At 43.3% G+C, this 144,179-nt stretch overlaps 3 protein-coding genes and 1 pseudogene across 7 annotated transcripts; 1 reads left to right on the top strand and 3 right to left on the bottom strand.

Moving 5' to 3' along the window:
• Nucleotides 1-9,121: 9,121 nt before the first annotated feature.
• On the top strand, nucleotides 9,122-11,835 carry NKX2-5 (NK2 homeobox 5; the record flags this gene model as incomplete). The annotated part of the gene is made up of 2 exons (XM_079915361.1): nucleotides 9,122-9,616; nucleotides 11,195-11,835. The coding sequence occupies exons 1-2, from the start codon at nucleotides 9,286-9,288 to the stop codon at nucleotides 11,833-11,835; spliced, it is 972 nt and encodes a 323-aa protein (XP_079771487.1). The 5' UTR covers nucleotides 9,122-9,285.
• A 26,552-nt stretch (nucleotides 11,836-38,387) lies between these two features.
• LOC307184829 (small ribosomal subunit protein eS27-like) lies at nucleotides 38,388-38,773 on the bottom strand (annotated as a pseudogene). Its single transcript has one exon. The product of its transcript is annotated as a small ribosomal subunit protein eS27-like (transcript).
• A 20,275-nt stretch (nucleotides 38,774-59,048) lies between these two features.
• Nucleotides 59,049-78,148, bottom strand: BNIP1 (BCL2 interacting protein 1). The gene is made up of 6 exons (XM_079918920.1): nucleotides 78,063-78,148; nucleotides 75,238-75,330; nucleotides 70,953-71,044; nucleotides 67,672-67,773; nucleotides 66,748-66,866; nucleotides 59,049-59,804 (listed from the first exon to the last, which is right to left on the bottom strand). The coding sequence occupies exons 1-6, from the start codon at nucleotides 78,144-78,146 to the stop codon at nucleotides 59,608-59,610; spliced, it is 687 nt and encodes a 228-aa protein (XP_079775046.1). The 5' UTR covers nucleotides 78,147-78,148; the 3' UTR covers nucleotides 59,049-59,607.
• Nucleotides 78,149-82,284: 4,136 nt separating this feature from the next.
• CREBRF (CREB3 regulatory factor) lies at nucleotides 82,285-141,996 on the bottom strand. Of its 4 annotated transcripts, none has more exons than XM_079915736.1 (9): nucleotides 141,708-141,996; nucleotides 118,165-118,372; nucleotides 115,765-115,890; nucleotides 113,224-114,310; nucleotides 105,996-106,190; nucleotides 104,151-104,340; nucleotides 102,862-102,935; nucleotides 94,700-94,822; nucleotides 82,285-87,937 (listed from the first exon to the last, which is right to left on the bottom strand). In XM_079915736.1, the coding sequence occupies exons 3-9, from the start codon at nucleotides 115,873-115,875 to the stop codon at nucleotides 87,822-87,824; spliced, it is 1,896 nt and encodes a 631-aa protein (XP_079771862.1). In that variant the 5' UTR covers nucleotides 115,876-115,890; nucleotides 118,165-118,372; nucleotides 141,708-141,996; the 3' UTR covers nucleotides 82,285-87,821. The 4 variants fall into 4 exon arrangements, with proteins under 4 accessions (XP_079771862.1, XP_079771859.1, XP_079771860.1 ...); XM_079915733.1 differs by having other exon boundaries at nucleotides 118,179-118,372; XM_079915734.1 differs by lacking the exon at nucleotides 141,708-141,996 and adding an exon at nucleotides 140,186-140,810 and having other exon boundaries at nucleotides 118,179-118,372.
• Between the last annotated feature and the right edge of the window lie 2,183 nt (nucleotides 141,997-144,179).

Raw genomic sequence — 144,179 nt, 5'->3', positions numbered from 1 at the left:
TTGTCTATCCGACTCGAATGTCACCTGACTTTTCCAGCTGTGACCTTCAGCGACGGGATCCTGAGGGACAAGTGGCAGCGTCTTGGTTCTCTCCGCCTCTCCTCGCTGTTTTCGCTGGAGCAGTTTGCAGCCGGGGGCGGACTGCGGTCCAGAGGAGAAAGCACGAAATTAACACCAAACGACAACGGAAGTTTAAAAGCGATCTGGCAAACCTTAACACGTGTTTTAAAGCGTGTGACATCTAGGCACCCAGGATAAATTCGGTTACAGAAACATACCCCACAAAGCATGAGAAAGTGGCTTACACAAAGATACTATGAACAAAAACTGTCAAGTCAAAAGTGCAAAGGAGGGGACGGGAAAAAATGCAAAGGAGTCAGCGGAAGGTAGTTCCTCTCAGAAAAACAAAAACAAATGTATAATAAATAAGACTTAAATTTGTAGAAAATGTCCCCAGAAGGATATATATTTTTTTAAAGCTGGATGGTGGTGGGAATTAACTGAGAAGGGGCAGAAGGAAACCTTTTAAGGTTATGCAAATATTTTTGTATTTTTTTAAATGTTTTTGTAGCTTGATTGTGGTGGTCCTTGCACGGGTTTATTCATGTGTCACGATTCATCGAACTGTACACTTAGACTGTGTTCATTTTGTTCTAGGTACATTATGCCTCAATAAAGTTGATTTTAAAAATAAATAAACCTGGAAACAACTTTGTCTTTAGGGAAGGGAACTGGGTGGCTGGGGAGAGGCCTGGAATACTTTACATTGTATTTCCCTCTTTACGTGTTTATTTTGGGTTTTCATTGTTGTTTTGTTTTTACGGTGTATTACTTATTCAAAATGTATAATTAGGATATTCAGTGCTGTGAATATAAAACAATTGTTAAGGAAACCAACAAAAACAAGAACAGAAGATGCTCAAACACCCCCCTGTAGGGACAAGAAAAATTGTGCACTGTCCAAGCACAGAAAATATTTGGGAAGGGGAAATATCTTTAATGTTCAGATTTGTTTCATTTGTTCTTTTGCTCCTATGTTTCAGACACCAACGAAAAATGAGGACCTAAAACTTTTCTGGTGTTTACATGGGTGTGGGTGGCTGTCATCTCCTTGAAGACTGAAGGACTCCCAGGGCAGGCCAGCCACCGGAGAATTCCATGCAAGGCCACAGGAGCCTTTCCTGGCCGTCACGTCCCAGCTCCCATGAGAGCTATCCCGCTTGGAGCAAAGATGCGGTGGCTCCTTGGGCCTCCTGGAGAAGGCCAGAACTTGGAGTGCACGACACCCCGAGATCCCTCCCAGAGGTGGAAGCAGGGCCTCCCAGAGGCTAAGCAAGCCAACAGGGTCCCTGGAGCCCAGAGAGGCCCCAGAGCCCAGCCCACCTCCCTATGGAGACCAGTGACTACAAGGGTCCCACCTCTGTCTGGGGGAACCAGATGTGACATACCTCCATGTATCACGCTGCAATACAGGGAAGAGTCACTTTGGCCTTGTTAAGACAGATTCCAGATCTAGTTCCGACTCAGCGCTATTTCAGAGAGAGTTTTGGAGGCTGACCCTCAAGAGACAGAGGGACAGTGGGTCCAAGGCCAGGGGCCAGGAAAACTAGGACATGCCAGACTTCTCTGCTGGCCTGAGGACAGGACCTGGGTGGGGTTACCAGGCCTTCCCACCAGCCTCATCTACTGCCCCACTCACAGCCACCAGACCCACAGCATCTTCAAGCAGCAAGCCAAGGCATTGATTAATGGAGGGAGCTGCATTCCCAGTGACCCCAAAACTGGGCTCTGGCCCTGGACCAAAGCACAGGTCAGGGGGAAATCATGAGGGTGAATTTGCTGAGTGGTAATCGGGACCGTTGAGGTCCTGTCCCTGGATAGTGCTGGACGAGTGCTGGCCACCCCACTCCCCTCTCTCTGAAGCTCCCCTGACCACCCTCCTCAGTCTTCCTACCACTGATGGCTTAACTCCAGTTCCCTCTCGGAGACTGGAGATTTCATTGAAGTTTCAAGCCGTACACACCATTGATTTGTAAATTCCAAGATGAGGGGTGAGGCCCATAACTGTGCATTTTTAACACGTACTCCAGGGAATTCTGGCCTAGATGCTTCCACAGCCCAGGATTCCCTTCCCCTCCTTTAAAGGCATAACTTGATTCACTCTATTTGGAGTTTATCTTGATTGTGCTTTTTTAAAAATCTCTTTAAGGCAATATACATGCATATGGTAAGAACAACAACAAAAAGGAGGAAATTGTCCTAAAAAATGTACTAAAATGTCATGTTTTAGTCCTGATCTTCCCTCCCCCAGTACTCTTCCCCAGAAGTTTTCGTTAGTTACCTTTTGTTTACCCTTCAAAAAATTTTCGTAAACCTACATATATGTACATATGCCCATATTTAAAACACAAACACTGCATCTTGATTTGATATTTAATGTGTCTCACAAAGTATCCCTAAGAATACATAACAAATGTAACTAATTCTTTCTCAAGTCTGCTAGTATTCTGTTCCATGGGCTATATAATTTTTTTAACCAGTCCTATAAGATAGATATATTGGGTTTGTTTTGATTCTTTAAAAATATTTAAAACTGCAATGAAAATACTTTACTAAACATACATGTGTGTGTAGAACCATCCTAGAAGTGGAAATACTTGTACAAAGGGCTTATGCATTTTTAATTGCAACAGTACTAAATTGCTGAAGAGGTTTCCCAGTTTACACTTCCAGTCAACAGCGTGAAAGAGTGACTAGGCAGAGTAATTATCAAAGTTTGTGATCTTTGTCAATCTGATGAGTGAAAACCTTTGCCTCGTGGTTTTTAATTTTTTTTCTTCCTTTCTTTCTTCCTTCTCTTTCTTTCTTCTGTTTTTCCTTCCTCCCTTCCTTCTTTCCTTCCTTCCTTCTTTCCTTCCTTCCTTCCTTCCTACCAGCAAAGTTCTGCGAGTCTTGGTCAATTTGTCGATTGCTTTGTTGAGTCATTTTCTTATTGATTCATGGAAGCTCTTTCCATATTGTGGAAATTAGACGGTTTTTTGGTCATTATTTCTAGCACTTAAACTGTGTGCCATTTTCTCTTTGACTCTATTCTGGTTTTGTTTTGCTGTACACAAATTACTTTTATGCCGTCAGGTAATACAATTCATCTTTTATGGTTTCTAGGTCTGTAGTTCTCCTTATCCACCCTTCCAAATATATTAACACTCTAAAATTATTGTTTTAGTCATCTATAGTACTGTTCTGTTTCATTTCTTAAGTTTAACTTTTTAAGCTATCTGGAATTAAATGTATGTGGTGTAACACATATTCACTTTATTTGGAATATGTGTTGTTGTACGGACCGCATTCCCCAAAAGAACATAATATCACAATTGGTAGGGACCTTATTTCCCATCTTATCCAGTTTCATTTTGTAGGTTAGACAACCACCAACATGACTCTCCACCCTTCCCCACTGCCCAGGTGAGTCCAGGTAACAACATGGGACGTTTCCCAGAATGGCACAGCTGGGAAGAGACCTTAGGTACGCCTAAAACCACCTGGGAGACAAACGTGAAACCAGCGACCAGAAAGGAAAAAGGATGTGCTGGAGATCAGCCAATCAGTGGGAAGCAAGACAAGAACCCAGTACTAGTACTGGCTCACAGTCTAGTACTCATTCTGGTACAGCTCTGCCTCCTTCAGGGTCTGTGTGTCTTGGGCTGTGAAACACCAGCACCTGATGCAAGGTGGGCACCCAGTCACTGTGGGTAAACAGATGCAGAAATCAGGCCAAGTATCCAGTAGTGACTAGGCGATGAGTCACCTGGAGGCTGGGGGCAAGTTCTGGCCCACTCTTCTAAGCCTTTCCCCTCACTCCCTACCCCCTCACACACACGCACACTCATACAGATATACACACAAATCCACCAGCCAGGTGGATCTGCCCACTGTTTTCCACTTATGTGGGCTCCAGGCCCTTCTTATGGCTGAGCAACTTTGGACAGACAGCCTTTAAAGCAGCTCAGGGGACTTCCTGCCTGTCCCACTGGCTAGAGGAGGCTAGACCCTGGGGCAAAGGAAGCCACAAGCCTGGCAGATTACAGGAGCCTTGAGGACATGAAGATAGTATTTCCAGGGCTCTGCTCAAAGTGCCCAGAAAGTAGGACCAGCTTTATAATTTGTGGAGCCCAGTGCAAAATGAATGAAATGTGGAGCTTCTTGTTCAAAACTTATGAAGAATTTCCAGACAGCAACAACAGAACACAGGGCCCTTCTAAGCTCAGGCCCCGTGAAGCTACACAGTTGGCATACCCATGAAGCCAGCCTTCAGGGAAGGATAGGGTTAATTATAGCGGGAGGCGGGAGGAGCATCCTCCCCAGACCTCTAAAGGCTCAGCTTTTAGGGTAGAAGTGGACTGGGGGGTTATTCACAACAGCCAAAAGGTGGAAACAACCCAAATGTCCATCGACTGTTGAATGTAGAAACAAAATATGGTATACCCATACAATAGGGTATCATTCTGCCATAAAAAGGAACAAAGTACTGATACTTGCTACAACATGGATGAAACTTGAAAATATTATGCTACGTGAAAAAAAGCCAGTTACAAAAGGCCACATATTATATGATTCCATTTGTATGAAATGTCCAAAATAGGTAAATCTACAGAGACAGAAAGTAGATTAATTAGTGGTTACCTCGAGCTGCGGAGGTGGGAGATGGGGGAGGGTGTGGGGTTGATGGCTGAAGCCTACAGGTTTCCTTTGGAGCTGATGAAAATGTCCTAGAATTAATCTTGTCATGATTGCGACTCTGTGAATATACTAAAAGTCATGGAATTGTATACTTTAAATGGATGAATAATAAAGTTGTTACCAAAGAAGAAGGGGGGGGGCCGGTAGGAGGAGATGAAGGAGGGGGCGGAGGAGGAAGAGGACGGAATGGAAGAGATTCTGGAGGAGGTGGAGGAAGAGGGGGAGGTGGAATCTTACATTTCTCCCTCTCTTTCTCTCTCTCACTCAGACGAACTATATGCCAGAAGCCCCCGTGTCGTTGAAGGTTTTGGTGAACCCAGCATCCCCAGTCCAACAACCTGGTCCTCTTCTCTAGCTGCGTGGAGTGTGTGTTGGGGGAAGGGGTAGCGTCTTGTTTCCTCACCAGCTGGTATGACTCTAGGAGTCAGCGACATGCAAGAAAAGAAAACATTCACAGCTCTGCAGTCAGTCCTGTGTTCGAATCCTGAAACTGTCACTTTCCGTCTGTGTGACCTTGAGCAAGTCACTTCACCTTCCTGAGCCTCTTTCTCTTCTGTGGAGCCATCGAGATAAGCGGGTGCGCGAAGACGTTCGAGGGCGTGTGACTCATGCCGTGGGAGAGCAAGAAATTGGTACCTGCTGAGCCAACCCGAATAAGGCGAGTCCCGGGCAGGAAAAATCCGGTGCCCCGGACGCCGCCCGGGCTCTTCCGGAGCCCAGGGCGAGGGCGGCAGCCCCCAGAGTCGCCCCCCACTCTCAAGCCCCGGCCCTGAAGCAAGGCAGGACGCCTGAGGGGCCCCGCGGCCGGGCCGGGGAGCCGGAGCGAGGGCCGGGAGCCGGGCCGCAGCCGCCGCTGCTCATCCATCAGCCGGACGAAGAGCAGAGGCGCGCTCTCGGCCCTCTGTTTGCTTTCTCGCCAATTATTGCCGCGCCGTAGCCCCTTTGTTGATACAGTAGTCCGAAAAAGTGCTAATGTTCATTTATCAGGGGGCCTGCCGGGGACTCCCACGAGTTGCGATTCTTCCCAAAATATAAACACGGGGCGAGCGTCCCAGACAGAAACCCCCATCTGTTTCCCCGGCGCGGGCCGAGAGCGAGGCGTTGTTGAAGATAAAGCCGAGGATAACGCCGCCTGTCTCCAATGGACGTCTCCCCGGCGCATTAATGACATTCCCGGTGATAGTTCCAGCTTATCTTTCAATTAATCATATATACCTTTTGCGGCCGACCCTGCTGATTGCAGGAAAGTGGGGGCCGGCTCGGGCCGCTCCGATCGCTTTCAATTAATAATATTTTATGTGCGTAGAATGCTCTCAAGTCATCCTGGAATCTGGCCCATCTTAAAGCACCGACTCTTTAAAAGGCAAGGAAATAGATTTTCGATCTCTCCTCTCTGCTCCTTTTGTCTTTCTCCCTCTCTCTGCCTTTCTCTGGACTGAAGGTTGTTTGTTTGTCCTGCTAGTTTGGCCAAAGTGCGGCTTAGAGAGGCGGCCAGGTTAGGTCAGTCGCCCTTGGGAAGGAAGATGCATCCCTGGTGGGGCTGGAGAATCAAGTTTCCTCCCACCCTCCCCCCAACCATGGCAACTTCACTTAAAGAAAACAAAAATGTTTTTACTGACTCAGAAATTGTGAGGACTTCAAAGAAAATTAGAAATTGCTCTTGGACATTTCTCTGCAGAGACCAGCGTGGGTCACCCCAATTTTGATTTTACTCGTATTTATCCGGTTTTGCCCCGTTTTCCTCTTTTTGGCAACGCTAAGGCCTGTTTTAGATCCAAGAGAAATTATTACCGGATTCACAGAGGGTGTGGGCGGTTGAAAACGTATTGATTTTGTCCAAATATGGAGGGTTTTCTTTCCTCCCCTTTTCATGACACCTGACCCACAAATCTGTCAGCCCTAGGAACCCCCATACCCAAAAATAAGTGATAAATCTTCACCGCCTTGATTTGTAGAGGAAATGCTGAATTTTTCTCTTCCTCCAGAACTCCCTTACAACACTCACACACAGACACACACACACACACACACACACACACACTAGAAACAGAGATCCCGGATGCAGCCTCAATGTCCCCCATTAAACGGTAATATTTCAGGCGTCGGCTCACACTAATCTTTCAAACTGTCATCGCGAGCCGCCCGGCCAGCCCATTCACTTAACAGCGCTCCCAGGACCCTCGCTCCGAGCTCTTTTCAGCGAGACGTTTAATTGAATCGGATGTGGCTCGTTTGCCAGACGTCACCGCCTCGGCGATAGGCATCCTCTCCCATTCCCCAAAAACATTCTTGAAAGGCGAGGCGGGCCCCCAAGCTAGGTTAGTTGAAGGCAATTACTGTAACATTGGCCAAAAGCCGTGGCGAGGTAGAGCCGAAGAGAGGCCACTGATCTGCAGATCCGTCGAGGGAGAACTCGGGTTGGGAGGTTGGGAAGTGGGCGGGTGCGGAGGGTTCCTGGGGCTTGCGAACTCCCCACATTTGAAAAAAGGAATCTCTACGCAGACCAAGCTAACAGTCCCAGAACCGGCCGTGATCCCCGGCTCGAAGACTTAAAGCGAGATTCCACCGCGGTGGTGGGGGCCTGGTAGCGACGGCTGGCGCCTGGAAGCCGGGTCGGAGTGCTCCGAGCCTCCGCGACCGCCGCGCGGGGCTCCGCTCTCCTTCGCCCTAGCCCGGAGGCCACAGGTCCCGGGAGTGTGGATTTGATGAGGCGTTGGCAAAGTTCCAACATTAGGCCTACGCTTGACTTCACTGGCGCCCTTCCCGGTGGCCCTAACCGACGGTTCACCGTCAGGCTTGAGCACCCTAAGATTCACGTTCTGGACCTGCTTCATGCATTTCCTGGGCGCCTTGAGGGCGCATTCTGGAATCTAAGGCCCTGAGCCCTGTCCTTAGGTTGCCTTTGGCCCTGTGTGCCTTTCTTCTGGTTCAAACGCTTCTTCCCTGGTCCCCAACTCGCCCTCCGCAAGGAGCCGAGCCCTACAGGTCTCCATTCTCAGAAAGTCGGCGCGCTCCACCCGGACTTCCCCGCAGAAGCTAGGGCGGTGGGAAGTCGACGTTTTTCCCCTGACAAGCCTCGCCATCGCTAGAGATAGGATAAGGCGGAGACCATAACCTGGGGCCATTCTGTCTGCCCAAATCCTCCCTGAAATTGTACACAAAATAGAGCGCCTCTCTGCAGTTTTCTGGGGGTGAGGGGAAGGCCCCCCAAGCTTTCATCAGATCTCCCAAGGGACCCAGAAGGATGAGGTGGGCTAGCGCAGGATCTGACCGGGTAGCTTGCTCCCGGGAAACACTTACTTGTTTCTCTGACAGAAGATCCCTACTTTACTGACCCTGGGCTAAAAATTAACACCCCGGCCCCCACCCCCCATGCGCCTGGCCCGGCCGCCGCCGCGGCGCCCCACTCGGAGCCGGCCCAGAGAAATCTTGGCCACGTTGAGTTCAGAGGAGCCCCACCTGCCTGAGAACTAAACCTGAGCTGGGACCTGAGTCCCTTGTGCTGACAAAGGCCTAGGGGACTCGCTGCTAGGCAGGGAGGGCAGGGGAAAGAGGGAGGTCGGAATGACGGGCCCTCAAGAATAGGAGAAAAGGCCACTGGGATCTAGGATGCCCTAGAAGACAGCTCTCTTCTGGGAAGCTGAGTTTCTCTGCCGGGATTCTGGATTTGTTTCATTATTAAGGGGAGGGTCATCTCTCAGGGAAGAGACTGGCAGTGACTGGTGCCCCCTGGAGTTGTGTTTGTACACTTACACTACTGTAGGCGGGGCCCCTCCGTCCTACAACCACCCACCTTGCTTTTCAGCTTGACTCACACAGGACCCCCCAGAGCCTGGCCTCCTGGCAAAGGGAGTACTACACAGAATCCCCAAATTGTCCAGAATGGCCCCCTCCTGCCATCGCCCCAGAGCAAACCCTTTCCCCAATGCTTCTCTTCTTATTCAGATCCTTCCAAGTCGGACACACCATACCGTTAGTAATAAAGAAAGCCTTTCCAACTCCTGGAAGTAACTCAGTCCCCCCAGCCCTCACCCAATCCTTCACTTCCCTATTCTGTTTCAGGTGCTGAGGAACATTTCTTCAAATCCCAGATCCACCCAACCCGGCCTAAAGGGCGGATTCGGAGAATAATCGGGTCCTTTCCTGTGCATCCATCCTGGTAGGATTTTCAGGCTAATGTTTTGGACAAATCTCAGGCTGCAGGAGCGAAAGGAGTCTTCCGAACGCGTTGCGGGCCCTTTAAAAAGCAGAGCGGGATTTTTTTTTTTTTTTTTTGAGCCGTATGACTATATTAGGTGACCCGAAAGTGCTCATCGCTCCTGTCAACGAGGCCCCCGGCCCAATGGCAGGCTGAGCCCCCCTCCTCCGGCCTGGTCCCGCCTCTCCTGCCCCTTGCGCCCCGCACTACCTGCCGCCCGGCCACATCCCGAGCTGGAAGGCGGATGCGCGGGCGCGCGGCGGGCACCATGCAGGGAGGCTGCCGGGGGCCGTGGGCAGCGCTGCTCTCTGCCGCCCACCTGGCGCTGTGAGACGCGCGCTGCCACCATGTTCCCCAGCCCCGCGCTCACGCCCACGCCGTTCTCGGTCAAAGACATCCTGAATCTGGAGCAGCAGCAGCGCAGCCTGGCCGCCGGGGAGCTCTCCGCGCGCCTGGAGGCCACCCTGGCGCCCGCCTCCTGCATGCTGGCCGCCTTCAAGCCCGAGGCCTACGCGGGGCCGGAGGCCGCAGCGCCCGGCCTCCCCGAGCTGCGCGCAGAGCTGGGCCCCGCGCCGTCGCCCGCCAAGTGCTTGCCTGCCTTCTCAGCCGCCCCCGCCTTCTATCCGCGTGCCTATGGCGACCCCGACCCTGCCAAGGACCCTCGAGCCGATAAGAAAGGTGAGGAAGAAACACAGGCTCCTTCTCCCCTCTGGGGTTGCTTTCGTCCCCAAACCTCGCGGCCAAGAAACTCTGGCTTGGGTAGAGGAGAGGCGAGTGCCTGGGCGGATGGTCGAGCAAAGGGGGCTCCGAATGTGAGAAGCGAGGTTGTCGCCAGGGTCTCCCCCCACCCCCGCCCCACGCTTCCAGTCGGAGGTTTAGAGGAAATGCTGGATCGTGACGATCAGAAACAAGAGACCGGAGAGAAATATATATATACTTTCTTGCGGCCTAACAAAGCCCCAGGCGGCGGCAGCCCCGCTCCTGGATTTGTTATGAAGTTGAAGTTGAGCGATCCGTTTGTGGTAGACAGAACAGAGGGAGAGAGAGGGAGTCTGTATATCGGTTTTTTTTTTTTAATCTCTTGAGGGTCTTTTTGAGGATCTGACGAAAACCGCTAAACAGAAATCAAAATGCTGCACGCCAGACATACTTTTGCGCACAATTGGAGCAGGTCCAGGACCTTCTATAGCCCACCCGTTACCCGGGGTGGCTGGGGCCTTTCCTCCTTTGTGCCCTGAGAGTGGAATGTTTGAGAACAAGGATCTTGAATTTAAAATGGGATACTCCGGACTCTCAAGAATCTGACTTAGCAGCTTTATTTTTCCATAACAATTTTCCCACGCGGCCAGGGCCGAGAGGTTCTCTCCTGGAAAAAGTTAGAAAATGCCGCGCGACGAAAGGCGTGGGGCAATGGAGGAGACGACTGGGGAAGTCGGCCGGATCGCCGCGCGCATCCCGAGGTCCAGGGGGAGGCTTGCCCGCCGGTGGAAAGGGCGCGTCGGGGAGACGGTGGCCCAACGCGGGGTCCGCAAGAACCTGGGGAGGCCGGGGGCACTGGCTGAAGGGCCGCCGAGAGCCCAGAGGGGCTTTCTGTGATCCTACAAAAGTTTGTCTAGTTGTAGAGGGGAGGCCTCAGGAACAGCTGCCGGAGGGCACGGCAGCTTGAATTGGTCACTACCGATTCAAATTCAATTGGAATCCAGGGCCGCCTGCCCACCCGCTGCTTTTTGGGCGCTGCAAAGTCTCCGCAGCAGTTGCACGGGAGCCTTTGATAGATCACCAAACCAACACCTCTTGGCCTTCTGTTTCTTTGGTTCCCGTAATTTTGAGATAGTGCGACCGACCCTGGTGTGAGGCCTAGGTCTCCTTCATTTAACCTCTCAAACCAAAGTAGTCCTAATCTAATTCACCCCAGCGCATCACTTGGCTTTATTTTCTTTGCAACCTGAAGTCGTTAAGTCACTGTCCATCTCTTTCACCAGAATGTGAACCAACCCGAGGGCAGGGACCTGTCTTGTTTTGTCCTCCTGTGCCTAGAGCCGTGCCCGGCACATAGTAGGCAGTCAACAAATGTTGGCTGTCGAGCGGAAACCGAGCAGTCGCAGCGCCCAGTGCAGCCGGCAGAGTGACCCGTAGTCAAGCTGGGGGCTCCAGGCAGGACGGGGTGGCACCCACTGGGGCTCATCACCCGGCGGGAGCTCGGGGGGGTCGGGTCGCTGTGACCCAGCGTCTCTCTGCCACTCTGTCCCCCCTCAGAGCTGTGCGCGCTGCAGAAGGCGGTGGAGCTGGAGAAGCCTGAGGCGGACAGCGCCGAGCGACCCCGGGCGCGACGGCGGAGGAAGCCGCGCGTGCTCTTCTCGCAGGCGCAGGTCTACGAGCTGGAGCGGCGCTTCAAGCAGCAGAGGTACCTGTCGGCTCCGGAGCGCGACCAGCTGGCCAGCGTGCTGAAGCTGACGTCTACGCAGGTCAAGATCTGGTTCCAGAACCGGCGCTACAAGTGCAAGCGGCAACGGCAGGACCAGACTCTGGAGCTGGTGGGGCTGCCCCCGCCACCGCCGCCGCCAGCGCGCAGGATCGCGGTGCCAGTGTTGGTGCGCGATGGCAAGCCTTGCCTCGGGGACTCGGCGCCCTACGCGCCAGCCTATGGCGTGGGCCTCAACGCCTACGGCTATAACGCCTACCCCGCCTACCCGGGTTACGGTGGCGCGGCCTGCAGCCCTGGCTACAGCTGCACCGCTGCTTACCCCGCCGGGCCGCCACCGGCGCAGTCGGCTACGGCGGCCGCCAACAACAACTTCGTGAACTTCGGCGTCGGGGACTTGAACGCCGTGCAGAGCCCCGGGATTCCGCAGGGCAACTCAGGAGTGTCCACGCTGCACGGTATCCGAGCCTGGTAGGAAAGGGACCGGTGTGGGACGTCCCCGACCGGTCCCACCTCTAAAGAAGGGCACTGACTCTCGAGGAGAGGGAGGGCTCCCGACACGATCCTGCGTCCCTCGGATGTCACATTCACTCCCACGGAGGCCTCGGAGCTTTACCTGCCCCGTGCGCCTTTGTCCCCACGCGAGGGAGAGTTTGTGGTCGGGTTTACGGAGCTTGCGGTGAGTGATCCCGCAGCCTGGTGCCTTAGCCGTCGCCCCGGGAGTGCCCTCCGAGAGCCCACGGGCATCCCCAGTCTGCCGAACACCGGCCAGTTGGGACTGGGAGCCCGGGCGCGGCAGGCCTAGCATCCGGCCGCCTTTCCTCGAACCTGGGCCGGGCGCCCGGGCCCTTGCTGCCTTGCCGCTGCCCCCACCCCCGGTATTTATGTTTTTACCTGTTTCTGTAAGAAATGAGAATCTCCTTCCCATTAAAGAGAGTGCGCTGATCCTCCCGTGTGTTTCATTCAGCTTCGGCGCTTCAGAAACTGAATTTGGGAGGGCAGAGGCAGCCGGCCTTGACTTGTAGGGATGGGTATTTACTGAGCAAATTGATAATAATGATAAATAAAGACTCACCTGTGCTGGGTCCCATGTTAGGTGCTTTCTGGGATTGCTCACGTAACCTTCAATAATCCGACAAAGGGAGGTCCTATTTTAAAGTTTAGCAGACTGAGGCCTGGAGAGGTTTAATGACTTACCTGTGAGCAAACAGCCAGTACTGGTAGAAATGAGGTTTGCTTCTGGGTCTCACTTCAGAGACTGAGGACACTGGCCCAGAGGTCTCAACCTCACCTCCTTAACCCTACTATGCACCAGGCACTGTTCCAGGTACTGGGCATTAAATGGAGGGCAAAGGCACCTAGGCCCTATGCGATCGGAAGGCACCAGAACTCATCTTGCTTAGAAGAATGCTGCAGCCCATTTTATAGATGGAAAAGCCCAGAACCAAAACCTTTGTCCAGCTCCTCAGAACTCCCCAGCCCAACGCCGTGGCCCGGCCTCACCGGTTTCTTGGCTGGGCAGAGGGCAGAGCCTGGACCACACAGAGGCGTCTGGCGGACCGTGCTCACCTCCTGCTGTGGCTAGGCCCCCATGAATTCACGTAGTCAGGGAACCCTTCTCCCCCATTTGGCCGCCTCTCGGCATTTAACGAATTTTGCACTAGTCCTCACCAACGAAGGCTGTTGTATAGATTTTACAGATGAGAAAACTGAGGCTCAGGGAAATCCAGCTAAAAACCTGCTCACTGTGGGAGTTTCTTGCTGCCTTCCCCTGTTTTTTCATCAGTAAAATAAAAATAACAAAAATACTCAGGTCCCGCCAGTCCTCAGGGGCTCGGACCTGACTTCCAAGCTCCTCTACCTCCGGCTCATCTACCGCCAGCCTCCAAAGTCAAGAGGAGCTAATTCAATTCTTTAAAAGGGAGGAAAAAAGGAGGGAGTCAGGGACTTTGTGTTCCTGTGGAATGTGGGTTTTTCTGAATTTTGCCTGGAAAGTACAGGCCTGGCTGCCTGGTCCCAGAGCTCTTGGTGGAAGACAAAACATTGCTCCCGGCATATCCTAATTCAGTGCGCCTCTTAGGCTGGGGAAGAGTCCTCAAGCCGGGCCTGGGGCCATCCTTCTGTCGAAGGGAGGGACCGAGCCAGGGACCAGGCAGCTCTGCCAGTGCCTGTACCGTCCTCTATTCCTCAGGCTCACCCCACTGCCTTTGGGGATAGGGGAAGATGCCAGGAGATTCTAAGCGCTAAGAGCTGAGCTGGACGCAGCTTGCGATTCAGGGATGCCGGGGTGTATGCAATCGACCATTGCAGGGTTATGGGCTGTACTCTGTAGGGAAGTGGGAAAGGCTGCCTCAGAGCTTGGCTCGGGGCCCTCGGACTTGAATGTCTCTGCTGTAAAGTCCAAGCCGAGGACTGCGGGGCGGGGAAGCGTTCAGCTCAGCACTGGCACACCGCCTCCTGAGCCCACGACCCTACTCCGAGATGCACACCGCGGTCCCATCTCATGGAAGGGCACCCGGAGGCTGTGTCAGACCACCAGACCAGCTCTTGATTCAGACAGCCCCTTCCTACCAGGCAGTCCCAGCAGGCGGCCTAACTCACACAACCAGGGAATCCTTCGACCTGGAGCTCGTCCACATTCTCACCCTTAATTAGTGTCCAGCCGCCCCCCACCCCGGGGTCCTGCATGTCCGTGGGCCTTTCTCATCTTACACTCGTCTACGGTAACATTAGAGAGAAAAAAATTTTTTTTTCACAACGTTATACTGCTACGGTTTTTCTATGATGCCTCTGTCTCCCTCTTTATCATCCTTCAGGGACCAGCTGAGTGACCCCAAGGTCTCTCACAAACGGATAACAATGGCTGGCTGGCTTTGGGCTCACTGAAAGCCAGGACTCCGGGCTAAATGCTTACCGGGGTTCTCTAATCTAATCCATCTTAATTTGCAAGCCAGGAAGCTGAGGACCAAAGGTTAAGGTAATGGTCAAGGTCATACATTCCCTAAGCACGGAACTGGGAAACCCACCGGGCAGATACTGAAGGGCGGGGGTGGGCGTGGGCGTGTTTAAGAACCGAGAGCCCGTTCACGTCGCTCTTCAAGATGCAGCGGGACGCTGCTCCCTGCCCCGAGCGAGCCTACGTTCTCACCAGTGGGGTGAGGATCTCAGGCTCGTTATCCAGGCTCATTATGGAGTAAACTGTAGTGCGCAGAGCCCTGGGAAGCGGCACACGGCTCTCGCCAGCCGAGGGTGTTGGGTCCGGGAGCCAGGGGGATGAGGGTCTAAGGGTCATTACTATCTTAAACTAATGACGCCCGCCTTCGCATAGCGACCCCTTCGCAAATCAAATCGGCAGTATTTGTTTTGTTTTCCAAGTATACTATAAACGAAGCGTGCAGAGTGAGAATATTCAACCAGGACAGAAAAGTGAGAAATGCTGGGGACCTCCGAGGTCGCAAAGCCCGCGGAGATTAGCGCGGTGCAGGCGGACTCTGCATGCCCGGAGTGCCAGGGGCGCACCTAGGGAAATAGTTATACTTAATAATTTTTTTAAAAAAATCAGCCACCCGCCGCGGTTAAAAATTAATGAGATGATAAACCGTGACATTAAAAAGAAAGAAGCTGGCTCCGCAGGCTGAGGTGGAGTGGTTCCCTCAAGCCCAGCGCCGCCCGGCACCAGCCGGCGGGCGAGAGCCCAGGCTGAGGGTGCCCAGCACAGAGGCTGGGCCACCACGCCTCTCCCCTTTCCGCCGAGCTCTTGCCCAGAAGTCCTCTCGCTTCCTAGCGTTATTCCCAGCGAACAGACACAGGTTTGGCCAAATCAGAATAGCTCCCGTTTTATTTCGTATAGATTCCCCATTAAATCGATGTCATGTGGCGTATTTCAATACCTGTATTTAAACGAACGCTCAGAGCACGCAGGGTTCCCTGGAACTTTACGACTTGACAGCGGCCGGGAATCCTGGCCGCTCCTTGGCAGGCACGCCCTACGTGTGCCTGCCCCTCGCTTCCTCTGGGAGGTATTCCCGGCTCAGGCCGCGGGCGCTCCACTGCGGGAGCCAACAGCCCGGCAGCTCCGGGTCTTGCTGACCTCCCTGCTAGACTGGGCTCCTGGAAAAAGGGGCCAGTGGCTTAGATTTCATTTATAACTCATGGAGCTTCCTGCGGTACGAGCACTGTCCTAGCTCTTTACAATAAACCCGGGACTTCCCTGGTGGCCCAGTGGTTAAGAATCTGCCTGTCAATGCAGGGGACACGGGTTGGATCCCTGGTCCAGGAAGATCCCACACGCCGCAGAGCAAGTAAGCCTCTGGGCCACAACTACGGAAGTCCACGCGCCTACAGCCCCTGCTCTGCAACAAGAAAAGCCACCGTAATGAGAGCGCACCGCAACAAAGGGTAGCCCCGGCTCGTCGCAACTAGAGCAAGCCCACGGGCAGCAACGAAGACCCCAGAATACAATAAACCCATCTAATCCTATTTTACACCTCTGAGTTCTGCTGAGGAAATAGATGAAGAATGAATCTTAGGCCCAAAGAGGAGGAGTAGCTTGCCCAAGGTCACACAGCTCATTAATGCCAGAGCTTGGTTTCAAACCCAGGCAGTCTGATTCCGGAGCCCAAGAGCAAGGTAACATCTCATGCCCAGTTCAAAGAGGAGGCACAGAAATGTCTGTCAGCAATCCCACTACTGGGCATATACCCTGAGAAAACCATAATTCAAAAAGAGTCATGTACCAAAATGTTCATTGCAGCTCTATTTACAATAGCCAAGACAGGGAAGCTACAGATGTCCATCAACAGATGAATGGATAAAGAAGATGTGGCACATATATACAACGGAATATTACTCAGCCATAAAAGGAAATGAAATTGAGTTATTTGTAGTGAGGTGGATGGACCTGGAGTCTGTCATACAGAGTGAAGTAAGTCAGAAAGAGAAAAACAAATACTGTATGCTAACACATATATATGGAATCTATAAATAAATAAATAGAAAATGGTTTTGATGAACTTAGGGGCAGGACAGCAACAAAGATGCAGAAGTAGAAAATGGACTTGAGGACACGGGGAGGAGGAAGGGTAAGCTGGGACGAAGTGAGAGAGAGGCATGGACATATATACACTACCAAACGTAAAATAGATAGCTAGTGGGAAGCAGGCGCATAGCACAGGGAGGTCAGCTCTGTGCTTTGTGACCACCTAGAGGGGTGGGATAGGGAGGGTGGGAGGGAGGGAGACGCAGGAGGGAGGAGATATGGGGATGTATATATACGTATAGCTGATTCACTTTGTTATAAAGCAGAAACTAACACACCACTGTAAAGCAATTATACTCCAATAAAGATGTTAAAAAAATGTCTGTCAATTGATTAAAGGGTACAGAAATAATATTAGCTAACAATTCTTCAAAGATTTCTAGGTGCTAGGCATATCAAGAATATGAGGTAAGCACGACTATTTCTCACTGAGGGCAGAAGAGGAGACTGAGGCACGTAGAAGTGGCCCACCCCAGATCAGGGCAGCTGGGATTCCAGGGCGCCCATCTGTCCCCCTTGCACCACTCTGCTGCTTCTCAGGAGAGCTTACTGCAGAGGCAGGTAGGAAGTGAGCAGGCCTGGTAGGCCAGTCACCCAGAGCCACCACCCACCCTGCCCCAACCCACAGCTGCCGAAGATAACAGTGGCGACGATTGCCTAATATCTGTTCTTGCTTCCTCTGTGCCAGGCACAAGGCTAAGTGCTGAACCTGCAAAGCTCATTCTGTCACTTCCCAAGGAGGAAACTGAAACCCAAAGGAGTTAAGGACATTGACTACCAAAGGTCACTCTGGTAGTGTGGCCCGGGGAATCCTAGATGGGAATCTAAATGGCTCCGCTAGAAGCCCTGGCTCCTTTTTTTAAAAAAATATTTATTTATTTATTATTTATTTTTGGCTGCATTGGGTCTTGTGCTGAGCGCGGGCTTTCTCTAGTTGTGGCCAGCGGGGGCTACTCTTCGTTGCGGTGCGTGGGCTTCTCATTGCGGTGGCTTCTCTTGCTGTGGAGCACGGGCTCTAGGAGCATGGGTTTCAGTTGTTGTGGCACATGGACTCAGTAGTTGTGGCTCGCGGGCTCTAGAGCGCAGGCTCAGAAGTTGTGGCACACGGGCTTAGTTGCTCCGCGGCATGTGGGATCTTCCCAGACCAGGGCTCGAACCTGTGTCCCCTGCATTGGCAGGTGGGTTCTTAACCACTGCGCCACCAGGGAAGCCCGAGCCCTGGCTCTTTGAACCACTCTCAGCAGTTCCCAGACTTGCCTGAAGACATAAACTGCTGGAGGCTGGGACAAACCCAACCCCCTGGCTGCCCCAGCTCCCTTGAATTGGCCTCCCTGGGGACATCACCTAAAAAACCGCATTTGCAAACAGGTGATCTTCATCATGTGGCAAGTTGGAGAACTGCATCTTTCCCAGAGGCCCCAGTTCCTTCAGGCTCCTCTCCTGATGGCCTGGGAGAAACTGGAGTCAGATTTCCCCTCTCCAGGCCCTGCTTGTCCATCTCAGCGTCTCTGTGTGTTTGCTGGGATCCAGTGGCTACAGCACAAACCCAGCAGCCTGGGGACCCTGGGAGGGCAGAGGGGGGCAGAGGGAGGGAAAGAGGAGGCGGGGGAGGTTAGGAGAGGTACTCTGGGACACACTTGTCTTGGCCCAGACCACAAAACCACCCGTGTGGCTTATGCAGCCCAGTACCTGCCAGCACTGCATAGGAGAGAAGATGAATTTGGGGGGACTCTTCAGAGACAGTCTATCTGTTCTTCCCAGATCCTAAGCTCCCCCGTGGAGCCCCACAGGAAGGTGAGTAGGGGCGAACCAACCTCCACAGGGGTTTACAGGGCGCCAAGCTTTCCATCTGGCCCTCTGTCCACAGGAGGCTTAAAAGGTTTTTGTTATTTACCCTGTTCCACACTTAAGAAGCAGCCAAGCTGAATTCTAAAACCAAACCCTCTTCTTTCCAGCACACCCCAACTAACCCTACCCCACCCAAACTCCAGCCTACAGAAATCTCACTTGCTGCTCTGTCTCACATTAACTCTGCCACTCACCCCAAAGAAGTTTCCTTTGTCCTCAGCTTCTTAGGGGAGGTTTGTCACACAATCCTGGCACATTCCTGCCTCAGGGCCTTTGCACTGGCTGTTCCCTTTTCTTGCAATGACCTCCCCCAGATATCTGCCTGGCGGATGCTTCATCTGTTTCAAGTCTTTACTCAAATGTCACCTTATCATGAGGCTCCTATTTAAAATTGCACCCCCTGTGGAGAAAAGGGAACCCTCCTACACCGTTGGTGGGAATGGAAATTGGTGCAGCCACTATGGAGAACAGTATACAGGTTCCTCAGAAAACTAAAAATAAAGTTGCCATGTGATCCTACAATCCCACTCCTGGGCATATATCCAGAAAAGACAAAAACTCTTAGTCGAAAAGATACATGCACCCCAATGTTTGTAGCAGCACTATTTACAATAGCCAAGACTTGGAAGCAACCTAAATATATATATATATATATATATATATATATATATATATATATATATATATAATGGAATATTATTCAGCCATAAAAAAAGAATGAAATAATGCCATCTGCAACAACATGGATGGGTCTAGAGATTATCATACGAAGTGAGGTAAGTCAGACAGAGAAAGACAAATACCATATGATATCACTTATATGTGGAATCTAAAAGAATGATACAAATAAACTTATTTACAAAACAGAAATAGACTCACAGACACAGAAAACAAACTTATGGTCACCAAAAGGGATAGCTGGGGGGCAGGAAGGAAGAAATAAATTAGGCATTTGAGATTAATATATACACACTACTATACATAAAATAGATAAACAACAAGGACCTACTGTATAGCACAGGGAACTATATTCAAGACCTTGTAATAAACTATAGTGGAAATGAATCTGAAAAAGAATGGATATATGTATATGTATAACAATCGCTTTGCTGTACGCCTGAAACTAACACAACATTGTAAATCAAATATATTTCAATTAAAAAAAGAATTAAAACAACTGTAGATACAACTATATTTATTGACTATAAGATGAATTTATTTTCCTAATTTTTCATTTCATTTTCTTCAAGACAAAGTCCCAAACTAATTTTTCCTTTTTTTTTCCTATATTTTGTTTTCACATTTTGTACTCTATTTTAAATAGCCTTTTTTTCTGGCATGAGTTTTCTTTAGAAAATGATCATCCCCTGTTTTGTCTTAGGACAGAACTTTCTCTTATAGTCTTGTATTTGAAGTTCCTCCTTTCTATCTGGTGAACTCCTACTCATCCATCAAGGTCCATGTCATATGGCCCCCCCCTTTCTGAGAGCATCCCCCACTGTTAGAGAATTAACTTTATAACTTGGTAATCACTGTTGTATCTGGTTCATCTCTATGCCCACAGTGCTTAACAAAGAACATGCTACGTAGTAGGTGCTCTCATCTGACAAATGAATGATTGAATAAATGAATGCATAAAGCCTGCCGTTGGGAAGCAGTACACCCCACAGATGCATCATCTCCTGTACTTCTTTTCTGTAACAGTCATGGCATTTGTAAGTCCTGTTGTAATTCTCTCTCCACTGGTAAACTGTGGGCTCCATGTGGGAAAGACAGCGTTTGTGTGCTCACCCTGCACAGAGGCTGATCATAGCAGGCAGGTAATCAATGTGCACTGCCTGAATGAACAGATTTATTTATTTTGATTTTCAAGATAAAGAAATGCACTTCTGGAAACAGAATCTTAAAATGTGCCTGTTTGCAATTACTCACCGCCTTCTCAAACCCCGCTCCTCCCTGGCAGCCGTGAAATTCATTCAATACATACTTATTAAATAATGTGCAAGGCACTGGTGAACCCACCGGAGAGTAAGATCCCTGCCATCATGAGTTTCAGTTCTGGTGGGGGACAGACAATAAACAGATAAATACATATATAAGACCATTTGAGATTTTTATCAGTACTGAGAAAAAGATCCAGCTGGGTGATATGACAGAGGGGGCTGGGGGGGTAGCTGAGGGGGAGGGGGAAGAGGTATTTTAGACTTTGTGGTCTGGCAAAGCCACACACTGAAGGCAATGTTTAAGTTTTGAATGCTTAGAGGCAGCCGCCATGGGAAGATCTGATGAAGAGAGTTCAAGGCAGAGGGAGCAGCTTGTGCAAAGGCCCTGAGGTAGGAATGACCTTGGCATGTTCAAGAAACAACAAGTGTGGTCAGAGCTTAGTGAGCACTTGGGTGGTTAAGTGGGTGGGTGGAGGAATATGATGTGGGGTCGGAGAGGTCAGCTTCATAGGCATGGGACAGATTGATTTATTGGTTATAAGTCTCCACTCCCCTGTATAGTATTTCCACCCATACCCAAACTTCTCTGATGCTTGACTTTGGACTTGCCCATGGGAGTTGCTTTGATGAATAGATGTTAGCAGATATGACGCAGGCAGAGGCTTGACATATGCTTTGCTCTCTTGTGTTTCTGCCATCGCCATGGGAAGAAACTGCTCTGCCAGCCCACTGGTCCAAGGAGGAAGAGAGACACCTGGACGTGACCTATGGGCCAAGCCCCCAACCTCTGCCAAACTCCAGCCAACCCAAAGATGCGTGAACAAGAAAAGCTGATGTTTTCAAGCTACTGCATTGGTGGGCAGGGTTGTTTCACAGCATTAGTGTGGATGCAGTTAACTAATAGAAGGCCATTGCAGGAGGTGGGAGCGTAGTTCAAGGGTAATGAGAAGCCAGCCGGGGATGCTTCCTTCCACGGCCCGTAGATGGCGGCAGGTGGGCAGCCACGAGGGCAGTTCACTCACTCTATTTGTCCTCCTGTGGGACACAGAACGTGACTGCATTTCCCCACTACCTTAAAGTTAGCATGGCCATGTGACTTGTGAGCAGAAGCAATATTAACGTGTCACTTCCAGATGAAAAGCTTTAGGAGCCAGAATATTGTTCCGTCTGTCATTCTTCCTCTGTCAGGGCAACCAGTAAATCTTGTCTAATTCCCCAGACTTCGCTACACTTCCACTGCTCCCAGCTTGGTCCAGGCTACCATATGTCTCACCTGGGTGACCACAGTGGCCTCCAGCTGGCCTCCTCCTTTTCATTCTTGTTCCCTGTGTTAAACAGAATAAAGGCCCCCAACAATGCCCGCGTCCTAATCCCCAGAACCTGTGAATGTGCAAAAACAAAAACAACAAAACAACGACAACAAAAAGCAAAAACCCTTGCAGATGTGATTAAGTTAAAGGTCTTCAGATGGGGAGGGTATCCTGGATTCTCTGGGTGGGCCCCATGTAATCACGAGGGTCCTTATAAGAGGCCAGACAGCGAGAGTCGGAGGAGATGTGATGATAGTAGCAGAGGTTGCAGCGATGCAGCCAGGAGCCAACGAATGCAGGCAACCTCTAGAAACTAGAAAAAGTAAGGAACAGATTCTCCCTGGAGTTCCCAGAAGGAATGCAGCTCTGCCGACACCTCGATTTTAGGACATCCGACTCCGTTACTGTGGGATAATAAAAGTGTACTGTTTTAAGCCCCTAAGTTTATGGTAATAGAAAACAAATGTACTTCCCTACAGTCTGTTCTCCACTCGGCAGCCAGAGTGATCTATCAAAGACCAGAAATCGGGTGCTGTCACTTCCTGCACAAGGCCCTCGAGGGGTCCGTCCCCCTTGTTTGTAGGGGACTCTGAACTCCTTGCCTGGGCAGCTGGCCTTGCCCACCGCTCCAGTCCTGTCACTCACTCCTGGTCACCGGCTCCTGCCACGTTGGCTTTTCCTCACCTCCTTCCTACAGATCTCTTCCTTCCGCCCATGATATTCCTCACTTCACTTATAGCCTGTATCTCCTCCTCTTCCCACGGGACTCGGCCTGAATGCAGCTTTCCCAGAGAAGGACTTTCTGAGTCCCAGTCTAAACCGGGTGGTCCCGTGTCCTCTATTTCAGCAGCCTTATTACAGTCTGTTGTTACACGTTTGCAGGTACACTGTGTACTGCCTTCCCTTCTAGACTGTAAACACCACGAGGGCAGGGACTTTGCAATCACAGCCAGTACTTACTGAGCAATTACAAAGTGTCAGGATGCACTTGCAACATCATATTGAATCCTTACAATAATTCTGTAGCTGGACACCGTCCTTATCTTTGTTTCACAGATAAGGCCCAGAGTCTTAGTGCACAGGCCACCAGGAGCAAGGGGCAGAGCCAGGACTGAACTCAGCACCCGGACAGGCTGGTCCACAGCCCATTCTTTAATTCACTAGACTCTCCTACTTCTGTCTGATTTCAAACCTGACAGCGTTTTCCCTCAAGGAAATGCACTGTTTGGTCCTGCAGGAATCATATTCAAAGCCAGAGAACCTGGTTTAAGCACTGCCTTTCGAAGAAGCTAATCGTGCCCCTGACTCCCGCCAACCACATGGCTGGGCCATCTTCCCCTGGTGGAATAAGGGGCCTGCCCCTCACAGCTGTCCAAGCTGGGGGCTGACATGAAGATGCCGGAATTCATCCTCTCTGCTCTTTCATCCGCAGCCTCTGGGGCCTGTGGTCCGGAGTCAAGTGTGGGGTGGGCGGCAGAGGCTGCAGCAGGTGAGGCCTCGCCAGCAATTAGCTCCCATGCCCAGACACTTACTCCTTTTTATGTTCCTAATCTTTTTACTGGAAACACTCTGGATTTTGTTCTGAGCTGTTCTGGGAGCATCACCTTCTTCAGAGGGCACTGGGAAGTCAGGTGTTTTCAACACCAAGATCCCCTTGGAGAATGGCCCCCCACTCTGAATGAATAAGTTCCAGAAACACCACCACTAGAGAGAATGGGTGGCGTTAACAGAGGACGCCTAAACAACAGGTTAAGAGAGAACTGTTGCAACAAGAGAAAAAAATAGGTAAATTGGACTTCCTCCAAATTAAAAACATTTGTGCATCAAAGGGCACCATCAAGGACTTCCCTGGTGGCACAGTGGTTAAGAATCCGCCTGACAATAGCAGGGGACATGGGTTCAAGCCCTGGTCCGGGAAGATCCCACATGCCACGGAGCAGCAAAGCCCCTGCGCCACAACTACTGAAGCCCGTGCACCTAGAGCCCGTACTCCGCAACAAGAGAAGCCACTGCAATGGAAAGGCTGAACACCACAACGAAACCTCCGCTCGCCGCAACTAGAGAAAGCCAGTGCACAGCAACGAAGACCCAAAGCAACCAAAAATAAAAGAATAAATTAATTAATTTTTTTAAAAAGGCACCATCAACAGTGTAAAAAGGCAGCCCACAGGACGGGAGAATATATTTGCAAATCATATGTTTAATAAGGAATCGATGCGCAGAATATAAAAAGAACTCCTACAACTCAACAACAAAAAACAAACAACTGGATTTTTAAATGAGCAAAGGACTTGAATAGACGTTTCTCCAAAGAAGATATACAAGTAAGCCAATAAGTACATGAAAAGATGCTCAATATCATTAATCATTAGCAAGATGCAAATCAAAACCACACACACATTAGGATGCCTACCATCTAAAAAAAAAAACAAACAGAAAATAAGGGCTGATGAGGATGCAGAGAAACTGGAACACTTGTACGCTGCTGGTGGGGATGTAAAATGATGCAGCCTTTGTGGAAAACAGTATGGCAATCCCTCAAAAAAAGGAATCATAGAGTAACCATATGATCAGCAATTCCACATCTGGATACACATCCAAAAGAAGAGAAAGTGGGAACTCAAATAGATATCTGTGCAATGTTCATAGCAGTGTTATTCACATTAGCCAAAAGGTAGCAACAACCCAAATGTCCATTGATAGATGGATGAATAAATGAAATGTGGAATATACACACAATGAAATATTATTCAGCCTTAAAAAGGAAGGAAATTCTGACATATACTAGAACATGAATGAACTTTGAAGACTTCATGCTAAGTCAAATAAGCCAATCACAAAAGGACAAATATTGTCTGATTCCACTCATATGAGGCACCCTAGAGCAGTCAAATTCATGGAGACAGTAAATAGAATGATGGTTTCCAGCAACTGGGGGTAGTAGTCATTGGGGAGTTGGTATTTGATGGATACAGAGTTTTAGTTGGAGAAGATGAAAAAGTTCTGGAGAAAGATGGTGTTGATGGCAGCATAACAATATGGATGTACTTAATGCCTCTGAACCGTCCACTTTAAAAATGGTTAAAATGGTAAAGTTTATGTTATGTATATCTTACCACAATAAAACAAAAAGAAAGAATTATCCTCCCAACAAATGAACTACAGGATCACCCTTGACATTGTCCTCCTCCTCAGCCCCAGCTGTGAACACATTAAGGGTTACAAAGTTCTGTGTTTATATCCTTGATGTCTGTAGTAGAGTGATTGTAAAATAGCCCCAATTATCCACCTCTCCCCACATCCATGTCCCTGACAATGTGACTTTGCTGCTCCTCCCATCAAGCAGTAGAGTCTATTTCTTTATCCCTAGAATCTGGGCTGGCTTTGCGGCTTGTTTAGAATCTCGTGGAAGTGGCAGTATGCCAGTTTTGACCTTGTCCTCAGGAGATCTGCTTGCCCTGTCGGAATCCTGTCACTGTCATTAGAGAGAGCCAGAGGTAGCCAGCTGGAGGATGAGAGACTCTGTGAAGAGAGCCCATTTATCCAGCTGAGGCCATCCCAAACCATCCCACAGCCAGCGGGGCCCCAAACACGTGAGCGAGGCTAGCCGAGATTGGCAGAGCTCGTCTAGATGACATGTAGCTGGCTGCATATGCCTGAGTAGGCCCTACCCAGACCAGAAAAACTGCCCAGTTGACCAGTAAACTCAAGAGCATAATACATGTTTATTGTTCGCAGCCATTCTTGGGGTTGGGGAGGGATAGCTGTTATGCAGCAACAGCTAACTGATACATACAGTACAGAGACCTCAGAGATATTGTGAGTTTAGTTCTAGACTATTGCAATGAAATGAATATGGCAATGAAGTGAGTCATTGGAGTGTTTTGGTTTCCCCATGCATTAAAAAAAAAAAAAAGAAAAGAAAAAAGGTTCTGAAGCACCTAGGAGCAGGAGAGGAATAAAGATGCAGACATAGAGAATGGACTTGAGGACACGGGGAGGGGGAAGGGTAAGCTGGGGCAAAGTGAGAGAGTGGCATGAACATATATACACTACCAAAGGTAAAATAGATAGCTAGTGGGAAGCAGCTGCGTAACACAGGGAGGTCAGCTCAGTGCTTTGTGACCACTTAGAGGGGTGGGATAGGGAGGGTGGGAGGGAGGGAGACGCAAGAGGGAGGAGATATGGGGATATATGTATATGTATAGCTGATTCACTTTGTTATAAAGCAGAAACTAACACAACATCGTAAAGCAATTATACTCCAATAAAGATGTTAAAAAAGTTATATTTACTCTATACTGTAGTCTATTAAGTGTGCAATAGCATTATGTCTAAAAAAACCTACATACCTTAATTCAAAAATACTTTATTGCTAGAAAATGCTAACCATCCTCTGACAATGCAGGGCTGCCACAAATGTTCAATTTGCGAAAAAACACAATACCTGCAAAGCACAATAAAGCACATGCAAGAGAAAAAGGAGTGCCTGTACATTTTTCATCCATTCCCTCTGTCTTTTTTGCTGCCAATAACCTCCTTTGGACTTTGATTAACTTATATATTTTTTGTTATTAATTTCTGCTTCTTACGTGCTTTAAGTTTTTTTTTTCTTCTCCTTGAATTGGAAGTATGTAATATTAATTTTAGCATGTTAACTGTATGACTCAAATCCTCTATATTTTTTGTCTACTTTGTTAGACAACCCCCAAGAAAGTTTTGTTAAAGTCTTTCACGAAAATTGTGATTTTTGCCAAATTCTTGTATTTTTGAGAGTTCTTGTGTTGTATATTTAATGGCTTGTTCTTCGGCATACAAAGATTCATAAATGTTACATACTCATATATCTTCGCTTCCTATGCGCCACACAATATTCTAATATATTGTTTAATTAATGTCCTAATTTACAAATGAAGGTGCACAGAGAGGTTAAGTAACTGACCATGGTCACACAGGAGAGAAGTAGCAAAGCTGGAATTTGAACCCAAGCAGTTCTGGCTCCAGAGCCTACCACTTAACAACTACACTCTACTGCTCCTCATTGTGATGGGTAGAATTTTTCAACATGAATAAATTTGTACCATTTACTCCTCATTGCCTGAATCTACTTTGTCTGATATTGATGTTGTTTTTCCTTGCATTTCCCTCAGGTTTTAGCCTCGTTCCTCAGAAAGCAGAGCTGAGGTCAAAGCTTACTACTTTGCAATGCAATAGGAGACCAGCTGGAGTGGGGCAAAGGAGGTGAGGTCAGGAAGGAGGGTGAGGTCATGGGAAGGTGGTTTCCAAGCTGGTCACCATCTGGTAACCAGCACAGTTGATCAATGGACCTCGTGGGATTGTCTTCCAGAGGTTGTAAGCACAACTGCATCTCCGGACACCACATGGAGAAGAAGGGAAGAGAATGATTTGCCAGCTCTGGTCTCTCATTGGTGGAGGGTTTGCTCCATAGAGTATCAGCTCCCTGCTTTTCCAGCTTTGCCTGCATGGGGACCAAGTGGTCCTCGAGCATCTCACACCTCAGCAGCAACAGGGAAATCCCAGGACCCGAGGTGAGAGGCACACGGCGTGGGCATGAGGCTGCTCTGTCGGGTTGTGCCCACAGGAATTTGGGTGGAGCTCACAGAGGTGTGACTGGGGTGACCTGAAGACAGGTGAGGCGTATGAGAAGTCTGATACACCTTGTCAGCCATCTCTATTTTCAACTTTCCACGTCATTTGATTTTAGGTCTGTCATACTGTTTATTATTTATAAGGGGCTGATCTAAAATAAACAGAATGACCCAAATGTTTTTTAACCTAATCTGAATCTCTGTTTTTCTTTAGGGAATCTAACTTATTTAAATTGTTTTCCTGTCTTTTAATATTCTGATCAGTCTCGCCGGTGATCTGGAAGTTACACATTATATCCACACTTTGCTAAGTAGGTACATTATATCAAATTCACACACATGACACACGAACTTATTTTTCTCTATTAATGCCCAGAATGAAACAGATTTATTGATTCTAATCTGTGGAGGGTAAGAAATTGAGTGTACTCTTATTTAGTCCTTTCTTCTCGTTATTCAAGAATTACATTTGACATTTGCACTTAACACCAAGATTACATTATCAACAAGTATTTAGACTTAATTTCAATTTTACTGCTGACTGCCATTTGCTTTACACCATATTTTCCTAGTTTTTGTGTCCTCTATTTTATATACTCATTAAATGACAGAATTAAAAATGGAATATCTCGTGTAATGTTGTTTCAGGAAGAGTATGTAGATGGTATACTTAAATTGGTTTTTAATTATAAAAGCTCTGCAGCTTGTGAAACGTCAAACAGAACATCAATATACAACTCAGACAGAGAGGATGCTTTCTGAGTTCCTGCATGTCTGAAAGCGACTTTATGTTGCCCTTGAATTTGAAAAATTGCTTGACTGAATATGGGATTCTTGGGCTATAATATTTTCCTTTCAGTGTTCTGTAAACATTGCTCACTATTTTCTAAGGAAGCAGTCTGACACCGACCCTAGCTTTCCCTCCTTTCTGAGAACCAAATTTTTTCAATGGCTAATGGGCAGGATCCTTTAAATTTAAAAACTTCACCAGGGTATATTCAGACACTGATTGATTTGCCCTAATTTTTTTTTTCACAGTTTTTGACCTTTGACAATGAAGTATTTTTCAGGTGAGAATTAGCATTCTGTTATCTCATTGATTCCTGCTTCTGTTCCAACATTTCTTCTATGCTTGCTTCTCCTTCCAGTGCACATAAACTGGTGGATGATGGGTCTCTGGGGGTCTTCACCATGTTTCCTGTGCTCTCTCCCGTCCATGTCCTTCCTTCAATCTTTTTCTCTGTGTTTTGGGAGCACTTCTTTTTAATTCCTCAATTCGATATTTTGTAGGATCCAAATTCCTGTCACTTCCTCCATGACATTTTAAATTTCTGATCATCATAATTTTCACCCCCAGGAATATTTTCCTGATTCTCAGATTCCTTTTCATGACTGCTTAGCTTTGTTTTCCAGAGGCTGTATCCTCTCAAATCTTACTAAGAAGATAAATGAGAGTTTGCTTCCCCTGCTCCCCACACCCATTTCTTTCTTTCTAGTAATTATGTTTGAAGGGAGATAGTTGTTTTAATTTATTAATTTTTTCTTTTTGGTCATGTTGCACGTCTTGCAGGATCTTAGTTCCCCAACCAGGGATTGAACCAGGCCACGGCAGTGAAAGTGCTGAAGTGCTGAGTCCTAACAACTGGACTGCCAGCCCAGGAGATATTTGTTTTAATTCCTCCAGGTAGGCCCTTTCTTTTGATCTATTCACTTCTTTCCATATCCAGGTAATTTTGCTGTTTGCTCATTCCTGTAGGAATGGTGGTTTTGATAACTGCAGTGGAGTGGTGATGGTGCTAGTGATGATGAGGATGGTGGTGGTGGTAGTGGTGGTGATGGTGGTAACGGTGGTGGTGGTGATGGTGGTAGTGGTGGTGGTGGTCGTGGTGATGGTGGTAATGGTGGTGGTAGCGATGGTGGTTGTGGTGATGGTGGTGGTGGTGATGGTGGTGGTGGTGGTGGTGATGGTGGTGGTGATGGTTGTGATGGTTGTGGTGATGGTAGTGATGGTGGTGGTGGTGATGGTGTTGGTGGTGGTGATGGTGATGGTGGTGGTGATGGTGATGGTGGTGGTGATGGTGGTGGTGGTGATGGTGGTGGTGGTGATTGTGGTGTGGTGGTGGTGATGGTAATGATGGTGGTGATGGTCATGGTGATGGTGGTGATGGTCGTGGTGATGGTGGTGATGGTCATGGTGATGGTCGTGATGGTGGTGGTGATTGTGGTGGTGGTGGTGGTGGTGATGGTCGTGATGGTGGTGGTGATTGTGGTGGTGGTGGTGGTGGTGATGGTCGTGATGGTGGTGGTGGTGATTGTGGTGGTGGTGGTGGTAATGGTCATGGTGATGGTTGTGATGGTGGTGGTGGTGATTGTGGTGGTGGTGATGGTAATGATGGTGGTGATGGTCATGGTGATGGTGGTGATGGTTGTGGTGATGGTGGTGGTGGTGATTGTGGTGGTGATGGTGGTGGTGGTGATCGCGATGGTGATGTTGGCGGTGGTGGTGGTGGTGATGGTGGTGGTGATGGTGGTGGTGTTGGTGATTTTGGTGGTGGTGGTCTCACCCCAGGGTGTTGTCAGTCTTTATTGGTTATCCGCAGAGCAGCCTTACCTTGAGCCTATAGGAAATGTTCCTGAGGACTGTGGTCACCTGGTCTCTCTCCAGCTGGGCTTGGTCAGCATGGGGGTTATTCCCATCCCTAAAAGCTGTGCAGCCAGCCCAGCCCAGCGGTGCCCATCCTCTTATCGTCTCAGAGCCCAACCCTGGGTGGGAGGACCAGCCAAATCCTATGGCCACAGGCAAGCAGAGCATGTAACTGACCAGTCCTGAAACAAGAAGTCCTATGGGACATACAAGGATTTGTCTGGGGAAGCACGGGGGGTGGGGGAAGGGCAGGGAGGTCTGTTTCTGGAAGGGGCCATGGGATGATAGAAAAAGCACTGGTTTCAACACCCACTGACCTATGTTATTATCCCAGTTTTGCCATCATGAAACCTTGGGCAGATTGCTCCACCTTGCTGAGCCTTGATTCTCTTGACTGTAATATGGGACTAATAATGCAGGTTCTCAAAAAATGTTACTTTCCTTCCCCACTGCCCATGAGTCTCTGTCTCAAGCAGGAAGCTGGGCCTAAGGCAGTTTCAGTCTGAGATTCTAAAGCTGAGATTCCCCACAGACAATCCCAGGCCAGTAGAATTGGAGGTGAGGTATAGTGTGGTTAGAACACAGGCTTTAGCCACAGACAGCCCTGAGCACTGCTTACCAGATGCATGACCTTGGCCAAGACACTTCACCCCTGCTGCACCTTGGGTTCTTATGCGTCATCGGGATAATGCTGTCCTACCTCATGGAGTTGCTCTGAGTGGACACTGGGACACGGAAGCACTCACTGAATGGTGGTTGTTAAAGGATTTGGGAATCCTTGAAGTGGATTTTTATAATGTGGTTTGAACAGAAAGACACAGTGTTTGCTGTGTCTGCTCACTGGCCAGGAACCAGCTGGTCTGACTGTTTCTTGCAAGAGGGATTGCCAAGGACACACATCCACTCTGCTGTCACACTGTCCCTGGTCACCTTGGCCCCATTCAGAGTAGGCACGATAGACCTGGAAAGGGGCGAGTTAACAACCCTCGCTTGGTCATATCTGACCATCACACAGTTAGAAAGGAAGGGGCTGGGGGCACTGCTTTCGTGTTGTTCTATATTTACCCCCCATTGGCCTGTCTGTGGGACCGGGTGTGTGCTAATCCCTGCCCAGCGCCTCCCTGGCTCCCAGGGGCACTGTTATCATTGGACACAGACACCTTATCTCCTGGAAGGCTCAGGCGGCAATTTGCTTTCAGGTTGAAACCTCCTCAAATCAATATTGATGCTTTCTATGTGACAGCCTGTGGCTGCGGTCACCTCCCTGGTCCCCTCTACTTTGGTCTCTGCCCCTCCAGAGTGGTTCAAAGGAGCTTTTGGAAACCTTTAACCCCTCCAACAAGTCATCGTTCATTCATTCATTCATTCATTCATTCATCCAGGTACTCAATCAATGTTTCCTGAGACATTGTGTTGGGGGCTGGGGATATAAGGGCTAATAAGAGGTATAGAAGGACGCTGCCCCTCCTGGAGCTTACAGTGAATAAAATAATGACAGGGTAGTGAGCGCTCCTCTAGGAAGAGACAGCAGAAAAATATTAAAAGGGGGATCGCCTTTGGATGGAGTGGTAAGCTCACAATGTAGCTGATGCATTGGGGTCCCCCAGAGGCCCCTCTGGGGGAGTAGTGTGGGTGCTCCACTAGTAACTTGGTGAATCCCCCCAGTCTTGGTTCTCCACCGCCCTTCCTGCTGGCTCAGAAGTTCTTTTTTAAATTTGTTCTTTATTGAAATACAGTTGATTTACAATGTTGTGTTAATTTCTGCTGTACAGCAGAGTGACTCGTCAACACATACACACATTCTTTTTTATATTCTTTTCCATTATGGCTTATCACAGGATATTGAATACAGCTCCCTGTGCTCTACAGTAGGACCTTGTTGTTTATCCATTCTACATATAATAGTTTGCATCTGCCAACCCCAAACTCCCAATCCTTCCTCCCCTACCCGCCTCCTCTTTGGCAACCACAAGTCTGATCTCCATGTCTGTGAGTCTGTTTCTGTTTTGTAGATAGGTTTGTTTGTGCCATATTTTAGATTCCACATGTAAGTGATATCATATGGTATTTGTCCTTCTCTTTCTAACTTACTTCACTTACTATGATCATGTCTAGTTGCATCCATGTTGCTGCAAATGGCATTATTTCGTTCTTCTTTATGGCTGAGTAGTATTCCATTGTATATATGTACCACATCTTTATCCGTTCATCTGCTGATGGACATTTATGTTGTTTCCATAACTTGGCTATTGTGAATAGTGATGCTATGAACATAGGGGTGCGTGTATCTTTTTGAATTAGAGTTTTGTCCGGATATAAGCCCAGGAGTGGGATTGTTGGGTCATACGGTAACCCTATTTTTAGTTTTCTGAGGAACCTGTATACTGTCTTCCATAGTGGCTGCACCAACTTACATTCCCACCAACAACGTAGGAGTGTTCTCTTTTCTCCACACCTTCTCTAGCATTTGTTATTTGTAGAGATTTTTTGTTATTTATTTATTTTTGGCTACGTTGGGTCTTCATTGCTGTGCATGGGCTTTCTCCAGTTGTGGCGAGCAGGGGCTACTCTTCATTGCAGTGCGCGGGCTTCTCACTGCGGTGTCTTTTTTTTTTTTTTTTTATTGCGGAGCACGGGCTCTAGGCGCACGGGCTTCAGTAGTTGTGGCTCACGGGCTTAGTTGCTCCACAGCATGTGGGAGTCTCCTGGACCAGGGCTCAAACCCGTGTCCCCTGCATCGGCAGGCGGATTCTTAACCACTTCGCCACCAGGGAACTCCATTTGTAGAGTTTTTAATGACGGTCATTCTGGTTTATCAGCATCCCAGGAGCAGATCTTATTTTCAGAGGTTGCCTAATCTGTTATGGGTTGAATTGTGTCCCCATAAAGATATGTCAAAGTCTTAACCCCCAGTACCTCGGAATTTGACCTTGTTTGAAAATAGGGTCATTCCTGATGTATTTAGTTAAGATGGGGTCATTAGGGTGGGCTCCAGTCCAATATGACTGGTGTCCTTATCATCTTCCCCTTATGAGAAGGGGAAATTGGACACAGAGACGGGCGTACACAAGGGAAAATGATGTGAAAACACAGAGGGAGAGGACGGCCATGTAGCAATGTAGGCAAGACTTGAGTGATGCATCTTCCAGCCAAGGAGTGTCAAAGATGGCCGGTAGGGCTTCCCTGGTGGCGCAGTGGTTGAGAGTCCGCCTGCCGATGCAGGGGACGCGGGTTCGTGCCCCGGTCCGGGAAGGTCCCACATGCCGCAGAGCGGCTAGGCCCGTGAGCCATGGCCGCTGAGCCTGCGCGTCCGGAGCCTGTGCTCCGCAACGGGAGAGGCCACAACAGGAGAGGCCCGCGTACCAAAGAAAAAAAAAAAAGATGACCGGTAACTACCAGAGGCCAGAAGAGGCAAGGAAGGATTCTCCCGTAGAGCCGTTAGAGGGAGATGGTCCTGCCGACACCTTGATTTCAGACTTCCAGCCTCCAGAACTTCAAGACAAGAATTCTCTGTTGTTTTAAGCACCAAGTCGTTATTGAGCAATTATTATGTGCAGACACTGTGCTAGATACTAGGGACACATCAGGAGGCTTGGAGCCCGAGGTGGGAGGTAAGCTGGTGAAGGACCTGGGGCAGAGGTGGCAGGACCAGGGCACCGTCATGGAAAGGTGTTTGTGGGTGAGACTGGAGCCAGAGGCAGGGGAGGTGAGGACCCATTCTCCCTGATGGGCACAGCTGGGGGGACTGTGGGATGACTTCTGGGGCAGCCCTTTCCTATCCTCTGGGCTGTGGTGATCACCAGGTTATTTCTCTCGATGGACACAACACAGTAGATGAGGCTTCTGCTTCAAGAACTACAGTCCCCTCCAATAGTTAGGCCTCCCTGAGGCCTCCCTGCCTCCAGATGGCACTGGTTGGAGTTTGGGGCATTCCCAAAACTCTCCATTCACATTTACGAAGATGTCACTAGTTTAACCCAGATGTCACACAGGGCTCACCCAAGGCCATCACGTTGGCGTCCTGTTTGCAAGACACAGTGTGTTTGCCTCAGTCCCATTGCTAGGCCCTATTCTCACGTTTTAACTGCATGCCTTGCCCTAGTAAAAGCATCTGAGGTTAAGATCTCTGGCTTCCTCAGATTATCAATAACGTTCCAGTTATCTATTGCTGTGGAACAAACGATCCCACGCTCAGTGGTATCAAACAGCCACCATTTAACTCTTCTGTGGGTCAAGAATTCAGACAAGGCGCAGTGTGGGTGATTTGTCTCTGCTCCATGATGTCTGGAGGCCCAGCTGCGGGACTGGAATGGCTGGGCTGGAATCATCTGGTGCCTGGGCTGGGATGACTCAAAGGCTGGGGTCAGCTGGAACTGACAACCCAAAGCATCTACACTAGTTTCTCCATGTGGATTGGGCTTCCTCACAGCATGGTGGCCTCAGGGTAGTTGAACTTTTTACATGGCCGCTCACTCTTTCTCTTTTATCACCTGACCTCAGAAGTCATACAGAATCACCTCTGCTGTACTCCATCGGTCAAAGCAGTCCCAAGCCCTCAGAGATTCAAGAGGAAGGACATGGAGGCTGTGGACATAGACACAGACCCCTCCTGCAGAGGACAAGTGTCAGACAATCTGCCGCCATGTTTCAAAACCACCAGTCAATGACATCCACTAGATAGGAAGCCAGACTTCCCTCAGATCAAGGGACACCTCACTTGACTGACAGCTCCTGGCCCTCCCCTCAAGCACAGGATGAGGTCCAAGCCCCTTGGCATGAAAAGCAAGGTCCTTCATAGCCTGTCCCAGCCTGCATTCTAGCATCCTCCCCTGGCCCTCTGAGCTCTCCCTGAACTGGCCAAATGCTCTCACACAAGGGCACCACAGGCCAGCATGGGCCTGTGGATCCGTGACCCTCAGAGGTGCCGTCGAGGCCACGGCTCCTGGGATTCTTCTTCCAGAGGCTCCGAGCTCCCCAAGGGGACACAGAAACCCACCTGAGCTCTGGATCCCCAGCCTGAGGGTGACGCCCCTCACCCTCCACTAACGACTCAGCCATCTGTCTTCCTTCCCTGAACTCTGCCCCGCTGGAAGCGGCCCAGATCCCCAGCTGGGGCTTCAAAGCCGGGGGGGATTGAGTGGCCCTAAGCACGGGAATCGGAGCTGCTTGCGATTCTCTAGAGTTCCCGCCCAAATACATAACTACTCACGGGACAACTGAGCCCTGTCTGTGCCCTTGAAAGGGCCGCCTTTGAAGCCGGCAGTGGAGAGCTGAATGGCCCCCCGAGTGGCCACCACACCCAGAGAGGGGGAGAGAGGCCACCGGGGCCACACCTGGAAGGGCCACTCTGTTAGAAGCACCCATGGCCACTGGCGGGAGGCGAGAAGAGAGACAGGAAGAATGTACTTCCGCTCCCAGTGACCTCTGGTCCCCAACAAAATGATGACTGTGGGATCAAAGGGGACTGAGAGTCTAGGGATGAAGACACTTCTCATTTCAGTTGACAAGCTGCAGCCTGACCTTTTCCTGGTGGACAGTGATACTAGAAGGAAAAGGACCCTCGCTCTTTGTTTTTTGTTTTTCTGCGGTACGCGGGCCTCTCACTGTTGTGGCCTCTCCCGTTGCGGAGCACAGGCTCCGGACGTGCAGGCTCAGCGGCCATGGCTCACGGGCCCAGCCGCTCCGCAGCATGTGGGATCTTCCCGGACCGAGGCACGAACCCGTGTCCCCTGCATCGGCAGGCAGACTCTCAACCACTGCGCCACCAGAAAAGCCCAACCCTCGCTCTTTGGAAGCGGGAGTTCTTCCCTTCCTCCCCCCTTCATTCATTCACTCATTCATTTGTTCTTTCCATCATTGAACACATAGTCACTGAGAGCTCACCGTGGACGTGGCCCTGCTGGGCTCAGCACCAGGTGGCCAGGACACCCCGCCCGCCCCAGCGTCCAGATCATCAGACCAGCCTAAGTTCATGTCCCAGCCCTGCCACTTGCTAGACGAGTCTCCCTGGGTGTGGTGGGCTGAACAGTGGTCCCTCAAGAATAAGTCCACATCAAATCCCTAGAACCTGTGAATGTAACCTTATTTGGGAAAAGGGCACATGGCAGGAGCTCAGGAAATGTTGGCTGGTTCTTAATTGTTCTGTGCCCCCCACTCCCCTGCCCGGCTATGAAAGTATTTTTGGTCTCCAGTGAATTTCTTAGTGGGACTCTGAAAAACAAAGATGCAAGACTGGATTCTGATACCATTTAGACGTTTTAAGAGGGGCTGTTCAGGCTACCCGCTACCCTGAACTGCCTGCATTCCGTGGTGTGTTGTTTGAAGGTCCTTGGTGTCCTAGACAAGAATGAATTCTACGGGATCAGACGCGTCAAATTCATAAGTATATAAACTAAGTGACATTCTGCACTTGGACTCCTGCCTCTGAACAGCACTTAGAGAGTCAGGAGTGAGTAAAATGAACACCAGCAATCAGTGTGAAGTCTTCTTTCTTGATTTATATTCGTCTGCAGTAACTCCTAATATTTAGACGTTTTTAAAACTTTTTATTTCGAAATCATTATAGACTCACAGGAAGTCGCAAGAATAGTACAGAGGATTCGTGGACCCTTCACCCAGCGTCCCCCAGTGGTGACATCTTATAGAGCAGTAGTCCAACATCTAAAGGAGACCAACCTGGGTATACTACTGTGAACTAGACCACCCACATTATTCCATTCTCGCCAGTTTTTTACATGTGTTCATTTTTGTGGGTGTTTCTATGTAATTTTATCCCAGGGACAGATTGGTGTCACCACCATCGAAATCAAGGCACAGACCAGATCCATCCCCACATACGGACTTCCTCATGGACTCCCGGGTTCCCTTCATAATCACAGGTCCCCACACCCCTGTCCCCTGACAACCTCTAATCTGTTCTCCATCTCACTAATTTCATCATTCTGAGAACATTATATAAGTGGACTGACAGAGCATGCAACCTTTTGAGACTGGCTTTCTCCACTATGCAGCGCTCTCTGAGATCCATGCAGGCGGTTGCATGTATCAATAGCTTGATCTCTTGTGTTGCTGAGTAGTAGTCTATTGTAAGGATGTCCTAGATTTTGTTTAGCCCATTGAAGGACATTTGAGCTGTTTCCAGTTTGGGGCTATTAAAACTGCTTTGAACATTCGCCTACAGGTTTCTTTGTGGACGTAAGTTTTCATTTCTCTGATATAAACAGGCAAGCGAATGTTTAGTTTTAAGCTCCTCTATTATCTAACACACGTCTGCTAAGGCGTTACGATCTGCAAAGACTTTAGATTTTGTGTTTTAAAGGACCGGGCAGTTAGTCATTTTTCTAAAGGGAAATCATCTTGTTCTCACACGGGTTTTGTAAATGGGGCTTCTTCTATATAGAATTTGAGTGTGAAAGAATATTAATGTGTTCTTTTTATCCAAGAGGTAATCATCTATTCTCATAACCAATTTGAAAAGTAGAGAAGAGACAGGCATTGTACTGCCATTCCACTCATGATGACATTGAAACCAGTGGTTGATGTGGTTTTGTTTTTCATTCTGCCAGCCCTGAACTGTCCTAATGGACCACCCATGGGTTTAATGGCACAGTTGCCCCTAAAGGGGACACGTCAGCCACACTGGCAGAAGAGTCTGTGTAAAGACACGGCCTCAAGCCAGCAGCCTGGGCTGAGCCTGCCCAGGCACCTGCCTCCCTCCTTCCCTCCCAAGCCTGGGGGCCCCACTGTGGCTGTACCCGCTGCTTCTGTGCACTCAGAACATAAGCCCCTCCAGCCCCGTGGCCCTTTCCCATCTGATGCAGTGGGCACTCTGCGGCTGGCTATGGTCTGGCGTCCAGGTGGCCAGCATCCAGCCCAGACCAGCATCTAGCTCATCTATGCCACTGAGGCTCACGGTGGCCTCTGGGGCACCACAGGGCCACCGTCAGGGCTGCGCACACATCTTGGCTCCCTAAAGTTGACTCACAGACCAGGGGCTCCTGTGGCCCAGGAAGAGTGAAAGCCAGAGAAAAAGAATTAGCAAGACGGAAGCCATGATCTTTTGTAACCCGTCCCTTTGGCCATATTCCATCCGTATTCGCAGAAGCTGCCTGCCCCAGAGCAGAATGTATAGGAGGACCTTGTTTCGTTTAAAATAGAAAACAACTCACCATATCTCATCAAATCTAAGATGCCCTAGATTGTAAGACCACGACTGTTTTAGGTACCACGAAGAAAGAAAATGTGCTGTCATTTAAACTACAACACGTGGTTGACTGTAAGACATCCTGAGTTCAGAGATGCTCACAGTAAAACCATGTGCAGCTTGGAACTGGTGGAATTCAGGATACAAAAATTAAGAAGCACTTCCTGGAATGTTAACAGCTCATCCCTCTACATGGAGCACCCCATGCTCACCTGGGTGACTTCTATCTACTCTCAGAGCTCAGCTCAGGTGTCTCCTCCCCAGGGAAGCTGCGCCAGGACATTTTGGACTCTATTCTGGGAGCACAGAAGTCGCAAAATGATGGACTGCGTGTCAGTCTGGTGCAGAGATGTGTTCTGTTTGGCCCATCCAGGGGTTTTTGTTTTTGTTTTTGTTTTTGCCCATAATCAAAACTTTTTTGAAAAACTGACACCAAAATGGGACAGTGTTGTTGTGTATACCTTAAAAATTAAATGTAATTATATTATCTTGGTAGATTAACTAGAATGATTGAACTGACAAGGCTTTCTGTGACAGAACACAAATCCAGGCCGTTGTGTGGATCATTGGTGGTGTTTTCTTCTACGCGAACACCCTACTGTGAGTCTGGCCTTTCCTCCTGTCGGCCGGCACAACACTGTTGAACAACCTACACAAAGCACCACCGTCCGAGCATGGCTGAAAACCGTGGTAACCTTGAGCAACCTGGACGTTTTTCATCCGTAAGGTAAGAACTTGGACTTTGAACCAGCCGCTTCATTTTGCTTTTTCTTCTCCTCTTCCAAGGTCGGATGTAGTAAATCTCTAGCCAAAGGCATGTTGATCCTTTCTCAAGCCCAGCCCGTCCAGATCTTTAAGGCGATGCCCCTAGCCAGCAGCATGCAACCCAGAGCGCAGCATCAACTTCCGGGATCCCTGCAGGGTGCTTTTGTTTGTCTGTCTTTTGGGTTTTGGCTTGCTTGTTTGTTTTTTCTTAATTGGCAGCTAACATCTATAAATCAAGAGACTTACAAAAAATTCAAGTATCTGGCTTTTCTAGGAAAACCTAAAAATGTGACATCACTGGGCCCAGGTCCCTTGGGCCTGAAGATGTTTGTGTTATGACCCCTGCCATGGGCTTTGAGGGTTTTGAGAAAAGCACGGCATGAGCTTCTGAAAGAGAGGGGCTGATGTGTGGCACTGATTTAATGAGGAGGCCTGAGCCAGGCAGAGGCTGAATGTAGAAGTGGAGGTCTTGGTGTCTGACCAGGGAGAAGAGATGAAGACGAAAGAGACAGGAAACAGGTTGAATTTCTGACCCAGGCACTGGGGGCCAGGGAGGATGGGGGAAGCTTCCAGGTGGGGATTAAGTTGCAACCAAAGTGGGCAACAATGGGGTTGGTAAAGGTTTTGACACCCAGCTTTTTTATCCTCGGTTACTGGTCCCATTTAAGCAGGCATCCCTCACCCACCTTCTGTGGTCAGGTGGGGTCCAGTGATGAGGCCGAGGGTCAGGCTTAATGTCAAGAAGAGACAAATCCCAGGCTTTTTGGGCAATCTTAATCCCAGCTCTGGGTAAGACCAGTTCACAGTCAACTGAACAAGTGGTGGTAAGAGGAAAAGTAAGCTGCAAGGGCCAACAGGCTGCGCTGGGGCCTGGGGTCTTTGCAGGGGGAGGTTTTTTGCTTTGGGGCCACACTGATGCAGAGGGCTCTTCTCTGAAAGCCTTGCTGGGGAGAGGGTTGGCCTGCCAGTCTCACCCTCTTAACCTCAGCCACCTCCAATACTCAGGGGCTGTACCATTAAGGACACTCGGACTTGCAAGCGACAGAAACCCAGAGTAGAAGTTAATTTTTGGCTGACCTAAATAGGAAGACCAGAGAAACATCTGGTTTCAGGACTGGTTGGATCCAGGGGCTTAAATGATATCAATAGAATGCTGTCCCTCTGTCTTTCAGCTCTCCTCTTGAACAGGCTCCCCGCAAAGATGGTCACCCTATAGTTTCAGGATCCCTTCCTACAAGCTGATTGATCCCAGATGAAGAGAATGCTTCTATCTGGAGAATTCCAGCAAACATCCCAGGACTGATGCTCAGTGGCCTGGCTTTGGTTATGTGAACCAATCACTCTGACACTAATTGTCCAGGTCACATCTCCAACCCTGGCATCGGGGGTTGGGTGAGCTCCACCCTGACCAGGTAGACAGAGTGGGCAAGAGTGTTTCCACAAAGGAAAATCCCCAGATGAAGGCAGACACAGCAGATGCTACCACAGCGCATTTGCCTCTCAACCCTGAGGCCAGAGGAAGGGGGATCTCCATTCCCTGCCCAAGGGAAAGGAGTGTGGGAATTTCTCCCAGACCATCTCCTACCACAACCAAATAACCTCCTCTGTGCTCTGTGCTCTGTGCATTGCCTTATGAGATAGCCTCCGATGTCACACAGTGACACTTCCACTGCAGTCTTATTAGAAGCAAAAGTCATGAAAGTTAGCCCATGTTCAAGGGGAGAGGACTCAGACTCCACCTTATGATGGGAGGAATGTCAAGAAATGTGCAAACATTTTTAAAAGGGATTGCACAGTGTTTTCCTGAACCACAGTTCCCAAGAACCTCTGCAGTCCTCCAACCCTAGCAGCCATCCTACCCACGACCCCATGAGTCCCTGTCTTACCTGTCTTCTCAGCATCCCTAAACCCCACCTTGGACCCTCTGTTCTCAGCAGAAGACCTGGTCCCCTTATGAAAGGGAAACCAGAGACAGCAGATGTCCCCACACATACCTATTCTTAGGGCTGAATCTGAACCCCCTTCCCAAGGTGACCCCTCTCCCCTCACCTCCTCCATGACCTCATCCAGCCTATTGGTCCATCCTTTCTCTCTTTTTTCCTTCACATTCTTGGAATGTGCTCAGTTTCTTCACCTTAAATAAGCCAGTCCCTCGGAGCCTGGGGGAGGGAACCATACAGAAAGTTATTGCAATCAGCCAGCCCAGGTCAGATCAGGGCAGTGGGCAAAGGCAGGAAAGGGTCAGCCAAAGGAAAGTCTCCTTTGGAAACAGAATGGCCATCCCCTCAGAGGTGATGGTACCGGGATTGTTTTGAACGTGACTTTGAAGTTTCCAGCTTTGGTGTCCCATGTATCCTGGTACCTTTCCTACTAAATATGTAAGACAGAGCTCCCTCTGTCCTCTTAAATCCCCGAGCAGCAAGTGGGCCTGTATCCTGCCGTGAGGAAGCTGAAAGACTAAGCCTTTCTAGAGAAGCGCAGAGAAGGGAAGCGGCAGGAGCAGGGTCCTGGGGCAGAGAGTGCCCTTCTCAGAGGCTGTGTCAGCTTAGCCTCGCCTAGAGGAGGAGGATGACAGCTGTCACTCACTGAAGATCTGCTGTGGTGGCATGTAAAAATGTATACCCCAAGCTCACTAGCTGAGTCAAAACTGATGAACCTGCATACAGTACCAGCAACGACATCCAAGCTCTGCAGGGTCCCAGGAAGAGAATGGAGAGCCTGGAAGTCGCCTTAATGCTTCAGGGTCACAGTTCACGCTCGTTAGCCTATCCAACACCCTGTCCAACTGAGTGGAAACGACTTCTTAAAAAGCAGAATAGTTTCTGAAGAAACTGTATGCCCAAGAAACCTAGGAGAGAAGTTGTGACAAAGAGTCATAAACGAATACCAAAACAAATCAGGAAGGGTCATGTGTACTGGCTATTGTACGGCATTATTTTGTGTTGAACACAAACATACTCACTTTATGTGTGAAACAGTTGTTTAAATGCCAGCTATTATGCCGAAATGTCTGATGATCCCAAAATGCCTGATGAGTTGTGAGGATGGGTGCCTGAGAGTGTATAGGTGCAATGATGTTTGGGGAAATCGGTCGGCATTTCTGGATGGACTGGAGGTGCAGGACGGTCTTTCCCATTCAGATCAAGGGTGGCACAGCCCGTTGCTCTCTGCAGTCCACGACTCAGGATCCAGATTTCAGGATTGGGGTAACGAGCAGTGCTTGTTCCCACTTACCCACGCCCTCGTCAGCACCCAGTAATCACGGGTCTTCTTCGCTGTTGCCACTCTGGTGGGCGAGACATCGTATGTATCTCATCTCAGTTTCGGATCGTGGATTTCCAGTTGAGGCAGAGCATCTTTTCACCCTTTATTGGCCATTTGTATCTCCTGACTCCCATCAACTGCCCGGGCGCCTTTGGGGCTTTTCAGTCCCCAGACCATCCTGCCTTGTACAGAGAGAGATCCATCTCCTGCCTGAGGCCCGCACTCCCAGCCACACCCTGCCCACCAGGCTAACCTTCAGGGATTCCCAGGGACCCCAACAGGCTCTCCCACAAGCAGCTTCCAGAACGGAGCAGACAACCACATTCTAAGAAGCAGGGCTGTCTCAGCTCCCCGGGAAGAAGTCTGACCCAGGCACCAGGCCGTTTCTGGGCTCCACTGCCTCCCCCAGCAGCCAAGCTTGGGGTCCTTCTGGGCATGCTCGGGAAAGTGCCCAGTTAAACGCCAGCTGGCATGGCCACGCCGAGTGGACACCATGTGAGGCATGTGACCGAGGGTGCACGCCACTCACTGGGCCTTCGAGAGAGTGTTCCACCCTACAGTGCCACTTGTTATTTGGAAATGCCGAAAGGAGCCGAGAGGCACATTCAGCCAGATGGTTCGACTCTCCTCGATGTGCCCTAAGACCACGTGGCTGCACGCAGCCACAGGTTCCCCGACCTTTAGCGTCACCTTCATCACTGAAGAGCGGTAACCACCGGCATCTGTAAACTCAGGGCCCCTGTGAGTTGGCTCTGAGCAGAAGGCTGGGAGTAGGGGCCTCGAGCTCCAGACAGTTCTGGCCTTCTGTCTTGATCAGGAACAGGTCAGAGAAGATAATGACACCTCAGTGTCTCTTACTCCTTAACTGTTTTGGCATGAGAGCAAGTCCCCAAAACCACAGAACCAATCACACACACACACAGACACTTTAACGACAGAGCCAACATTTTAAAAAAGCAAAAACAACTTTCCCCTAGACTTACTAAAACACTTCTAATTGGCAAAGTGCTCTCATTTCCATTTTTGTCATTTATCCGCCCCCAAACCCTGAGTTTTTAGTTTCTTTTTATGGCTGAAAGAGGTGGAGCCTCAGAGAAGTCTAGGAACTTGCTCAGCATCAGAAATGTCAGAGCTGGGGAATGTGAAAACAGTCTTTGGAAAACAGTCTGGCAGTCCTTCAAAGAGTTAAATCTAGAGTTACCCCATGATCCAGCAATTCCACTTCTAGGTATATACCCAAGAAAAATGAAAGCATGTGTCCGCACAAAAACTGTTACATACACAAAAAAATTTTTAATCTCAAGATATATTAAAAAAATTTTTTTTAAGTATGAACCGGGGCTTTCCTGGTGGCGCAGTAGTTAAGAATCCACCTGCCAATGCAGGGCACACGGGTTCGAGCCCTGGTCCGGGAAGATCCCACATGCCGCGGAGCAACCAAGCCCGTGCACCACAACTACTGAGCCTGCGCTCTAAGCCCGCGAGCCACAACTACTGAAGCCTGCATGCCTAGAGCCCGTGCTCTGCCACAAGAGAAGCCACCGCAGTGAGAAGCCTGCGTACCGCAACGAAGAGCAGCCCCTGCTGCTCTAGAGAAAGCCCGCACACAGCAACGAAGACCCAACTCAACCAAAAATAAATAAAATAAAACATTTTTTTAAAAAGTATGAACCATGATAATCAATGTTCAATAAATCTTAAAAATGAGAAGAGAAAAACCTGTTACACGAATGTTCATAACATATTCATAACAGCCAAGGAGTGGAAACAACCCAAATGTCCATCAACAGACAAAGAGATAAACAAAACGTGGTCGATCTATACACTAGAAAATTATTCAGCCATGAAAGGCATGAAGTTCTGATAATACATGCTACAACAACATGGATGAACTTTGAAAATATTACGCTAAGTAAAAGAAGCCAGTTCTAAAAGACCACATTTTATATGATTCCAGTCAAATGAAAGTCTAGAATAGGGAGATCTATAGAGACAGAAACAGATCAGGGGGTGTTTAGGGCTGGGGGTGGGATGGGGGGATGGAGGAGTGATTGCCAACGGGTACTGAGCTTCTTGCTGGGGTGATGAAATGCTCTAAAACTGACTGTGGCGATGGTTGCACATATCTGTGAATATACTAAAAACCACTGGATTGTACACGTTAAAAGATGAGTTGTGCAGTATGTGAATTATATCTAAACAAAGCAGTTCTAAACCAGTCACAGCCAAGACTTACCACATGAGCTTCCAATTATAACTTCATCTCCTCCTTCTACATGCTGCACCTCCCAAGTATTAGCACAGCCGATAGGGTGCCTGACCGTGAGCCCCAGAGGTATGTGACTGGATGGCAAATGTTAGCAAGCACCAATGTTAGGCTGATTAAGGGAGGCTGGGAGGAAAGATATAGGCACAAAGATATTAACCAAGCATTACTCAAATAGCGGGGGGAAGTTAATAAGTGATATGCTCTTTGAACTATGGGATTGGTTAAAAGTATCATGGAGTACGATGCAATCATGAAAAAAAGGATGTACTAGATATAATCTCAAAGTCCATCAACAGAGAAAATCATTTACAGCATGTTCCCACAGTGGACTACACAGAACCATTTGAAAGAATGTGGCAGCTCTGTGAAAAATGAAATGGGAAGATTCCAAGATGTACTGATATAGGTGCAAAAGTGTGTGTGCAGGATTCTTCCACTTGTACAAGTTATATATACACACATCTGCACATATATTATATACATGTGTACGTAAACACACACACATATACTTGAATACAGGGGCAATATTCCAAATATTTAGCAATTGGTAGAGCAGGTCACCACCCAGTTAACATGGATGCTGGCAGATATGCCCTGTTGCTGCATCCCGGCTGAATGCTAAGCCCGATTTTGTGAACGGATACATTAGAACATTTTTGGAAAGAGATGTAAGAAGCTGATGGCAGTGGTTGTGTATTAACTAGGGAGCTTTTGACTGAAAATAAGATCATACCCAGGGGTGCCTTCAAGATGGCAGAGAAGTAAGACATGGAGATCACCTTCCTCCCTACAAATACATCAAAACTACATCTACATATGGAACAACTCCTACACAACACTACTGAACGCTGGCAGAAGACCTCAGACTTCTCAAAAGACACCCTCAGGCGACCTACCCGCAGAGGCAGGGCCAAATCCAAAGCTCAACCCCAGGAGCTGTGCAAACAAAGAAGATAAAGGGAAATCTCTCCCAGCAGCCTCAGGAGCAGCAGATTAAATCTCCACAACTAACTTGATGTACCCTGCATCTCTGGAATACGTGAATAGACAACGAATCATCCCAAAATTGAGGAGGTGGACTTTGGGAGCAACTGTAGACTTGGGGTTTGCTTTCTGCATCTAATTTGTTTCTGGCTTTATGTTTATCTTAGTTTAGTATTTAGAGCTTATTATCACTGGTAGATTTGTTTACTGATTTGGTTACTCTCTTCCTTTATATATATATATATATTTTTTTTTTCCCTTTTCTCTTTTTGTGAATATGTATGTGTATGCTTCCTTGTGTGGTTTTGTCTGTATAGCTTTGCTTTTGCCATTTGACTAGGGCTCTGACTGTCCTTTTTTTTGTTTTTGTTTCATATAGTTTTTAGCACTTGATATCATTGATGGATTTGTTTTTTGGTTTGGTTGCTCTCTTCTTTCTCTCTTTCCTTTTTAATTACTTTTTTATTTTTAATAATTTTTTCTATTTTAATAACTTTATTTTATTTTACTCTTTCTTTATTTCCTCCTTTTTCTTCTGAGCCGTGTGGCTGACAGGGCCTTGGTGCTCTGGCCGCGTGTCAGGACTGAGCCTCTGAGGTGGGAGAGCCGAGTTCAGGACATTGGTCCACCAGAGACCTCCTGGCCCCACATAATATCAAATGGCGAAAGCTCTCCCAGAGATCTCCATCTCAACGCTAAGACTCAGCTCCACTCAACGACCAGCAAGCTCCAGTGCTGGACACCCCATGCCAAACAACTAGCAAGACAGGAACACAACCCCACCCATTAGCAGAGAGGCTGCCTAAAATCATAATAAGGTCACAGACACCCCAAAACACACCACTGGAAGTGGTCCTGCCCACCAGAAAGACAAGATCCAGCCTCATCCACCAGAACACAGGTACCAGTCCCCTCCACCAGGAAGCCTACACAACCCACTGAACCAACCTTACCCACTGGAAGCAGATGCCAAAAACAACGGGAACTACGAACCTGCAGCCTGCAAAAAGGAGACCCCAAACACATTAGGTTAAGCAAAATGAGAGGACAGAAAAATACACAGCAGACAAAGGAGCAAAGTAAAAACTCACCAGACCAAACAAATGAAGAGGAAATAGGCAGGCTATCTGAAAAAAAATTCAGAGTAATGATAGTAAAGATGATCCAAAATCTTGGAAATAGAACGGAGAAAATACAAGAAACATTTAACAAGGACCTAGAAGAACAAAACAGGAAACAAATAATGACGAACAACACAAATGAAATTAAAAATTCTCTAGAAGGGATCAATAGCAGAATAACTGAGGCAGAAGGACAGATAATTGACCTGGAAGATAAAATAGTGGAAATAACTACCACAGAGCAAAATAAAGAAAAAAGAATGAAAAGAATTGAGGACAGTCTCAGAGACCTCTGGGACAACGTTAAATGCACCAGCATTTGAATTATAGGAGTCCCAGAAGAAGAAGAGAAAAAAGGAACTGGGAAAATATTTGAAGAGATTATATTTGAAAACTTCCATAATATGGGTAAGGAAACAGTCAATCAAGTCCAGGAAGCACAGAGAGTCCCATACAGGATAAATCCAAGGAGAAACACGCCAAGACACATATTAATCTAACTATCAAAGACTAAATACAAAGAAAAAATATTAAAAGCAGCAAGGGAAAAGCAACAAATAACATACAAGGGAATCCCCATAAGGTTAACAGCTGATGTTTCAGCAGAAACTCTGCAAGGCAGAAGGGAGTGGCAGGACATACTGAAAGTGATGAAAGGGAAAAACCTACAACCAAGATTACTCCACCCAGCGAGGATCTCATTCAGATTCGATGGAGAAATTAAAACCTTTACAGACAAGCAAGAGCTAAGAGAATTCAGAACCACCAAAGCAGCTCTACAACAATTGCTAAAGGAATTTCTCTAGGCAGGAAACACAAGAGAAGGAAAACACTTACAATAACAAACCCCAAATAATTAAGAAATGATAATAGGAACATACATATAGAGAACTACCTTAAATTTAAGTGGATTAAATGCTCCAACCAAAAGACATAGACTGGTTGAATGGATACAAAAACAAGACCCATACATATGCTGTCTACAAGAGACCCACCTGAGACTAGGGACACATACAGACTGAAAGTGAGGGGATGGTAAAAGATATTCCATGCAAATGGAAATCAAAAGAAAGCTGGAGTAGCAATTCTCATATCAGACAAAATAGACTTTAAAATGAAGACTATTACAAGAGAAAAATAAGGACACTACATAATGATCGAGGGATCAATCCAAGAAGAAGATATAACAATTGTAAATATTTATGCACCCAACATAGGAGCACCTCAATACATAAGGCAAATGCTAACAGCCATAAAAGGGGATTCGACAATAACACAATCGTAGTTGGGGACTTTAGCACCCCATCTTCACCAATGGATAGATCATCCAAAATAAAATAAATAAGGAAACACAACCTTTAAATGATACATTAAACAAGATGGACTTAATTGATATTTATAGGACATTCCATCCAAAAACAACAGAATACACTTTCTTCTCAAATGCTCATGGAATATTCTCCAGGATAGGTCACATCTTGGGTCACAAATCAAGCCTTGGTAAATTTAAGAAAATTAACATCATATCAAGTATATTTTCTGACCACAACACTATGAGACTAGATATCAATTACAGGAAAAAATCTGTAAAAAATACAAACACATGGAGGCTAAACAATACACTACTAAATAACCAAGAGATCACTGAAGAAATCAAAGAGGAAATCAAAAAATACCTAGAAACAAATGACAATGAAAACACGATGACCCAAAACCTATGGGATGCAGCAAAAGCAGTTCTAAGGGGGAAGTTTATACCAATACAATCCTACCTCAAGAAACAAGAAACATCTCAAATAAACAACCTAACATCACACCTAAAGCAATTAGAGAAAGAAGAACCAAAAAACCCCCAAATTTAGCAGAAGGAAAGAAATCATAAAGATCAGATCAGAAATAAGTGAAAAAGAAATGAAGGAAATGATAGCAAAGATCAATAAAACTAAAAGCTGGTTCTTTGAGAAGATAAACAAAATAGATAAACCATTAGCCAGACTCATCAAGAAAAAAAGGGAGAAAACTCAAATCAATAGAGTTAGAAATGAAAAAGGAGAAGTAACAAATAACACTACAGAAATCCAAAGGATCATGAGAGATTACTACAAGCAACTATATGCCAATAAAATGGACAACCTGGAAGAAATGGACAAATTCTTAGAAAAGCACAACCTTCCGAGACTAAACCAGGAAGAAACAGAAAATATGAACAGACCAATCACAAGCACTGAAATTGAGATTAAAAATCTTTCAACAAACAAAAGCCCAGGACCAGAGGGCTTCACAGGCAAATTCTATCAAACATTTAGAGAAGAGCTAACACCCATCCTTTTCAAACTCTTCCAAAATATAACAGAGGGAGGAACACTCCCAAACTCATTCTACAAGGCCACCATCACCCTGGTACCAAAACCAGACAAAGATGCCACAAGAAAAGAAAACTACAAGCCAATATCACTGATGAACATAGATGCAAAAATCCTCAACAAAATACTAGCAAACAGAATCCAACAGCACATTAAAAGGATCATACACCATGATCAAGTGGGGTTTATCCCAGGAATGCAAGGATTCTTCAGTATACACCAATCAATCAATGTGATACACCATATTAACAAATTGAAGGAGAAAAAACATATTACCATGCCAATAGATGCAGAAAAAGCTTTTGACAAAATTCAACACCCATTTATGATAAAAACCCTCCAGAGGGCTTCCCTGGTGGCGCACTGGTTAAGAATCTGCCTGCCAATGCAGGAGACATGGGTTCGAGCCCTGGTATGGGAAGATCCCACATGTCACAGAGAAGCTAAGCCTGTGTGCCACAGCTACTGAGCCTGTGCTCTAGAGCCCATGCACCACAACTACTGAAGCCCAGGCACCTACAGCCCAAGCTCTGCAACAAGAGAAGCCACTGCAATGAGAAGCCTGTGCACCACAATGAAGAGTAGACCCCTCTCGCCACAACTAGAGAAAGCCTGTGCACAGCAACAAAGACCCAATGCAGACAAAAATAAATAAATAAGTAAATTTTTTTAAAAACCTCCAGAAAATAGGCATAGAGGGAACTTACCTCAACATAATAAAGGCCATATATGACAAACCCACAGCCAACATCGTTCTCAATGGTGAAAAACTGAAACCATTTTCACTAAGATCAGGAAAAAGACAAGGTTACTCACTCTCACCACTATTATTCAACATAGTTTTGGAAGTTTTAGCCACAGCAATCAGAGAAGAAAAAGAAATAAAAAGAATCCAAATAAGAAAGGAAGAAGTAAAACTGTCACTGTTTGCCGATGACATGATACAATACATAGAGAATCCTAAAGATGCTACCAGAAAACTACTAGAGCTAATCAATGAATGTGGTAAAGTTGCAGGATACAAAATTAATGCACAGAAATCTCCTGCATTCCTATACACTAATGATGAAAAGTCTGAAAGATAAATTAAGGAAACACTCCCATTTACCACTGCAACAAAAAGAATAAAATACCTAGGAATAAACCTACCTAAGGAGACAAAAGACCAGTATGCAGAAAACTATAAGACACTGATGAAAGAAATTAAAGATGATACAAACAGATGGAGAGATATACCATGTTCTTGGATTAGAAGAATCAACATTGTGAAAATGACTATACTACCCAAAGCAATCTATAGATTCAATGCAATCCCTATCAAACTACCAATGTCATTTATCACAGAACTAGAACAAAAAATGTCATAATTTGTATGGAAACACAAAAGACCCTGAATAGCCAAAGCTATCTTGAGAAAGAAAAATGGAGCTGGAGGAATCAGGCTCCCTGACTTCAGACTATACTACAAAGCTACAGTCATCAAGACAGTATGGTACTGGCACAAAAACAGAAATATAGATCAATGGAACAGGATAGAAAGCCCAGAGAGAAACCCACGCACATATGCTCACCTTATCTTTGATAAAGGAGGCAAGAATATACAATGGAGAAAAAGACAGCCCCTTCAATAATTGGTGCTGGGAAAACTGGACAGCTACATGTAAATGAATGAAATTAGAACACTCCCTAACACCATACACAAAAATAAACTCAAAGTGGATTTAAGACCTAAATGTAAGGCCAGACACTATAAAACTCTTAGAGGAAAACACAGGCAGAACACTCCATGACATAAATCACAGCAAGATCTTTTTTGACCCACCTCCTAGAGAAATGGAAATAAAAACAAAAATAAACAAATGGGACCTAATGAAACTTAAAAGATTTTGCATAGTAAAAGAAACCATAAACAAGACGAAAAGACAACCCTCAGAATGGGAGAAAATATTTGCAAATGAAGCAACTGACAAAGGATTAATCTCCAAAATATACAAACAACTCATGCAGCTCAATATCAAAAAACAACCCAATCCAAAAATGGGCAGAAGACCTAAATAGACATTTCTCCAAAGAAGATATACAGATTGCCAACAAACACATGAAAGGATACTCAACATCACTAATCATTAGAGATAGACAAATCAAAACTACATAGGTATCACCTCAGACCAGTCAGAATGGCCATCATCAAAAAATTTACAAACAATAAATGCTGGAGAGGGTGTGGAGAAAAGGGAACCCTCTTGCACTGTTGGTGGGAGTGTAAATTGATACAGCCACTATGGAAGACAGTATGGAGGTTCCTCAAAAAACTAAAAATAGAACTACCATATGACCCAGCAATCCCATTACTGGGCATATACCCTGAGAAAACCATAATTCAAAAAGAGTCATGTACCACAATATTCATTGCAGCTCTATTTACAATAGTCAGGACATGGAAGCAACCTAAGTGTCCATCAACAGATGAATGGATAAAGAAGATGTGGCACATATATACAATGGAATATTACTCAGTCATAAAAAGAAACGAAACTGAGTTATTTGTAGCAAGGTGGATGGACCTAGAGACTGTCATACAGAGTGAAGTAAGTCAGAAAGAGAAAAACAAATACTGTATGCTAACACATATATATGGAATCTAAAAAAAAAAGGTTCTGAAGAACCTAGCGGCAGGACAGGAATAAAGACGCAGACATAGAGAATGGACTTGAGGACACGGGGAGGGGGAAGAGTAAGCTGGGACGAAGTGAGAGAGTGGCATGGACATATATACACTACCAAATGTAAAATAGATAGCTAGTGGGAAGCAGCTGCATAGCATAGGGAGATCAGCTCGGTGCTTTGTGACGACCTAGAGGAGTGAGATAGGGAGGGTGGGAAGGAGACGCAAGAGGGAGGAGATATGGGGATGTAGGTATACATATAGCTGATTCACTTTGTTATAAAGCAGAAACTAACACACCATTGTAAAGCAATTACACTCCAATAAAGATGTTAAAAGAAAAAGATCATACCCATCTCTTACAATTCAACAATAAGAAAACAAACAATCCAATTAAAAATGGGCAAAATAGGGACTTCCCTGGCGTTCCAATGGTTAAGACTCCGCACTCCCACTGCAGGGGGCAAGGGATCAATCCCTGGTCAGGTAACTAAGATTCCACATGCCATGCAGCATGGCCAAAAAAAAGGGGGGGGGGGGTGCAAAATATTTGAATAAACACTTCGCCAAACAAGATATATGGGTGGCATATAAGCACATAACATCATTAGTCATTAGGGAAATACAAATTAAAACCACAATAAATACTGTCATACACTGGCCAGAATGGCTCAAATCTATACGGTTAAAATGTTGACCATACCAAGTGTTGGTGATGACGTAAAATAACTAGAACTCGCTCACACTGCTGGTAGGAATGTAAAATGCGGCAAGCGCTTTGGAAAACAGTTTGGCAATTTCTTAAAAATGTAAACATACACTTGTATGATCCAACCAATACAGTCCTGGGTATTTTACTTAATACAAATGAAAGCATAAGTTCATAGAGACTTCTACACAAATGTTTATATCAACGTTACTTGTTATAGCAAAAACTGGAAATAACTCTAATGACTATTATTCGTTTCTGATAAACAGACTGATATATTCCTATAATGAAATATTACTCAGCAACAAAAAGGAATGGACTCTTGATACATTCAACAACACAAATGAATCTCAAAATAATTATACTGAGTGAAAGAAGCCAATAATTACACTGAGTGAAAGGACCCACACCCCCAAAATTGTATATATTGTATGATCCATTTATATAAAATGATGAAAAATGCAAAATATTCAATAGTGATAGAAAGTAGATCAGTGGTTGCCTGGAGAAATTTCAGGAGCAGTGGAGGAGCAGTGAGGGTAAATAGATCACAAAGGGTCACTTTTGGGGGTAATGGATATGCTTATCATCTTGATTATGGTTGTATACATATGTCAGAACTCATCAAATTGTACAGTTCAATTATGTGCAGTTTGTTATATATCAATTTTATCCCAGTAAAACTATTTTTAAAGTAAAAAAAAAGTTCGTAAAATGTGATCCCGTATTTTTTGAAGAAGATGGAAAAGATAGAAAAACAGATACATAATCCACTCCCAAGTGTTAATGGCAATTCTCTCTAGATGGGATTATGACTTCTTCATATATTTGGGGGGAGAAGTTTGTTCTGATTAAATATATTTACTAGCTGTCCTGCAATTGGCCTATACTGTATTGCTTTCGTAATACGGAAAACCAATCTTGACAAAAGTATGCTCCCTCCTACAAAGGAATCATCCCCCAGCCTTCATAAATTGGGGTGAAACCCCCAAGCTGACGTCTGTGAAGGGCTGACCCTAGGGTGGCTGGAAACTCACATGCACACCATCACTACCCCTGAGGTTTGGGATCCACCCCGCACTGGCTACCCCATCTGATCACAGCACCCTGATTTTTCAGCGGGAACCGCCCCCTCCCACCTTCCACTCTATGGTTGGTGGAAGCAGGGCTGACTCCACCCCCTTGCTGGGCATGTGACCTGGGCCTGACCAATCAGGCCATCCTGCCCCCCTGGCTGCAAGAACTAGTCCAGGCAGGACCACCCAGGGATTTTCAGGAACTCTTAGGGAAAAGGATCTCTCTTCTGGGGTTCCAAGATAAGTGGATGTTAGTCTGAAACTGCCTGTGGGGGAAAGGGGATCCTGCCAAATCCGCCTGAGAATTAAGCCAACATGGAGAGAAACAGGGAGGGGAGATGAAGTGAGACCAGTTCTTAACATCGGTATTAGAGCACCTGGATCCAGCGTGATTAAAGCCACTTTCCGTGTTATATGAGCCAGTGAATTCCCACGTAAGCAAAAGCTTAGGTGACTGCCCCGTTCCTGTACTCCCCTTGCCAACCCCAGGTCAACAGGCATCTTCACACCCCTCAACTCCTCCCTCTCCATCCTCCCCTTTAGATGATTTTGGTTGCTGGGGTGGGGTCTGCATCAAGGGGGAGCAGCTAGTCCCTCTGCCCCTAGAGTTTATTTGGCCCCCCTTATTCCTGCTGTTGAGAGAATTCCAGAGTCTCTGGAGCCCAACTGCCTGATGGGAACCCTAGATCCCCCAGTTCCTAGCTGTGTGACCTGGGGCATCTTTCTGGTCCTTTCTGGGTCTTAATCGCCTCAGCTGCGATAACACTGCCTACCTCAGAGAATTCCTGGATTAAATGAAATAAGTAAGCACTCAGTAAATTTATTAACATCACCATCACCTGCTGAACATAAACATCTCACCAAATATTGCTTTAGGATTTCATTATAATTGCTTACCATTAATTTTATTTAGACTACCATTTGCTTCTTCTAAGTAGTCTAAAGAAGTCACTTCGGGCTCCCAGGGTCTCCGGGGCCCTTTCTAGGACACCTACCACCCTCTAGTCTAACTGTCTGGCTCTGGGTCTGTCTTCCACAGAATGCAGTCTCCACAAGGCAAGTGGAATTTTACCCCTCTGTCCTCGGCGCCCAGCACAGTGTGTAGCCAGTGTTCACACTCAGTAAGATGGATGAGGTCATTCAGGAAGGCAGCCAGGAGCTTGCAGAGTCTAGCAACTCACACCCCCTTCACCCTCTCATCCCCTGATTCACAAACCTGTTCAGGTGGAGGCAGAGAATGCATGGAAGAGCCATCTCGTGCAAACCATGAACACCCTTCAGAGAAACTGTGACATTTCCGTCAGAAGCATGCTTGTCCTTCATACCAGTTAAGCTGTCAGATTAAAACTGATGGGCCATTTCCTCATTCTTCAGCCCATATTCCTTCACTACTTTATGCATTCATTTCATCCAGGAGCACTCTGCCAGCAAACAAAACTGTCAGGGGAGGAGGGGAAGAGCGAAGATGTAAGAATAATAAAAAAGAGAACATTTTACACTGAGCTAATTCTACCCATTGCCTTTTGTTTTTTGGATGGATTGGGAGAGATGACCGATTTGCCCCGGTCTGCTCTGTCCCACTCTCAGACCTTTGCCGTTTGGGAAACTCCACTCCATCCTTAGTCCTGATTCCTTACATCCTTTTCTTGGCCTAAGCACCATTTCCCCCAAAATAAGGTCCCAAAAAGAAAGGGGAATGGATGCAGTGGCCATTGGGGTTATGGTGTGAGCTCTTGGCCTGAGTTTTGTCCTTTAATCCTCCCAGTGTCCCTAAGAGGTCAGTGGTGTTGGCTGTCCCTGTGTTCCAGAGGAGGAAATAAAGAGGGGCGATCCCTGCCCAGGACATAGGGCCAGGGAGAGTGCAATTCACCCAAAGGCCGCAATTTTGACCACCATGCACTATGGCGGGTTGACCAATACCACAGGCCCTGGGGCTTCGCTGTTAGGGACTGAGGAGAGGGGATTGTTAACACCCAACTCCCCTCACCCCAGCCTGCAGCCCTTCATTCCCGACAGCATGGCTGAGACTCCTGCCTGTTATCTCTTAGATTAGCCCCCAGCTATTTTTATTCTGCCCTTGCTTAGGGAAGAAATACAGATTGGGCAAACCCTCAGGCCGGGCCCCAGGGGAGACCGCCATTCACCAAAGAAGAAAACAGAGTTTATTTTACATTTTACTATCTTTTTTTAAAAAATCTTTTTTCCTTAGAAGCATCTTCAAATTGAGTCACCCTGTTAGATCCCCTCCAGCAGGGCCTTTTGGGCCCCTTAAACTCACCCACACAGTGGTGGAGGCAGGACTTGTACCTGTTGAATGAAGTACTATCTCCTGGGCTGGAGGCAAAAGGAGTCAAGGGGAGGAGCTTGGTGGAGGGCAAAGGAACCCAGGAAGGGGAAATGAGAGGATGTCAGGGAACACAGAGAAGCCTGCAGAAGCCCAGGCTGTGTGTGGGAGAGGTCAGGGATGAGCTGAGGTGAAGGGACCTCGGGGACATCTGAATGGAGATAATAGGGGGTGTCCAGAGCTCACCTGAGTGGAGATAAAACTTTGGGTTTTTTTGTTTTCTATTTTTGAATTTTATCTTTTTATTAAAATTTTTTTAAAATTTATTTTATTGAAGTATAGTTGATTTAGGATGTGTTAATTTCTGCTGTTATACATATATATTCTTTTCTATTATGGTTTATTACAGGATATTAAATATAGTTCCTGTGTAATGCTATTTTTTAAATTTTTAAAAATTTATTTTATTGAAGTTGATTTACAGTGTTAATTTCTGCTGTACAAAAGGTAATTCAGTTATACATATATATATTCTTTTTCATGTTCTAACTTTGAAACTCTTGATGATGGTCCTTTAGATGATGGTGACAGCTCTGGGGACACGGATAGATCAGCTTGCCTTTGAGAATATGTAAAGCTGGAGAGGGAAGAAGATCACTGGCCATCGATGATTGAACTCATGATCGATAGACTGAATCTCCATCCCCTTTCCCCTCCCTGGAGGTTGGGAGGTAGGACTGTAAGTTCCAATCCACTAATCATGTGGTTGATTCCCCTGGCAACCAACTCCCATCCTCTGTGCTTTCCAAAATTCTCCTCCTGAACATAACAAAGGACAAATCTATCCCTCCTTTATCGTAGGAAATTCCAATGGTTTTAGGACCTCTGTGCCAGGAACACAACGAAGACCAAATATATATTTCTTATTATGAATCACAATATCACAGATGCTCCCACTGTAGTCCTTTGCTCTAGCTGGTCCCTGTGTGGAACCCTATTCCCTCCGCCGTCCACTCTGCTCAAATCTTGCCTGTCAGTGTGGCCAACTGTGACCTCCCAACTTAACACTGCAAACCTGCCCTCCCCCCATTCCAAATCTTCATTAGCTGGGGCCACATTTCCCAAAACACTTATTTTCTAACATAATGAATGACTTATTTAGTATGTTAATTTTTAAATTGAAGTATATTCAAGTATTATTGATTAATAATAGTAGTTTCATGTATACAGCATAGTGATTCAGTATTTTTGCAGATCATACTCCATTTTAAGTTATTACAAGATAATGGCTATAATTTTCTGTGCTATACAATATATCCTGTTGTTTATCTATTTTACACATAGTAGTCTGTATCTGTTAATCCCATACCCCTAATTTGTCCCTCCTCCCTTCCCACTCCACTTTGGTAACCACAAGTTTGTTTTCTAGGCCATTAATTATCATCTGCCCACCCTCCCCCCACGTACTACAAGTTCCAGGACGGCAGGGAATCTTTGTTTTGTTCACTGAGTATCCTTAACATAGTGCCTGGCACAAAGTAGGTGTTCAGTAAATACTTGAATGAATGAGCCCTTGAAGACTGTTCTAATACTTTTAATTCCTTGACTGTCGGCTAAGCAAAATGGAGAATAGAAGCTTGCCTTACTGCTTAACAGTGAAAATTAAGGTGATTCATGAAATGTCTTCCAAAAACTATACAGGTAAACTTTGTACATTTGCGTGTTTTTAAAATATCTGGTATCTTTTAAAAAAGAAAAAATCCATGAGAGCATTTCATGCGGACGGATGGAAATAGTCTACACATAGCAAGACCACAGAGCAAATGTGAGTACTGCCCCCTCCTGGTTGAACATGGAGGTGTGGCTTTCTGCACCACCAGCCCCACTGGGGACGACTTACGGACCTGGTGGGGTTGCGAGATATGCTATCGATGACATTTCAAAATGGGTCACATTCAACCCTATTTTCAGACGGAGGCAAGGAAAAGAGGAATAAAGTGTCAAAAGGAGAATTTCTAGGGAGTACAGAGCCCACACATTTCCATACTGTGAGGAGGATGTTGACAATTAGTGGAAAGTAGTAAAGAAAAATGTTAAGCAAGAAAATCCTAACATGATCACATCCATCTGCTGCACTTACAGCTGGAATCTGAGTGGGAATTTCCCATCTGTGCTTTAGTCTCAGCTTTAATTTGACTATAAATAAGACACACACATGCACAACTTGCACTGAGTGCCTTTTGGGGCCAGAAGTTGTTTAAGGATGAGATATATATATATATATATATATATATATATATATATATATATATATATATATATATAAACTGTGTATACTTTAACTCAGAACCTACTCATTAAACTAGTCAGTCTGAGGTGTGCAGCCAGTCTCTTCTAACTTGGTCCCAGGACGATGTGACACTTCACAACTGAGGCCTTAACTGTTGACATCCTCTGCTCAAACAGATCTAAACAGAACTTCTGATGCCCAGGCCAGCTTTCCCTGGAGAACCTGGCTGTTTGCTTCAGGAAACCTTGGGGCCCAGAGGCCTGAAGGTGGCTGGATTTGGGAAGCCCATGGCTCAGACAGAAGCTGCACTTGCTACTTTACATTCTTGTGTGATTCTCAAATGGACCCTACAAGCATCTATATGGACTATCACCCCCACTTTACAGGGGGGGAAGTTGAAGCTTAGTGACATAAGGTAACTTGCCCAGGGTCATGTGGTTCCTTAGTGGCAGAGCCAAGACTCAAAACCAAGTCTTTGAAGCAACATTCAAATCCACATGTTCTTTTCACTTTCCCCTCTGCCCCCACATTACCGTCCCAGGGCTTCTGGGGCTATAAATAGTGGGGGAGGCTGGGATTTTGTGTGCGAGGTCAGCCAGGCCTTTAGCACAAGGAGACACTAACATCTCCCAGCCTGGCCTAGCCTGGGCCCTGCTATCCCCCCAGGCCTCAACAGAACTCAGGCCCAGACAGGCCCCAGCTTATCACCAGCTTCACTCTCTTGGTTATATTTAGCTCTGGACCTCAAAGAGAAAGGTGTGGGCCAGCCCCTGAGACAGTGCACACCCCCAGGCCAGGCCAGGCCACTGTGCGTAGAAAGAGGGTGTCTGCCTCATCCTCTTCAGACACTGGTGTGAGCCTCCTCCAGGGGGGGCTGGGTGCACCCTCCTTCCTGAGAGTCTGCGGGATCTTGTTCGTCTTGCTCCTTGAGGGAGGGACCACAGCAGTGTCTGTGACACCCTGCATGTGGCTGTTGATTAATCACTCTTTGGTGAGTGAACAAATCAGTGATCCAAATTCATGTTCTAGAAATCTGGACATCAAGACAGGCACACGAATTCCCAGAGGGATACCTTAGAAAACCGAATGCATTTCATGCTGTTAAATAGTCAACTTGGGACTTCCCTGGTGGTGCAGTGGTTAAGAATCCACCTGCCAATATAGGGGACAGGGGTTCGAGCCCTGGTGCGGGAAGATTCCACATGCCGCGGAGCAACTAAGCCCGCGTGCCACAACTACTGAGCCTGTGCTCTAGAGCCCTAGAGCCACAACTACTGAAGTCACATGCCTAGAGCCCGTGCTCCGCAACAAGAGAAGCCACCGCAATGAAGAGTAGCCCCCGCTTGCCACAACTAGAGAAAGCCCACGTGCAGCAATGAAGACCCAACACAGCCAAAAATAAATAAATACATTTTTTTAAATAAAAAAAAAATTTAGTCAACTTTATTCAAGGAATGGACGTGAGTTTCCATCCTCCTCTTTCTCCCCCTTTTCTCTTCCCTCCTCCAGATCTGGCATTAAGGCTGCAGTGGGGGAGGGGGACCCAAGAGGGGCATCCAATCCTGGAGGCCAGCCCGAGTGCCTCAAGTGGCAGCCACCCACAGTGTGGGACAGCTCTTGGAGTCCCTTTGTCTCTGCAGGTGTCCCGATGACAGGCCTCCCTCCCCTTGCTCTGTTCGCCCCTTACACGCCAGCCACCTGCAGAAGCTCCGGGAGGCGGGGCTGTGTCTCCATCGGACCTGCTGAGCGACTGGAGCAGACTGGGGGGCGTGGATCAGTCTGGTGGCCGGGGCCAGAGCTCAGGAGCGTGGCTGGATCCTGACACTGGAACTCAAAGGGCAAAAGCTGGCAGCTCTCAGATCTTACAAAAACGGAAAGAGCCGCTTTTTCACAATATAGAGAACCGTAGCAAGAAAGAGGGCGAGCGCAAGGAAAATGAGAAGCTTGTCGGTCAGCTCTCGGCGATTATATTTTGTGATGAGCTTCCGTCCCAACTGGATGGTCCCCGACATGGACTTGAATTCTTCATTTGCATCCAGGATAGTCCGTGAAGAATTAACTGAAACAAAAGAGGGAGGGAGCCTGACTAAGAAACTGTACAACACCGAATCCAAAGACTCTGCTCTGCCAGCTGGGTTCCCAGTAATTAACACTGTGCTCGGAAGCAAGTTCTGAGCCAGGGCAAAGGATGTGAACAGACGTGACGCAGAGGAGCACAGAACAAGGACAGGGCAAGGAGAGGCACTTCCCTGGGTCCCATCCAGCTCAGGGAAGGAGGAGGTTTGTTTACATACAGTCACAGGGCCATAACTAGGAGTCCTCCCAACATGGACATAACCAGGGAAAAGGGCAGAGGACGGTTCCTTTCCTCACCACCGATCTCTGCTTTCTGGAGGAGGCAGGCGCTGCTGAGAAGAACCCCCGGCCGCAAAACTAACGCGGGTGCCGTGGACAGGCACTGTGAGGTCTCTGTGGGGGCAGGGCTGGGGGCAGGACTTGCCGCCTGTGAGGTGCACCCGCCAGGACGCCTGGTGGTCAGATCTGCTCTTTGTGGGATCGTGAAGGGGCAGGGATGTCCTGGGTCCTGCCACATGCCCTCACACATGCCTGTCCTGCAGTCCTGGGACACTGGCTGTAGCTTTAAACATGTGACACCTGTGCTCCAGCCCCTGTGTGAAACCTACAAGGAGGCACGTGTCCCTTAAGGCTCATTGTGCCCACATGTCAAACTAACTGGAGTGTGGGTTCCTGGACCTGACACTTGAGGAAGAAGGTTTCCCTGGCAAGATTCCTCTACAGGGCATCACCAGAACAGCCACAGAATGAAACATGTTGTCGGGTGAGAAGGTGAGGCATGAAGGACAACATGTGAAATGTTTCCATTTCTGTAAGAAAGGGATAGGTAACATTTAATTTGCTTGTACTCTGCATGCTGGAGGGTCTCAGAAGGCTATGAAAGAAACTGGTAACAGTGCGCCCCTCTGGCAGCAGACCTGGAAGTCAAGGGCAGGGGGAGGTCAGAAGGGAGAGCCGTCTTTCTGTTTCCCTCCTGTACTGTCCAGGGCTGTGCAGCCCGGAACGACGGCCACTAGACACATGTGACACCTGAGTGTGTAAAATGTGTCCAATCCAAATATCCATGTCTCTGTGGGTAAAATACCTACACGATTTCAGAGCTCTAGTGTGGAAAGAAAAAAAAGGAATGTTAAATATCTCAATAATTTTCACTATGAATTATATATTGAAATGGTTAAATATATGATTACAATTAATTTCATATGTTTGTTTTTACTTTTTTTAATGTGTCTAATGAAAAATTTTAAGTGAATGTATGTGGCTCCCATTATGTTTCCATGGGACAGTGTTGGCCTGGAGGTTTTTTCCTTAACCACGTAATTTATATTACCTTTTCACAAAATTACAAGTTAATTAACAAATAAAAGAAATTACCAGAGGAAACAGAGTAGTGTTTTGAAAAACACAGATTAGAGAAGAGCTAAAACCGATCCTTCTCAAACTCTTCCAAAAATTGCAGAGGGAGAAACACTCCCAAATTCATTCTACGAAGCCACCATCACCCTGATACCAAAACCAGAAAAAGATATCACAAAAAGAGAAAATTATAGACCAATATCACTGTTAAACATAGATACAAAACTCCTGAACAAAATACTAGCAAACAGAATCCAACAGCACATTAAAAGGATCATACACCATGATCAAGTGGGATTTATCCCAGGGATGCAAAGATTCTTCAATATACGCAAATCAATCAATGTGATACACCTCACTAACAAATTAAGGAATAAAAACCATATGATCATCTCAAGAGATGCAGAAAAAGCTTTTGACAAAATTCAACACCCATTTATGATAAAAACTCTCCAGAAAATGGGCACAGAGGGAATCTACCTCAACATAATAAAGGCCATATATGACAAATCCACAGCAAGCATCATACTCAGTGGTGAAAAACTGAAAGCATTTCCTCTAAGATCAGGAAAAAGACAAGGATGTCCACTCTCACCACTCTTATTCAACATAGTTTTGGAAGTCCTAGCCACAGCAATCAGAGAAGAAAAAGAAATAAAAGGAATCCAAATCGGAAAAGGAGGATTTGGATTCCGCTGTTTGAGGATGACATGATACTATACATAGAAAATCCTAAAGATGCCACCAGAAAACTACTAGAACTAATCAATGACTTTGGTAAGGTTGCAGGATACAAAATTAATGCACAGAAATCTCTGGCATTCCTATACACCAACAACGAAAAATCAGAAAGAGAAATTAAGTAAACACTCGCATTTACCACTGCAACAAAAAGAATAGAATACCTAGGAATAAACCTGCCTAAGGAGGTGAAAGACTTGTACTCAGAAAACTATAAAACACTGATGAAAGAAATCAAAGATGACATAAACAGATGGAGAAATATACCATGTCCTTGGATTGGAAGAATCAATATTGTGAAAATGACTATACTGCCCAAAGCAATCTACAGATTCAATGCAATCCCTATCAAACTACCAATGACATTCTTCACAGAATTAGAACAAAAAATTTTACAATTTGTATGGAAACACAAAAGACCCCGAATAGCCAAAGCAACCTTGAGAAAGAAAAATGGAGTTGGAGGAATCAGGCTCCCTGACTTCAAACTATACCACAAAGCTACATTAATCAAGACAGTATGGTACCAGTACAAAAACAGAAATATAGATCAACGGTACAGGATAGAATGACCAGAGGTAAACCCACACACATATGGGCATGTAATTTATGACAAAGGAGGCAAGAACGTACACTGGAGAAAAGACAGCCTCTTCAATTAAGTGGCGCTGGGGAAACTGGACAGCTACATGTAAAAGAATGAAATTAGAACACTACCTAACACCATACACAAAAAAAACTCCAAATGGATTAAAGACTTAAATGTAAGACCAGACATTATAAAGCTCTTAGAGAAAAACACAGGAAAAACACTCTTTGACATAAACCACAGCAAGATCTTTTTTGACGCACCTCTTAGAGTAACGGAAATAAAAACAAAGATAAACAAATGGGACTTAATTAAACTTCAAAGCTTTTGCACAGCAAAGGAGACCATAAACAAGACAAAAAGACAACATTCAGAATGGGAGAAAATATTTGCAAATGAAACAACAAAGGATTTATCGCCAAAATATACAAACAGCTCATGGGGCTCAATATCAAAAAAACAAACAATCCAGTTAAAAAATGGGCGGAAGACCTAAACAGACATTTCACCAAGGAAAACTTACAGATGGCCAAGAGGCACATGAAAAGATGCTCAACATCACTAATTATTAGAGAAATGCAACTCAAAACTACAATGGGGTATCACCTCACGTCGGTCAGAATGGCCATTATCAAAAAATCTAGAAACAATAAATGCTGGAAAGGGGGTTGTGAAAACAGAACCCTCCTGCACTGTTGGTGGGAATGTAAATTGATACAACCACTATGGAGAACAGTATGGAGGTTCCTTAAAAAACTAAAAATAGAACTACCTTATGACCCAGCAATCCCACTACTGGGCATATACCCTGAGAAAACCGTAATTCAAAAGGAGACATGTACCACAATGTTCATTGCAGCTCTATTTACAATAGCCAGGACAGGGAAGCTACAGATGTCCATCAACAGATGAATGGATAAAGAAGATGTGGCACATATATACAATGGAATATTACTCAGCCATAAAAAGAAATGAAATTGAGTTATCTGTAGTGAGGTGGATGGAGCTAGAGTCTGTCATATAGAGTGAAGTCAGAAAGAGAAAAACAAATACCGTATGCTAACGCATATATATGGAATAAAAAAAAAAAACTGGTACTGATGAACCTAGTTGCAGGGCAGGAATAAAGAGGTAAACATAGAGAATGGACTTGAGGACATGGGGTGGGAGGGGGAAGCTGGGGTGAAGTGAGAGTAGCGTCGATATATATACACTACCGAATGTAAAATAGTTGGCTGGTGGGAAGCAGCCGCACAGCACAGGGAGGTCAGCTCAGTGATTTGCGATGACCTGGAGGGGTGGGATAGGGAGGATGGGAGAGAGGCTCAAGAGGGAGGGGATATGGGCACATGTGTATGCATATGGCTGATTTGCTTTGTTGTGCAACAGAAAGTAACACAGTATTGTGAAGCAATTATATTCCAATAAAGATCTATTTAAAAAAAAAAACCACAGAGAAGGGGTAAAAACAAACACTCATGTAACAAAAATCCCTCTCAGCCCTCTTTCTCCATGCCTGCTGCCATTTTGAAAACCTAAGTAAGAACCTGTTAAGTAAAAACCTAATAGGCCTTTCTTTGTTAAACTTTCTTTACAGAGAATTTTAACCATCACAAAAGTAGACAGAATAATATCATGAAGTGCCATGTGTCAGCACCCATACACATGAACCACCAACTCCCTGGCAGTCCTGTCCCCTCACTACTCCCATTCAATTCCCCCCACCTACAATTTTACAGCAAATACCAAAGATCATATCCTTAATGGGCTTTTAAAAAAAAATTGTGGTCCTAAAAGACTTTTTTTTTCTTTAAGAAGATGTTGGGGGTAGGAGTTTATTAATTAATTAATTTATTTTTGCTGTGTTGGGTCTTCGTTTTTGTGTGAGGGCTATCTCTAGTTGTGGCAAGCGGGGGCCACTCTTCATCGCGGTGCGCAGGCCTCTCACTATCGTGGCCTCTCTTGTTGCGTAGCACAGGCTCCAGACGCGCAGGCTCAGTAGTTGTGGCTCACGGGCCTAGTTGCTCTGCAGCATGTGAGATCCTCCCAGACCAGGGCTCGAACCCGTGTCCCCTGCATTAGCAGGCAGATTCCCAACCACTGTGCCACCAGGGAAGCCCCTAAAAGACTTTTGAATTTGTGAGTCATAAAGAAAGGATTAAGAACTGCATTCTTTGACTTCCCTGGTGATGTAGTGGTTAGGAATCCTCCTGCCAATGCAGGGGACACAGGTTCAAGCCCTGATCCAGGAAGATCTCACATGCCCTGCAGCAACTAAGCCCATGCACCACAGCTACTGAGCCTGCGCTCTAGAGCCCGTGGGCCACAACTACTGAGCCCAAGAGCCACAACTACTGAAGCCCGTGCGCCTAGAGCCCATGCTCCACAACAAAGAGAAGCCACCGCGACGAGAAGCCCACACATCGGAACGAAGAGTAGCCCCCGCTCGCCGCAACTAGAGAGAGCCTGGTGCATCAACGAAGACCCAACACAGCCAAAAATAAATAAGTGAAAAAAAAAAAGAACTGCATTCTTCTTTTTTCAATGGCTCTCTCTCCTACAAAATGTACCCCAAGAATGACCCTCAACACCCCAGAAACCATCAGGATCTGTGCAGCCTTCTCACCACTTAAATATATGGTCTGTTTCTGATATACGTGCTGGGTGTGGGTGTCCTGTCGCTCGCACCAGAGGCAGAAAAGTCCTCGATTCCAAGGCTAGGCCGGCTCCTCCCTCTCATGTTCTCCAAGGCCTCTCCCCAGGCTCAGGCCATGACCCCGGTGCACACTCAGAGGAGGTGACCAGCTGGTTCCGAGCCTAAACCCAGAAAATTTTCAAACACAGGGAGTGACCTTGGGGATAAGCTGCTTGCTTTCCTTTTGCTTCTGCCTGTTTTGATAGTACACTGAAAAAAAAAGGAGTGGTTCAAAATTACAGATAGTTTTTAGGGGTGGTAATGGTATTGTGGTTTTGTTTTGTTTGTTTTTTGTTTCGAGAGTCTCTTATCTTTTAGAGAGACATACTGAAATATTTATATGGATGACGTCTGAGATTTGCTTCAAAGTAATCCAGATGGGAGCATAGTGAGGACAGAGTTGAAACAAGACTGACCAGGAGTTGACAACTGCTGGAGCTGGGTGATGGGTTCCTGGGACTCATGTACCAGGCTCTCTACTTTTGTCTCTGTGTAAAATCTTCCAAAAGTCTTTCAAAGAGTAAACTCTCTTCCTGTTTTCCTACACGGAGGATCCTGGGCAGGGCAGATTCTCTTCTGTGTTATAAGGGAGACATCATGGAAAAGCTGTTGGGGAGACCCAGATGGTCTGCGGAAGCTTCTTCTGTGGCCTCTGACTGCATCTTTTTTTTTTTTTTTTAATTTATTTATTTATTTTTGGCTGTGTTGGGTCTTCGTTTCTGTGTGAGGGCTTTCTCTAGTTGAGGCGAGCGGGGGCCACTCTTCATCGCGGTGTGCGGGCCTCTCACTGTCACAGCCTCTCTTGTTGTGGAGCACAGGCTCCAGACGCGCAGGCTCAGTAGTTGTGGCTCACGGGCCTAGTTGCTCCGTGGCACGTGGGATCTTCCCAGACCAGGGCTCGAACCCGTGTCCCCTGCATTGGCAGGCAGATTCTCAACCACTGCGCCACCAGGGAAGCCCTGACTGCATCTTTTAAAAGGAGCTCACAGGACTTCCCTGGCGGTCCAGTGATTAGGACTCCGTGCTTCCACTGCAGGGGGCATGGGTTCGATCCCTGGTCGGGGAATTAGGATCCCGCATGTCGCATGGTGCAGCCCAAAAATAAAGAAATAAAAGAAGCTCACAGTAAAAATAACATTGGGGAGTACAACTGTAAGCTGATGAAATGCTAGCAGACTAGCTGCCAGCCAATAACTGATCATCTCTCTGCCTGGCCAGGGGGGTCCCCAGAGCCCTAGATGAGAAACGGACTCCCAGGCCCCTCCTCCAGCCTTGCTGCACCCACTCTCCAGGAGAGAGCCCCTGGGAGTGCTTCTGCACATTTTGATGGGGTTGCGTGGATCTTGTAGTACAACTATAAAAACCGAAAAGGGAAATGAGAGCGGCGTATCCCACTCTGGGTAAGACCAGGCTGTCAAAGAAGTGAGAAGCCACACAGATCAGTAAGCTTGGGGGCGGACGGGGGCAGAGGTGGAGGAGCCCGGGGGCAAGGGCTCTGGAGCCCGTATCTCTGGGAGCAGCTTCCCACTGCAGGCCCGGCTTTACCCAGCGTCTGCATGGCTTCCTCGCTCTGCTGGACCTGCTGGGACATCATCCTGCTGATCCCCATGAGGCTCTCTGTGATAGCACTGGACGTCTGGGCCAGGCTCTCTTTGGCGGTTTTCCTAGAAGTCCAGAGTGGGAGGAGGAATGTCAACAAAAGCCCGGCTGCAGGAAAGCCCCAGATTCAAATGAGATCCCATTTTTTAATCTATCGAATTAGTACGTATTTTTAAATGATTATAGTCAGTGGTGACAAAGGCGTGCAGAGAGCATGCTCTTGAAGACTGCTGATTAGGAACATAAACGGGTGCTACCTTCTGAAAGCCATCTGGCGATATGTGTTAGGAGCCTTAGAAATGTTCACGCCTTTGAACCAATAATCTCATCTGGGAATCTCTCCAAAGGAAACATCCAGAATGTGGACAAAGCCTTATGTACTGACATGTGCCCTGGTGTGTTATTTATAATACTGACAAACTAGAAATATAAACACACACAAACAGGGGATTAGTTAATATAAGGGAATACTATGTACTATTAACATTTTGTTTAAAGAGCTTTTTAAAAAAAATGTAAGTCTGTGCAACGATACTAAGTGAAGGGGGGTAGGAGACTAAATTTTATGCATGGTATGATATTGACTTTATAAAAAATATGGAAGAAAAAATAATGAGAGGAGGCAATATATCAAAATGTTTGTGAGTAGTACAATTATGACTTACTTTCAGTTTGTTACTCATATTTTTATTTTACTAATTTACTACAAATAAGAATATATTTCTTTCATACTTAAAAAAAATATTACTTATAAAATTAAATACTAATTTTATGCTGAAAACAAGAAGGGGTTCCCCACAGTGGGTTTTGCACCTTGCCGACTGCTCTTTATTCTGTCACCAGAACCCAGAAAGACAAAAAGACAGGTACCTTTGCCTGAAGAGGTCTCCTCCCTGGAGAAGTTCTGCTTTCTCTAGGTTGTCAATAGCAATTTTGCAAGTGAGATTTGCCTTCCTCCATGAGGTCTGATTGCTGGAATTAGAAGGGTCATGTGTGAGTTTCTGTTGATGCCACCAGGCTGTCAGTTCAATTCACAGCAGGTCTTCCTTCCAGCCAGGGAGTAAGGAAGGCCACCCGAGTTTGGCCCAGGGTCCATCCCCACCCCCCCACCACTTCCTCCACTTGGTTGCCCCAGCAGCTGCTCCAGCTCAGGCCCCAACACCTCTTGTCTGGATCCTGGAGGCTGTCTCTGAGTTGTTTTCCTACTGCCCATTAACTGTCCCTCTCCCCCCAGGACAGCCACAGGGAGCAACCTGGCCATAGCATGCCTCTGTTTACAGCCCACAATGGCTCCAGACTTCAGGGTAACATCCAAACTTCCCAGCGGGGCACACAAGGCCCGTTCAAAGTTATCTCTTACACATTACTGCCTTGCCTTGTGTGCGGCTTGGTTCTGTTCCTCGAGAACCATGACTCGCTCATCTTTGTATAACCAGTACCCAGAACAACAGTTATTGGCCCATTAGCTGCTCAATCAATATGTGTAATAGGAAGTAGAAAAATCATTATAAGACAGACTTCTTCAGTATTTCTTCAAGATTTGCTGTTCTTTACATACCACAGACCAACCATGGACAACACAAACACACTGTATTAGAAGAGTCCAGTCTGACATGATTTATTTACATTTTTTACCTGATCTCCTTGCGAGAAACAACTCAAATTTGGTGAACAGTTCCCTGGAGTTCGAGTGGGGTCTTTTTTTATTTAATATTTTATTGAAGTTGATATATAATATTGATATAGTTGATAATATAATGTGTTAATTTCTGCTGAATAGCAAAGTGACTCAGTTATATATATTTTTTCATATTCTTTTCTATTATGGTTTATCACAGGATATTGAATATAGTCCACTGTGCTATACAGTAGGCCCTTGTTGTTTATCCATCTTATACATACTAGTTTGCATCTACTAATCCCAAACTCCCAGTCCTTCCCTCCCCTACTCCCCCTTGGCAACCACAAGTCTGTTCTCTCTGTCTGTCTGTCTATCTGTTTCATAGATACATTCATTTGTGTCGTATTTTAGATTCCACTTATAAGTGATATCATATGGTATTTGTCCTTCTCTTTCTGACTTACTCTGCTTAGTAAGATAATCTCTAGGTTTGTTGCAAATGGCATTATTTCATTCTTTTTTATGGCTGAGTAATATTCCATTGTATATATGTACCATATCTTCTTTATCCATTCATCTATCGATGGACATTTAGGTTGTTTCCATGTCTTGGCTATTGTGAATAGTGCTGCTATGAACATAGGGACGCATGTATCTGTTTGAATTATAGTTTTCTCTGGGTATATGCCCAGAAGTGGGATTGCTGGATCATATGGTAAGTCTATTTTTAGTTTTCTGAGGAACCTCCATACTGTTTTCCATAGTGGCTGTACCAGTTTACATTAGAGTGAGGTCTTTGTTTGATGGACTATAAAAAAGTTAACTGGGCTCCTCAGAGAATCAAACTCATGCACTAGAACTCTTACGCAGCTGGCTCAAATCAATTGTGCTAACCCCCGGAATATTTAAAGAGGCAAATGAGAGTACACGAACTGATAGGGTGGTTTTGAATAGCACCTCTATGTTGAAAGTGTTCAAATGAGCTCTCTGATGCCTGACCAGCATCTGCTATGCCGTCTCACATCTGATACTTTAAAAGAATCAATTACATTTTCAACTGTTTACAAGGGAGTTCTGCTGGGCCCTGCAATGCAGAGATAAATGAACAACAGTCCTTGCCCTGAGGGACTCACATTTACTGGGGAGAAAGACAAGCAAAAATATTTACTGTATAGTGTGACAAGCACGATAACCCAGGTAAGCACAAGTACTGTTTCAACACAAAATCGCCAAAGTATTAATTTACTGCTTTCTCTCCTCTACCCTGGAATTGCACATCCTGAATGGCCACTTGCAACTTTAAACCCATGCTGAGGTGGTTTTGCTGGTGTAACTTGCTAGATTTTACACAAGGGTCCTCTTTACTCAATGTTTATAATCTGAGTCCCCATGGTGGCCTAGGGAAAGGAAAGCCATCATGACACAAAGTCTCACTGGTCCCCACTCACACATCCCTCCCTCCACACAGGAGCCTCTACCACGCCCATGTCTTTGTCAGTCCCTATCCTCCTGACGGCTGGGCATTATAAACAGAGCTGCTGTCAGCAAGGATGTTGCTGGAGAATTACTCAAATCAGAAGCAAAGCCATAGACAAATACAGATGTGACAGTTAGTCCAATTAACAAGGATGAAGAGAAAACCTACAAGGATGGTGACATTGATAGGGACTTCAAAAGAGAAGGATATGGCTACCAAGGGCTTGGAAAAGTTGATGGGGCCCTCAAATATTTTTGCAATAACAACCCTCTTTTTGATTGTGGTGCAAACATCAAATGTGAAGGGTCAGGTACAGTTTCATGCTATCAGACAATTTTGTTGGATAAGTCCCCCAATTTCAATACCAAGAAATAGCACATACCTTCAGTTATATAATCAAGGATTAGCATATAGCTGCAATGAAAACCTCAATTTTATTTAACATAAGCTTATTTACATTTTTTTTTTCATTTTTTAAGATAAAGTCCCATTCAAAACTTTCTACATTTTGGTCCGTCTTAAGTAGGTTCACTTTCAATGGACTTTTTAAGATATCAATTCTCTTTAGATTAAAAAGGACCTTGTATTACTGGGACTTCCCTGGTGGTCCAGTGGTTAAGACTCCCTGCTCCCAATGCAGGGGAACCGGGCTCAATCCCCTGGTCAGGGAACTAGAGCTCACCTGCCGCAACTAAAGATCCTGCACGCACCAACAAAGATCCCGCGTGCTGCAACGAAGACCTGGTGCAGCCAAATAAATAAATATTTAAAAAAAAAAAAAAAAGGACCTTGTATTACAAAAGCAACCATTTTTTTGCTTTTTTAAAAATATAAAATACAGTATAATGTTAAATACGCTTTTGTAAACTACACACAGTCTCACTTACCCAACAGCCCCTGCTTGCCCCCCAGCTTTGAGAATTACATCCGGTCTGTGTATAAATGGCACAATTGAGTCATTAAGCTAGGTTTATTAGGCAAACCCTGGCACAAGCCTCACAGGCAGCAAGCAACCCAGCCAAGGCCACTAGCAGGAGGCCAGGCTCTACCTACCTGAGCATCTGCTTTTTGTGATTCTCCACTTCCTGGAGCAGAACTTGCTTCTCCGACTCTTTGTCTTGCTCTTTAGCCGACTGCTCAAGCTCCTGTGGGGGGAAAACAGCTCTAAATTAAAATGACTTTAAAAGCTAATACAAAACTGGAGAGCACTTCTATTATGCAACAGCACTTGAAAACCCTCCTAGGGACTTCCCTGGTGGTCCAGTGGTTAAGAATCTGCCTTCCAGGGCTTCCCTGGTGGCGCAGTGGTTGAGAGTCCACCTGCCGATGCAGAGGACAAGGGTTCGTGCCCGGGTCCGGGAAGATCCCACATGCCGTGGAGCGGCTTGGCCCGTGTGCCATGGCCGCTGAGCCTGAGCGTCTGGAGCCTGTGCTCCGCAACGGGTGAGGCCACAACAGTGAGAGGCCCGCACACCGTAAAAAAAAAAAAAGAATCTGCCTTCCAATGCAGGGGACGCGGGTTTGATCCCTGGTCGGGGAACTAAGATCCCACATGCCACGGGGCAACTAAGCCCGCATGCTCTAGAGCCCGCGCGACACAACTAGAGAGCCCATGTGCTGCAACTACTGAGCCCATGCCCCACAACTAGAGAGAAGCCCACATGCCTCAACTACTAAGCCCGCAAACTCTGGAGCCTGCGGACCGCAATGAAGGGCCCACGTGCTGCAACGAGAGATCCCACATGCCACAACTAAGACCTGATGCAGCCAAATAAATAAATATTAGAAAAAAGAAAACCCTCCTAGAACGGAAGACTTAGGAATGCCAGTTCACATACAATAAACATCCTTTTACATAGATAGCTCAGTCTGCAGGAAGTAAGGAGCATCCCCAGGACCACAAAACAAGAAGGGAACTAAGAGCCAGAGCGATCTTCCTGTGAGGGATGTGAGGCTGCCCTGGAGCAGGAGATACGCTTCTCTAATCTAGGGCATGCCTGAAAAGAAAAGGAAAAAAATACAACTATATAGGAGCCTACTGATTCCACTCTGAAATATGATGGAAATACCACTACTGTTGCTTCATGCTTACTCTCAATCTCTGTACATATTTCATTTTAGACTGGCGGCAAAGAGGGTTTTAAAGTCCATGTGGGGGGACTTCCCTGGTGGCACAGCGGTTAAGACTCCACGCTCCCAATGCAGGGGGCCCAGGTTCAATCTCTGGCCAGGGAACTAGACCCTACACGCGTGCCACAACTAAGAGTTCACATGCCACAACTAAGGAGCCGGCGAGCAGCAACTAAGGAACCCACCTGCCACAACTAAAGAGCCCACCTGCTGCAACGAAGACGCAGCACAACCAAATAAATAAATATTTTTAAAAAAACAGAAAAAAGTAAAGTCCATGTGGGGACAGAAAATGAAGCCTTGGCCATTTGAGGCCAGGAATTGGAATGGAGAACACCACAAAGCCAGGACCACAAAGGGATACACCCTCAGTGAAAAGGTGAACTAGGAAAATGTCTGTCAACCAGCACAGAGAAAATGTGGAAGCTTGTCCTTTTTTGCTGTGGGGTCTGGCTAGAGGGATACAAAATATCTTCCCTGAGAATATATAACCATGGAGCTACCCTCACACTGATCTAGGATTCAAATTCATACTCCCTGAGTGGTTTCAGAAACTCCACGAGGAGAAATGAACATAAAAGTGCTCCCAGACTTGTGCTAATCCTAGGAGACCGGGCAAAAGCAAATGCAAAAACCTTTGAAGAGACGTGCCTTCAACTCAGGCCACACAAAAGTCCCACCAGGAAGGGCTTCTGAAGAGGAGTACTCAGAGCCCAAAATAACCAAACACCAGGACCCAACCGTCCACCACAGTGAGGGACAGCAGACCTAACAACCAGCTGTCTGAGACCCCCAAGAACTTCAGATGATGGCACTATCAGACAGACTATAATTAAAGATGTCAATATACCTTGAGTCTCATGTCATTTTTTTTTTTTTTTTTTTTGCGGTACGCGGGCCTCTCACTGCTGTGGCCCCTCCCGCTGCGGAGCGCAGGCCCTGGACGCGCAGGCTCAGCGGCCATGGCTCATGGGCCCAGCCGCTCCGCGGCATGTGGGATCCTCCTGGATCGGGGCTTGAACCTGCGTCCCCTGCATCGGCAGGCGGACTCTCAACCACTGCACCACCAGGGAAGCCCTCATGTCATTATTTTTTTAACTGAAGTATAGTTGATTTACAATATTGTGTTAGTTTCAGGTATATAGCAAAGTGATTCAGATATATATATATATATTCCAATTCTTTTCCATTATAGGTTATTATAAGATTTGAATATAGTTCCCTGTGCTGTACAGTAAATCCTTGTTGTTTAACTATTTTCTATATAGTGCTGTGTATCTGTTAATCCCAAACTCCTAATTTAGCCCTCCACCACCCTTTCCCCTTTGTTAACCACGAGTTTGTTTTCTATGTCTGTGAGTCTATTTCTGTTTTTGTAAATAAGTTCATTTGTATTATTCTTTAGATTCCACGTGTAAGTGATATCATATGATATTTGTCCTTCCCTGTCTGGTCATGTCATACTTTTGGCTTTCAAATTAAAACAAGTTCCAGTTTTAATCAAGCTATTGATGCAAAAACATAAACTATTAGCTCATTTATATACTAATTTATTTATTTATATGCTTGTTTATACATTAATAAATGTTTGGAGATGCAGATTAAAACTGGGATGGAGTCAATATTCATTGACCATGTGCAAAATTATTAGGGCCTTACTAGGTGCCAGGGGTAGACTGGTGCTTGAAGAGCTGATGATTGGGAGGGAGGGACATAACAAATGTGTAAATGTACTGAGGTTATCTTACTTAGTGAAGCACATAAACACTGGGTGAGCACACAGAAACTTAAACAGAAAGAACAAGGAAATACTTATACTTAAGGTGGTGAGTGTGGTTGGAGAGCTGAAGTCATATGAGTTGAAAAAAGGTCTTTCATGGAATAAATTTGCTTTAAAAAGCAAAAAAACAGTCCAAATAAATGCCCTTTGACAGAGAACAGGCCAAAAATAAATTATGGCTATAAAAAAAGAATGAGGAAGCTTCCCAATACTGACATGGAAAGATTTCCAATACATATTAAGTTTAAAAATGGTACTAAAATACCACTTTTAATATGCTACCTTTTAGATGAGAAATGGGAAAGAAATAAGAAAACATTTGTCTTTTTTAGTATCTGAGTAGAGAAACTATGGAAAGATACATAAGTAACATATAAGAGTGGTTACCTATTTGGAGGAGGGGAACAGAGAACAAATAAGGAGACACACTTAAGATTTTCACTGCACTTTTTCCTGCCTGCCAATATTTACACACATATACGCATATATAAAAAACATGTGAAAGTAACAGGCTTTCTAAATTAAAAAATTAAAATGATTAAATCAGCACTAGAGATGGAGGTGGAAAGAGATCAGCCAGGTTCAGTGACATTGCTGAAATCTTCAAGTGAACTCCTTTGACAAAAACTGCATATTGCCAAAATTGCCCTTGAAAATCCCTTAGGAAGCAACGCACAGGACACAGACATCCTGTTTTTCAGGGTCCAAACTGCCAGTTTTTCTATCATCTTTGGAACAGACTGTCTTCTTCTGGTAAGCAAAAACAGGGTTATTGGCTGGCATTTGGGGCCATGTCATAAAGACAGCACAAGTCTTTAAATCCAAGAACCATATGCAGCGAGACCAGGTGCCCCAAGACCCAGACAGGAATGGCCAGCTCCATGCCACCCATCTTACCCTCACTCAGGGCACAGCACAGAAACACCTATGCTATTCAGACTGCTACTTTTCTCATTCTATTGTTTTTGGAGACAGCACATATACCCTAGTCGAATTCAGGACTGTTACATATGCATATGATGTGATTGGAGACTACAGAAACAGAGAGGAAGAGGCTGGGCAAAGTGACAGCACGGAAAAAAAAAACCAGGGGACACTGGTAATAGATTGAGGTGGATGGGTTGGAGAGAGTGGTAGAGAAAAGAAAGTAATGCAAGTGACCTCAGAGTTTCCAAGTTGAAAAATTCCCAGGACAATGGTGTCCCTACTATCTACCTGTAACATAGCTGGCAGTGCTGTGCATTCAGAAGTCCCTCATCTCTACCTGGATAGCAGGTTAGTACAGTTACCTCCACTGTCTAAACGTTTACTACTCCCACCTGAACATTTACTGAAGGACCTGGACAGCTCTCGAGCAGAGGTTAGTCCCAGTTCCAAGCCCCGTTCATCGTTACCCAGTTTCAGCATCCCAGCTCTGCAGACACTCACCTGTATTCTGTGCCGCAACTGTTGAAACTTCTCTTTCACTTTAGTATTCAGTTCGGTAAGTGCACTTAATGGCCCTGAACAATCTCCAATATCCTAGGAGACATTGAAGAGATGAAGAGGTCTTTCTCAAGACAATGCAATGAAATGACACCAGCTGTACAGTGAGAGAGTTGGCTTACAGCACAACTAAGTTTGGCCTACTGACTGTAATTCATCCTGATCTTTGCTGTTTACCTCTGCAACACAAGCAAAAACATTATAATTTACATTTTCTCATCCCTCTTTAGGTTAATTCTGACCAAGCAACATAAAGGCATAGATAGAAACAAAATTGTCTTGACTTCTTAGTTCCTGAAGCTTAACAAAATGCCACCCAGTCACTATGAAAGACTTAAAGCAGCTTATACATCTGACAAGAATAAACATCCGAAAGAGATACTATAACTTTAGATCTTTCCAACTTGAAAATCAGGACGCTAAATTCCTGGCATCATATGCCAAGATTAACTTCTCAATCTAATTTTACAAACCATCTATTATAAATCACACTGTTTATAGACATGTTTGAAGGTAGATTTAGAATTTGTTTCTGGACATTCAAAATTACCGGGGCCAGGTTTTTTGTTTTGGTTTTTTTGGGTTTTTTTGCAAAAGGGCGGAGCTGGTTTTATTCAACAGTCTCATTACAAAAATAACCAAAATGTATGCAGCAGCGGAATTAGGAAGGACCCTGCCTGACTTCTGCAAGAGTGGGCAGCCCCCTTTTCCCCACAGCCCTGCAGGGGCAGTCAGCTAGCACAGAGAGCCTCAGGGCAAGATAGCGGGCAGAGCTCTGCATGGGGGCCTGGCCTTGGCTAGTACTGTCCACTCTGAGCACTTCCATCCTCCCCGCCATTGTAAACACCATGCTCAGGTCAGGTCTCCCAATGCTGGGCATCAACCCTGCCCCGCTGTTAGGTCCTCAACAGGACAAACTATCCTGGAAACTTCCTTCCATCCAGCCAGCCAGGAAGGTAGCAAATAAGGGGTGACGACTCGAGGAAGGATGGGCCACCCCAGCATGGTTGGGGGCACTGCTCTCCCCCAACACTCCTAGGTGGGCTGTCCCTGGGCTGAAACAGTTCCCAAAGAGGCCATGGCGGCTCCCCAAGGCTGAAGGGAGTTGAGGCTGTGGTGGGCCCAGAGGGGAGCACTGGATTTCATTCCTAAGACCCTAGAGGCCCGGGGAGGGGAGCCCTGGGAGGCTCAGGCGTGCTCCATGGGGCCGGGGCCACCGGCGTGGGAGTGGGCAGGGGCTGCAGCCCGCAGGGGGCCAGCACTGGGCTCTGGGGATGCCGGCAGAGGGCCTGAGAGGCCGTCAGTGGAGTCTGTGTTGAGGTCCAGCCTCCAGTAAGCTTCACACAGAGGCAGACCATTAGCTTCGCAAAGACTTGAGCTAGACGAGTAATACTCCTCCTCCAGCTCGTAGAGGTCTATGGAGACCTCATCCCAGGGCCAGGTTTTAAAGCAGGCCCTAGAGCCAGATTATGTGGATTCAAATTCTGGTTGTAGCAGTTTATTAGCTGTGTAACCTTGAAAGTTAGAGTCCTCTGTGCCTCAGTTTCCTCATCACAACATACCCACTTCACAGACCAGGTACCTATGTAAAGGGCTTAGCAGAGGAGCTGGAACACAGTAAGAGTATGCTAAATCTAGCTATCATCAATTGCTCTCATCATGAGAATGCAAATGTTGGAAAGTGCAAAAGGGCGCTTAAGCAATTTAGATTATGTGAAAAGGCAATTTCATCTGTTCTGAATCTTAAATTTATTTTTCTAGAATTGGTCCAGATGTTTTGTAGTTTACACATGGGAAATGTGAAGTTCAAGACGTTTAAATGTTTGCATCAAGTTGCCTCACTTGTTCTCTGGATTACTCGTTAAATCACAGTCCTTGCAACATATAATAAGCTATTAATTTGGTTTATTTTGCATCTGATTTCCGTGGGTAGCCTTACTTTCCTTCACCTTTTACGACAGCTAGTTGCAAACTCTGAGTCTACATCGAATGTTTAGTAACATTTGTTGGAAATGGAAACGATCTGCCTAAAAGGAAGGTTTTAAACTTTTGGTTTCTTTTTGCTAAACTCAAGGAACCATTTCTACATTCCTAACTCTTGCCTATGCCAATTGGTTTACTGCAATACTACCTTCTACCCTTAAAATTGGCTTAAGGCAAAGGACCTCAATTACCCCATCTGTTAAAGGAAAGAGTAGACTCTTAAGTCTTTTCTACAGACTGACTTTCCCTGTCCGGGTCCCAGTTTTGCCAGTATCTGCTTTCTGATCCAGGCAGACTCGATTTCCTCATTTACAACAATCTCAACTACGGTCCAGGTGACGTTCGTTTCACGTAACGAACGGTGCCTCCCATGCCAGGTGGCCTTTGGTGCCACGGGGCATCGGACCCAGGGAGCTGGCCAGCAGGGGGCGAGGCTAATGGCTTCCAGGACGCTACCAAAGGATGGAGAGGACGGTGCCAGAAGGCGGGGCCAAGCAGGATGACAGGTAAGCTTTGAGGCTGTCGTGGGGGCGAGGCGACGGCCAGAGGTGTGTAGGGGAGGGACCACAAAGGGGAAGGCTGGTCGGGGCTGAGGTGGAGGGGGCGTCCCGGAAGAGGGCGAGCCAACGGCAGCCAGATGGAGTATCAAGGCCAACGGTCAAGGGGACGAAGGGGACGGGACCAAGGGGGAAAAGCTCGGGAGTGAGACCGCCGAGCTCACAGAAGGCCAGTGGAGCTTGGGTTTAGGGCTACTGGACCCCGGCGGGGGTCCGGGGCATTAGTACCTGGATAAGCGCCTTCACCTCCAGGTCGAATTTGACAATCTCTTGGTTACAGATCCTGACGTGGACGTCTTGGGGAAACGCCATGTTGGGAAAGCCGGCTACGGGCTGCCGCGGTGCCCAAATTCCAACGCGTTTTTGCACCGGCTTCCTTCTTCCCCGTCGGGTTTTGCGGCAGCGACCCCTAGAGACCGGCCTGCGGCGAGCGAGGGTGGTAGCGCCGAGTCGTGTGGACTTTCCCTGACTCGTGGGAAAAATCAGTCGGCCCCTTGGTGTGGACCTGGTAAGACGGAGAGAAAGAGAGGAGGGAATTATCAGCAACGCTTTAACAGGGGCCTCTCCCCATCTTCCGCCCATCAGTCACTCTAATGACTGCATATTTTTTGCATAGAGGGGGGAAAAAAACTGGAGGAAAAGTATCAATTGGGATGTCTCTGGAAGGTGGAATTAACAGTTTTTTATATTTCTTTAAACTTTCTTGTATTTTTCATATTTTCTACAGTGAATATAAATTGTGGAGTGAAAGAAAAAAATGACAAATGTTATCATTACTTTTTTAAATGTACGGAATTCAAAGCAGTTTGCTAGGGTACTTCCTGTCAGTCCAGCCCACGGTCCGAGGGATCTTCCTAAAACGCACAACTGATCAAGTCACATTCCAGCTTACACCCCTTCACTGGCTCCTGGTGGTTGCCTTTTGTGTACAATTGGATTTAATAAATTTACCTCGCTGGAGTAGTTTCGATGGAAATAATTAAGAACAGACCCTCAACAGATGGAGGCTCTTTCATTGAATTTTTATTAACTAGTCCAAATTTCTTAGCTGAACCTCAAGGGCATCAGGTACCCCACACAGCCCTGTCTCCTTCCTGGATTCTTCAAGCTCTTTTTGGATCTGTAGCCTTGGAGGGAACACCCTCCCTTAAGGTGTTCATCACCCCACTGCACCTAATAAACAGGCTGTATATTGCAGGCTTGGGCATCTGCCCTGGCTTGAATCCTGCTTGACAACCCACTTCACATCTCTGTGCTTCAGAGGCTAAATGCTGGTGACCACAGCACTGACTGAAAGATTAAAAGAGGTAATACATAAAAAGCACCAAGCACAATGTAGTAATTTGGTACATCGTAAGAATGCAATGCACATGACTATTATTATATTACTGACATTTGTGGAGCACTTCCCTTGTGCCAGGTACTTTGTACTAAGTGCTTTATATGTATCATTCTAACTTAACTCTCACAACAACCCTGTGAGGTAGAGTTATCCACTTTTTACAGATGAGGAAACAGGCACAGAGAGATAATGAGTTGCCTAGAGCAAATGGAATTGCTAGGTCAAAGGATATATGCATTTTAAAATTCTGATACATGCTACCGAATTGCTCTTTATAGAAGTTATATCAATTTACACTCCCACCAGCAATGTGGTACAAATGCCTGCTTTCTCACGGCCTCGTACACACGGTGTGTTAACAAACACTGGGATTTTTGCCAATCTGATTAAGTGAAAAATGCCATCTTTCAATTTTCATTTCTCTTATCATGAATGGAGAACTACTTGTATTTATTTTACTATCTGCTCATTTTTCTATTAGGTTGTCAGTCTTTTTCATATCAGCTCCCAGAGTTCTTTAGATAGTAGGAGGATTTGCCCTTAGAAATGAGCTTTGTCTCTTAGTCTACAGAATTTTGACTTGGCTTTTATGGTGTTTTGGGCCTTAAAAAAGTTTTATTTGAAATTTTATTTTTACATTTAGATCTTTACCCATTTTGAAATATGTGTTGGCTTATGGTGGGAGATACAGAGCCAAGTTTACTTTCTCCAGAGGGTTACCCAGTTGTTCCAACACTATTTTCTGAACAATCCATCCTTTTCTCACTGGTTTCAGATGCCACACTTACCATATAAATTAAATATAAATAATATATAAATTAATAACAATATTATTTATAATATATAAATTAAATATAAATACATCTGAATCTATTTCTATACTTTCCATTCTATTCTGTTGGCCTATTCATTCATTCACCAAAATGATACTGTTTTAATATTAGTTTTATGTGTTTTAATATCTGGTAGGATCGAACACCCCACTTTTTTCCCCATGTGAACTTTAGTTTTTTGAAATCGTATTGGTATGTCTTATCGGGATGGCACTGAATTGTTCATTTAAGTTAGGAGGACTGACAGGTTTATGCCGTTGACTGTTCCTATTCAAGAACTTGGTCTATCTTTCCACTTGTTCAAGTCGTCTTCTGTATCCTTCATAGTATTTTAATGTTTTCTTCAGAGTTTGTACATTTTCTTTTAAGTTCATTCCTGGAGACATTTTAAGATTAAAACCTTTTAAAGAAACTGAGGTTGACATTCTTCAGGTCAAACGTTTTGGATCCTCAAGTAGAAGCTCCCTGTTCAGGACACTGAAGAAACCCAAACTCTGCACGCAGTAGATAGGCCCACGTGACCTTGAGCCCCTTTCCCATCATGCTACTTGGTGGAAAGTCCTCTGCAACCAACAGTCACCAATTGCATTTCCATGAGGCAATTAGAGAAAACATAGCTCCTCTTTTCTCCACCCTCCAACATACTCCATTCTAACAAAAAAGACTCAATTCTAAGGCCTTCAGCTAGAGGCCATCTTTGAGGGATAGATATACAATTTGGTGACCCGCACTCCCCATCACTTACTACTGCCAATGCTGTTTTGCTTCCGTCACCTTTACCTACTGATCCTGAGACTAGCTTTTGTTTACTGCATCTACTAGGTTCTGGCTTTAGTTCTTTCTGGTTTGCAGACCCTAAGCCCATTATCTCCCTCCTACACAGACATCCATCCAAATATTGCCAGTGACTTGGCCAGGTCCCTTACAGAGGGGTACGGATTGTCTCTGAGTGCTGCAAGCAGATTGCCATTTGAATTGGAGTTCTGTATCACCTAAGCTGGGTCTGGGGTGAGTCCCTGCATCTGGTTCTAGTCTCTTTTGTAAAATGGACACGATCACCCACCTACTGGGCCACAGAGAGCAGCAGGTGAGTTCCCTCATAGGAAAGCACCTAGCAGGGGCTTAATGAATGCCACCCTAGCCTTCTAGGACTTTCTAATGCCTTCTTCCTATTCTGAACCTTTCAGCTGGGATATTAAAGTATTTCCCAACTAATGTTTTTCTCTCTAAGGTGCTCTCCTGGTTCCGAAATCAATGTGGGCAACGAGAGACAACTGAACAGCCCATCTCACTGGGTGCTACCTAACAGAAGGGTTGGTTTCCTAAGAGCTGTACTGGAAGGGCTGGCTCACCCAGCTCCTTAAAGTGCCCAGACTCTGACAGAGGCTCCTGTGAGGTCAAGTCCTGAAGCAGAACCAGTCCATGAGAGGCTAGGCCCACTTTGCTTCCTGACAGCCTCAGTGTCACTCAAATGAAGCAAAAAGGGCTTCTTCAAGGGACCAGGGATGTCATGCACACAGCCTGTCAATTCTCTTAACATACCCCACTTGATGTGGTACCAGTGTCCTTGCAAATACCTCTGCGGTAATGTACCTAGAACCCTTTGTGTGTTTAACAGCTCTTGTGTTGTTTTGTGGCCCTGTTCACACGTGGCCTCCCTTAGCAGACTAAACGTTAGTGGCGGTCTCTTTAGTCTCCTTCTGGCCAGTACGCAGCACAAGTCTTGGCAGAGAAAGTGCTAAACAAATGTTTGTTGGCCGAAGGAACACACTGCTACAGTGGTGTTTACTCGGGTCCCCTGATTTAACAGTTCTATGTATATGCCCAGCCTAGCTTGGGGACCTACTTAGAATTATGAAACACACAAACACATACAAAGGCTTAAGTCAGGAGAGACTCAAAATACCTTCTTTCCCTCAGAGAAATCGCTTGGCCAAAGAATCAAGGAGGAGAAATAAGGATAAACTAAACTATGCTCTAAACTATAAAGAATGTAAATGTTTTTGTCAATGAATAATTCTACGTAATAGTTAAATTTAACTAAAGTATTGAAAAAGCAGCCCAAAATGTTAAAAAAAAAAAGTTAGCTGTTCGCACACTACACCAAGAGAGGCGCAGCGCGATCAAGAGTTCACTGCTGTCTCCAGTTTGGAATTTTGTTGCAGTGGGTTATTCTGAAGGGTGGATGATCACCTTGGAAAGCAACAGAAAAGCAACAGAAAAAGGAAGGACGAAAGCATGAGGCAAACAATTCAAAACCTTTTCTTTTCATCTTTTTTTATTTTAAATTACAAAGGATGTTGCATACACTGATGAATCTGTATCTGACTAGAAGTGCTGAGGGGTTGGAAAGTGACAGAAAACAAAGGCAATGTTTGAATTGCCTTTTCTTCTGAAAAGAAAAACTGCACAACTATTAACCAACATTTAATAGAATAATTTTTAAACAGCTCATGCGTCAACGAGATAAAATTCTTTCTAGACAATAGACAAGACTGAATCCAATAAAAAGTTTCATAGCTACAGTTAGGGGAGTGGGGAACAAAACTACAGAATATTTATGATAGCATTACAAACAGGATCCTACGCAACTATGCAAAAGAGGTCGCCACATTGTATGAACAAACACTTTGAATTCTTGCCCTTCCGCTCTTCTCTTGTGACGTCTTATGTGCAGTCAGCCCTAGTATCACTGTTAACCACAAATGCTAAGTTATAGGACAAATCCTAGGGAAAGAAGGTTAAAAAAAAAAAAGCAGGCAGTGGAATACAGTGTCATAAAAATGTGGTGAAAAGGCAGATACAGTACACACATATACATTTCTGTTATTTGGTTCTGAAAAAAACAAAGGGCGAAGGGCAAGACACAGTAATCAGTCCCGCTCACATCCACCCATAATTTAATTAACTACACCATTGTGTTTACATTGTTATGAAAGAGGCAAACTTAGTTCACCCGAACTTGGCACATTGAAATACCCAACTTTGATGTTCCTCACTAGTCACCAAGTCATCAATTCCAAAATACTATTTGGAAGTAGTTTTAAGGTTCTATTCCCTCACCACTACCCCCAAATCTCTCTTTTCTAAAGGAAAATGGCAATTTGGCATAATTCAGTTCCTAGGTGTAATTTCTACAATTTCAGTCAGTTTACTAAGCACGAGGATTATGCTTCAACACATAATCCCACTTGTCTATGGAAGTGTAAAACTGTCAGTAGTACATTTTCATCATCTTCCCCCAACATGCTTATTCCTTAAAACGAAACAACCATTCCTACAGTTGACATTCATGGTTACATCCCAATGTGTTTGAAATATTAAAAAAACATGGAGTCATCTTCTCATAATGCCCTTATTAAGATTACAAAGATTACAAAAGAATCCACAAGTATTACGGCACTGTGTGAGGCTTATTTGTCATGATCCGAGGGAAGAACAAGACTGCAGTTCTGTGCAAAGTTGTGGAAATGGCCTTAGTTCCATGGGAAATGGTATTCCACAATAGACTTCACTAGAAGGATAATTTGAAACTTTAACACTGAAAGCATAATTCAATGCGTTCTCAAAATTCAAGTTTCAAGATTTGGAGAGATGCTAACATTCTGTTACATAATTAACTAGAAAATACTTGAACAGAATTTTAGGAAGACTATATAAAGAAAGGGAACATAAGTTTTTGTTAATTCCTGCTGAAGGCAACTTGATTTCGTTTCTTAGAAAGTTAACTAACTCTTAGCAGCTAAAATATTTAGAAATGTATGGAATAAAGAAAAGCACATCCATTCTTGACATTTTGGTGAATAAACTAACAGCTTTATTAATGAAGGCAAACATCAGATAACTGTATGAATATTATATATAAAAAAAGAAATCCAAACTAACAGCATTGTATTTCAAAAGTACTGTACTTCTGTTTCTTTTAAAGAGACTTGTCATCTGTTTTATAAAACAAACAAAACGAGTACTCTTCTCCTAAAAAATTCTGGAAAAATGAAAATAGTCAATTTCAAGCTGATGAACTGAGCATACCTTTCTTTAAATGCAGACTACTGCTAAGGAGCAAATGAAGTCAAGCATCAGAAAGAAGATGTATGACAAATTCATGAAAGTTAGGAAAAAGGGATGTAGTGAAATTACTGCTAATCTCTCCCCCTCATATTCAAAGACCATTCAAAACTGGTCTTTCATACAAATATAAAATAACAATAAAGAGAGGGAATTTGAAACCATACCCATCTGAAATCCTTCATGATGTTTTTATAATAGCTCTGATTCTCTTACCAAAAAGGTCAAAGTGAAAGATTTAGGAAGTGAAAGGGAATGGAGATGTTTTGTTTTAAATGTACAAGTAAGGCACAATATAAAGCCACATCATAATCTGTCATGAAGGATATAGGAGAGGACAAGAATCGTACATGGTACAGTAGAACAAGCAATCATATTGACTGAAAAAGTGTGGCACCCAATTCAAAACTCAGACAAGATCTTAACAAGAACAACTGGACAGCATGCTTTCATATGGAGACAAACTCTATAAAGAATCCAGTGTATCTGAAAAGAGGAAGAACGTTTTTTGTTTTTTTAAATCATAGTAGTACTAGAGTCAAAGTTTATAATCGCTTTGGGAACAATGGGTTTATTTGAGGTGAATTCACAATGCCTTCACTTAAAGTAAAATTCTGGACTTCATTATGAGCTATCTGTATACCATGTATGAACACAGAAAACCTTTAGAGAGCTCTTCTCTAATGATCTTCACCCAAAAATACATGCCACAATTTTCAAAAACAGAACACGTACAATTGTTGGGGTTTTTACGTTACCCTTATAAGATTTGTTTGTGTGATACACTAAACGTATACATTTTAATGACAATAGAGGAAGCAGATTATTACTGGCATTAAAGTACAACCATTTCTAGACGGTTTTAAATGCCACAGAGTCCCCTGGTTAAAATGTAAAGCTGCACAGCTTGCCTATGTCATCTTTATGATAAAGTTAAAACAGCAAGAGGATTTAACTTTCACTCTACATTTTACTGCCAGGTTTTTATTTAGATCAAGTATCGCTGCAGCATTCTGACCAGCCCAGATTTAGCAGCAAATGGCAGGAATCATATAAAATGCAATTTTTTTTAACAAAGTGCTTTTCTAAGATATACATACATATATAAATAGGTACAAAATAAAGTGTCAACATTAAAAAGCTCAACTATTTAAAAGCTTTTACCTATTTAACTTAAGTAGTACATATAAAACACTGAAATGCAAGGATATGGAATCTACTAAACAGATTCAAAGTCTTTTTTTGAAATGCAAGACCAAAAAATCAAATTCTGGTTTGCAGACAAGAAAAAGGTATAAAAAACCAGAATTCCTAACAGAGCAGCTAGAAAGGGGCAATTTTATAAACCTCATCAGCTGAATCTCTATCATGAAGTGATTTTCACCTGATTGCAAAACTGCCATATTTTGGAACATGTTTCAATTTCCCAGACACATTCTGTCAAAACTTCATATACCTCCAAGTTACAAACCTGTGCTTTGCCTTCTCCCACCTAAAAATGAAAAACTTTAAAACAATAAACTTACATTCTATTAAACCATTAGATCTAAGCTTATCTGTTTAGTGTGAATGCACTAACCAGGTACATTTCCACCAAGCACACAGGGTAATCTTGTGCATCACAGTTCAGCTAAGGTGTTAAGACAATCCTTCTTGGAGTTTCTTTTTCATAATGTCAAAGAAGCATGAAAGCAACATTGCTCACTTGTTACTGTGTGTTTTAGAATCAAGCAAACCTTTATAAGCTATAGCTTCATGTGCTATCACTTACAAATGGGAAACCGTGGTGGGGAGGGAGAAAATAACAGAAAAGGAAACACACTGTATAGACAAAATATAATTAAAAATAAATTCTCCAAGGGGTAATGGAGAAATAGTTGGAGAAATAGATACTTTCCCGGCAGCTAGGTCGGAAATTTTTGGTATTTTTTTTTTCTGGCTAAATAGGATTTTTTTTTAAGGTATAATTTTTAAGCTACCAGTTTTCAGAGTTCAAAACACAAGATCTGAAAATAAAACAGTAAGAGAGACAGGACGGAAAGATCTGTAGGGAAGGTTTATAACGTTGCCTTGACATAAGAAATTTCTCATCAAGAGGTAAAGCTTTAACATAGTTAAAACACTGACTAATGAAGCTGTTTTATGTGAACAAAAAAGAGCACCTAAAAACTAAATGTGTTAATATTTCTCAGTTCTAGAAACTATAGAAGAAGAATAAGTCACATGTTAAGTTTGAAGAAGCTAGTTTGAAAATACCTGTACAAAAATATAAAAATCTATAAATCTTTTTGTTTTTGTTTTAAGCTTGTGTTGATCTTTGAAAATATTACATGCACAATAATACATCAATTGGTAAAGTGGCAACTAAAGAATTAGATATTTTTAGCTTTTTTCTGTCTTTACATATATATATACATAATACAATAAAAATAATCTGTATTTTGGTTGTTTGGTGGAAGTATACTACAATAAGCTAAATAAACTTTTTAATTTTCAAGGTCAAAAACTATTTTACCAATAGCTTACTAAAATGAAATATATTAAAATTTCCTACAATAAGTGCAGAAATAAAAAGACTTATAGACACCTAAATGGCCACCAACTTATCTACTATGGAAGCGAACTAGAGGAACAGCAAAATAATATCTGTATGTGTGGATGCTCCTTCTGTAGATAATTGGACCCAAACAGAAATAAAATTCACAGTTCAGTAAGATCCCTAACCCTGACCTTTTCGTTTTTCTTTTTTTTCTCCTTTTTTTTCATACATTCATACAGTATCATGTAAGCTGTGCAAAACTTTACTTAGACTGGCAGTATGCCATATCAGTTGCATTTGTCTTTGGTACAAAAAATAAAACAATCGCAATAATGTGCAAGTATTTGTCTTCTTCCGGTCAAGTACCGAAATATGAGTTTTCTAGAGCCATCTTTTTTTTGTTTGTTTTTTTGTTTTGTTTTTTATACAATACACAGACTCTGTGGCATATATCTACATTTCAACATAGTCCTATATACATTCAAAAAATTTGAAAAAGAGTTGGAACAAAAAAACATTTAAACCCCATAATTTTTCCATCTATATATCTTGTTTTTCCTCATTAGGGTTTTCATCATACAAAATATTACCAGTTTTATAGTTTCCCCAAAATACAAGGCACAAAGAATATGCTTTTTTTTTCTTACTTGCACAGACATTATATATATATTTATATATATATTTATATATACCATATTGAGCTCGGAAAATGAACATCTAATATGGCACATGGGCATGAGTGCTGGGTTGTGCCATGTACAAGTGAGATTAATGGTTGTGGAAAATTAGAATAAAAAGCAATAATTCTAAAAACAATCTAAACTGACTGTTTAAAAAAATGCTTCCTCAATTTTTTTGTGGTTCAGAGCATAAACCTGCCACAATATTTGGCATTTACTATTATCTTCACTCTTCCAAAATGTTTTGCTTTAACAGATTTTGTAATCTGTATCTAAACATCTACTTAAATGTATGAGTTTCAATTCTGATGCCAGTAGCAGTTTTAACCAACGGTTTATGCTCTGAAAATGTAATAATCAAGTATTTTGGATCATGCTTCACTTATGCTACTTAGTTCTTAAAACAATGTAACCTAATTGTAAATGTTTACATAATGCTAAACTGACATGCAAAACAGAATGAAAATTTACAATGAATAACGTGACAAACACAGACATTTCTGACCAGTGGTCCAATGAGGCTGATTACACTTTTGATGTTGGTATCCTTAGTCCTACAAGGCCTCCGGTGGGATTGCCTTCCGCAGTCTTCTCTAACACTTGGTTAACAAATTCTGAGGTTTGCCCAGCAACTGGGAGACCTGAAGAAAAGAATAATAGGCACACTTAGACACATATGAAGGTGAGGAGTAGGAAAATCTGAGGGTCAGGGGTGACTCTCAGCTAGACACTGGTCCCAGATGAGTGTTCTGCCGTTTGCTACTGCAGCCCAGAAAATAATTCTACCCACCATAATTAGAGCCTACAAGATTAGAAGGATCAAACCACCAACTGCTCCAACCTCACTACATCTCATAGATGGGCTTCACCCACGTGACTGAAAATATATACCTGAAGGATGTTTTCATTCATTTTTATAATGATGATCAATTTTACGTTCCTTTTTCTTCATTTTAAAGAAAAGTGGATAAATAAGCAAACTTGGAAGAGAAGAAGGAAAGGTGGGAGACACTGCAGGTATGTTGATTTTTTCGTCTTCCTCATCCTCTATAGCTGAGGTCAAAGATATTTGATATATTGATTTTATGTAACAAAGGTGTACGTGTTTTAAATGTAATACAAAGCTGAGCAATTAAAGGAGATGGAAGCAGAAAAATACTATGCAGTAATTGCTCATAAGAAGTCAAAAGATACTGTAAAAAACAGAGAATTGACACCACCTTAACCATGTGATCAAAATCAGCCTGACCAATAATGGGACAAACTGATACTGTTTCTTGATTGACATAATGAGAAGGATATATAAGCTACAATGAATCCTTGCCAAGAAAATTTAACTGTAACTAATCATGGGCAAACAGATGAATTCAAATATTGGGACATTTTACAAGATCAACTACCTGGATTTTTTATGGAAGAAAAAAGCCTGGGAGACTGATCTAGATTAAAGGATACAAAAAAAAAAAAAAAAAAAGACACAACTAAATGCAACTCATGATCCTTAAATGGATCAAAAACAAACAAAAAGGTTATAATGGACATTACTGAGACAACTGGGGAAATTTAAATATGGACTCCATATAGATGTCACATCAACGTAAGTTATAGCAGTATTGTGTCTAAGTAAGAAAGTGTCCTTGTTCTTGAGAAATACATGCTGAAGTAGTAGTTATGGATGAAGAATCATATGTTTATAAGTTACCTTCAAATATATAGGGAAAAAATGTACACAGAGGCAGAAATAAAGCAAATGCAGCAAAATATTAACAGCTGGTGAATCTAGCGGAATGACAGGCAGGTGTTCACTGGACTGTTTCTTTCTACTTTTCTTGTAGGATTGATATCTTAAATGAAAAGTTGAGAAAAAAATTAAGTATACATGTTATTAGCTAAAAAGTGAACCTGCAAGACAAAAATGTAGAGCTTGAAAATAATCAGAGGACACATACAAAATGAAACTATAATAATAATGGATCATAGAGTGAAGGACATAAAAAGGCAAGAAAGCCATATGAACAAATCTTAACAGCTTTTTTTTTTTTTTTTTCCTTGCGGTACGAGGGCCTCTCCCATTGCGGAGCACAGGCTCCAGACGCGCAGGCTCAGCGGCCATGGCTCACGGGCCTAGCTGCTCCGCAGCATGTGAGATCTTCCCGGACCGGGGCACGAACCCGTGTCCCCTGCATCGGCAGGCAGACTCTCAACCACTGCACCACTAGGGAAGGCCCTAACAGCTCTTTTGATAACAGAAATAAAACCAAACATACATCAATAAATAAAAATGAGCTGGGACTTCCCTGGTGGCACGGTGGTTAAAAAGCCACCTGCCGGGCTTCCCTGGTGGCGCAGTGGTTGAGAATCCGCCTGACAATGCAGGGGACATGGGTTCAAGCCCTGGTCTGGGAAGATCCCACATGCTGCGGAGCAACTAAGCCCGTGCACCACAACTACTGAGCCTGCACTCCAGAGCCCACAAGCCATAACTACTGAAGCCCATGAGCCTACAGCCTGTGCTCCGCAGCAAAAGAAGTCACCACAATGAGAAGCACGCACACGGCAACGAAGAGTAGCCCCCACTCACTGCAACTAGAGAAAGCCCATGCGCAGCAACGAAGACCCAGCACAGCCAAAAATAAATAAATAAATACATTTAAAAAAAAAAAAAAAAGAATCTGCCTGCCAGTGCGGGGGACACGGATTCAATCCCTAGTCCCGGAAGATCCCACATGCCGCAGAGCAGCTAAGCCCGTGCACCACAACTACTGAGCCTGCGCTCTAGAGCCCGCCAGCCACACCTACCAAGCCCACGAGCCACAACTACTGAAGCCCACGTGCCCTAGAGCCTGTGCACCACAACTACTGAGCCTGAACTCTAGAGCCTGCGAGCCACAACTACTGAGCCTGTGCACCATAACTACTGAAGCCCGTGAGCCTAGAGCCCGTGCTCTGCAGCAAGAGAAGCCACCGCAAATGGAGAAAGCCTGCACACAGCAATGAAGACCCAAAGCAGCCAAAAAAAAAAATAAAATAAAAATGAGCTAAACTCATCCATTAAAGAAAAACTCCTAGACTGACTAATAAAGAAAATCAAACTACAAGTTATATATAAAAATCTAGAAGGGAATTTTATGGTATGCAAATTGAAATTAAGTGTAAATTTTAATCTAATTAAGATCTTTTAAAAAGAGATGTGTATCATATAAAGTAATTCAGAAAGACTGAAAATAAAAGGGAAGGCTACCAAGCAAAGATAAATAATAAGAAAGCTACATTCATGATTGTAAGATCAGACAAGATTGAATTCAGGGAAAAAGCTGTAAACAAGACAAAAGATGTGTGCTTCTTGATGATAAAGACTATAATCCATAATGAGGGGGATGTAACGTATAGCATGGTGACTGTAGTTAATAGTACCATACTGCATATTTGAAAGTAGGTAGGAGAGAGGATCTTAAAAGGTCTCAGCACAAGAAAAAAATATTTTATAACTATGTATATTGACGGATGCTAACTGGACTTACTGTGGTGATCATTTTGCAATATATACCAGTATCAAATCAGTACATTATACACCTGAAATTAATATAATGTTATGTCAATCACACCTCAAAAAAAAAGAGAAAAAAATGAAAACATGAACTCCTGAAATTAAAACAAATCTAAAAGGATATAAGAGCCGCAAATAAACACAACAGATAACGCATTTAAGAGAAACAGCAGTGAAAAGGGGAAGAATTTTAAAATAAGAAATTAAGAGATTTTTTTTTAAATTTGAGAAGAAGTGAATATACTTCAGAAAATACTGAAGACAGGCAAAGAAGATCCAACCCACAAATAGTAAGAGTCCCCAAAGAAGAAAACCAAAGCAAGGGAACAAATCAAATATTAAAAACATATGGGCTTTCCTGGTGGCACAGTGGTTAAGAATCTGCCTGCCAATGCAGGGGACACGGGTTCGAGCTCCAGTCCGGGAAGATTCCACATGCCGCGGACCAACTAAGCCCGTGCGCCACAACTACTGAGCCTGCACTCCAGAGCCCGCAAGCCACAACTCCTGAAGCCCAGGCGCCTAGAGCCTGTGCTCTGCAACAAGAGAAGCCACCGCAATGAGAAGCCCACACACCGCAGCAAAGAGTAGCCCCCGCCCACTGCAACTAGAGAAAGCCAGCGCACAGCAGCAAAGATCCAACGCAGCCAAAAATAAATCAATTAAATAAAGAAATTTTAAAAATAAATAAATAAATAAAATTTAAAAGATCTGAAGCTACTTACTGAAAGAGCACAGAGTGTATATGAGAATATCAACCTAAAATGACCAACTCCAAGACATGGTCTAGTAAAATTACTAGGATTTAAAGAAAAAGGAAAAAATCCTGTTGACATCTGGGCAAAAATAGCAAACGGCATAAGGGAAAAAAATTAGGCAATTATTAGCTTTGCAACAGCAACACTTTATTCCAGAATAAAAATGGAGAAACATATTTAAAATACTCAAGGCAGGAAAATGTGAGTCAAGGATTGTATCTGGTAAAACTGACAATCAGGTACAAAGGGAAAACACAAACTTATCAATATATAAGACCTTTAAGTTAAAAAATAAAAAGGCAGGAAGAATTTTTTCTTATAACATTAAATTTCTCTCTCTACCTAACACAGGAAGACAATGTAGAAATAAAATTCTTTTAAGGAAAAAAATTCAAATGTTTACGATGTGGGCTTTCCTGGTGGCACGGTGGTTGAGAGTCTGCCTGCCAATGCAGGGGACACGGGTTCGAGCCCTGGTTTGGGAAGATCCCACATGCCGCGGAGCAACTAGGCCCGTGCACCACAACTACTGAGCCTGCGTGTCTGGAGCCTGTGCTCCGCAACAAGAGAGGCCGCGATAGTGAGAGGCCCGTGCACCGCGATGAAGAGTGGCTCCCGTTTGCCACAACTAGAGAGAGCCCTCGCACAGAAACGAAGACCCAACACAGCCAAAAATAAATAAATTAATTAATTAATTAAAAAATGTTTACGATGTAATATGGTAACATCAACAACTAATACTTACTAAGTATTGAGAATTTGTGTTCAGCAGTATGCTAAGTGCTTTACATGCACTCTTTCCATTTAATCCACACAACTGTCCACACTTTACATTATAGATGAATAAAATTAGGTTGAGGGAAGTGAAGTTACTTCCCTAGGGTCCTCAGGTAGTAAGTGGCAGGGCCAGGACTTGAATCTAGAACTGATTTCAAATACTCTGATTTTAACCATTATGCTAAATGAGCTTTTGTTTTTTGGAAACGTATCTTAATTTCTGCACATGACCAGTGGGTATTGCTAGAGCCACAGAGAAACCACTAGCATTTTGTGTGTAAAAAGATAGGAAACAAGGCATGCAGAACCTTAAGTATCTTAAGATAAAGAAAATGTTTTAAGAATGAAGATAAATGCTCAAAAGAATCAAATGTTACACAGAATGTCAAGAAAAATAAATTCTCAAGTAAGTCTACTGGATGAGGCAATTAGTGGGCCACTTGGGAACTATACAGTTCAGAAACTATCTAGAGATGAGTGTCAGATGACAGGGCCAAGTGATGATCCATGGGTACAGTGCAAGCACTTGCAACTAGGAGCACTTACTTCTAGCTCCTAGTCCTGCCACTTGTTGGCTGTAGGACTTGTGGCAAGTTACCTAATGCCTTGTTGGGCTTCCAATTCCTCATCTGTAAAACCAGGATAATAATACCTTCTTCACAGAACTGTGGAAGTAAATCACTAAATCTGAGTAGACAGATCCTGGATCATAATAAGTACTATATAAATGTTAGCTGTTTATCCCTTCCTAGACTAAGGAATTCTTTTTTCTCATCTCTTAATCTCTCTTTTAGATCTTCTCCTTTGGCCTTTAAACATGAAAGTTGTCAAATTTCATGAAATCGTTGGGTTTAAATCTATATGCCTTGCTAATTTTACTAATGATTCCAAATTGCCCTACAGAAACACTAGTATATTTTACGTTCAGTATGAACACAACACTGACAAGAGAAATTAATGACATTTCAAAAACCATAAGAAACTTACTAAGTGCATGGAAGCATTAAATGTGTATTTATTTTCAATTAAAGAAAATGCAATGATTTGGGTAGCAGATTTGGTATACAGAAGCATTTCTGTATAAGTGGAAATAAAATATTCTTGCTCACTCCACTGCATCTAAGCATCTTGATTTCTTCATAGCAGTTACCACAATGTTATTATTATTATTTTTGGTTTTCTATTCCTTGCCTTCCATTTTTAGACTACAAGCATCTAAGAAGAGTAGCAACCAAGTCTCTACTTAACCCCTGTGGATCCCCCAACACCTGGCAACATAGTAGGCATTGAAAAAATTTTGTGGAATGAATGAATTTATAATAACTGGAAGTCAGAAAAATTGTCTTAACAAATTCTAAGATATTTACAATTAAAAAAATTTTTTTAATTATAGTGTTTGGCACTCTAAAATTCAGGTAAATAACTAATTAATGATTGAAAAGTAAGCTGTAATTCTTTTAAGTGATGTGATTCAATATACAGTCAGCATCCTGGGGAAGAAAATTCTCAGGTAAGTGAAATTTACTACTCTACACAACAACTGTGTAAGAACCAGTTTTTAAGAGACAGTCCTAGAATAAAAACTGTTAAACAAAGAACATATAATATAGCTGAAACAATTTTATGATGCTTCAGGGTCTTCATGGCTTGTGTTATGCTGTAATGCCCTTGGGATGCTACTGATCATAGGGTGATTTGCTCCTATGGCAGCCAAGCTCCTGGGGCCTCTAGGGTTTGCATGTCTTTGTCTACATTAGCTACCTCTACCCTCCCTGTCAGTATCACTCTGCCTGACTTCTGGATGCCTGCCTCTCTGTTCCTCCCCATGTGGTATAAACTGTTCAGGGATGGAAAACCAGATAATCAAGTCTGTTAGAATCCTGTGAAAGAGTAAAACAAATAGGTAAGAACCTCTATTGAAGTATATACTGCAGGCTTGACAAGGTCAGGGATCTTTATTTTCCCCACAGAAGGTTAAAGTTGCTAGAAGTTTATCTTTCCTAAGCGTTAAAACAGTTCAGTGACGAAGTCTAAATAATAAATTGTGGGGCAGCACAACGCTCACCTGCCCACCTGTAAGCCTAGTAAGCGTCCTAATAAATCACTTCTTGTCTATCAATCAATCAATCAATCAATCGTGGTAACCAGCAGAACATGTTTATGAATGCTAACTCTCAAAAAACAAATCTTCTCATAAAGGGAGGTAACTACAATGAGACCACTTGAGTTTTTCCTTAAAAGAATTTTGAATATTCCCTTGAATCATATACCTTACACTATACGTTATTAATGGTTATTAGTTTATCCAGTGTTCTTCTTACCAAGAGTATCTTTAATGAGGATTTCAAGCTTCTGTCCCATGTTGGGTCCTCTCTCCTCTCTTGGATTCTGTACTCGGTTTACAATCTCTTGCTTGATGGAGTTGATTACAAACAATAAATTATCTGTAAGACAGAACAGGACAGTTGGAGCATGTCATTAACATGGAAGAATTTACTTTTAATTATGTAATAACAGATACTCAATTAAAAATGAAGAACATATAAGAAAACATTAAGCAGTGATGGTTGTAAGCTTTCTTATCCAAAGAGACTAATAATCAAACGATATGCCACTTTTGATAACAGACTGTAGACATGTATCAATGTCCACTATCCTGTAAGCAATTTGCCCTACTTGTCTTCACAGCTATGACAGTGCCTGGTATATTGACTCATAGGGTCTTAGTAAATGTTTATTAAATAAATCGAACAAAGCCCTTCAAAGACAAAGCTTTAAAAACAAATTTCCCGGGCTTCCCCAGTGCCTCAGTGGTTAAGAATCCTCCTGCCAATGCAGGGGACACGGGTTCGAGCCCTGTTCCGAGAAGATCCCACATGCCGCGGAGCAACTAAGCCCGTGCGCCACAACTACTGAGCCTGCGCTCTAGAGCCTGCGTGCCTAGAGCCCGCGCTCCACAACAAGAGAAGCCACCGCAATGAAAAGCCCGCGCACCGCAACGAAGTGTAGCCCCCCCCACGGCAACTAGAGAAAGCCCGCGCACAGCAACAAAGACGCAACGCAGCCAAAAATAAAATAAATAAATTAAAAAAACAACAACAAATTTCCCCACCTTAAGAAGCTTTAAAAAAAAAAAAGAGCAAAGTTAACCAAAAGTAAATAAGGAGGGAAATAATAAATATAAGAGCAGAAATCAATAAAACAGAACACAAACACACAACAGAGAAAGTTAACAAAGCCAAAAGCTGATTCTTTGAAAATATCAACAAAATTGATACCCACTCCCACCCTCATCCCCATCTCCAGCTAGACGGCTTGATCACCTCTACCTAGAATGGAAAACGGGTTATCACTTCAGAATACAGCCATTAAAAGGATAATAAGAAAATGCTATGCTAACAAATTCAAAAACTTGGATGAAATGGACAAATTTATTGAAAATGCCACTTCACAAGAAGAAATGGAAAATCTGAACAGCTCATTTCTAATAAAGGAATTGAATTCATCAAAAAGTATTCCCCAAAGAAAATGCAGAGGGCTTTAATGGAAAATTCTATCAAATGCACAATGAAGAAATAAAATTAATTTCATCAAACTTTCAAAAAAAAAGGAAGAAAGATCATGGCTGAATTCATTCTCTAAGCCCAGTATCTTCAAATACCAAAACCTGACAAAGATATTACAAAAAAAGAAAATCACAGACTAATAACCCTCTTGAATATAGATATAAAAATCCTTGACAAAATATTAACAACAGAATCCAACTTAAAATATCGGAATAGAATCTTACAAAATATTTTCAATAGACTCTAATATAAAAAGGAAAATACATCATAACCAAATAGAGTTTATTCCAAGAATGCAAGGTTGGTTTAATAAAAAGTTAGTTAATATAATTCACCATATTAACAGGGGAATATGTGATACATTACCAGAATAAAGGAAAACAATGTGATTGTTCCAATAAATGCAAAAAAAAAAAAAGGAAAGAAAATGACAGTATTCAGTATCTATTCATGATAAATGAAACTAGGAAAAGAAGGAAACTTACTCAAAATAATAGAGAGCATCTCATCTACAAAAAAACCTACAGCCAATATCAACTTAAAGGTCAAAGTTTCCCCTGCAAACAAGGCAGTCACCACTTCTATTCAAATGTCTCAGACATTGCAACAAGGCAAGAAAAAGAGTTAAAAGGCATAAAGATCAGAAGGGAATAAATAAAGCCATTTCTATTTGCAGATGATGACTGCTTAAATAGAAAATTCCAGGGCATCTACTGGAATATCTACTACTGGAACTAATAAATTTAGCAAGAAAATAAGGTATAAGAGTAATACACAAAAATTCATTTTATATACTACCAAGAAAGAATTTGAAATTTCAAAAATGAGTCCATTTACAACAGCACCAAAAAACATAAAATACTTAGGAATAAATCTAACAAAAGATGGTCAAGCACTCTACATTGAAAACTATAAAACAAGTCAGAGAGAAATTAAAGAAGACCTAACTAGATGGAAAGAGAAACCAAGTTCATGGATAGGAAGCCTCCATTTTGTTAAGATGATAATTCTCTCCAAATTGATCTACAGATTTAAAGCAATTCCAATCAAAATTTCAAGAAACTTTTTTTGTAAAAAGTGATAAACTGATTCCAAAATTTATATGGTCATGCAAAGGACCTAGAATAGCCAAAACAACTTTGAAAGAACAAAATTAGAAGACTAACAAGGACTAACACTGCCTGACTTTCACAATCTACTATCTACAGTAAGACACTATATATTCACATAAAGATAGTCAAATAGATCAATGGAACAGAATACAGAGTCCAGAAGTAGACCCATACGTATAGGATCAACTGATCTGATAAAGGTGCAAAAACAATTAAATGGGGAAAGGAAAGTTCTTTCAATGACTGGTGCTTGATCAACTGGATATTCATATGGGGAAAGGAAATCAACTCTTAGCCTACACCATACATAAGAATTAACCTGAAAAGATCTCATAAACTTAACTGTAAAACCTAAAACTACATAAATCCTAGGAGAAAATATACAAGAAAATACAATTTTTGGAGTCGGCAAAGTTTCTAATTAGAACACACAAAAAATGTAAAATATAAAAGGAAAGACTGACAAATTGGACTTCATCAAAATTGAACATTTTTGCTCTTTGGAAGATGTCAGTGAGAAAACAAAAAGGAAATTCAAAGACTAGTATAAAATATTTTCAATACATATATCAGACAAAGAGCCTGTATCTAGAATAAAGAACTTTTAGAAGACAAAATTTTTAAATGGCAAACTATTTTAATAGATACTTCACATATACACACAAAGTATATGAATAGCCAGTAAGTACAGTAAAGATGTTGAACATCATTAATCAAAGCAATATAAATTAAGACCACAACGAGATACTGCCACATACCACCCATTAGGTTGATTAAAAGTAAGAAGATTGACCGTGCCAAGCGTTGGCAACGATATGGACCAACTAGAACCCTCATACACTGTTTTTGAGAATGTAAAATGGTACAGCTACTTGGAAAACAGTTTGGCGGTTTCCTATACAGCTACTCGTAGGTATTTAACCAAGAGAGATTAAAATATATGTCCACCCAAACACTTGTACGGAAATATTCACAGCAGCTCTGTTACAGCGAAAGCAAACAACCCAAGTATCCATCAATAGGTGAATGGATAAAGAAACTGTAATATATCTAACACAATGGAATACTACTCAGCAATGAAAAGGATTTAACTATTGATATAGATGACATGGAGAAATTTTTTTTTTTTTTTTTTTTTTTTGCGTTACACGGGCCTCTCACTGTTGTGGCCTCTCCCATTGCGGAGCAGAGGCTCCGGACGCACAGGCTCAGCGGCCATGGCTCGCGGGCCCAGCCGCTCCGTGGCATGTGGGATCCTCCCGGACCAGGGCACGAACCCGTGTCCCCTGCATCGGCAGGCGGACTCTCCACCACTGCGCCACCAGGGAAGCCCGAGAAATTTTAAAATAATTATTCAGAGTGAAAGGAGCCAGGCAAAAAAAGAGAATGTATGGTAGGATTCCATTAATATAAAATTCTGAAAATGTAAACTAATCTACAGTGACAGAAAGCAGATCGGGGCTACTAAGGCATAGGAATGGAGGGAGGGTTAGCTTACAAAGGGGCACTATGAAACTTTTGGAGGTGATCAAAGTGTTCATTATCTTGATTGATTTCACATGTATATACATATGTCCAAATGAACCAAATAATACTCTTTAAATATGTAGAGTTATTGTACTTCAATTATACCTCAATAAAGTTGCAGGGGGGAACACATCACCAATTTCAACACACAGGATTCCTATGGTCTGAAATAAATCTCTACTACTTCAGACACTGCTTTGAAATCAATGATGTGTTATTCCTAACCTTGTAATACTTAGAAGAGACCAATCTAGACTAATATTGAAGCGAGAAGTCAGAAATAACTGGGGGTGGGGGGGTGGGGAGGCAGTTTAAAACTACATGCAGGAACAATATATATAAAACGTGTCAGTAAACAAGGAAAGCACAGCTGACTCCCTAAACCACATGAAACAAGAAATTTATGCTTCTTCTCGAATAACTGAGAGAGAACACCATTTACTCAAATATAACGACATTTACATGCAGGCTGGACTTATGAGAAGCAAATGAGGTTCCCTCATCTTCAACAGGTAAAGTAAATCAGGTCACTTTTTTTTTTTTTTTTTTGCGGTACGCGGGCCTCTCCCTGCTGTGGCCTCTCCTGTTGCGGAGCACAGGCTCCGGACGCGCAGGCCCAGCGGCCATGGCTCACGGGCCCAGCCGCTCCGCGGCATGTGGGATCCTCCCGGAACGGGGCACGAACCCGTGTCCCCTGCATCGGCAGGCGGACTCTCAACCACTGTGCCACCAGGGAAGCCCCAGGTCACTTTTAAAAAGAAAGAAAGAAAAAAAAAAAAAACCCACTGTAAAATCAAAATTGAAACAGAGCAGAACAGCTCTTCTCAACCTGGGCAGTGTCCATGCCAGGCCCTGGGGGGAGGGAGGGCAGAGGTGAAGGGTTCTAACAACATCAAAAACTTCTGGGTGAGGAAGCGGAGGCATCTGGCTCAGAAAGTGAGGCCAAACCTTAAATCTCTAACAGATCCCTCCTGTTTTGATTCCATGTTCATCCAAGAATCTTCCAGTTTTAATTTTCTCATGTAGCTTGCTCAGGGATAAAATATGTCAATCAGGATGAACGTCCAATCCTCTTAGTAGCTTTACTTTTCATTCTGAGTCAACAAATCTACATTTGACTCACGGAGCAGCTTCTTGCGAGCTTTGGTAGAAGGAATCAATAGGAGGAGGAGGTTCGGCAGGATAGGACGGGATGAGTAGGACAGTCCTGGGCCCTGAAGCTAGTCCTTGGAACGGTGCTAGTTGATGACAAATTTAAAAGGATAAGGACAACAGAGTACATTTTTTCATAAAGCTAACTTTACTCTGAAATTATGCCTGTCTCAATTTTCTAATGCTAAAATATTCTACCTTGTATGAAATGACAGTAATTGTAGATGATGTTCCTTTTAATGGCTTCACATGGCAAAATATAAAGCTGGCAACACTATGGTTCCCAAGTCCCAAAATCTTTTTCCGATGTCACCGATTTGTAAATCACAAATTCTAGAAACCATTGGGTCAACAGATAGGTAACAGGGCTTCCCTGGTGGCACAGTGGTTGAGAGTCCGCCTGCCGATGCAGGGGACACGAGTTCATGCCCCAGTTCGGGAAGATCCCACATGTAGCAGAGCAGCTGGGCCCATGAGCCATGGCCGCTGAGCCTGCGCGTCTGGAGCCTGTGCTCCGCAACGGGGGAGGCCACAGCAGTGAGAGGCCCGCGTACCGCAAAAAAAAAAAAGATAAGTAACGGATAAAAGTGTTCCACAAAGCAGTAACAGAGTGACTCCCAGATATTTAGAGGAATCAAGGGCACCATTCCCTTGAGAGATGTATCAGAAACTCCGGGAAGAACTTTCAGACTACATGTGGCAAACTACACAGGAGTATCTCATTGCTTCTGAGGTCTTCTAAACCAATAGTCGAAGCTGCTCTTCCCCAGACTGGAGGAGAGAAGCTAGTAAGACAGAAGTGGACGAGAAATAAATGAATGAGAAGATCCTTTTCCTCCATGCTGACTGAGAAGAAAATGCTACCTTTTAAAGACAGGCCTTCAAATGTAAAATAGCTAGCTAGTGGGAAGCAGCCACATAGCACAGGAAGATCAGCTAGGTACTTTGTGACCACCTAGAGGAGTGGGATAGGGAGGGTGGGAGGGAGACGCAAGAGGGAGAAGGAGATATGGGGATGTGTGTATGTGTATAGCTGATTCACTTTGTTGTAAAGCAGAAACTGACACATCATTGTGAATCAATTATACTCCAATAAAGATATTAAAAAATAAATAAATAAAAAATAAAGACAGGCCTTTCCTACATGAAAATATCTAGAGGCTTTAAGCTAGCTTTGGAAACAAGAAACATTTAAGGCCATCAAAAACTCAATGAGATAGAACAACACATTCAGAAATACACATATTCCTGGCCCTTACCAATTCCCCAATTGTTCCACACCCCAGAATATATTTACATCACAGACAGAAAGCATGTGTGCGTGGGCATGCATGTACATATATACAAATGCAAAAACATATGGCCACACAGATGTACATCATTATGGATAAATTTATTAACTGAGTAACACACAGATATATGCCTACATGTGTCCAGAGAAAAAGAGACCAGAAGGCTCCCAGGAGCTCACCACACTTCCCTGCAGTGTGAGTCAGCTGGGTTCTAAAATGAAGTATGAATGTCCATGACATTGCAATCATATATATACTCACAGAGCTCAAGGTCAAAATGCTTCAATAAGCAAGAACGAAAAATAGGAAAATGGGAAGATCTCCATTCCAACAAACCAACTATTGTTTTACCTAATTCATTTACCTTGATTAGAATTCCTGTGTGGTCATTAATAAATAAAACGATCAGTTCCTTTCACAAGTTGTAAACATCACAGTTGGAAATCCTCTTTCTGTCCTCACAAATGGAAACAAGATAACCAAGATAAAGGATTAAGAAAAAACTCCACAACATTTATTGAGCACTTATGTGCCAGACATCATGCTGGACTTAAGAAAACCTCTGGAAACAAATAATAATCGATCATTTAGCCACTGTTCCACTTTCAGATACAATTTAGCCCAAGAGCAACACAGTGAAGAGGACAATTTTAGACGCAAAGGAACATATGAGCTCTTATGCTACCAGGCTTAAGGAAGAGTAACAGAGCAAGGGGAAAAGAAGGGGTGGTTCTTATTACAGAAGATCAAAAGCAGAGCTTTCCAACCCACTAGTTCGTTGTAGAAGGGTTCCAGGTGTATGAGATAATGATCATCTCAGCCCAAAAGGGCCTCCTCCCATCAGCAGCCTACTCTGTTATACTCCAGGATGCCTTAGGGATGATAGTTTTCTGCATGTGCCATGATGTGAAAGATTGGGAAGCACTGATCTAAACCAACGGTTCCCAAATATGTACTAGGATGGTTGCATAAGAGTAATCTGGGGTAGGGGCTTCCCTGGTGGCGCAGTGGTTAAGAATCCGCCTGCCAATGCAGGGGACACAGGTTCGAGCCCTGGTCTGGGAAGATCCCACATGCTGCGGAGCATCTAACCCCATGCGTCACAACTACTGAGCCTGAGCGCTAGAGCTCGCGAGCCACAACTACTGTGCCTGCATGCTACAACTACTGAAGCCCACGTACCTAGAGCCTGTGCTCCACAACAAAAGAAGCCACCGCAATGAGAAGCCCACACACTGCAGCAAAGAGTGGCCCCCACTCGCTGCAACTAGAGAAAGCCCGTGCGCAGCAATGAAGACCCAAAACGTAGCCAAAAATAAATGAATTAAATTAAAAAAAAAAAAAGGTAATCTGGGGTAATGTTAAAAATATGGATTCCTGGGTTCTACTTGCATAGATTACAGTTCAGAGTATCTGGGGAGAAGCCTAGAAATCTACAGTTTAACATGTACACACCAATGATTCTAATGAACAATCACATTTGTAAAACATGTTTCTAAACTATCCACTCAAAGGTTAAAGTATACATTAGTTAATAAAATTGGCTAACCCAGCACACAACTGTAAAATGGAAGTCAGAGATTACCCATGGTCACAAGAGGTGAGCTCTTTAGGATAGAGGTGAGATTTGGCTTGGCGCGCCACAGACGGACATACTAAGAGAAGGACGTGAATGAGTAAGAGTGAGTATATAGCTTACTGAATGGATGAACAAAAAAGAGGCTGGCCTAAAGCTGGGCAGAATACAGGGAAAGCAAATAACAAAACCAAAGAAAAAGAGAGTGGTCAGCAAGGTAAAAGGAAGTTAATCAAATTGTTAAAAGTGTAGGTTTACCATATTCTGTGTTGAGGCCCCATAATTTCACTTTATTAGCTTCATACTGCGCTTTTTTCTTTAACCGACAAGCCCTGTGAAAGGAAGGAGCAATTTAGTTCACTTTTTTTTTTAAAAGGAACATTCAGAATATACTTCTTTTTGCTGCTGTCAGACATTTTCTAATAGCAACCAAAAATCGCTGCCTACTGATGTTTGTATCGAGGGCCTCAATCATCACCCCAAAACATACAATATCATCATTTATCCAAACTGATTTTTTAAAGTTTCAGCATAGATTCAAAAATAAAGCTATGGCTAGTATGCCAAAATAAACAAACAAACACTGACAATACCAAGTGGTGTAGAAGATGTGAATAAGTGTAACCCTCGTATGTTGCTGGAGGGGATGTAAAACAGTACATACAACTACTTCGGAAAACAGTAAATATTGTTTTAATTTACTTCATTACCTTGGAAATAGCTACTCTGGCAGTTTCTTATACAGTTAAACACACACTCCTGGGAATTTACCCAAGAGAAATGCAAACTTATGTTCACATAAACAACTGCAGATGAATGTTTATGGTGACTTTATTCATAATTGCACAAAATTAGAAACCACTCAACTATCCCTCAACCGGTGAACAGATACACTGCAGTGTATCACTTCAAAGGACTACTACTATCAATACTCCTCCACACAACAACATTATGAATCTCAAATTCGTCCTGTGCGATATCAAAGCCAGACTCAAAAGGCTGCATATAATATGATTCCATCTATATTCTGGAAAAGGCGCAACTGTAGGAACAGAAAACAGATCGGTGGTTGTGAGGAGTTAGGGGTGAGAGAGGGAGTTCACTTTTACAAAGAGGCATAAGGAAATATTTTAAGGTGATAAAAATGTTCAATATCTTGACTGTGGTTGTGGTTACATAATTGGATATGTTTGTCAAAACTCACAGAAGGATACACTGAAAGTGAAGAATTTATCAAGTAAATTATACCTCAATAAAAAAACGTGACTTACTGCAAAACAAACAAAAAATAAAGAGCTATGATAAAATTTTTCCTTTTTATACTATAAGGCGCTTGAGTTCATTCACCTCTCCCCTTTAAAAACTTCTTCCATGAAGCATAAATACCATCATTTACTTTCAAGGGAAAAATTATAATACTCTCATTGTAGTATTTATAAAAGTATATTTCTGAAAAAAGGGCCGAGGGCCATCTCCTCTATGAAAGCTCACTGAAGTCTAACCTCACCTCCTAGACTTCAATCACATGAGTAAACATTACCATTTACCTGGAAGCCAGCTTATTTTTTTCCTTCCTTGACCTTGGCCGGGCTGTTAAGGGAAGCTCACTGACTGGAGTCAGATCACTAATCACCTTATTCAGTTTCCGTAGTTCATTGCCTATCTGGAGTAGTTTTTTAGGATTTGGAGTCAGGTCTTCCACATCCGTTCTCCGTGACTTCTTTACTGCATATTTTCCTATAGATGGTTTAAAAGAAGTTTAAGTGAGATCATTTTATTTAACAAGAGATACATTTTATATAGCCATATCTAAAAATCCATCTCTCCCCTCGTCCCTTTTCTTTTTTCAGAGGTCTCAGCATGTGAACAACCTACGCTAGAAGGGCTGGCCTCCTCTCCTTCCCACTTTGTGATGGCAAGAAATGGGGGTAATAGAGCACAACTCCAGCCTTTTCCCAAACCTTCTCCACCTTAAGGTTTCTAGCCCTGGTGTGATGGATTCTTAATTATCTGTATGGAAGTAATAAGCATCTCAAACCTCAGGACTGGAGTCCAAGTTCACCTGCACACAAAAATCAGGGCTAGGGTACAGTATATGGTCAGCAACGAATTTGGAAATTTTACCCAAACCAAGACATTTATGCTACTATGACTGAAAATTTGTCAGACATATATATTCCTGTGTTGGACCCAAAAGTCCAACAAATAAGGATTGCCTTTTCAGAAACCACGTCTTCAGTTAGTTTGATAAATAACATTACAGAAGACTCAAGAAGACTTTCCCTACCACTGCAGGCAAGAGGAATGGCTCTGTCCTCTGAACTACAATACCCTGAACAACTTTCCTACTACTCACTACATGCTACCTGGACCTATTTTTTGGACCCATCTTTTCACTTCTGGTAGAAAATTAATCTGAAGTCAAAAACTAGGCCTTTATTCACTGAAAGATAATAGAGTACAGACCTGGGTGCCAGTGGAAAGGGAAAATGAGGCACAAATATACTTCTGATACAACTTCTGTGTCAAAAATGCTTAGCAACTTATATCTGTAGCATGAGCAACTACTAAACTGTTTACTGAGCTCCAAGCCTACTAGTGCCCCTCACCTTCTCAGTACAGACTTTGGATTAAGGTAAAAACATCTGTGCAGAAGAAATTCTACTCAATTACATCCTCCTGGGTTCACAGATCAAAATCTGGCCTACCTAAGATTATAAGCCTCTCCTGACTCTTACTATTCAATTCTTCCTGCTCCATTCCTTTTCTCCGCAATTGTTCTTCCTTTCTTTCCTTTCCCTCCTCTTTTCTCTCCACCACCGTTTTGATTCCAATCTCCCTGTTTATATTTAGGCCTGGAGATTGGACAAAAATGAAAGACAGAGATGCTAGAGCCCATTCTCTTCTTCCCCAACCCTTCTTGCTTATGGCAACTGTGACAGGTCAGGAATCAGCAGGCTCTTGGGTCATTTCCTGGGTAGGACATATAGAACAAGAAGTGACTACAAATCATTTTTACACAAGCTTTCCTCCCTGTTTAGGTGATGGCTCTCAATACTGATAAACGCTATTTGTGAATGAAGAGCAGTCATAGCAAATACAGCAGCTCTACTGTTCTAGACTCTCCAATTTGCTAGGAAGGGTTGAATACCTACATATAATGTATAATGATTAAGCATTATGGTTTACTATCTCTATTTAAAAGTGACATGAAATATCCAGGACTGATGGTTACACCAAGACTTATCATGGTGATCATGGTGCATGCAAATGTCAGATCACAATGTAATACACCTGAAACTGATATAATATTGCACATCACCTATATTTCAATAACAAGAGAAAGGAAGGGAGGGAGGGAGGGAACATACATGATCACAATCCCCTCTTACCATGATGTAAGCCATTTTTCTGATACATGTTACTTGGCAAGGTATCTCTGTTCCATTCAGATGGCCTTAGCATCCTCTCTTGCTGTGATGGTGTGAGTTGTTCACTATACTCCCAGAAGTACCTTCTTTTACCTCTCTTCCGAGAGGTAATTGAAGTCATCTCCTTCAAATCTTCCACAGAATCATTTTCATAGCCTTAAAAAAAGAAAGCCCCCCGCCCCGATTTTAAGTTCCGTACATTTCAATAAACCAATCAGGACAAACAAAAAGATCCCCTCTATTTACCATCTGACACATTTCCTTTCATCAAAAAACAGTATTAACATGTCAAAGATAATAAACCAAATCTATAAAATAACTTTTAATATAGAAATCTCTAATTCAAAATATTTAGAGACTAATAAACAGAGATAACTACACTGTTTACCTTCCTTAGGTTTCTCTTTGGTTAGTATATGACACTTTCTTTTTGTATCTTCACATGAGATTGAGAGAATGAAATACAGCCACAGGAAAACAAACAACCCAATCAAAAAATGGGCAGAGGGGCTTCCCTGGTGGTGCAGTGGTTGAGGGTCGGCCTGCCGATGCAGGGGACACGGGTTCGTGCCCCGGTCCGGGAGGTCCCACATGCTGTGGAGCGGCTGGGCCTGTGGGCCATGGCCGCTGAGCCTGCGCGTCTGGAGCCTGTGCTCCGCAACGGGAGAGGCCACAGCAGTGAGGGGCCCACGTACCGCCAAAAAAAAAAAAAAAAAAAGAAAGGGCAGAAGACCTAAATAGACATTTCTCCAAAGAAGACATGCAGATAGCCAACAGGCACGTGAAAAGATGCTCAATATCGCTAATTATCAGAGAAGTGCAAATCAAAACCACAATGAGGTATCACCTCACACCAGTCAGAATGGCCATCATTAAAAAGTCCACAAACAATAAATACTGGAGAGGGTGTGGAGAAAAGGGAACCCTCCTACACTGTTGGTAGGAATGTAAATTGGTGCAGCCACTATGGAGAACAGTATGGAGGTTCCTTAAAAAACTAAATATAGAGTTGTCATAGGATCCAGCAATCCCACTCCTGGGCATATACCCGGAGAAAACTCTTAACTCAAAAATACACATGCACCCCAATGTTCATAGCAGCACTATTTACAACAGACAAGACTTGGAAGCAACCTAAATGTCCACAGACAGATGAATGGATAAAGAAGATGTGGTGTGTGTATATATATATATATATATATATATATATGTATACACACACACACACACACACACACATACATACACACACACACACACACACACCAGAATACTACTCAGCCATAAAAAAGAATGAAATAATGCCATTTGCAGCAACATGGATGGACCTAGAGATTATCGTATTAAGTGAAGTCAGACAGAGAAAGAAAAATAAGTATCATATGATATCACTTATATGTGGAGTCTAAAATATGATACAAATGAAGTTATTTATAAAATAGAAACAGACTCACAGACATAGAAAACAAACCTATGCTTACCAAAGGGGAACGTGGTGGGAGGGATAAATTAGGAGTTTGGGATTAGCAGATACAAACTACTATATATAAAATAGATAAACAGCAAGTTCCTACAGTATAGCACAAGGAACTATATACAATATCTTGTAATAACCTATAATGAAAAAGAATATATATATGTATAACTGAATCACTTTGCTGTACACCAGAAACTAACACAACATTATGTAAATCAACTATATTTCAATTAAAAAAAAAGAAATACAGGCACAGAAATGTTAAAAAGTACCATTAATTAACGGTACTTAGACACTATACAATTATTTTTAACGTCTTCTGTCTAATATTTATGCATCTGAAACATCCCCAGACAGAAAGCTGTGTGCATTTCTGGGAAGGTATCCTATGAAGCAGAATTCTGTGAGGTAGCAGTGGTTTTCTTCCTACTTCCCACAATACGCTTTTTGTAAAAGTACAAAAATGACAGTTCTCACACAGGCTATTCAAATAAAAACTTATATGCCTATTCTAACTAATATTTTATTGGAAGCAATTTGCATTTACTTCACTTTTTAAGAAGTTATTTTCCCTACTAATAGGAAGTTTCAGAAAATACTTAATTCTGAGCTGCTAGAACTACTGGTCAGACCCAATACAGAATAACCTATAAATCTAAAATACCCTCAGAGCATGCCCATCTTAGAGATTACTCCACCTAATTAGTACTAGGTACCTGGGGCAATGGAGATGGGCTGTGCACGGGGTGTATACAGCCCTAAACCTAAGGTAGCAAGGAAAAACTGGATGGCAATGGCCAAGCAAAATGACCATTTTCCCTCCTAAAAACATGACTCCTCTGGAACTGACACTAAGAAAGTGATGACATCTGGACATTTTGGAAATAAAAATCGAATTTTAGAATTTTGCCAGGTTTTCTTCACATTAAGAGTTAATTAGGAACATGATTCCATTTATTCGACATTGTGGGAAAGGCAAAAGTACAGGGACAAAGTGGTTGCCAGAGGTTGGGGGTGGAGGGAGAGGCTGACTATAAAGGAACGGGAGGGAAATCTGGGGGGTGATCAAACTATTCCGTACCTTGATTGTGGTGGTGGTGGTTTCATGATTACATGCACTCGTCAAGACTCAAAGAAGTGTACACTTAAAGAGGGGTGAATTTTACTGTTATGCCTCGATAAACATGACCTTTGAAAAAAGAATCAATTCAGAGAGCAGAATGATTTCGAGGCAACAGTAAAGACAAGCTTTTGTAGCACTGCTGGCTTAACAGCATTAAAATGCTCATGTAGTACTTTAAAACAAATTAAAAAAACACAAACAAAACAACAACATGGCAAGCAGTGTGACAGAGAACCTTAGTTCTTCTTAAGAAATGAGGCACAGACTACCCTGGTGGCACAGTGGTTGAGAATCCGCCTGCCAATGCAGGCAACACGGGTTTGAGCCCTGGTCCGGGAAGATCCCACATGCCGTGGAGCAACTAAGCCTGCAAACCACAACTACTGAGCCTGCATGCCACAACTACTGAAGCCCGTGCATCCTAGAGCCCACATGCTGCAACTACTGAGCCCACGCACCTAGAGCCTGTGCTCCACAACAAGAGAAACCACTGCATGAGAAGCCCGTGCACCACAACAAAGAGTAGCCCCCGCTTGCCGCAACTAAAGAAAAGCCCGCATGCAGCAACGAAGACCCAACGCAGCCAAAAATACAATTTAAATAAATAAATAAGAAATGAGGCACAAGTGACACAATCATTTTTGGAAATCTGATTTTTAAAAATTCTGTTAGATGCATAAAGTAATATTTTTTTATTTACTTGTGTTAATGTATCACTTTAAATTAAAGGACTTTATCTTATTCCAGTTATCAACCTAGCTTTGGAAAAGGTGCAAGGGCTACATGCTTCTGCCAGAAATGGCCTTTTTAAAAAGGCCTTTGCTCCATGAGGCCAAGCTAAAATTACTGGCTCACAGAGACTACCCTAGTATGGCTGGGAACACCTCAACACAGGCAGCACCAACCAAAACACTCCCATCTTCCTATCAATGTCAAGAACTGGTGTCCCAAGTCTATCCCGGCCCAAAGTATAAGGTAAACATTTTTACATACAGCTCCCTCAGGCAACCCATCCCCTGACACTTTATTTGATATGCTCCCTCAGTGGCCTAGATTTCTGGCAAAACACTTTCTCTCTCATTTAATGTACTCACATATTTCACTCACAGATGTTTCATTTGAGGCTTCTAAGAACTGGGTAGGAAGAGGTTATTAACCCTATTTACACAAAGAAACATGCTCAATGGAGGGTTTAAGTGATTTGGCAGAGCTGGGACTGGCTCAGGCCCCATGACTCCAGCTCCAAATGGGCTTCCCGCTTTGCCTGTGCCTATCTAGTTAAATGGTCTAAACAGATTTTTTCCCCCCACATATATTCCACGTTAAATCCAAAGAGTCATTAGGATTTGGATTTCTTCTCTCCCACCCAAATTAATAACCAGTTTTATTTACTTACATATGTTCAGCATTTTCCCAAAAAAAGTATTTAAGGGTTATCAGTTTTCTTTGACCTAATATTTTAATATTTTCTAATAGCATACACCATGAACTCACAATAACACACATACACACAATGGATTTGTTAAAGTCATCTGCCTTTCAATACAGAGACTACTGTGATCAAGTAGAATGCATGAAAATTATATTCCCAGATCACTGGTCTTGCATTTAAGGTGATTAAATATTTCTTGAAGTGTGTTCTGAGGAACACTATTACTATAAAATGTCTTCAATCCCAAGTGAGTTCTGTGATCAAATAAATTTTAAGAAATTCTTGTCCTGAATCTTTCTCTTGCCAAGTCACAGTACACATAAGATCAGAAGACTGAGAAATCATGACAGTAAATAAACCCACTCAACTCTAAGTTGCATGAAGATAAGGATCATGTCTATTTTGTTCATCTCTGCATAGCCAAAAATTAGTACACACAGTGCCTAACACAAAAATAGGCACCCCCACACACAATTTTTTTTTAACAAATCAATGATTTGTTTAATGTAACATTTCCTATGGAGCCTTTTCCATTTTCTTTTCATTTGATGGATCACCATATTGATCTAACTCATTCCTTCCTGACACAGTTACCAAAACGTAGTCAAAAAGGCCTAAAATTCTGATCACACGTCTTTGGTTAGTGCAGATTACTGCCATTAAGCTGGTAAAGTCAATCATGAAAATCCTTAGTAGGGATTACAAAATAAACTCTCATTCTGGGGGCCTAATTCTTAGCCTTACAACCATGTAATTCCATGACCCCAAACAGTTGTAGCCTGTCCACAGAATAGGCTCTATTAAAACTTGGGAGCAAGTCCAGAGTAGGGACTGAAACTCCATTTTACACCTTTCCTGGAGCTTTGTAGGCTCAGGCACTGTTGTAGCCAACTGCCAAGAAACAGCATCAAGGGAGCTAGTCATCACAAAAGGGCCTTTGTAAACTGCTGCAAATTAAACCAATCAACCCACTCTGAAGAAACTATAACTATCCCACTTTTCTGCTTCAAAGAATTTCTTCTTGCCTCTCACCAATAACTCACATTTGTATTCTTAAAGTCACTTGTTTAGCTCTTTCTTCCAAGAAGAAGGGAAATTTTCATTAGCAAATGAGAATAAGCCCCCAAAATACCATAAAATATCATTGATTTGTGGATAAGGCATGTCATTTGTTGACATTTGTGAGAAGTGTCCAAGTAATACTAACCAAAGAGGTTTTACTTCAAGTCAACTGGAAGTGAGTGAATTAAATGCCATCCAAATATTTAGTATTGTTAAATAGTGCCAATAAGAGGGGTTCACCCTGACAAATGCCAGCTAACACATCTCTGTTTAAAGCACTGTTGGTTGCTTAACACCAACAAACTCACAAATCAGGGCTCTCCCGCCCCACCCCCGACAAGAGTCAAAAGGCTGAGAAAATGGAAATGAGGGTCAACTTATCAAGTGGTTTCTTTTCATGGACCTACTCATCTCTCAACACATTTATCCTTGTGAAATCAAGTCAAAAGATCAAGGATGACTGGAGTTAAAAGTCAACGAAAAGCAGGAATTCCCTGGCAATCCAGTGGTTAAGACTCCACGCTCTCATTGTCGAGGCCCAGGTTCAATCCATGGTCAGGGAACTAAGATCCCACCAAAAAAAAAAAAAGTCAAAGAAAAGCAAAACTACAACCAGAAGTGGAATAAACAGTATAGTCCTTGCCTGCCTTGCTTGGTGATAGTGGGATTTACCGACTCCCTCAGATTTATATATTCCTTTTAGCACCAGCCAGTAAAGGCATTTTCTTCCCCATACTTTCCACTTCCTAGTTATCACCCTAGTTATCACTCCTTGTCTCAACCCTTACCCTCCCTCCTACCCTAATTCTAAATATGGGACTCAAAACAATAGGACTGACCTGTCAGGTTTTAAGGACCACTCATGGAGAGCACTTTGGTCTCCCTATGGGAGGGAGCTATATAACTTACTGCTAACTGCAAAGACAGTTTGAAACACCTCAAAGCAGATTTCATTAACTTGTTGAGAGAGAAGTTTTCCTGCTAAGTAGAAAAGACAATTGTTCTGTCTAGACTATACTGAGTGCTAAAGTAAGCCAAAGAAAAGGCATAAACCCTTTTCCTCCACCTTTTCCTTACTTGAAAATCCACTCAAGTCAAACAACTTAATTGTCTCAAATGCATAAATCTAAGCATTTGTGCAATAGAAAGATTTCACTAAGAGGAAAGTCTCTGGGCAATAATATGCTTCACTGGCTACAATATAGCTACTATGGCTGAAAAACCTTTCTGAAAATTAAATACCAATGTTTATACTGGCTGAAATTCCAACAATGGAAGGGCTCTCTTTGACAATTTATATTTTTCTTAATAACTTGGTCTTTTATGTAGAAGTTATAGTGCCAATATTATTTTTGAAGAAAATAACTTTCGCTTAAATGTGAAGATCTTCACTTCTTTGTGCATTTAACTGTGTGCCACTTGGCAACACCATTTTCATAAATAAACTGCACAAGCCAACAGTGGCAAAAGCCCAACCATGTACATGCTGAAGTGAACCAGTTCCCCACAGGTTTCATTTTCTTTCTCCCTTTTTTTTATATGCACTGTATATAAATAGAGCAGAGACTCCTTCATGCTCATTAAATTACAGCATGTATTTTTCTTCAGTGGAAAAATACTGTGCAAATGAAAGATGCAGCAGACACAAAGAAAAAGCTCTCTTTTACCTTATTCATTAAGTAGGCTTTGTTGGTTATTAGGGATGAGTAATATAAACCATCATTGCTTGGTTCACCATTCTAGGGACTCCAAACATACCTCAATTATAACAGAGGAACACATGCAGAAATAGGAATATTTTTTAAACCAATCAATTTTGGCATCTTTGCACAGCTGCTCAAGACAGTAACAAATCAGATCACTTAACATAAGATAAACTAAGAAGAAGCCCTCGAGGAATCAGCATATGAACTACACATGAGCAAGAGTGATTATTTTAGAGCTGTTTCAATAGATAAAAGCAATTACATATCCAAGTCAAGATACTAAGTCATTTAATCCCCAAACTAAGACAAAGAAAGCAACCACAGCAAAACTTTCTATTTCAAGAGAGTAGCAAAAAGTCAATTCAGTAAGCCTCCAAGCACTACAATACCTGGTTCAGAGAAAGTGTCACTGATGTCATCATCCTTGTCATCTTCATAATCCTCTTCCTCTTCTTCCTCTTCCTCGTTTTCAGAAAGTTCGTGCTCGCTGCCAAATCCTTCATCATGGTCCTCATCGTCAACATCTTCCTCATCCTCCTCCTCTTCTTCAGGACTGCATTTGGTTGGCTGTTCACCCAAGTTGTCAGAGACAAAAAGGGAATAATTGTGCTCTTCTTTTTTCTGGGATGAATCTGAGACCGATGTGCTGGCAGAAAGGCTGCTACTCTCTCCTGCTGCAATAGACACAGGCCCCTCCTGGGGCAGGGGACTGAGTAATAGTTCCTGGGTTTCTTTAAAAGGCAAAGCTGGAGTGGCATGGCCCTGCAGAGGCTCCGTCCCTTTTTTCTCTGGTCTTTTGGCTACGGCACCACAGTAGCAGGTGTTCTCCTTTGCTGCATCTGCATGAACCTGGCTCAGTAGAGGCCGGCTCTGCTGCACTGGGTTGATCTTTACCTTTGCCTTTTTCACATAGTCTTTACATTCAACATGAAAGTTCACTTTTTCATTATGATACATGTTGGTCTTCACCATGATTTGTGTGCTTGAAGTGGGTTTACTTGCTTTTTGGACACAGTCTGACAAAGGGACCTCAGCCTGAAGAGTCTTAGAAGAACACACAGGAGCAGCTGCTCTACTTGCGATCTTTTTACCAGGGAATGATGAGGGCAAGGGATTTTGTTTGACACTGAAAAGTGAATCAGGGTAATAAAGGGAATCAGAAACAGACTGAGAGTCCTCGCTATTAAGCTGGGCCAAAGTTGGAGTTTTACTTATGACCTCTTCATCTTGGTAAGGGCTAGAAAAGTCATCGAGACCCAAGTAATCCACTTCTTTTGTTCCCCAGATGTCACAGCTGGTTAGTTTGGTGTACTTCGTTAAGTCTTCACAGTATGTATCCCACTGTTCCCAGTTTGAGGTTAAAGTACCCTCGTTATCCAGGACATCTGTGAAAGACTCCAGATTTTCAATGTCTTTGCAGTCCTCCAAAGAAAGGAAGTTGTCTCTAGGATTTTGCTGGTAGTTCATCTCTCTATCCTGAGAAAGGTTTAAAAAAATATATAAATCACATACTGTAACTGAGGAAAGAATTATTTACCTCCATCCTCACTTTCATGCATCAAATTGATAAATCAGTACTCAACCTCTGGTCTGCTTTTACGATAAACACTACTTACATGACACTCTACCATTCCATTTAATATCATTTCCTCGGGCAAGGAAAAAAAAAAAAGGGAAAATATGTCCCCTGAGAAACTTAGGTATGGTTCAGGGCTCTTGAACTTCACTGTAAACACTCTTCCCGAAAAAAAGTTTACATTTCCTGATCTTTAACTTAGAAGGATTTTGGGACCCTCTCAGAAACAAGCTTCAGTTATAAAGCAAATAACAAAGGCCTTACCTTCATCACAGAATATGTCTTCCTAAGTGAGAATTTAAACATAGAGGTGAAGAGCAATCCAAAGAGAGGTGCAACTCAGTCACAGAAAGATAAAATCTTTGGTAAGACCTCGTAATAACTCTTGGGCATGGGAAAGTACTTTAACTCCTCATGAGTAGAGAGATGATTTTTTAAATGTCAGTAAGACTATGCAGCCATTAAAAGGAATGCAGTTAAGCTCTAATGTACTAGGATGAAAGGCCACTTACCATGTTTTTATGTTAGAAAGAGTTAAGTTACAGAATACTGTATCAATGATATGTCATCCAATTTAAAATATTCATATATTTATATATGCATAGAAAAACTCTGTTAGTGGTAATTATCTCTGGGGAGAAGGTTTGGTGGGTGGAGGCTCAGGAAGAAAATGAGGAAATTTTCAGTTTTCCAGTTTGTTTTTGTTCTGTTTTTGATTTCTCCATTTGTTTGTGGGGTTTTGGTTTTTTTTTTTTTTGGTTGCACGTATGTCTCCGTGTGTTTTAACAGCTTTATTGAAATATAGTTTATATACCACAAAATTCACCTCTATTAAGCGTACAACTCAATAATTTTTAGCAAATTAACAGATTTGTGTTAGTTTTCCAGTTTTGATATACCTCCGTGTTTCTGAAGTTGCATGTAATTTAAGTTATTTTTAAAGTCTTTTTCTTAAGAATCTTAAGTGTCTTTTTACCTCGAGAATAAATAATTAGTATATTCAGATGTTGCTTGGATTTGCTACCCTTGTCTCACATTCTCTGTGTCATCTGCCTTGCTCAATGTTATCAGTCCTAAATATCCCAGTTGAAAAGTCCTTTAGCAGTTAGGCATATTAAAAAGACGGCTTCTACCTTCATCGTCAAAAACTAGAGTTAAGGATATTTAGATAACCTTTCCTCTTACTATTTTCAATGGGCTCATACACCCTTCTAAAATACCAGACTGATAGTGACAAGTAAAAAATTTGGCCTGATCACATCATTTTTTCTTTTTAGACATTTATAAATAAAAAAATGATACAACACCTTTACCTCAAATCGATTAAAGCAGAATCCAAGAAAATGTTACTTACCAGTTCATACATGAAATCTGGATCTGAACTGTTTGCTAAGAGATCTGTGCTCGTCAGAGTCTGTTCTGAAAAGGTGTGGCTTCGAAAGGCATCCCCAAAAGGCGGATCCATTCCGCTTACACTAGGCTACAACAGAGTGATTTTAATTTTGGAAAGTTAACGACTGCTTCGAGACCAGTTTATTACACACAAGCCCCACCCTCACACCTACTAAATAATTATCTTTAAAACAATTTTGTATTTTTTCCTGCTTTTTAATTTTAGTACATTTAAAATATCTAACTAACATTAAACTATGGAATTATATTACGAAAATAACTAAGATGCATCAAACATTGGAAAAGGAATAGACTGGAAATTGTTAATTATACCTAACTTCTAAAAACTAAAGCTTATTTAGCCACCAGAGTCAGCATGTAGTACCTAATGAGTACTTTTATTTATTAGCTATTGTAACATTTCTTCAAATCCATCTCTAACAACACTCGCTGTTCTAACTCCAGAAAGTGGAGAATCCCCTGCCATTTCTTCGGGTCTGAAGAGATAGCAAGACAGTCTCTATACTCCTAAATGAGTTCAATGTCTTATTTCCCAAAACAAGTGTAAGACCATTTGGGCATCTCTAGTCCAACTAATGCCTCCAGGAACGTGATGGAGTCAGGATCAGCCAAATATCAAAAAATCTGCTGCGTGAGGCCAGTAACTGGTGCATGAACTCAGTAGCCTTAATCGTGATCCCTGAGAAGGATACAATTTCTATGATAAATAAGAAAGGGAGAAAAAAAGGCTCGGCACCCAGAGTTGATGCTCCTTCTTTTCTCTTTATCCCCCCTTTATCATTTCAAGGTCTAAACAAATCAGTTCAGAGTGAAGTTCAGGCTAAGACTACTAAAGTGGCCCAAACAAGTCAAAGTCCTCACTTTGAAATCTAACTTGGATAAAGGAAGATGGGAAAGAATACAAATTCCCTGTTTGCCTTTTTGTTCTTCTCTTGCAAGTTTCTGTCAAAACTTTTAAAATTATATTAGTCTACTTGCTTATATTTCTCTATTCATATACCTTCTACCTACCACAGACTGACCCCTTTTCACACACTCTTTCACCATGTTTTCCTTCATGGGTACTTCCCATCCCATTCTTTTCTTTCTCTAATTTTCCGCAAGCTTGCCAGGTTGCAAGCTCAAAATAAGTGTTTTATAGACCTAAATTCAAGTATTCAATAAATAGCGAATGAAACCTTGAATGGGAAAGAACTCAAAATGGGTATCTGCAGTCCACTTGGTATAGTGGTTGGGGTGGAGGGAGGCCACTGCTCTTTTTACTATCAGCTAGCAAACCCCCTTTTGCCTCCGCTGCCTGTCTCCAAATCACTGGACCATCTCCGCAAGTTGCCGATTTCCTGTGCTCGAGGCACAGTTCTGCCTGGCCCCACATAAAGCCACCTCAGAGTCCCTGCCCTCTCATTATTTCTAGGTTTCTCCCCAGCATAAAAAGAGGGGGGACAGGGCTTCCCTGGTGGCGCAGTGGATGGGAGTCTGCCTGCCAATGCGGAGGACGCGGGTTCGATCTCTGGTCCGGGAGGATCCCACGTGCCGCGGAGTGGCTGGGCCCATGCGTCGCAGCTGCTGAGCCTGCGCTCTGGAGCCCGTGCTCCGCGGCAGGAGGGGCCGCCGCAGTGGGAGGTCTGCGCACCGCGGCTAAGAGTGGCCCCCCTCGCCGCGGCTGGAGAGGGCCCGCGTGCAGCAGCGGAGACCCAACGCAGACAAAAAAAAAAAAAAAAAGTGGGGGAGGGATAAGACCTAACCACGGGAGGGGGAAGGGAAGAAGTTTGGATATGCCGAATAGGGACTAACAGGACTTCATTTATTGTTTCAGTGATTGCCTCAAACCAGAACTGAGCAATTCAAAGTAGTTACCATGATATAAATAGTCATCCTTAGACATGTTTTGTGGGAGGTATAGGTATATGTGTGTGTGTGTGTGTGTGTGTGTGTGTGTGTGTGTGTGTGTGTGTGTGTGTGAAAGACAGAAAGGTCGAAGTCCCTCACCATTTCCTCCTAACTGAATTCAATGGGCATGAAGGGAAAGGAACAATTGGGAAACTAGAAGAAGATAGAGGGGATGAAAATGGGCTTTCTGTGGCAGATTAATTTTCAGGGGAGTTGGTTTAGACCCCATAAAAGCCAGCACCTCTGCTACCTTCTAACCAACTTTTCCTTCACATTGTTCCCTGTGTCAACCTCATTAAATTTCAAAGCTATAGCAAAGGAAGGACATGTATTCAAAACCAGTTGAGATCAGCAGCAAAATGTCTTTAAAAGATATTATAGCAAGTTGTGTTAAGATTCAGAGAACTTACTGAACCAACTGCAGTGGGAAAATATAAAACTTTGCACCTACTCTGTATGATTTACCTGAGGCATTTCCAAGCCCAGATCCTGTGAGTCCGATCCCAAACTTCTTTTTTTTCTCGTTTGTAAATTCCTTTCCAGCTTTACTTTTAATTTCAAGATCAAAGATGATTTTCACAATAAACAGTAGGTTTCCCAGAATGCCTTCAATTCAACTGCTTGTATCACTGTTGTTTTTTTAATAATTCTGTGCGAATCTGTCAACAACACAAAGTAACTTCACTGAAAGCCACTAGAAACAAGTTGACCTTTCAAAAATAACATTAACAAAGAACACTTTAAAGGAATAAGTACTGTGATTGTACTATCAAGAATTTAGGCCATTTTTTAGTACCAACTATTCTGAAATTCACCATCCCTCCCTTTATTTGTTTCTACAATAGGACTGGTCAATAACCAACTGGCACCATTAAAAAAAAAAAAAAAACGGTGACAAAATTAACATAGGCCTGGGACTTCACTGACAGTCCAGTGGTTAAGACTCCATGCTTCCAATGCAGGGGGCACAGGTTCGATTCTCTGGTTGGGGAACTAAGATCCCACATGCCCGGTGGTACGGCCAAAAGGAAAAAAAATATTATTAACATAGGCCCATCTTTCCTGTGATCTAAAAATGTATTTTACTTAATGTTAAAATAAACCTCCCATTCTCTTCATGTTTTGTATGAGAAAACATAATGTCTCAGCAATTCCATCTACTGTATAATCATTACTGCTAAGTGAACCTACATTTTATATCTCTCATAAATGTACAAGAAGAGCAATGAATATATATCACCAATAACAGAATTTAATATATCCTCTACATTACATAAAATCATGTTCATAATGGTATACGCAGCATTATTCTTTGAGTTATAAGTGAAATCTGTCCTTGAAGTAATTATTCCAGTAAGCTCTGAACATGTATGTTGAGAGGCGAAACAGGGATAAGGACTACTTTGCAGAGTGGTTTCAAGGGTTAAATTAAATGACTGCAAGTCACCTGGCATAGGGTCTTGACTGTGGTAGAAACTGACAGGTTAGTTCCCCTTTCCCTCCTCTGTGAAGGCTTTAATCAAGAAGAACTAAACAGCTATACCCACTTCATCATCTCTTCCTAGATAAGTGGTCCTCAAAGTGTGATCCCAGGACCAGCAGCATCAGCATCAACCTGGAAATCTGTTACTAATGCAATTCTTGGGCTCCAGCCCAGACCTACTAAAGCAGAAATTCTGAGCGTAGGGCCCAGTAATGTGTTTTAACAAGCCCTCAGGGTGATTCTGCTCCTCTCTAAAATCTGAGAACCTCTGCTTTAAACTGAACTTCTTGCTCTTATTCATTCTAGATGCAGTATCATTTCTTAGACTGATGTAAAGAGCCAATTTAAGCTACGCTGCCCTCTGTAGTTAACACATTCTCTGGCCTAGAGCTTCAGAGTGATACATTACATCAATTTCAGAGACCTCTTGCTGAACAAATAAGAGATAGTCAACAAGGACGCAATAATTGTTCTACTCAATTAGATTAATAAATTGAGTATCATCTGCATTTCCTAGATCTTTGCTGGGCTTTTCCCACTACTTGGCTGTCATTCTCAGTGCACTGTTCTAGCCTAGGAAACACCCTCAAGTGCCCAACCTGGGCCCAGAAACAGAATTAACTATGCACCAACCTCACCCACCAGGGAAACAAACAAAATTAAAGAAGACAATAACTGAAATGAAAAACACACTACAAGGAACCAACAGTACACTAAATGAAGGAGAAGAATGGATCCGTGAGCTGGAATACAGAGTAGTGGAAATCACTGCTGCCAAACCGAAAAAAGAATGAAAAGAAATGAGGACAGTCTGAGACCCCTGGGACAACGTCAAACATGCTAATATTCACATTATAGGAGTCCCAGAAGGAGAAGAGAGAGAGAAAGGACCTGAGAAAATATTTCAAGAGATAATAGCTGAAAACTTCCCTAACCTGGGAAAGGAAATAGTCGCCCAAGTCCAGGAAGTGCAGAGTCCCATAGAGAATTAACCCACAGGGGAATACACCACGACACACTGTAATCAAAAGGACAAAAATTAAATATAAAGAGAGAATATTAAAAGCAACACGGGAAAAGCAACAAATAACAAACAGGAGAACTCCCATAGGGCTATCAGCTGATTTTTCAGCAGAAACCCTGCAGGCCAGAAGGGAGTGGCACAATATACTTAAAGTGATGAAAGAGAAAAACCTACAACCAAGAATACTCTACCTAGCAAGGCTCTCTTTCAATTTTGATAGAGAAGTCAAAAGCTTTACAGACAAGCAAAAGCTAAAAGATTTCAGCACCACCAAACCAGCTTTACAACAAATGCTAAAGGGACTGCTCTAGGTGGAAAAGAAAAGGCCACAACTAGAAACAAGAAAATTACAAAATAAAAAATCTCACTGGGAAAGGCAAACATACAATAAAGGTAGGAAATCATCTACACACAAAGCTAGTAGGGAGGTTAAAAGATAAAAGTAGTAAAATCTGGACTTCCCTGGTGGTGCAGTGGTTAAGAATCTGCCTGCCAATGCAGAGGACACGGGTTTGAGCCCTGGTCCAGGAAGATCCCACGTGCCGCGGAGCAACTAAGCCCGTGCGCCACAACTACTGAAGCCTGTGCGCCTAGAGCCCGTGCTCTGCAACAAGAGAGGCCACCGCAGTGAGAAGGCTGTGCACTGCAACAAAGAGTAGCCCCTGCTCGCCACAACTAGAGAAAGCCCGTGCACAACAACGAAGACCCAATGCAGCCCCCAATAAATAAATAAATAAATAAACAAATTTTTTAAAAAGTAGTAAAATCATTTGTATCCAACAATAAGCAGTTAAGGGATACACAAAACAATTAGATGTAAAATAGAAAATCAAAAACAGTAATCATCAGGGGAGTAGAATACAAATTCAGGGTATCTAAAATACGTTTGAAATTAAGAGATCAGCAACTTAAAATAAGCACGTATAAATATAGACTCCTATACAAAAACTTCATGGTAACCACAAAACAAAAATGCATAATAGATATACATACAAAACAGAAAAAGAAATCCAAACATAACACTAAAGTTAGTCACCAAATCACGACAAGAAAACAAAGAATGGGGGGAAAAACCTACAGAAACAAATCCAAAACAATTAACAAAATGGCAATAGGAACATACATATCGATAATTACCTTAAATGTAAATGAACTAAATGCTCCAACCAAAAGACATATACTGGCTGAATGGATACAAAAACAAGACCCATATATTTGCTGCCTACAAGAGACTCACTTCAGATCTAGAGACACATACAGACTGAAAGTGAGGGGATGGAAAAAGGTATTCCACGCTAATGGAAATCAAAAGAAAGCCAAAGTTGCAATACTTACATCAGGCAAAATAGACTTTAAAATAAAGACTTATAAGAGACAAAGAAGGACACTACATAATGATCAAAGGATCAATCTAAGAATATACAACAATTGTAAATATATATGCACCCTACATAGGAGCACCTCAATATATAAGGCAAATGTTAACAGACATAAAAGAAGAAATTGACAGTAACACAACAGTGGGGGACTTTAACACGCCACTTACATCAATGGATAGATCATCCAGACAGAAAAGCAATAAGGAAACACAGACCTTAAATGACACATTAGACCAGACGGACTTAGTTGATATTTATAGGGCATTCCATCCGAAAGCAGCAGAATACACATTCTTCTCAAGTGCACATGGAACATTCTCCAGGACAGATCACATGCTGGGCAACAAAGCAAGTCTCTGTAAATTTAAGAAAACTGAAACTGTATCAAGCATCTTTTCTGACCACAACACTATGAGGCCAGAAATCAACTACATGAAAAAAACTGCAAAAAACACAAACACGTGGAGGTTAAACAATACACTACTAAACAACCAATGGATCACTGAAGAAATAAAGAGGAAATTAAAAAATACCTAGAGACAAATGAAAATGAAAACATAATAATCCAAAACCTATGAGATGCAGCAAAAGTAATACTAAGAGGGAAGTTTACAGCAATAAAGCTTACCTCAGGAAACAAGAAAAATCCCAAATAAACAACCTAACTTTAAGTCTAAAGCAACTAAAGAAGAACAAACAAAACCCAAAGTTAGTAGAAGGAAAGAACTCATAAAGGTCAGAAGAAATAAATGAAGTAGAGACTAAAAAAAACAATAGAAAAGACCAACAAACTAAAAGCTGGTTCTTTGAAAAGATGAACAAAATTGATAAACCTTTGGCCACACTCATCAAGAAAAAAGAGAGGGACTTCCCTGGAAGCACAGTGGTTAAGAATCCACCTGCCAACGCAGGGGACACGGGTTCAAGCCCTGGTCTGGGAAGATCCCACATGCTGTGGAGCAACTAAGCCTGTGCGCCACAACTACTGAGCCTGTGCTCCAGAGCCTGTGAGCCACAACTACTGAGCCCATGTGCCACAACTACTGAAGCCGGTGCACCTAGACCCCATGCTCCGCAACAAGAGAAGCTACCACACTGAGAAGCCCGCACACTGCAATGAAGAGTAGCCCCCCCGCTTGAGGCAACTAGAGCAAGTCCGCACGCAGCAACAAAGACCCAAAGCAGCCATAAATTAATTAATTTTTAAAAAGAAAAAGAAAAAAAGGGAGAAGGCCCAAATCAATAAAATCAGAAATGGAAAAGGAAAAGTTACAACCAACACCACAGAAATACAAAGGCTCATAAGAGATGACTATGAGCAACTGTACACCACTAGAATGGACAACCTAGAAGAAATGTACAAATTCTTAGAAAGGAACAATTTCCCAAAACTGAACCAGGCAGAAATAGAAAATACGAACAGACTAATTACCAGTACTGAAATTGAATCACTAGTTAAAAAACTCCCAACAAGCAAAAGTCCAGGACCAGATGGCTTCACAGGCAAATTCTACCAAACATTAAGAGAAGAGTTAACACTTACCCTCCTGAAACTATTCCAAAAAATTGCAGAGGAAGGAACACTTCCAAACTCATTCTATGAGGCCACTACTACCCTGATACCAAAACCAGACAAAGATATCACAAAAAAAGAAAATTACAGGCCAGTATCACCGATGAACATAGATGCAAAAATCCTCAACAAAATAGTAGCAAACGAAGTCCAACAATACGTTAAAAGGATCATACACCATGATCAAGTGGGACTTATCCCAGGGATGCAAGGATTTTTCAATATCCACAAATTAATTCAGTGTGATACACCACATTAACAAACTGAATAAAAACCATATGATCATCTCAGTAGATGCAGAAAAAGCTTTTGATAAAATTCAACATCCATTTATGATAAGAACTCTTCAGAAAGTGGGCATAGTGGGAACAAACCTCAACATAATAAAGGCCATATATGACAAACCCACATCTAACATCATACTCAATGGTGAAAAGTTGAAAGAATTTCCTCTAAGATCAGGAACAAGACAAGGATGCTCACTCTCACCACTTTCATTCAACATAGTTTTGGAAGTCCTAGCCACAGCAATGAGGAAGAAAAAAAAAGAAAAGAAATAAAAGGAATCCAAATTGGAAAAGAAGTAAAACTTTCACTGTCTGCAGATGACATGAAGATACAGATACATATGCAGATACATAGAAAATCCTAAAGATGCTACCAGAAAACTACTAGAGCTCATCAGTGAATGTGGTAAAGTTGCTGGATACAAAATTAATATACAGAAATCTGTTGCATTTCTATATACTAACAAAAAATATCAGAAAGAGAAATTAAGGAAACAATCCCATTTACCATCACATCAAAAAGAATAAAATACCTAGGAATAAACCTACCCAAGGAGGCAAAAGACCTGTACTCCAAAAACTATAAGATGCTGATTTAAAGAAAGTGAAGATGATACAAAGAGACGAAAACATATACAGTGTTCTTGTGTCAGAAGCATCAGTATTATTAAAATGACCATAGTACCAAAGCAATCTACAGAATTCAATGCAGTTCCTATCAAGTTACCAATGACATTTTTCACAGAACTGGAATGAAATTTTTTTTAATTTGTATGGATACATAGAAGACCCCAAATAGCCAAAACAGTCTTCAGAAAGAAGAATGGAGCTGGAGGAATCACGCTCCCTGACTTCAGACTATACTACAAAGCTACAGTCATCAAACAGTATGGTACTCACAAAAAAAGATACATAGATCAATGGAACAGGACAGAAAGCCCAGAAATAAACCCATGCACTTATGGTCAATGAATCTATGACAAAGGAGGCAAGAATATACAATGGAGAAAAGACGGTCTCTTCCATAAGTGGTGCTGGGAAAACTGGACAGCTACGTGTAAAAGAATGAAATTAGAACATTCTCTAACACCATGCACAAAAATAAACTCAAAATGGATTAAGGACCTAAATGTAAGACTGGATACTATAAAACGCCTAGAGGAAAACATAGGCAGAACACTGTTTGACATAAATTGCAGTGATTTTTTTTTAATCTGTCTCCTAGAGTAATGGAAATGAAAACAAAAATAAACAAATGGGACCTAATTAAATTTAGAAGCTTTTGCACAGCAAAGGAAAACCATAAACAAAACGAAAAGACAACCTATGAACTGGGAGAAAATATTTGCAAATGATGCCATCGACAAAGGATTAATTTCCAAAATATACAAACAGCTCATACAGCTTAATATCCAAAAAACAAACAACGCAGTGAAAAAATAGGCAGAAGATCTAAACAGACATTTCTCCAAAGAAGACAGACAAATGGCCAAGAGGCACATGAAAAGATGCTCAATATCACTGATTATTAGAGAAATGCATATCAAAACTACAATAAGGAAAAAATAAATAAATAAACTACAATAAGGTGTTTCCTCACACCAGTCAGAATGACTATCATTAAAAAGTCTACAAATAATAAATGCTGGAGAGGGTGTGGAGAAAAAGGAACCCTCCTACACTGTTGGTGGGAGTGTAAATAGGTGCAACCACTATGGAGAACAGCATGGAGATTCCTTAAAAAACTAAAAATAGAGTTACTATATGATCCAGCAATCCCACTCCTGGGCATGTATCTGGAGAAGACTCTAATTTGAAAAGTGTCCCAATGTCCACTGCAGCACTATTTACAGTAGCCAAGACATGAAGGCAACCTAAATGTCTACTGACAGAGGAATGGATAAAGATGTGGTATACATACATACAATGGAATATTACTCAGCCATAAAAAAGAATGAAATAATGCCACTTGCAGCATCATGGATGGACCTAGAGATTATCATATTAAGTGAGGTAAGTCAGACAGAGAAAGAAAAATACCATATAATAATCACTTATTTGTGGAATCTAAAAAAATGACACAAATGAACTTATTTACAAAACAGAAATAAACTCAGACATAGAAAACAAACTTGTGGTCATGAAAGGGGATAGCAGGGGGTGGGGGAGATGAATTAGGAGTTTGGGATTAACATATACACTATTGTATATAAAGGAAATAACCAACAAGGACCTACTGTATAGCACAGGGAACAATACTCAATATCTTGTAATAACTTATAAGGGAAAAGAATCTGAAAAAGAATATTACATATACATGTATAACTGAATCACTTTGCTTTACACTTGAAACTAACACAACACTGTAGATTAACTATACTTCAATAAAAAAAAGAAAAAAACTAAACGGCCTTATGAATTAGAGCAAGTTAGTTAAATGTATGCTTTAGCTCCCAGACTGAGGAATTACAATTATTATCCCTTAACTATGTAATAGAGGTGTTATGAGAATTGAATGAGATATTAAATTAGGATGTAGCAATGAACTAAATCTGAAAGGTGATTATTATCAATAGGTGTATTTTGCCAACACATTCTTTTCTCCCACAGCTATTCCAGCTTAAAAACTCAACATCTGTGACAGCTGTTGACAACAAAGCTGTATATTTTAAAGACACCAATTCCCAAAAAGAGGGTATCCACCATATAGAGGGTTGAGCTTGTTCTCCTGGGATAAAGGTCCTTAGTTGCTTCTCCTAGTCTCTTAGGTGGCAGCAAACAGGATGGGGGAGGGCCAATTCTACCCCAAGCAGTAGAACCTCTTTTCAGTGATAAACTCTCCCAGTCTCTAAAACTAATGACTAAAGGTCACAACACCAACTATCCTCATTCCCAACATTTTGCACCCATTTTCCAGAAATGCTTGGTACTGTTCCAAACATTTATTGTGAAACAACCAAGAAGAGCAAAATTCCCCACCCAAAAGTGGAAGGGAAAAAGAAGAATAAGGACTTCTACAGCAGTTACACCGTTACAGTTACACCGTTACACAGAATCTTCCATAATGACACACTGCTTCAAAACTACCTCTTAGGGCTTCCCTGGTGGTGCAGTGGTTAAGAATCCGCCTGCCAATGCAGGGGACACAGGTTCAAGCCCTGTTCCGGGATGATCCCACATGCCGTGGAGCAACTAAGCCCGTGCGCCACAGCTAATGAGCCTGCGCTCTAGAGCCCGCATGGCACAACTACTGAAGCCCGCACGGCACAACTACTGAAGCCCGCACGCCTAGAGCCCGTGCTCCGCAACAAGAGAAGCCACCGCAGTGAGAAGCCCGTGCACTGCAATGAAGAGTAGCCCCTGCTCACCACAACCAGAGAAAGCCCACGTGCAGCAATGAAGACCCAATGCAGCCAAAAATAAATAAAGTAAATTTATTAAAAAAGGCAAACAAAACAAACTACCTCCTATACCAGGGAGCCATATACAAAAGGCACATTAATACTTAGATGGCCAAGTGACACTGAGGAGGAAGGTGTAACAACATGCTTTTTGGGGACGCCTTCACACTTCTGTGGGTCTCAAGAATATCCATATTTTATTCAAAGTTTTTGATATTAAAGTACATAAAATGTTAATGATCTAATTTCCCAATGTGTGACCTGAGGAATATTTGTCCCTAGGAATGTTAAATGGTTACTCAACAAAAGGGTTGTGAGGTTAGGAAAACACCACGTTAACCAAACTTATACTGCCTTTATGCAGAATTTCTTGGAAACTTCAAGATGCTAGGTGTTAATGTGCATTACAGACCCCAATAGGTGAACAGAGCAGATCTCATTTCTCAAACTTATTTGATCAAAAAATCCTCCACCCTGCCCTCAAGCTGACCTCAAGGACTAGTAGTTATTCCGAAAAAACAAAAACCAACGACAGCTAGGGGAAAGGCTAAATTAATTCCCCTAGTTACTACTTTCTTATTCACAGCTCTGGCTCACCAGTCCCAATACAGTTTTGTGAGCCTTTCAAGGGAGAGAAGACTGTGGTCCATCAGAAACAATATTTACCAGTAGATTTTCTGTACCTGGGCTCATTCAAAACTATTCAACAACAGCTCCTAGGGGCAGGAAGACACTGCAGTAACAGAGAACTACCTCTCTAAAGCAATGAGATGGGGCAAATGATTTATTTATGAGCAGCAATGGTACCACCTGAAGAGAGCCGCAGCTTCAATCTCTTTTCATAGCCCTTTCCACCAGGTCCTACCCTACGTTTTTTTGGTTCTCCGTTTGAAAATATGTTGAGGCTTACTATGTACATTAGGCAAGGCAAAAGGTCAAGTAAAATAATAGGAAAGATCAAAGGACTTCTTACAAAGGTTCATCCCCGGGACTGCTCACAACACTAATCCAAACCTTAAAAGCCAAATCCAAGAGCTGACTGGTGTGGCCCAGGCAGCTCACACATACCCAAGGGCTCCTAAATTGTGCCCCTTCCAAATCTGAGGGTTTCAGCTGATCCCTAAGGGTCCACATATTTTACCAAAAAAAAGGTTGACATCAAGAAAAATATAAACCTCTTTATAAATAAAAATGTCTATGAATAAGCAGATATTGCATATGATGGCTAGAATCCCTGCAGCTCCTCTTTTATATGTCACTGCCTTAGGCCACTGCTCCCTTTTACTATCTTGAGGGAACTGGTTCCTCACAATAGTAAGCAGCACTTCTGAATCATCAGAGTAGATGTTAAAATTTTTTGACATACCCATCAGGATGGCTATCATCCAAATAAGAGAAAATAACAAGTGTTGGTGAGGATATGGAAAAATCAGAAAACTTGTGCATTGCTGGTGGGAATGTAAAACAATACAGCTGAGAAACAGTTTAGTAGTCCCTCAAAAAGTTAAACATAGAATTACTATATGATCTAGCAATTCCACTTCTGGATATATACCCAGAGGAATCGAAAGCAGGAATTCAAACAGATACGTGTACACCCATGTTCAGAGCAGCATTATTTCCAATAGCCAAAAGGTGGAAACAACCCTAGTGGTCATTGACAGATGAAAAGATAAACAAAATGTGGTATATACACACATTGGAACATTACCCAGTAATAAAAAGGAATGAAATTCTGATACATGCTACAACATGGATGAACCTTGAAAACATTATGCTAAATGAAATAAATCAGATAGAAAAGACAAACAATATACGATTCCACTTATATGAAGTACCAGAATAGGCAAATTCATGGAGACAGAAAGAGAAGAGAGGTTACCAGAGGCTGGGAGAGTACAGTTTCTGTTTGGGGTGATGAAAATATTCTGGATATTTCAGAACAGTGGTGATGGTTATACAAAACTGTCAATGCACTTAATGCCACTGAATTGTACACAATATGGTTTAAATGGCAAATTTTATGTTTATTTTACCACAAGAAAAATTTTTATTATTGTTTTTTTTTTTTTTTGGCTACGCCGTGCATGGCTTCCAGGATCTTTGTTTTTGTTCCCTAACCAGGAATCGAACCCGTGCCCCCTGCAGTGGAAGCACGGAGTCCTAACCACTGGACCACCAAGGAATTCACCACAAGGAAATTAAAAAAAAAAAAAAAGTCTGTGGTAAAACAGGCCAACACATTTATACTGTTATATACCACGGTTTATTTTGATCTTTCCTAAACTCTGCTAGTTCATGTTCATCATTTCTTTCAGGTGGCAGAGTTCTTGGGTTCTCTCTCTGTAGGTGGTAATTGTCCTGACCCCTAATTTAAATCAGTCATTCCTCCTGAGATTTAATCCCCAAGATGAAAGAAAGGGAAGAGGGGGAGGGAAGGAGGAAGGACCCCCACACACTCCATCCAAACTGTTACACTTCAAATGTCCCACTCAACAATTCCTTGCTTTCTGAAAACTACTTAGCAGGAGATCAACAAAACAAACCTTCAGATGCTTACTAAATCAAGCCACTACCTATTTCATGGTACAGTAGAAATCAGAGATCCCCAAATCTCCAAACCACTGAGGAGGAAGAGGCTGACTATGCAAGGAACGCATTGGAGAAAAGGCGGGGGCTGCGTTCTCCCTTCATCATGTAATATAAATCCTGTGAACATGACTGCAGAGAAATTGCTACTCTCTGCCCTTCAACAGCAGTTCTCTAGACTCCAAAATCTGAAAAACAAGTAAGTAAATTTCAATGTAGATGGTTATCCTAATTAGATGTTAATACAATCGGGATATGGATCCTTCTGCCATAACACCTTGTGAATTCTTTATCCCTGGGTCAACCCAATAGTCTCCTTTTATCTTCACACTCAGAATTTAAAAAATAAGGCGGTAAATTAGGTTGGCCACAATATCTTAATTAAATAATTAAAAGCACATTTTCCTGAGGATCCTGAGGAGCTAAGAAAATATACTAAATCTCAAAAGTGATCTCTCCTTGGAATTCTGTCTTAGACAGACACAAGCCCTCTCAGAATTTTATTCAATTCTTTTCCAAAGGCTTTGGCACAACGTTAATCTTTGGGCTACAGAGACAACACACTAGAGCTTATTTAAACCACTTTGGGAACCAATAAGAAAGATCATTAAAGCAGGTTTCTAGATCAGCATGAGGTGAATGGGAAGAGTTTTTATTTCTGAAAACTACTGACGGTTAAGATACTAGTAGGGTCTTTCTGCAGCCTTGATACCTGCCAATTAAGTTGTTCAAAGCACAAGAATAAGAGCATGAGACAGTTTTAGATAGAACCAAAGAATGCATTTCTAACCCCAGCCACCTTTGATTACTCCTGGTAACAAATATACAGTTTATATTTGATGTAACTGTTTACAGATTACAGAAACACTGCTATACCTTGTCATTTAACAAAACCTAGTGAAGTAATTAGGGTTAGTATTAGCACCCCCCACCCTCTGTCTAACCACTTGTACATGAATTTAAAAAGTTCAGCAAGGACAAGAGTTGTCCAAGGTCAGCCAGTAAATGGATGCCTCTGTGCAAACCTATCATCACAAAGACCATCTCTACTCTCAGTGCCTCAAAAGTCATCTCTAGAGAACTCTCGAATCTACCTCTTCATCCTAAACACACCAGTGCACCATCCCTACCATCTGAGATCCAGGTATTTCCCTGGATCACCCGCATCCCATGACCTCGGACACAACATGCCACCTCCCCACCCAAACATTCCTATTCTGCCAATAGTATCATCACTCTCAGACATCCAGGCATGTAACACTGATCTCAGCCTTGACTCTTTCTTTCCTCCTCCCCACTTGCTTTGTTATTAAATCACGTCAGTCTCGTTTATCAAAAATACACTGACGACTTACCTTGTACAGAGCATGCATGTACCTGTCTGACTTTGCCTTTCCCACCTTCTCAACCCTTGCTTGGACCTCATCATTTTCTATTTACCATCCCAATATTTGCCCTGCATGTCTTCTTGCTTTCAGCCTCTCCCTCTCTCCAGTTCTTATGCCCCGTTATAAAATTATTTTCCCTAAACTACCACATCATATTAGCACTGTGCTCATAAGTTTTTAGCAACTCCCGTTATCTCTTGGATAATATTCAAAATACTCAGACACAAGAAAACTATCTTTCCAACCCCATCTTCCACTACTCTTTGATAAATATAACATTAGTATTAGTTTGGTCTTACAATTTTCCCCCAAATCCTTGAAGTACTTACAATCCCACTTCACTCCACTAAGGATGTCCAGCAGTGAGACTCCAGCTTTTCATGCCTTTGCCCATAACGTTTTTCCTCTTTCTCCTCCCCAACCCCTTGCCTCTTCTACCAGAGATTGTAAAATTTTTGAGAATGACCATTACATCTCATGTCTGTTTCACCACAGTGCCAAAAGCAATGCTATGCCCAGCACAGGCATGCAGACAAGAGCTGACTGACAGCAAACAGGAAATCTCCTAAGGCCACAGGTCATTCTGGATAAGGAGTCAAGAGGTGCGACGTTCTTCATGTAGAAAGAGTACATTACAAAGAAGTCAGTCATTCAGTATATATTTATTAAGTCTCTTTTAAATGCTCCAAAGTATCTTGTACAAGCTTGTTCATTTGAGTCTTGAACCACTGTAGTATTGTATAGTAAAAATATTTAACACTGTACTCCTGAATTTTCTTTTAAATTTCCAGGAACAGTAGTGTTTGAATTGCAGTCAATTTTAAAGACCTGAAATAATTTTTGTCTACGGAGGAGAGGGTAGAGGAAAAGAGGAGGATTAAAACTTATTTAAACCAACTGAATCCAGGCACTGGACTAATACATGTTCTTTTTTTAATTTTAATTTTATTTTATTTGGCCACGCCATGCAGCATGCAGGATCTTAGCTCCCTGACCAAGGATCAAACCCTGTCCCCTGCATTGGGAGCACAGAGTCTTAACCACTGGACTGCCAGGGAAGCCCCTGGACTAATAAATGTTGTACTATACTCTCTATCTGTCGCATGCACGCTCTCTCTCTCTCTCTCTCTCATACACACACATTTTTAACTAAGACAAAGTACTTTATCCAGGTTAAACACTGGAGTTTTAAAGAATCATTTCGTTTTCTGAGCTGTTCTGCAAAAATCTACAAGATGTAAAAAGGGAACAGTACAATTAAAGGTAGCAGCATAAAAACAGCGGTGCACGTGAGATCACACTTGAGCCGTCCAGCAAGATTGCAGGGAAACATCCATCATAGAGGACACTGGGGACATACCCTAACAACTTCAGTGCTCTTGTTATCAGGGATCTGGACTCTTCCTCAAAATTTATTGTCTCCTCCCTCCCTTCTCAGAGTTGATGCTTTTCACAAGTAGCATGAATGTATGCTAGAGACAATTTTGAAATTCCCTTCGAATTCCTTCCTAGTGTGAAATGGGCTATATAAACCACCAGCTCAGGACTATAGAGGTACGGAGGTTGTGGCGCAGGGCTACAAAGAGGTTGTGAATACAGTTTTGCAATCATTTCTTTCAAAACTGAGAAAGGCTGCCTGCCTCTTTGGCTCCAATACTCCTAAAGACTTGCTCTTTGAGAAACAAACTCTAGATTCAAGATAAAATGTTCTGCTTTAAAATTGAGTATTTGGAATTTCATTCCAGATTCTTACTTGCCTTCTTTTATTTGTAAATACAAGAATTCCCCCTCTTACTTTGCAGGGATATTGTGATTCATGATAATATGTAAGGAATCTAGCCCTGGCACAAAACAGACAATAAATGGTGGCTATTTTTTGTTTCCTGATTCCTTCGTCAGTGTAAGATGTTCCTGGGATGTGGCTGCTATTGAATGTATAAACCTAAACTCAATTCAGAATCCTAGATTGTCTGAATTCCACACTTAATTATCACAAAAACCCAACTGCCTGGAACTAGGGTGAATAAAGGATATGCAGGCAACACAGGTCATTTAACACCCTCGCTCCAGCTTTATGAGGGTGAAATGTTCAACATGCTGGTTTAATCAGCAAAAGAATCTTTGGAGTCACAAAGTAATTCATAAAGTTGCAAACTAGTCATCTCTACACACAGTAAAGAATTGGTGGATAAATTACAAGGGGAAAGGCTTCTTCAGAGAAATTACTGCTCTTATTGTTCAAAAAATTACATACAATTTATCTTTTTTATAGTATTTATACTGGCTTCACCAAAGAAGCTGAGCAACTCGAGGGAATGGATTTATACAAAATTTATCTTTGTACTCGTAATACCTTACACAGTTTCTAACGAACACACACACATACAAACACACAGTTTAATCTATACTATACTTGTCTCAACAGGGTTCAGAATAAATCAAAGGAGGCAGACTATCCCAATTGCTGGGAAAACATAGCTTTGAATAGAATCAGCAGCTCTCAGAAGAGAAATACAAAGAGTAAAAAGAATCTGGTCCCACCCTTCCATTAGACACTCATAATTCTTATATCCCCCTACAATCAGAAAACAGAATAAAATTCATTTACAGTAATTCATTAGTTTTTAACCTGGGAGATAGAAAATCAGCAAGTTATTATTCTAAGCTATAAAACAAATGTAACAAGGTCCTAATAAGTTCACTCTACCAAGAGTATGAACATTTTAAAACAAGAGACAAAAAACTGAAGGCTTTGTTTTTTTGGCCATGTTGCACGGCTTGCAGGATTTTAGTTCCCCAATCAGGGATTGAACCTTGGCCCCAGCAGTGAAAGCACCGAGTCCTAACCACTGGACCGCCAGGGAATTCCCAAAAAACTGAAGATTTAAAGCAAAGATCTCAAACTGGATTGCAGCCACAAATCAATGCCTACATATGAGTTTTGTTCAGCCCACACATTAGTGTTTTGAAAAAATTAAATTTTAACTGCCAGCACTTAAGTTGGAAATTTCATATAAAATTTCTGTATCCTGTTATCAAATGCCACTCCTTGGGGGAGAAATATCAGACCTGACAACATTGGGTACATATTCTCAGGAAGATCACTTGAATTGAAGTGAGAGTTATTGCTTGAAACGGGCCTGTGCTTTCCAGCTTGCTCCAATCTCCAACCAGGCCCATTTTACAAGTAGGGAATCTTAAAGATTCTCAAGGGCTTCCCTGGTGGCGCAGTGGTTGAGAGTCCGCCTGCCAATGCAGAGGACATGTGTTCGTGGCCCGGTCCGGGAAGATCCCACATGCTGCGGAGCGGCTAGGCCCGTGAGCCATGGCCGCTGAGCCTGCGCGTCCGGAGCCTGTGCCCCACAACGGGAGAGGCCACAACAGTGAGAGGCCCGCGTACCGCAAAAAAAAAAAAGAAAAAAAGATTCTCCAAACCACAGAATTAGCAAAAAGCTTGTTTGGGAACACAGGTAACTCCAGGACTTTCATTCTTAACCATTTTGCAACTCGACCTCCAAAATGAAAGGGAATGTGAAAACAGGTATTTAAAAGAACTGTACATGAATGTCTACTGCAGCTTAATTCACAGTAGCCCAAAATCTGGAAGCAACCCAAATATTCACCAATTGGTAAATGGACAGACAAATCGTGGTACATCCGTATAATAACAAGTACTCAATTGATAACTTGAAACAACATGAATCTCAAAAGCATTATGTTAAGTAAAAGCAGTCAGACTCGAAAGACAACACATTCTATGATTGCATTTATATGAAATTCCGGAAAAGAAAAAACTACAGTGATAGAAAGTAAATCAGTAATTGGGGCTGGGGTGAAGGGGAGCACGAGGGAACTTTTTGTGGTGATGGAAACATTCTATATCATGACTGCAGAGGAGGTTAAACAATTGCATACATTTGTCAAAACTAAAAATTGTGTGAATTTATGTAAATTATACCTCAATAAAGCTAGTTCTAAAAAGAGGTGTTCAGAAAAGGCTATAAAACTAGAGAGAAGAGTACTGCCATCTCTACCTGGGAAAGTTTCAGGCAAGGTGAGATTTGAATTGGGTCTCATCACAGAACAAGTTTAAGGCACATAAGAAGTAAAAAACACAAGATATAACTAGTAATATTCTGCACTGTAGCCTATGAGAAGTGACAACTCTGAATACAAAGAAAAATGCTTCGAAAAAGGAAATTCATAGAGATGGATAATTAGTACCTAGATAGGTATCAAAGACAAGTTGATTTCACAAGATTTCCCAAGAGGGAATCAACTCAGACATATATTGCTGTTCATATGCAAAATAAACAGTAATGTGAAAGAATTTTTGTTTTCTTTTTAAATAGAGCAAAATGAAAAGTAAGACTCAAAAAAGGGAAAGGAAACCTAAAGAGAGTAAAGGAAGGGATGGCGGCAAGGAGATGAAGTAAAGGTAAGGGACACACTGGGTCAGAATCAAAGGTACCTGGTGACCACAGATGAGAAGACAGAGGGAGGCGTGTCAGACCTTGATGAGGGGCTAAAAGAAAAACTAAAAACTAGGGGGAAAGAGACCAAAGTCAGAGCTACAGAGACCTGAGTGCAAAGCAGGCCCAAGAGAATTAAAGGACAAGGGAAAGCAAAAATGTTCTTTCCTCCTAAATCTCACAAAGTAGTCCCTTCCTCTTCCATCTCCACCTCTGCCTTAGTTGAGGCCTTCTCATACCCAACCCCACCCTACACATCTTGTACACCTTTTAGACTTCCCTGACTTCCTTCACTAGTCTTCAAACCCAGTTCAAATGCCGTCTTTTCTGGGAAGCTTCTCCAACTTGCCCAGGCAGAGTTAGTAGCCCATCTTCCATATTCTCAGGACATGTTGTTCTAAATACTATAATGTTGAACTGCAATGTCTGTCTCCTCTACTCATCAACTCCAGCAGAGGATTCAGTAGTAAGGATGTAAACTCTTACTAAAAACAGTTCAAAAAGCTATAAAGTCTACCTCATCTTTTACAACACAAGTAGGATGTTTGAAGCCTTGCTGTTTAAAGGGTACAGTGAGGGAATTCCCTGGCAGTCCAGTGATTAGGACTCAGTGCTTTCACTGCCAAGGGTCCAGGTTCAATCCTTGGTTGGGGAACTAAGATACTGCAAGCTGAGCAGTGAGGCCAGGAAAAAAAAAAAAAGGGTACAGTGAATCTTTCAAACAAGAGTATATCCACCCTGCCCCTTGTTTCTCCCTATAACATCAAGGACATTTTAAGTTTTGTTTTCATAATGCTTTAAATTTCTTGGTGAATGGCAAACATATAATAGGGAAGAAGGCAAATTGTACCAGGAATGGTGTGTAACAGTCAAAGGAACTTCCTCTACAAAACAAAAGGGGCAGCTTAAATTCGCCAAGACAAAACATTATCCGGAAGAAAATAAGTGTCAACAAAGAATCTGAAGAAAACTGAAGAAGGACAAAAAATCAGCAAGCTCATGACGCTTTCGTCAGAAACTTGTCAACATCAATAATACCCAAAGATAAATGAGTGGAAACATGACTTTGTAACAAAAAATGTAAAAGTGGTTTTGGCGTTAAAAGGACAGAATGACAGGATGATCAGAGTTGCTGGGAATTAGTGGAGAGATGAGTAGTTTAGAAAGCTGTTGGGGCAGGAGAGTTCCAATATAGATTTTTGGAAGGAATGTCATGAACTGGCATTGAAAAGGTATACTGTCATGAAGAGGCACACAAGGCTTGGCTGGCAATCGAACGGGATTGCAGTCACAAAGTACCATTTTCTCTCTCCCTCTCTTTTCTCTTTCAAATCAAAACCGCAAGTCCTGAGACTGACAACCTGCGACAATGACTAAGCTTCACCCGCTGACAGGGCTGGGGCCTGGAGGCCCCTGGAGGGGGTGGCCTTGGCGGGGAGATGGCCTCTCCCAGCTGCCCTGGGGCCAGGCTGGCTCCTCAGGGCTTCCAGGGAAGTTCCATCCATCCATTTTCAAAGATGTCAAACCACCCTTCTAACTATGGGGCCTCCTGTCAGGGCCAGACCAGGGAAGGCTATTTTCTATTCTGGGGGATTGTTGTAATTTAAATGATTGTTTTAATAAAAATTCTAAGTTGTAAAAAAAAAAAAAAAAAGGCATACTGTCACGAAAAGGCATACAAGGCTTGGCTGGCAATGGAATGGGATTGCAGTCACAAAGTACCACTGCAGTCCCCTGCATCAAACTCCCTCCACATCTAGCCTTCCCCATTGGGGTAAATCAGACTTATTAGCCAGAATGATTTTACAGTGCTTCTCCCCCAAAGGGACCCTGCTACATAGATGAATAATTATCCCAAACAGCTAAGAAATAAGAGGTTTCACTCACATTTGCCAAACACCCAAAGACCAAGTGTGCCAAGAGCTAATGACAAATCCAAGGACAAAGCACAAGGTCTTTTTGTTGTTGTTTTTTGGGAGTGTGCGCACCTGGAAGGAATATTCAATGAGTCTAACTAACGGAATGTACCTGAAAAAAATTAACAAAAGAATTCAAGGGGTTTTTAGACATCATCGAAATAGCTTCTCTATAAACTTCCTTACAAGAAAGGGTCAATTTTAACATGAAGACTTTTTGTATGAGAAGATGGTGATTAATTACTCCCTTCCAAGTCAGAAAGCCCAACATCTCTACTAATAGCAGACTGACTTCACTGCCTTCCAGATAAGCAGTTTTTAGCGATTCACTCATTTATTTAAGTAGTTCAGAAGCACTAAAAGGTGTGAGGCACTGGAGATATAGAAATAAGAGGCAGACTCTGACCTCAAGTTGCTCGCTGTTAAGTGGGTAGAGAAATGCTGTAGGGTGGGGAAAGTCCTAATAAAGAGAAACTGAGAGGCAATCACTAAGAGAAAGAAAATTGAATCCAGATTTGGGATGTGGTTTCAAGCGGCCTGAAGCATTAGCATATTCAAAGTACAAGAGTTTGAGAACACAATAACTAACAATTTCCCAATATCCCTCTGTGAGATAGAAAAACATCCCCACTATTAACAAATTAATAAATTGAATTACTCATAGTCACCCAGGCAAACATAGGTTAACTAGAACTAGAAACAAGATTGAACGCCACATGATGCTTTTCAGCTTTAAGAGGTCAATATATTCTCTTTCCTGAACTTTCATGCTCATGCTTGAAATCCAGTTCAAATCAACAAGACTGGTGAAATATTACATAAAAACAAAACAAAAAACTACACATGAAAAAGTATTTGCCTGTGTAATATTTTTAGTTACGGCATCTCTGCTTCATTGGGCACTTAGCACCACCTGACATTTTCCAAGGAAGGGGAGTGGCGGCAACCTAAAAATTTTGGGGGTCTTCTTTGAAAAAGCACTCCACCTTATTTAGGTAATTCTAGAAACATCTCAGGCAACAACACAATCAATGTGGCTTCCAAATTAACTATATGTGTATATATATATATATACATATATATATATATATAAAATATATAAATAAGAGCTAAGTGTGTTATCTATTCACTTGACCAACCTCTCTTCAAACAGCTGTACAGTTTTGTTACGAATGATGTGTTAAATGCACTTTTAAACCTCAACAAGACCATACCCTTGAATATACTGAGGTTCTTAGAGACATCTTAAAGCCAAATTTTTTTTCAATCACAATGCATCTCTAAAGTAAATAGGACTTAATAGTCCAACATTTACTTTAAATGGTTTTTCAGGAAAACACCTATTTGCAAATAAAATAAAAATATAGAATACAATGTTGCCATGTGCTCTTACTCTAAAAATTCTTCAAGGCAGGAGATATGTACATTCTGCAAGTGCTCAAATATTACTCGAAGTTCACGTTTATATATGCTGCAATAAGTTAACATCTAAGTACTTAAAACCCAGAGACTGATGTCTTGGAACATGGGTTGACAAACAAATTACAGCCTTCAAATACAGCCTGTTCTTATAAATAAAGTTTTACTGGGTTATAGCCCCAAACATATTGTCTATGGCTGTTTTCATGCTACAATTTGCAGACCTCAGTAGCTGTTACAGACACTACATGGTCCACAAAGCCTAAATATTTACTACTTGACCCTGTACAGGAAGTCTGTACAGGTTACACTATCTTAGAATCATTAGCACCAATGATCTGACAAATTTATGTCCAGTCTAAGAGTTTATCTACTCTGAAAGACAAACTACTGAATACGGTGAAAGAGGATTCATCCCCAAAACATCCAAGTACAAACCCACATGGAAACAAACCTCTGCTGAATCACTGAAAGTCTCGTAGTTGTCAATCTTGACTAAAAACTAAACTTTAAAAGCGAACAGGGAATTTAGTTCTCTTAATCTTTTAAAACTGTGCTACATTAATAGAATCAATATGCAAACTCACTGTATTTTCATTGTCACTTGTATTTAGTTCACCACCACAAGGAGCCATAATTATTCCTTTATTCCTTACACTGGCATCCAAGAACCCACACATGTTAAACTAGTAAACCAGACGAGACATAGTTTTTGTAAAAGCTTGTTTCCCCCTGTCATGACAGACAGAAAATGGGATAGTAAGTGGAGGATCCCAAATCTCTTCTTTTGGATATATTTAGCCTCTTCTATGCTTACTAGTCTAAAAATTCCAAAGATGCTTTATCAATCATATAAAAGAATTACATCCAAATAAGTCCTGTTGGATCTATTTACCATTCTTAGAATAAGAGAAAAAATAAGGTAATATTTTTATTTGTCATAAAAATTATATTTAATAGCTGAAGTCTATCAAATAATCAGGGATTATATTTTCATATATCATTCTTAACAGAACTGTGAGTCAATCATATCAAATTAATACAGAAATCGATAAATCATTTATTTACCAATTATTATTTTTCTCCAATTAACAAAATAGGATATAATGCAAATTCCTAAATAAAAACAGTCAACTCTTGAATAGCCCCTGCACGATATACCTAAGGCACGTTCCTAACCATAAGTGTTTAACCAAAGATGCAACAACAGCCTGGTACCCTTGACAATACCATTGCAGTCACAGATTGTAAGGTTATGTTAACATGAAACTAAATTAAGCATCTAACACGGCGGACAAGATGCCAAAATAATCGTGAACCAAATAAAGTAAAATAAGTTACTTTCTAATTACTCATACCATTTCCTCTTTCATCTTTGGTGTTTCTCCTAGCTATTGTGGATTACAAGAAAATGGGGAAAAAAATATTTAGAAGTACAACCAAGTGACAAACAGTTTACCACAAATCACAAGATTTACAAAGAAATCTTATTTTCTGCTTTTTTAAAAAGAAATAAGTCAGCTCTTGATCCTATTTCTCACCTGCAGGGTATTCGCAAGACAGAGTCTTAAAGAACCTTCAAACCTAAATAATTTTCTCATGGCTCAGTTTTCTCACGAAGCTAATTTAAGTTAGCTACTAATTTATGTAAGCAGGAGGGGCAAATTACTACTAAGCTAGGGCAAACACGAGGGGCCTGATCTTTAGAAGGTATCCTGATGAAAAAACGGAGACCCCGCCCAGCCCTTAACTTTTCTCGGCTTTTCTAGTCCTGGCTTCCTCTGTGCAAAATCCAGAAAAACATAACTTCCTCCTCACTGCTTCTATCTGAGGCCTGGTGCAGAAATTTAGACCGCTAGTTATCCAAGTACCTTCTTAAGGCTCAAGCTCGCTCAGAAACAGCAAAAAGGTTTGCCTTCTTGGGTTAAAGGAGGGCAATTACAGGGTTTGGCGGCCGGGTTTGTCAGGAAGCGTAAGGCCGAGAAAGAGGGCGAATCCAGAGACTGAGCTCCATCTAGTCCCAGGAACCACCCCCAAGGGGCGGCTAGACTGCCCTCGGTACTTCCCTGCCTCCTCTGCTCGGGTGGGGAGAGCGGTGGGTCGGGGTCAAGCTCCCCTGAGCTACTTCATCGTCCGATATGACTCGCCTTCGGACACCCGAAACGCCCCCGGCCCGGCTCCCTTGCCCTTTGCCCTGTCTCCTCCCCTCTCAGTGACCCACCACCACCGGTCCCCTCCCATCTAACATGGCCGCCCCACCCGGCCCACCCCGGCACAGCCTAACATTTGGGGGTCCGAGGCACCGCCTCCCCTACTCTCATTGGCTTGGCAGCCTTCATCCGCCTGCTCCATTGGACAGCAGACCTGCCACTCTGCGCAGAAAGCTCCGCCTCCAAGCCGCTTCAAGCTGCTTTGAGAAGACATATAAACAAATCCCGGGAGGGAGGCCCCCGCTCGCCAGTCGCCGGGGCGGGGACGGGAAGGGGAGCGGCCACCCCCGAGACACCCCTGCCTGGAGCCCCCCAACCCCCAGCCCGCGCCTCCTCGTCTCCTGTCAGCCTGGTTCCAACCTTCGTGGCCCCGGCCCTTCCTCACACGCCCCTCTCTCTCGTCCTCCCCCGCCAGCCTCGCCTCCCCTCCCTTCCCCGGCCCCTCCCACCCGCTCGCTTCTCTGACAGGCCGGTTGCCGGCAGCCACGGCCCCGGGCTCCGAGGCAGCGGTGAAGGGCCGGGCGGCCTGGCAGGGCGGACGCCCGGCACTGCCCACCCCTGGCCTAGCCTGCCTCCCGCCCGAAGCTCCCTCTACCGCCGCCCCGCGCTTTTATATAACCATCCCGGGCCGGGGGTGGGGGAGGGGAGCCAGAACCCCCGTGACCGGCAGGCGGCAGCCTGCGGCCCGCGCGCCCCCAGACTCTGCCCTGGTCCTGGCCCCCGCCCCGCGCCGGCCCAGCGCAAAGCCCCGGCGCTGCCACCTCCTAGGCCAGCGGCCCTCCTCCGCCCCCCGCCCGGCTCGTCCCCTAGTCCTGGCCCCTGCGGGCTCCGGGTGGCGGGCAGCGGAGCTCACCTGTGGGAGTGGGGGCGGCTCAGGGGCTGGGTCCGGTTCCGCTGCAGGGGCCGCGGCCCCTCTCCATGCTTCCTCGGGTTTGTTTTGTTTATGTCCTTCCTGACGGGTTCCCGGAAATCGCGTGACTCGCCCCCCTCACGTGGGCCGCGGCGAGGAGGAGGAGGGAGGCGGGGGCCCGCCGGCCTCGGGCCAATCGCGAGGCGTCCTGCAGCCCGGCCAATCAGGAGATCGGCCCGGTGAAGCACCCCTATCACATGACGCGGGAGGGGCGGGTGGCCGGGAAAAACCAGAAAGAGGGGGCGGAGCGGGGGCTCGGCGCCTGCAGCTGCATTGTGGGCGTGGGCCGTCTGATAGCCAGCTACCCTCACGTTTCTCGGCGCTGTTCGTTTACAAATGCTTTCACGTCCTGCATTCTATCTAACCTTAGAACTACGCTGTGAGGCCGGAAGTGCTCGTATGCCCATTTTACAGTTTAAGTTCACTGAAACTTGAAGGAATCTACGAAAACAGAGGGCATTAACTTAGGAGGGGGATTGCATCCACTTTCTGTTTTATGAATGTTCTTCGCATCTGAACCTCTCAATTCACTGAGAAACTGACCTTGCCTTCAGTCGTTCGATCATTCTTCCAACTAATATTTATTGCACACGTTTGCTCCAGACGCTGGAATAAACCAGATTTCGTGCACCTTTGAGACAGCGATCTGTACACAACGGTACAAACAGAATGCTACCAGAGCGCCTAGACAAACAAGCCTTCGTAACACATGTACCTGAGTGTGTGTGTTTCCTAATTCTATTAATAATAACACGCAGTGCTAATACACCAATTTTTCAGACGGGGAAATTAAGGCTCAGAGAGGTTAAGTTACTTGCTCAAGGTCAGGCAGTTTGTAAATGACCCAACTGGGACTAGAACCCAGTTCTGTCATCACAGCCTGCGCTTGCAGACTGCTCTTTATTCTCCTTAAGGGCACAGAATTCATCTTCTGAGCACAGAAATCTGATTTTAGTAAGCATTGGGAAAGGACGATTGGGGAACAGAAATGCTTGACTAGATTCCTTTAGGATGCCAGTTTCCTCTTAGGAGTAATTGCCTTTGAAAAGGTGGCTCCTCTTTGCACACATATAGAGAAGTAGTAACGTCAATGTCAAAACCATGGACTTTTGAATCAGAGAGTTTTATAGGTCATAAGCTTCAAGAGAACAAGGACCAGCCTGTATTGTTTATCCTCTACCTTTCATGCCTGCCACATAGTCATTAAATACTCGTTGAATAGCAACCTGGATTTGAAACCTTGCTCTACCGTGTGTGAATCAGCACAAATTATTTAACCTCGTGAGGCTCCACTGTAAGTAGCTCATGGGGTTGATGTGAGAACTGAGCGAAAATAATTCGTATAAAGCACTTACCATAGTGCTTCAAATATAGTGAGCACTTAATGAATGACAGTATGATTAGATTGTTTCAAGGACATTATTTAGAAGATCCACAGCAGACTAAATACAAGCAAGGATAACTTTAGACTTCAGCAGTTAAACAGCTACTGAAATAATACTTTTGTACACCATATTAATAGATAAGTATATGTAGATACCAAAGAGGACAGTAAAAGTAAATCTCACCTCTGTATCCTTCAAAATGCCTTAGGGTCTCAATACCCAATGAAGGAATGAGTATTTTCCCGATTGCACAGAAGTAGCAGGACTATAATTATTTTCCTAAGTCTAACATACCACCTTCTAATTTTCCACACGAACTGGAGTTTAAAAATGAAACCCCAATAGAAAAACTAGCTTGGGAAGTTTGAGCCATGTTCCTCTCACTCATTCATGAGATTCATGCATTAAATCTCTGTAGGTCACAGATAATCCTCTCTCGTAATACTATATTTGGAAAAACTCCAGCAGATGGTTAGCTTTTCCACTGTTACTGCCCTTTGAACATAAGTATTTTCACCTCCTCTACTGGGCAACAGTTTCTTGGGCTCAAGGACCACCCAGATTCTTCTCCCAGCACGAGACTCTGCCCATTGAAAGCACTTACTAATGAATTACGTTGTATTCCCGCCTTTGCATGTTCTGTTGTCTTGGAAAGGACAGACTTTTGGCTAACAGAGACCTTTCCATCAAGCTTTACTAATGACTACTTCCTGCTCTGAAGTGAATGAAATCACTGACTCCTAATTGATTTCTGTTTCTCTGGGCTTTATCCTGCCAGTCAAAGTTGGCAGGGAGTTAGGACTCTGGAATAGCACTGCTTTGAGTTTCAGAAGGCTCCTCTTGTTCTAGCCACAAAGCAGTAACCAACTGCCATGACCACTTCCAAAATGCTTAACCTTGATATTGCAGAACCATTTACATACTGGGATAGCCTGAGTCAGAAAACTATGTTTTACCCAAATATGAGTCAATGGGGTAAAAAAGTAATACTTAGGACTCCACTGAATTCTTGAAAATAATTTTTATTGTT

The sequence above is a fragment of the Stenella coeruleoalba genome (genome assembly GCF_951394435.1).
Source record: "Stenella coeruleoalba genome assembly, chromosome: 3".
Lineage (NCBI taxonomy): Eukaryota > Metazoa > Chordata > Mammalia > Artiodactyla > Delphinidae > Stenella > Stenella coeruleoalba.
The sequence above is the reverse complement of the archived record's forward strand: the minus strand, read 5'-3'. Positions and strand labels throughout refer to the sequence as shown.

Excerpts from the sequence above, each read along its gene's own strand:
- BNIP1 (XM_079918920.1), bottom strand. The coding sequence starts at position 78,146 with ATGGCGTTTCCCCAAGACGTCCACGTCAGGATCTGTAACCAAGAGATT. Across the intron at positions 75,331-78,062 it reads AGGTGAAGGCGCTTATCCAG|GATATTGGAGATTGTTCAGG; the intron begins GTACTAATGCCC and ends AATGTCTCCTAG. Across the intron at positions 67,774-70,952 it reads CACAAAAAGCAGATGCTCAG|CAATCAGACCTCATGGAGGA; the intron begins GTAGGTAGAGCC and ends TTCTAATTCCAG.
- CREBRF (XM_079915733.1), bottom strand. Across the intron at positions 114,311-115,764 it reads CAGATTTCATGTATGAACTG|GATAGAGAGATGAACTACCA; the intron begins GTAAGTAACATT and ends AACCTTTCTCAG. Across the intron at positions 94,823-102,861 it reads GGGCCTCAACACAGAATATG|ATAATTTATTGTTTGTAATC; the intron begins GTAAACCTACAC and ends TCTGTCTTACAG.